Source organism: Ictalurus punctatus, chromosome 21, assembly GCF_001660625.3.
Source record: "Ictalurus punctatus breed USDA103 chromosome 21, Coco_2.0, whole genome shotgun sequence".
Classification (NCBI taxonomy): Eukaryota; Metazoa; Chordata; class Actinopteri; order Siluriformes; family Ictaluridae; genus Ictalurus; species Ictalurus punctatus.
This window is the reverse complement of record NC_030436.2, coordinates 1,267,501-1,371,491: the sequence shown is the minus strand read 5'-3', so window position 1 is coordinate 1,371,491 and position 103,991 is coordinate 1,267,501. Positions and strand designations below refer to the sequence as shown.

General features: G+C 40.3%; 5 protein-coding genes and 1 long non-coding RNA gene across 11 annotated transcripts; 3 read left to right on the top strand and 3 right to left on the bottom strand.

Annotated features, from left to right (window-relative positions):
- The first annotated feature begins 5,249 nt into the window (after positions 1–5,249).
- acad9 (acyl-CoA dehydrogenase family, member 9) lies at positions 5,250–21,181 on the top strand. Its single transcript, XM_017450491.3, has 18 exons — positions 5,250–5,518; positions 6,417–6,510; positions 6,597–6,698; positions 6,816–6,922; positions 9,291–9,391; positions 9,479–9,557; positions 12,514–12,688; positions 12,923–12,996; positions 13,113–13,188; positions 13,284–13,354; positions 13,459–13,578; positions 15,883–16,011; positions 16,541–16,620; positions 16,711–16,837; positions 18,305–18,382; positions 19,160–19,288; positions 20,546–20,618; positions 20,851–21,181. Exons 1-18 carry the CDS (start codon positions 5,348–5,350, stop codon positions 20,949–20,951), a joined length of 1,887 nt encoding a protein of 628 aa, XP_017305980.1. The 5' UTR covers positions 5,250–5,347; the 3' UTR covers positions 20,952–21,181.
- On the bottom strand, positions 20,931–33,601 carry cfap92 (cilia and flagella associated protein 92 (putative)). Of its 3 annotated transcripts, none has more exons than XM_017450484.3 (18): positions 33,140–33,601; positions 31,895–32,159; positions 31,477–31,679; positions 30,841–31,102; positions 30,487–30,519; positions 30,215–30,352; positions 29,917–30,129; positions 29,630–29,782; positions 28,581–28,765; positions 27,317–28,212; positions 26,618–26,812; positions 24,382–24,667; positions 24,128–24,292; positions 23,717–23,929; positions 22,339–22,486; positions 22,019–22,227; positions 21,661–21,761; positions 20,931–21,500 (listed from the first exon to the last, which is right to left on the bottom strand). In XM_017450484.3, the coding sequence occupies exons 2-18, from the start codon at positions 32,133–32,135 to the stop codon at positions 21,308–21,310; spliced, it is 3,834 nt and encodes a 1,277-aa protein (XP_017305973.1). In that variant the 5' UTR covers positions 32,136–32,159; positions 33,140–33,601; the 3' UTR covers positions 20,931–21,307. The 3 variants fall into 3 exon arrangements, with proteins under 3 accessions (XP_017305973.1, XP_017305974.1, XP_053530025.1); XM_017450485.3 differs by having other exon boundaries at positions 31,895–32,156; XM_053674050.1 differs by having other exon boundaries at positions 29,941–30,129; positions 31,895–32,156; positions 33,140–33,599.
- A 151-nt stretch (positions 33,602–33,752) lies between these two features.
- Positions 33,753–56,496, top strand: efcc1 (EF-hand and coiled-coil domain containing 1). Of its 4 annotated transcripts, none has more exons than XM_017450489.3 (8): positions 33,753–34,604; positions 36,115–36,524; positions 43,754–43,938; positions 47,865–48,000; positions 50,624–50,789; positions 51,290–51,448; positions 52,978–53,047; positions 53,150–56,496. In XM_017450489.3, the coding sequence occupies exons 1-8, from the start codon at positions 33,924–33,926 to the stop codon at positions 53,284–53,286; spliced, it is 1,944 nt and encodes a 647-aa protein (XP_017305978.1). In that variant the 5' UTR covers positions 33,753–33,923; the 3' UTR covers positions 53,287–56,496. The 4 variants fall into 4 exon arrangements, with proteins under 4 accessions (XP_017305978.1, XP_017305976.1, XP_017305977.1 ...); XM_017450490.3 differs by having other exon boundaries at positions 33,755–34,604; positions 43,754–43,908; XM_017450487.3 differs by having other exon boundaries at positions 52,978–56,496.
- Positions 56,497–57,770: 1,274 nt separating this feature from the next.
- On the bottom strand, positions 57,771–63,769 carry map1lc3a (microtubule-associated protein 1 light chain 3 alpha). The gene is given in 4 exon segments (NM_001201304.2): positions 57,771–58,127; positions 61,389–61,495; positions 61,707–61,762; positions 63,634–63,769. Coding segments are annotated over 4 exon segments (366 nt in total). The 5' UTR covers positions 63,674–63,769; the 3' UTR covers positions 57,771–57,964.
- A 4,209-nt stretch (positions 63,770–67,978) lies between these two features.
- On the bottom strand, positions 67,979–78,378 carry dynlrb1 (dynein, light chain, roadblock-type 1). Its single transcript, XM_017450987.3, has 4 exons — positions 78,223–78,378; positions 77,413–77,488; positions 75,820–75,987; positions 67,979–68,391 (listed from the first exon to the last, which is right to left on the bottom strand). Exons 1-4 carry the CDS (start codon positions 78,223–78,225, stop codon positions 68,348–68,350), a joined length of 291 nt encoding a protein of 96 aa, XP_017306476.1. The 5' UTR covers positions 78,226–78,378; the 3' UTR covers positions 67,979–68,347.
- An 89-nt stretch (positions 78,379–78,467) lies between these two features.
- LOC108255215 (uncharacterized) lies at positions 78,468–81,291 on the top strand. The gene is made up of 3 exons (XR_001810050.3): positions 78,468–78,944; positions 80,530–80,672; positions 80,956–81,291. It is a non-coding gene; the product is annotated as an uncharacterized LOC108255215 (long non-coding RNA).
- Positions 81,292–103,991: the final 22,700 nt, after the last annotated feature.

Genomic DNA, 103,991 nt, shown 5'->3' with positions numbered 1-103,991 from the left:
AAAATGGATGGATGGAAGTCTGAATCCAAGCTGAATCCAGCTGAGAATTCATTTCAATTGCTTAAGGCAAAACTGACGGCAAAATGCTCCAAGATCAAGCAAGAACTGAGGACAGCTGCAGTAATGGCCTGCCAGAGCATCACCAGGGAAGAAACTCAGCATCTGCTGATGTCTATGGGTTCCAGACAAATCATTTGCAACCAAGTTTTAAACCTGACAATTTAATTTATGATTATGTTAGTCTGGGGTGGGGGGGATAAAGTGCTGTAATTCCTACACCATTCACCCAATTTGGATGTAAATTAAAGGTGAAATTCAATATACTGTGGTAGACAGCTTAAAAAACTATATATATATATATATATATATATATATATATATATATATATATATATATATATATATATATTATATATATATATATATATATATATATATTATATATATATATTATATATATATATATTATTAAATCTACTGAGGTTCCTGTATTAAATTAATTCATTAAACACTTCAATTTCCAAATCAATGTGGTATTGTTCAGAATTAGAAACAAAAGTCAAAATCATTTGTGCAGTTGTGGACACTCCAGAAAATCAGTATGGTACATATGGTATTGTTTCTCTCTCTCATAAAATGAATAGTTGCAGAGTATCTGCACAGTTCTTGTGTATCTGCATGCTCAAGGTCAGAGAGAGAGAGAGAAAGAAGAGAGAGAGAGAGAGAGAGAGAGAGAGAGAGAGAGAGAGAGAGAGAGAGAGAGAGAGAGAGCGAGCGCGAGAGAGCGCGAGAGAGAGAGAGAAAGAGAGAGCGCGAGAGAGAGAGAGCGCGAGAGAGAGAGAGCGCGAGAGAGATCTGCAGGAGATCTGACCATCAAAACAGCTCTTGTCTGACTGATGATCTCAGTTCTGTACTGCAGAAAAAGACAGAAACAGACATTATCACTTGAAAGCCATGGCCTATGGCAGGAAACTGAGTTTTATTCACACTTCTGGTGTGACCTTAGAGAAAACACAGCAGAAAACTAAAGGTCAGGCTCAGATACTAGTCATGAGGAAAACGTCACCTTCTGTTTCAACTTTCTGTCTTTTGGCTGTAACTAAAACAACTTTGTCCTGACTTTCTGTAAATCGCCGTATTGGTTTCACAGAAAGGCTCAAATATAGAAGGTATTTATACTATACTAATATACTAACACTCTGCACCACTTATAGTTAACCTTATTTCTGTCAATGTTAGCATGTCAATCTGTAAAATGATGGAAATATTTAAAGGATAAATATTTAAAGAGTAAGCTAGTTCATGGATTGGTGTTTAAATGCATTACATAGCAGCCACATGGTCAAACAATGAGACGAATAAAATGTACGAATAACATAGTGTATATGAAAAATGAGCTATAACTGTACACCTACAATATGGATCAACAATGTGAGTCATAATAAAACAGCCAGTTCACAGGGTGTTGAACACCAGCAATGCTTCTGTGGCTGATACACTCACAGCACAACATATCAGTGTCAGTGTTGCTATTGTGTCTGAGACTGGTCCAACACTAAAACAACATCTGAAAAGCAGTGGTCCTTTTCTGTCAATTGTTGATGGTGCATATTAAAACTTCACTCCTACTGCCAGGTTACTCTGGAATTGCTTACTAAAATACAAAGCTACAGTAAGTTTCCATCCATCTTCTATAGCGCTTATCCTTTTCAGGGTCGCGGGGAACCTGGAGTCTATCCCAGGGAGCATGGGGCACAAGGCGGGGTACACCCTGGACAGGGTACCAATCCATCACATACACACTCACACACCCAGTCATACACTACGGACACTTTAGACACGCCAATCAGACTACCATGCATGTATTTGGACTGGGGGAGGAAACCGGAGTACCCGGAGGAAACCCCCGCAGCACGGGGAGAACATGCAAACTCCACACACACAGGACCACGGTGGGAATCAAAACCCCGACCCTGGAGGTGTGAGGCGAATGTGCTAACCGCTAAGCCAAACAATGACAACATTCGCAGTGAGATGTATTGACAGTTTTGATGACATCGCCCTGCACTTCGGCTTCTCTTTAGATTTTCTGTCCAAATAAATGCTCTCAAGGATCCGAAGTGCCCCGCCCCCAACATTATAAACACCGTGCCGAAGTTGCCGTCGTTGAGCCGTGTCTTTGGCTGTTCAAACACGCGCCTTTTATTCATTTTCCAAGTGTACACTGGTTAAGAAGGAAACAGCTTGAATCCTGCACAAGTGAATCCAACACGTCGTTATTGCTCAGGCTCGCGTCCATAGTACTAACCGTCAAGTGCGTATTAAGCCGGGGTCACACTGCACGATTTTGGCCACGATTTGGTCGTCCGAGACAAATTTGAAACAAAACTGGCTATTACGTCAACACATCGAATAACGCTGTGTCTTTCAAGGCACTTCACAGGGACTTAAAACTCTAAAGCCTGTTTTGCACTGTTCGATTTCAGCAGTATTTTAAGATTTCTCTACTGTATGACGATCCCAAATCTCTGCAAATTCTGTAACAAACTGTGCAACAATACACTGTATGCTCTTCATGTCAGATTATATAATGAACATCCTCCAATGACAGATCTGCAAGCTGTCCCACGATTTTTCTCTTGGTGGGTTATAGATGAGCATCGTTTACATATGTGAATTTCATTTTAAAAAGTTTTTTTTTTTTTTTTTAATGTTGACACTGCCAGAACTTGGCACTAAATCAGCCATCAGTGAGCATTTCACATTACGCCCACCTCAACTCACAACCAAAGAATTATTTAAAAATTTTTAGTCTGCGACAGGTTTATACTGCCCCGATTTTTCTAACATTTTTAAGCCATTCATTAGACACATATGCCTAATGCTGGATGACGTAAAGTAAATGTCTGCGGTGGCCTGACGGTTAAGGCTCGGAGTTACTGCCTAGGGTTCGGGTTCAAACCCCAGCACTGCCGGGTTCTGGGTTACTGATCGTAAGGTCGGAGGTTCAAGCCCCAGAACTACCAAGCTGCCACTGTTGGGCCCTTGAGCAAGGCCCTTAACCCTCTCTGATCCCAACCTCCTAACATTGCAGGGGATATGTGAAGAAAAAATGATTTCACTGTGCTGTGATGTACATGTGACTAATAAAGACTCATTATACTTGAATTTAGTGTCATACTGATAAGCTTTTCCCTTTGACTTCATAGCAAGGGAAATCACTGTACAGTGTACAGTACATTGTTCATCTGAGACTCATCCTTGAACCAGGAGGTAACTAGTCCATTTCAGTGAAAGTGAAAAATAAACCAGTTAAGTGGACTGAACAAAGACTAAATGTCACCTCCTAAAGCCTCTTCCAGAGAATGTCTGAAGTGTTGGAGTTGTTCTTCAGACAGAAGTCCTGTTCCTCTCAGTAGCGTGGTAATAAAGCTCACAGCTGTGGACACCTCGGCTTTCATCGCAAAATATTCTCATAAGCTGTAAAATATCATACAATACACTCAGCTTTCTGTTTAGGTTCAATGTTTATTAAATTGGCTCATCTAGAAATTTTCATTCACCTGGTCCGAGTAGTAGGTTGGCACGTTTCCTTTGATCACAACACAAAGATAAAATGACTCTTAAACCCAACTCGCCTACTCCACACTCTTCAAAACTAATTCACATGGACTTCCTGACTCTTTTCTGATCACAATCTGACACAATCTCCACACTCATCAAAACTAGTTCACTTTGTGCCTGTTCGGCCCTCGGAGTTGTAGTGGGTGGTAAACATTCTCGAACATTCCAATCTCACTTTACGCTGGCGACTACGACATACGTAGGATTGAGGACCGGTCTTCAAGGACACGCGCTCCACTAGGTCCTATGGGCTACGCAATTCAGAAATGCGATCTGATTGGTTGTTCACTTCTGGTGAAAAGGACCAATGAGAGTGAGCAGGAGAATTCTTTAAAAAAAAAAAAGCAAGCGTATCCTGGTTACGCTCGGTCATTAAAAGGGAAGAACCAATCAGAATGCTCGGCTGAATTAGGGTGTGTGTGTGTGTTATAAAATAATGCATTAAATATTAATCACAATACTTTTTCATAATTTCTCAACTAATTAGAAATAAACTATTTTTTACTGTACTGCATATTAATTAAATCTAGAGAAAATACATTATTATCCGCTTTATGTACATCTTTGAGTCAAAATAACACTGCTGTTTAGTAACATGAATTTTCATATAATTAATGCAAATTCGGTTACACTCTGAATAAATGAATAACTGACTGACGATTTCAAACCAGTGAACAAACAAAACACACAACTGGGGAACCTGAGGTTTAACACACCACCGTCAATGGTTTTAATGGTTATAATGGGAATTGTACTGGTTTTAATGGAATCTGTACTGGTCCCTGTGAATCTCTACTGGTAATTTGATGCCTTCTATTGGTGGAATGTTATGTCTGGTGGATACCATTCAGTACCTACATCCTTAATACAGCCTACTACGGAATAGAAACCATTTGGTAATGGTTTTAATAGTTAACTATTGTTTTCTTATTGTTTGTTTGTTTGTTTAGAATACTTTCTTGGATAACTTAGTTATCAAAATGGAGCATAGAAAGGTGAAAAGCAAACATGTTTGTCACAACACTTCCAAAGTAAGTCAGTCAGAGCAATTTTGTGCTCCACATGGTTGGACATAACAGACCGTACACAATGCTAATGCTAATGCTAGTTTATAAAACGGGGGGGGGGGGGGGGGGGGGGGTTCCCTCAAATCTGATTGGCTGAGCCTTTGTGAACAATCCCCTAACTAAACTCTTTAAGAGCGCACCAGGATATAAATCAATAAACCAATTACACTACAGTCATTGTTCTGTTCATAGCATGTCTCATTATTTGACTGTTAACAGAGTACTATTACTTACTTAGTAAGAAGTGTTCATGGCGAATATTATTAAAAAATAAACGTCACACATATAGCAACACGTCACTCGGGCGCGTGCGTTACGGTGATTTTATGACGGGTAAGGGTGTTATTTAGCACGAGCGTGACGCAAAGCAGAAGCTGAGGGATAATAAATATTTGTGGCTGAACGGGGTCCAGTCCCGTATTATGATTACGCCAAAAACTGATAAAATCCTGCCTAAAGCTCCCGTCACCAAATCGGGTTTTTAATTTCCCCCCTTACCAAATACTGCCCTCTAGCGACAACATATGTCCCTATGGTCCGCGAAGCAATATCATGTCGTCATCTTTGTGCGACGAATATAGGTTAAAGGTTTCACTGGTTACAACTACAACCTGCGTTTTGGAGGTAACTGAAGATAAAACGTTAGGTACAAAACAATGAACCTGAACAGAATCCTTGCTTTGTTAAAAACAGCTAAGCTTGGAAGGACATTACTGTCAACCCGAGCCGGTAAAGAGCTGAGCTTTCAGCATCCTCACCGCTGCATCCAGTCGAGCTCAAGGAGTTTAGCCTACGCCAAAGATCTGTTCCTAGGGAAAGTGAACAAGGTGGGTGAGAAAGTACATATCGGGATTAATGTAGCACGTGTATGGGGTTATTATTAATTCACTGAGCTTTAATGTTTAGCTCCTTTTCAGCCACTGAGACTTTGTTGGTGTTATTAAATGCTTGCTGTGATTGGCTGTTATTATAGTTAGGAGGTCAGGGACTCACTGAAGCTGAAACAGCTGTGTGTCTGTCTGTGATTGTTAACTTCTACTTCAGTGTGTGACACATGAGAAGGGGACACCTCTCTCTCTTAATGAAAAACATAAAGTCCATCTCTGCAGAATTATTAATTTATTACATTTTTATATCAGTTATTAAACATATGATTGCAATGGTGAAGACACCAACATGCATGTAATGCCAGTCCCATTCACAAGACTTTCTTGTGATGAGATTACTTCTATTGTGTCGAAATCATGAAAAAACAAGAAAGGGGAAAAAATAATACTTCATGGCCTCTTAGGGTTTCCGTATTTTCTGACAAATTCCTTCACTCTCAGCACAAATGATCACCATCTTCATTTCTGAGTCACAGCAGTTTCCAGATGTTTCTGCTGCTGTTCTTTTCACTGACTTTTTGCATTAGTAATCTTTTGCTTTTGCTAATATTTCAAATCGGTAACCTTAAGAGGAGTCGTTTTGTTTTCCCCGCACATTTTCACTCATCAGCTGTCCAAATTTCCAGAGAATTGTTTCAGGTTTTGTCCAAGTAGGTAGCTGTGACATGATTTTAACTCTGGCTAAAAAAAGTTACAAGCAACTTCACAGGTAATTTTCTAAGTAACAAGATACACTAACAGGTTTTGGTATGATACCAGCTGTACTGATCCTTTTGAAAAGTGTGAATACCACTTTATCTGAGGTATGAATGTTTAGTCAATCCATTCCTTTCTTTAGAATGAAGTCTTTCCTTATCCAGAAATCAGTAATGAAGAATTAGAAGAGCTCAAACAGTTTGTCGCGCCAGTGGAGAAGTTTTTCAGCGAGGAAGGTGAGTGATGAACAGTGCTGAATAAAAGGCTGTTCCTGTGAACCAAACAAGTGAAGCCATGCTTAATACCAAACATCTCTCCTAAGTTGATTCTAAGAAGATTGATGAGGAGGCGAAAATCCCACCTGAAACCTTAGATGGACTGAAAGCACTGGGGCTCTTTGGAATCCAGGTGCCTGAGGAGTATGGTGAGAACCCAAACCAGACAGCTACAGAATTCATGAAAAACTTATTTGAGGTTTTATGACACTGAATGGTATTGAGGGTTTAGACTGCTGGTGCCTGAATGTTGTGTCTCTTTACAGGCGGCCTCGGTCTCTCCAATACCATGTATGCCCGGTTGGGAGAGATCACATCCCTTGATGGAGCCATTGCTGTCACACTTGCAGCACATCAGGCTATTGGCTTAAAGGTGAGTGAGTGGGTGGGTGGGTGGGTGAGTGAGTAGGTGGGTGGGTGAGTGAGTGGGTGGGTGGGTGAGTGAGTAGGTGGGTGGGTGAGTGAGTGGGTGAGTTTGTGGGTGGGTGAGTGAGTGGGTGGATGAGTGGGTGGGTAGGTGAGTGGGTGAGTGGATGAGTGGGTGGGTGGGTGAGTGAGTGAGAAGGTGAGTGGGTGAGTAGGTCAGGGGATGAGTAGGTGGGTGGGTAGGTGAGTGGATGAGTGAGTGGGTGGGTAGGTGAGTGGGTGGGTAGGTGAGTAGGTGAGTGGATGAGTGAGTGGGTGGGTAGGTGAGTGGGTGGGTAGGTGAGTGAGTGGGTGGGTAGGTGAGTGGATGAGTGGGTGAGTGAGTAGGTGAGTGGGTGGGTGGGTAGGTGAGTGGATGATTGGGTGAGTGAGTAAGTGAGTGGATGGGTGAGTGGGTGGGTAGGTGAGTGAGTGGGTGGGTAGGTGAGTGAGTGGGTGGGTAGGTGAGTGAGAGGGTGGGTAGGTGAGTGAGTGAGTGGGTGGGTGGGTGGGTAGGTGAGTGAGTGGGTGGGTAGGTGAGTGGATGAGTGAGTGGGTGGGTGAGTGGATGAGTGAGTGGGTGGGTAGGTGAGTGAGTGGATGGGTAGGTGAGTGAGTGGGTGGGTGGGTAGGTGAGTGAGTGGATGAGTGGGTGGGTGGGTGAGTGAGTGGATGAGTGAGTGGGTGGGTGAGTGGGTGGGTGAGTGGGTGGGTGAGTGGGTGGGTGAGTGAGTGGGTGGGTAGGTGGGGGGGTAGGTGAGTGGGTGGGTGAGTGGGTGGGTAGGTGGGTGGGTAGGTGAGTGGATGAGTGAGTGGGTGGGTTGAGTGAGTGGGGGGTAGGTGGGTGGGTGGGTAGGTGAGTGAGTGGGGGGGTAGGTGAGTGAGTGGGGGGGTAGGTGAGTGAGTGGGGGGGTAGGTGAGTGGGTGGGTGAGTGGGTGGGTAAGTGGGTGGGTGGGTGGGTAGGTGAGTGAGTGGGGGAGTAGGTGAGTGGATGAGTGAGTGGGTGGGTGGGTGGGGGGGTGAGTGAGTGGGTGGGTGGGTGGGGGGGTGAGTGAGTGGGGGGGTAGGTGAGTGAGTGGGTGGGTAGGTGAGTGAGTGGGGGGGTAGGTGAGTGGATGAGTGAGTAGGTGAGTGTGTGGGTGGGTAGGTGAGTGAGTGAGTGGGTGGGTGAGTGGATGAGTGGGTGGGTGAGTGGATGAGTGGGTGGGTGAGTGAGTGAGTGAGTGGGTGGGTGAGTGAGTGAGTGTACTACAAAATACCAATTTAATGTGTCATTTGATAGAGTGCCTCAACTTTTATTAATAGACCCTGATTCAAAGATGATCAAATGTTGGCTTGGCCAAATATGTGAAAAAGGCCAACAATTGCCATGGGGTGTACTTATTTTTCCCAGATACATATGCACACGCACACACGCGTCATTTTGGTATGAAGCTGCCACACCTTGTCTGCTGGATCAGAGTTGAATACACAATAAGGCCACAAATTTATCAGTGTTTTAGCTTCATGGTCATAATTTATTATTAATTCACTGAGCACTGGAACAACTGTAAATAAATAAATAAACAACCAAATAAATAAATAAATGTATAACCTCAACCCCAGCAGCAGCTTGTTATCATGGATTATGGTGGGACAGGACAACATTAATCATAACATGGCATCAAACCGAATTAAGTCAAGAGGCTGTCATAGTGATTAGTCTAGCTCGTTTTCAGCATTTATTTATTTATTTATTTATTTATTTATTTATTTATTTTGCATACATTTGTTTAACTGTGCTAGATACTACAGATGTGTTTCCAGGTTTCCAGCAAAATTTCCCAGCACAACTAAATATCAAAACCAGAAAAAGATAGGAAAGTAGCCTAAAAAAATTGGTCCATTGGGAAAGGGTGACACCCCCCACCCCACCCAGCTTTTTGCATGTGGTGCCTGTGGTGCACATGTATTTCCGATTTCTGCCGAGTAAATCCCTGGAACTTTGGCGTATATCCGTCAAATAGCAAAAAAAAAAATGTAACTGCTTGTCACTCAAAAGATGTAATTAGTATTTCAGCGGAATTTAACATGGATAACGTTATGAAGATTGTTTGTTGTATATAATGGGGTTCTGCCCCTATGCATGAGCCGCCACTTCATAGTATGCTTCAAGGTGTTTGTTTTTTTTTCTTCTTTTAAAAGGGCCTTAGAAGGCTGGTGCACGATAAGAAATGAGAATATGGAGAATATCTGGGGTCACCTGGGTTTTGGTAAATTGAAACCACTGAAGCAGCATAATAAACTCTGAAAGGATTTAATACACAGTGAAAACTCACGCACACTGTTGTTTCAGGGAATCCTGATGGCTGGAACCGAGGAGCAAAAAGCCAAATACTTGCCCCGACTGGCTTCAGGAGAGCATATCGCAGCGTTCTGTCTGACTGAGCCCGGCAGGTCTGATGCCATTTCCACTAGATTGAACATTCAAACCAATTCATGCTGTTTGAGCCCAGAATGTAATGAATGTCGTCTTTGTTTTAGCGGAAGTGATGCTGCCTCCATTCAGACTCGTGCTACGCTGACAGAAGATGGGAAACATTTCCTGCTTAACGGCTCAAAGGTGGGTATTAACCGTAATAAGTGGGCGTGCATACTACTAAGAAAAAATGGTTCCTTCAGCTTTTTTCGGGCTAATCAGTGGTGTCTGATACGGTTTTTTTATTTAAATCTACCTTTGAGTTCATTTGTAAACTGTGAGTTTTGAGTACATTTTCTACGGTCATATTGACTAATATAAATGTGGACGTAAATGAACATCAATCCATTTGAAACTGAATTGGGGAATTCATCAGGTCATCTGAAACTGCTCAAATTTACAGTTCTGAAAGTCCTACAAAATCATTATAGAACAATAATTGGTGAAAAGGCTATACGCATTCATTACATGTCAAACCGATTATGAATAAGCTTGTTGTTTTTGTTTTTTAATAACACAATTTGTGACAGTCTTCAGTACAGTTAGGCATATCTCCAGTGCAGCATGGTGCCAAATCTGTAGCCATGAAAATCAGGTGTATGCAGCAAAGACAAAGAAACTACTAAAACATGTTGGTTAGTCTTACCCATCATGGTCTGATTTGTAAAACAGACATCAGCCTCCAAATAGGGCTAGAATGTGTGAACATGTATCAGAGTAGCAGAGCTCTACTGTCATCAGCCACCATATCTGGAGAAATGATAGTTTTTTGCATTTGTAGTAAAGCATGGCATATTTGATACATTAATTTGAGTCCAAGTACCAACTTCATACAGTGCTGTGAAAAAAGTATTTGCTGATTCCTTTTTTTCTTCTGTTTTTTGTACATCTAATACTAAATAGTTTTAGATCGTCAAACGAAATACCACATAAAACCAAGGCAACCAGATTACTCTGCACGATACAGTTATTTATTTATTTTTTAAAGCCAAAAAAAAAAGTTAACCAACACCCATCACCAATGTGAAAAACTAATTCCCATTTAAACTTAAAATCTGGTTGTGCCACCTTTAGCAGTAATAACTGCAACCAAACGCTTCCGATAACTGGAGATCAGTCTTTCACTTACTTCTAGGACTAGGACTTACTCCTACGCTTTGGATCATTGTCTTGCTGCAGAATCCAGTCGCGCTCGAGTTTCAAATTACGGACTGAACACCGAACATTCTCCTTTAGGATTTTCTGGTTTTCTGGAATTCATGTTTCCCTCAATTATTGCAAGTTGCCCAGACCCTGAAGCAGTAAAGCATCCCCACACCATCACACTTCCTCCACCATGCTTGACTGTAGTTATGATGTTCCTTTTGTGGAATTCTGTGTTCGGTTATGCCAGATGTAACGGGACCCCTGTCTTCCAAACAGTTCCACATTTGACTCATCAATCCACAGAACATTCTCCCAAAAGGTTTGAGGATCATCAAGGTGTGTTTTGGTGAAATTCAGACGAGTCTTAATGTTCTTCTGGGTCAGCAGTGGTTTTCACTTCGCCTCTCTTCCATGGAGCCGTTTTCCCCCCAGAGTGTTTCTGATAGTGGAGTCATGAACAGTGACCTTTACTGATGCAAGAGAGGCCTGTAGATCCTTTGATGTTGTCCTTGGCTCTTTTGTGACTTCTTGGATGAGTCGTCGCTGTGCTCTTGGAGGAATGTTGGAAGGTCGGCCACTTCTGGGAAGGTTCACTACTGTGCAGAGTTTTTCCATTTGGAGATAACGGCTCTCGCTGTGGTTCTTTGGAGTCCCAGAGACTTTGAAATATCTTTGTAACCCATTCCAGACTGATGTATTTCAATCACCTTCTTCCTCATCATCTCTGGAATTCCTTTCAACTGTGTGTTACCGGATAGGACCTTTTAACCAACTTCATGATTCAACTTTTTTGCTTCAGTAAATAACATTATCATTTAAAAACTGTATTTTGTGTTTACTCAGGTTGCCTTTGTTTTATCTTAGATTTTGTTTTCATTTCTGAAACAATTTAATACGAGAGAGACAGAAAAACTGAAGAAATAATTTTTCTCAGCACTGTAATTTGTGCATTTGCTATATAAACAATGCTCTTTCACCAGTGCTTTTCTTATGGTATATGGGCAATATGCATTTGAATTATAGGCACGAAATAATTTTTAACACATCATAAGTAAATAAATGTTTGAGTTCTTCTAAAAACGAACTATAGACATGAGTTATAGATATGAACATTTGAAAGATCTGATGGTTTTGTTTTGTTTTTTAAACTGTGGAGATATTGAGGGCCAAAGCATAGAGGACAAATACCATTTTCAGCAGGCCATAAATTGGCAAATATACAGCTGTGGACCTTCAATTTTAGAAGTTAAATACAACAATCATTGAAAATTTCAGTTTGGTGGAAATGGCTCATGGAACTTTTGTACCTTTTCCTGTAGCATTCGTTTTTACAGGGCCGCCACACCTCTTTTTATGCCTCTATAGCTCAGAAACTAATGCAGATACAAGCCTGACATTTTGCACACTATTTATGACATTATGGTCATATGATATGGTCAATGAGGAACATTTTTTTTTTTCAAACAATTTTCCACTTACCCCAAATATAGTCAGTCAGCCAAGATATATTTTGCTTCATTAGATTTGACTGAATTTACAAAGCCAGTGTAGCTAAAAAGTGATGGTCTATCTCACTCAAAAATTCATGCCAAAATCTTGCTTTTGCTTGCTAAGCTACATAAATGTAATTTTTAAATGAGAAGTCTTTAGCATGTCATCCACGGAGAACTTCCAGATTTTCTCTACAGTTCTACCTTCATATTTTAGGAAGCTGGAATTTTTTTGGTATATTAATGATATGTTGTGAGTGAAATGTCACCTGCAAGTCTGCGTCACATGACTGCAGATTTTTATGGAAAATGTTTTAGCTGCGATAGACTCCCTTATTAGCCGATTTATTTTCATAGCTTCATGCAGAACTTAAAAAAAAGATAAACACGCCCTGGCTGATAAACTGCCTCGTAGTCTAAAATGAAAGTTGTGCACATTTCATTTTTGGCTGTATCCCTTTAAGATCTGGATTTCCAATGGTGGGATGGCAGAAATCATGACAGTGTTTGCAAGAACAGAGGTGTTAGACAAGGATGGGCAAAAGAAAGACAAGATAACAGCCTTCATTGTGGAGAAAGCATTTGGTGGGGTGACCAGTGGCAAGCCGGAGGACAAGCTGGGAATCAGAGGCTCTAACAGTTAGTTCACATCCTTTACAACGTATGATTTAAGTTGTCTTTAAGTTCATACATGGTGGAAATTTGTCATACTGAAGATTGTCGTAAATATTTTTCATTGTAAAAGAGAGGTCTTGGTTTTAAAGTGTGGATGAGATCATTCAAGAGATGTTTGCATTTCCATATCCATCACTGGTACTTAATGATTTTCCTTTTGTTTGTTTGTTTGTTTGTTTGTTTGTTTGTTTGTTTTAGCATGTGAGGTGACCTTTGAAAATACGAAAGTGCCCATAGAGAACGTGATTGGTGAAGTTGGTGGTGGATTTAAGGTGATTACACAGCACCATACTGAGCAGCACGTTGCAGTGTTTAAAACGTGTCACGTTGAGCGTATCACCGTGTTGGGTTTCACATGTTACCGTATCATATGTTTGTGTCTCCGCAGATTGCTATGAACATTCTGAATAGTGGGAGGTTCAGCATGGGAAGTGCATGTGCAGGAATGATCAAGAAGCTGATTGGTATAAGGATGTCTATGGAAAACAAAGTAGTTGTTGTTTTTTTTTCTCATTAAACAGACTGGATCGTGCAAAATAAACCTCGCTTTGTCTTACAGAGATGACGGCCGAATATGCAGGCACACGGAAACAGTTCACTAAGAAACTTGCTGATTTTGGGATGATTCAGGTGTGTTGGGAATCATCACTGTAGGCTAACGGCCATTAGTTGGTTGTTATTAAACAAATAGTATTTTTGGTTGTTTATTTTGTGTGTGTGTGTGTTTTCTACAGGAGAAGTTTGCCATCATGGCCCAGAATGTGTTCGTGATGGAGAGCATGGCATATCTGACTGCTGGGTTGATGGACCGACCTGGAGTCCCTGACTGCTCTGTAGAAGCGGCCATGGTGAAGGTAAAGTTGTTTGGCCATATTTTAATCACTCAATGTTTGCCTTCCTGGTTCCTTCCTATCTGTGGGTTGTTATTTTTAGCCATCATCAGTCAGCTGATTAGAAGTGAAGGTAAAGTGTTCAGATTGCTCCAATTGGCTGAGGACAATTAGTAAAGTCCATGACCGCAAAATTAGCCATGGTCTCGTGTGGAAAGGCTGGCTTGGTCTGTGTCCCTATCAATTCAGAACAATAACAGCCAGATGTCTGCAAAAAGTATTCAGGTTTGGACCGTGCTCTCCTAAAGACACTTAGCTGTCCTATGACTAAAGGAATACTGCAGCATCTATGATTGCCACAGAGAAGACAATCGCTTTCTCTAAACTGACAAAGAGGCAAAAAAAAGAAAAGAATCAATAAAGGTTAATTTATGTTTATTTTAAAATATAAAATTTAAGTATATGTAACTTTGAATGAGGGGAGTGGAGTCAGAAACAAATAAGGCTTAGCTGCGCTGTCACTGAGGATGAATTCGACAGGTTTAGAGCTTAATTTACAAAAATGAATAAACCTTTTACTGACCGCCCTTATACTGTACTTCCATTATAAGTTTTGAGTAAACAGGTTTTCAGTTCTTTTCATTGTATAGGAAAATGCGTCAATCACAATGCATCAGTCACAGTCTTCCTCCTCTAACGTTATCGCTGATGCGAACGGTAGATATATTATAGTTGCTGGTACTCTAATGCAAAGACAGGTGTTGTTGGTAAATGTATACGCTCCAAACTTTGATGACGTGGAATTTGCTAATAGACTGTCGAGCAACCTCCCTTTCTTAAATACTCACCTGTTGATTTTCCGGGGAGATTTAAACTGTGTTTTTGACCCAAACTTAGATCGGTCTAATCCCCGTACTCTGAATCAATCTGCTATGTCTAAAACATTTTCCGATTTTATGTGTCAGAACGGTCTCGTTGATCCCTGGAGATCCCGTAACCCCGCTCTTAAAAAGTTTTCTTTCTTCTCCCAGGTGCATCATTCCTATTCGAGGGTTGATTATTTTTTTATAGACAGCACTCTTGATTCTTGTGTAGTTTCTTCTGACTATCTGGGTATTGGAAAATGCATCAATATGATTATTGGCTGTAGCAATAATATGTACACTATAGATACAGTACTTTAGGACAGGGGTTCCCAAACTTTTCCAGGGCCCCAAATGGCATTAACATTTGACCGAGGCCCCCCTTTTGCAAGAGGTCTTTAAAACACATTAAATATACAGACTTCTGAATATATCCCCCTTTTTTATTTATTTATTTTTTTTAATAATTACATATTTACATTACATTAGGAATTGATTGTGTGTGTGTGTTTGTCTGAGAGTGAGAATTTATTTTTCACACCAAATTGTTGAGGCCCCCCGGGCGCCCCCTGGTGGCCCCCACTTTGAAAACCACTGGTTTAGGAGATAAAGTTGAAAGTAGTGCTGGAGTATTCCTTTAAGGTGTAACTAGCTACAAGTCGCATCCTACACAGACACCTGGATAGTGAGTAGGAAATGGTGACTTGAACATTATGAACGTTTAAATAAAATCGAGTCACTTTTCTGGCGTCATATGAAATGCATTACTGAAAACAAAAAACAAATTTTTGAAAAATAACAAGGGAGTGCTGTTTAGAATGGTTGCTTGGAGGCAGCCCTGTGTGATGGAAAGAAATGAATCAAAGCATCATTGTATTGATTTAAACATTTGCTATGAAATTGATGAGTACTTATAAAGTATAAAAATGCTGAATGGTAAAGTATTTGTGAACCGTGTGATCTGATTTAATATTTAAAAATGATTACATTGTTTCAGATTGTTGAAATAATGTGATGACTTCACTGCATCTGTTCCATTGTTGTAATGTTGCTTCTAGGCAACAAACACACTTAAGCGATTCCTGATAACATGCAAACAATTTATTAGATTTTTTTTTTCATGTTTACAAACAAGTTTTTCACTAACAAATGTAAGTCATATTTTTGATGGGTTAGAAAATCAAGAGAGAGAGAGTTTTTCTGACTGCAGATGTGTGATGCACTATGCCGCAAACCTCCAGAAAATGGCCTCTAGGAAGTATTGTGACCAAGTAAAAGCTTTTTATGAGCTGATTCCAAGCCAGCCATTCATTATTAACCCCTTCATTCTCAATTAATATGTATAATGTCCTTACAAAGTGAAGAAAATTGGTTTGTTACCCTGAAGCAACAGCATGCAATAGAAATACTGGGGAATTTGTGGTGTGGTATTTTAACATGTGTGTGTGTGTGTGTCTTTCTGCAGGTGTTCAGCTCTGAGGGTGGTTGGGTGTGTGTGAGTGAGGCATTGCAAGTTTTGGGCGGGATTGGATATACCAAGAACTACCCTTTTGAGCGCTACCTCAGGGACTGTCGAATCCTGCAGATCTTCGAGGTATTTTTGGACAAAGATTTCAGCTGTGTTCTACACATTGGTCCACTTCCATATCTCCCACGTATTACACATACTGAGATTTATCGAACATTCATTAATTTGCAGTAATTTATCTGGGTTGTGAAGTGGATTTTTTTTTTTCTCTCGCTTGTTAGTTAATGACTCTGGACTACGATTCACCAGTTATTACTTACCAAGAACAAAATTCTTGTTTTTCTGTAATCATCTTTACGATCTATATGAAAATGTCGCAAACTATGGCTGTCTCTAAATCCTTATCCATATACCGCACATTATTTCCTGCCCAAATGTCCTGAATAACTCGGGGGTGTGTTACATTTAAAGAAGAGAAATAGATTATGATTTCTGTCTCTTGTAGTTTTTCAAAAATGACTTGAAAGTGATGAAGTGGGAATTGTAATCGTTTTCTCCATATCTTGACCACTAGAGGGCACATGAAGCTTAATATGAACATATTGCCTCCTCATTTCCATGTGGGTTTTTTTTTTTCTTTTCCGTCTGATTGTAGGGAACCAATGAGATCTTAAGGATGTACATTGCTCTCACAGGAATGCAGTATGCAGGCAAAATCCTAACAGGAAAAATCAAGTATGTATAAACTGTAAATGTGTCTGCTTGACTTGTCACAGTTAAAGAATGCTGGAAGGTAAACTGCTTGTCTGTGACTGTCTTTTCTAGGGAGATGAAAAAAGGGAATGTTGGTGTGGTATTTGAGATTTTGGGGAAGAAGCTGAAGGACTCTCTGGGGAGGACCGTCGACTTTGGCCTGACTGGCAAGGACGGCATGGTGCACCCCAGTTTAACGGTATCTAAAGCTTTATTTGGAGCTTTACTCATGCGTTCAAATCATAAATCCTTGGTTATTAACATATATATGAGAGAGAGAGAATATAATCAGTGACTGGGTGGTGTGATGTGGCCCAACGTGCCACCCCAAAGCTGATTATTTTTCTTTTAACAGAATGGCCAGGTATATTTCTCTTATATCCCTTCAATTTGCCAATGATTACAACATTTAATTCATTTGAGAATGACCTGTATCATCATTTAAACAGTTTATAGTTGCATTAATGTTGTGGAATATCCAAGAGATTATATAGTTCCTGTCAGCACTTGTTATATAAGCTACAGTATAAACTGTAGTCCTTCCCTCACCAGTCTGTCTTTTCTCTCTCTCTCTCCCCCGAAGTTAATCACAGCGTTAAAAATCAGAGCTTTTCATGTTACTGAGAAACTGTAAAGTCGTCTGCGGAGAACTTCTGGACCATTACAAAACACTCACCCTGGAGACTCCTTCTATAAATGTTAAACTAACTTCTCCTTACAGAACGATCAACGATTGGGCAATTTTCTTAGTTAAACGACACCACGTTTTTAAGAGCCTTGGGTTACGTGGGGCGTCCACCATACAGATCCCTGCGAATGAGCTGTTACTATAGAAACAATAACATATTAGAATTGAGCACATTATAGGGGTGTAACAATACACTCCGGTCATGATTCAGTTCGATTCACGATACTGGCTTCATCATTCGATTCTATTTGATTCTCCGAATATCTTGAACAAAACTTTTTAATAAAGAAAAATTGTGACTGAATAGAGTCCTTTTTTAAATTTCTGAATCATAAACAAATTAAAACAGTGTGATTTTTTTTTTTTTTGTCTGTATAAATCTACATAAATCAAATATTGCTATGAACAAAGGTTTAATATTGTAAGCAAAATGTACTACAGGTTCAAATCCTAAAAATAAATAAATAAATGTATAAAATGTATAAAAAGATTTGATTGGATAAACGAAACCTAGGGACAGCGAAACATAATGAGCTCTGAACCAGTGCCTGATGACTGGTGTCATTTTAACTGGAAATAGAGCGCCAAAGTCGGCTAAAATGACCGGCTTCCACGGCCTCCACAAAAGATCATGTGACCAGCATGCGCTCTGTATATTTTAAATCTATAGGTTGCACAGATTGGGACCTCTGCTGTTCAAACAGTGCAATTGCATTAGATGCATAATTAATAGAATGCAGATTTCCATGATGTGAATTGCACATTTCTGTGGTGCACATAGTCACGCCCCTAGTGCATTAATATAACACGTCTGACTGGACAGCCGGCACTGTATTGTGAGCTGTATTGATGCAGAAAATCACACCTATTGCTTTTTCAGTGCGTAAAACTGATCAAATGTGCCACAGTGAGTTGTCTGTTCTAGGTATATGTAGTTTCACATTAGAGTACAGGATGATGTGTCTCTGTCTCCCATAGGAGAGTGCTAAGATGCTCGAGCAGAACGTGGCCTTGTTCGGCTCCACTGTAGAAAGCCTCCTCTACAGATATGGAAAGGTAAATTTCTCCTATTGAAGCTCAATAAAAGGTCAGATCAATGTGTTTGTTTATTTGATCCTGCTAACTTTGCAGCTCCAGAAAATCTCTGGCCAGATTGCTCTTTCGGTTGCCCCTGCATATGACTTCCCTGTTCCATGCCTCACTCTTTCCTTGCATTTTGAAATTTTATGTGATCACTTCCTCTGCAGATTTTTCAAATGCTGCCAAAGAAAATAGTCTATTAGTTTAACATCCCAGAGTGTTGCTGGTTGCCATGAGGAGGTGCAGGGTAATCAGTGTGGGTCTGTTGAGTACTGTTGGGACCGCCTTGCTATTCCCTTATTTCCTGTTGCACTGAGGTAATGTGTGGCCTCATGTGTGAGACAGCTGTCCCGAGCTCTCCTCACCCTGTCTCCAATTCTTTCTTTTGTTTTTTTAAACGAAGGCGGCCATTCTCCTGAAATTGGCACTCTAGTCAGAAAGAGACATGATATTTCCGGGTGCTGTTCTTCTGGCTGATTTCATCCCTGATTATTTTCCTTTACATGTGAAGGAAACATTTAAAGCGATAAATCATCTCACTACAACACTCACATCTGCACTGTGCGAGTTCAGATTTCACAATGCGTGCGCTATGGATGTGGCGACTGAATGAATTCTTTTATTTCACACTTCCGTGCTGATAATTGCTTAGAAACTGTAACCTTAACCTTTTTTGCAATTGTTTGTTGCACTTACCTTTCACAATGAACGTTTCTCACGTCGGTCAATCGTGTACCATTCCGTGTGTTTTAGACTATAGTGGATGAGCAACTAGTGCTGAAAAGAGTGGCCGATACACTGATTAACCTGTATGCGATGACGGCAGTGCTGTCCCGCGCCAGCCGCTCCATCAGCATCGGCGTTCGCAACCACCAACACGAGGTAAATAATTCACCACCAACCAAAACTTCACATGAACACAAAACTTCACATGAACACAAAACTTCACATGAACAGAAAACACCACTAGGTTTCAAGTATTGAAATTCCATCAAGTGGATAAGAAATACACAAGTCCCCAACATGTACAAACATTCAGTGGGATATAAGTATAGCCAGCCTGTTTTAACCTGCATTTGCCTGGAGAACAGAACTAGGCTTAATGCACATCACTCTGGACATACAGAATATACATACAGAATACATGTTGTTTTTAGCAGCACTCCTCTAGAGCAGCCAACAGGGCATCGCTTTGCTTGTGCCGTGTGAATACACTGTTCGTGCGGTCCAGAGGGCCAATGGATGGAGTCAAAGAACACATCAGGAGCACTTACTAAGAACACACTGTAACAAGAAGAGATTTCCTTTTCCAAACAGCCAAAAATAACCTGACCAATAGAAGCTATTCGGTTTCGTGTAGCTAACGACGATGTCGGTGTGTGACAGCTGGCATAGCTCAACTATCAATTTGTAGTCCGCCAGCTAGTTAACAAGCCAATATGACTCTGTATAGAGTTCAAAATGAAATCACTGATGTTATCCTGCCAAGGGCAAAGGCATTCAGTTCTGGAAAAATCCGTTCCCACCACACCCTCCTTCTCTTGAGCTAAAAGTGGCCACTAGTGTAAAGTGTGTGATGTACACTTCAAGCCAAAAATGAAAAGACAGTGGAAAAAAAGAGGCCTGCTATCGATTGCTGTGAACTAGTACGATAGCTCTTATTAAGGAAAATGATAATAATGCCAGGGTGCACGGTGGCTTAGTGGTTAGCATGTTCGCCTCACACCTCCAGGGTCCGGGGTTTGAGTCCCGCTGATTGGCGTGTCCAAAGTGTCCGTAGTGTGTGAATGAGTGTGTGAGTGTGTATGTGATTGTGCCCGATGCTCCCTGGGATAGACTCCAGGTTCCCCATGACCCTGAAAAGGAGTAACCGGTAGAAGATGAATGGATGGATAATAATGCCATACTGGGATATCAGTTCATCCAATAGTTCTTTAGTTCTTATAGTGTGTGTTGATTTGGTTTATACTTACTACTTACACAGATTTTTTTTTTTATCAGTATTATTATTATTAAAGCAGCTATATTCTTCATACCTGCGCTTTAGTCTTTATGAAACACTCTCACAAGCAAGCGGTGTTAAAACTAATGTTATTTTATACAGTAACACTTTTTTTTTTTTTTTCTTCACTGGTTTAGGTGCTGCTCGCCAACACCTTCTGCAAGGACGCTTACTTCAAAAACAACTACTGGATGATTCAGCTGCAAAAAAGTGAGTACAGCACAAAACAGTAATTGAGACCAGGCCTGGTGCATTTTATAGCATCGTGAGACAAAGCTCCAGCATGTGGAATAGACTTTGGCACTTAAGCCTTCTACCATAAGTCACTCAGCTCTACATCGTCTCAAACGAATTGTTTCAGCTGCCTGAGACACCTTTAGTCACTTCTGCTGATTGGATTGTTGTTGTGTTTTTGTCAGTAATTAAAGTGTATTCATTCCAGATTCCCCAGAGAACAATGACGACAACATTAAGAAGATTGCCCAGGAAGTCCTGGAGAATCGGGCCTATATCTGCTCCCACCCTCTCGAAAGAACATACTGATGTGTAGTGCTTATATCAGTAGATGTCACTGTGCTGCATTCTGATTGGATGTTGGAGACATTGTGGATAATAAGTTTAGGTCATCCCCCCACCCCATACTTTATTACTAACGGTTAACTGTATATGCAATGTACCACCTTGATCTTATCAATAATGTAATGTAGTGTAAATACTGATTTCCATATTTTACAATACATAACACTGTTATTACATGAGCAGCACCGTGACAACATTGTTGGACTGGTTAATTATTATTATTATTTTTTTAATTAACAGGGGTGTTAAGATATGATGTAAGACGTCATAGAGCTTCATAATACACATGAGCTCTGAAGCGTGAAGCTGTGCCAGCCGTTTTACTTCATGTGCACAGCCACACTGTCGTGGGTCGTCGTTTCTATGACGTTTCGCTTGTGCCGGGTCTTAGCCCAATCTGTATACATCTTGGTGGTGTTCTGAGGTTTTTGAAAGACGTGCAAACTGTTCTCTTCATCTGTAAGTGGCAGGGCAGGTCGCTTGTGCTGAAAGGAGTGCGGCCTCCAGTAACGTCTGTTGAAAACAAAAAACCACTTTAGTTTATTCTTACTCTGTGAGCAAACAGTCTTGATGAACTCCGTGTGTGTGAGAGACAATTTTTTGAGTTGTTAGAGACTTCTCCTGGAAGTCAGTGCTCTAAAACAGAAGTTTATTTACTCAGGTCTTTACTCACCCAAACTGCGACTTGCTGTGTCCGCTAGCGTTTGTCTGTTTGTCCGACGAACGGATGTGTTCCGATTTTTCTTCCGTCTGTGTGTCAGTGTACGGTATGGGCTGAAAATACACACAGTGGTTCTACTGTTCTGTTTCTGACGTGTGACACTTCAAAGAAGCCTGTGTTCTTAGGTATACTAAATCAAACTACATAAATATAAAGAATTTTCATTGTATACATTTGCCTTTTATTTAAGATTCTCTAATCTTGTCCATTTTCGTGTTTTTAACATTCTCACTCGTTCATTGAACGGCCTTCCACTTGCTTACTCGTATCAACGTGTTATGTAGGAAGTGTTTGGTATGTAAAGCCCTACCAGTGATCCCCTCCATGCTCTCAGAGATAGCTTCATAGGCTCGTCCTTCAGTATATCGTGTAGTTTATCCAGGCCTGCTCTTTGCATATGGCACTTGAAGTCTGGGACTCGACCGCTACTTGCGGTCGCCTTATCGGGCAAGATTTTTCTCAGCCATCTGAAGTACTGAGCGTGTGCTGCTTGAAGCTGTTCCTGATGCAGAGTTTCTCCTAGAAGAATCCCAAAGAAAGCAGGGTGAAGGAACATCAGATATCTGCTGTTTCAACAACAACAAAAAAATCCAACCTGCTTATTTGTGTTGGTTTTGCTGAGATTTTTACCTGCGAGGTGAATAGTAATCGGGGGTATCGGACTAAAAACAGCGGGTGGTTTCCTGTAGAGCTCGAAGTCCTCGTGCCGTCTGCTCCACGGCCATGTGGTCCTGTTCAGGACAAGTATGTTCTCATGAAGAATGTTCTCTTTCCAGGGCTGTTCGTGGATAAAAAGGTGGGTCAGACTGTGTTACATGTTCAAATGTAAATTCGCATTCAGATAAGCTCTGTCATATAGATGAGATATTCCGGCAAAGTATTTCAGCCGATCTAACCGATCAAAAATGACTGTAACAGAAACACTCAATGTCTGAAAAACACGTTCCCGACCACGTGACTCCACATGCCGAAGTGTCCTTGGGCAAGACATTGAACCCTAAGTTGCTCCTGATGGGAAGCTAGCGCCTTGCATGCCAGCTCTGAAGCCGTGTGTGTGTGAGAGACACAACGTAAAGCGCTTTGTAGAACTGCTAAGGAAAGGAACAAGCAAGCGCTATTTAAGTGCAGACCAATAAAATGGCTGTAGTTTTGAAACATGAAGCAGCATTACTAATTATTAAACATCTTTTATGCCCTGAGCCATAAAATCACATGCAGTTATTTAAATTATTTCACCAAATGTAGCTCACCAAGAAGGGAAAGTGTTTTTGAAGACTTTTTACAGTCTGTTCTTTTTCACCTTCCCTCTCTGGTCTATTTAGTGACGTGACGACATGGCTTGTTTCAGAAAAAGTCCACAGTCTATGAAGGTGATTGGGCAAAGAAGTATCTGTTAATTCTCTAAAGCAGACGTTTAGTCTGTTCAGATTCCGTGGCGTTAGTCAAAAGTGCGGCCGTCGAGTGCCGGTGTGAAACGAAATATAACCAGGTCAAATTGAGATGTCTTATTTATAGCCATGAACTAATGGGTAAAAGGTAACTGTTGTCACCATTCATTCATGGCAGTTATTTATCCAGACATTTGTAAGCAAGAATTTTATGTATGTGAAACAAAAATTGAAATACACCTGCACTAGAGGCGATCATAAGACCTTCCTTTGTCATATGTTCTACAAGACGTATTTGTGCAGTTGGCCAATGTCCATTTGGGGACAATAAATCACACGTTCAGTGGATCAGATATAACCAGTGCCTTAGAGAAGCCTGGTCATCTGGTTAAACCCTTTACAGTTATCTATCAATCTGCATTAGCCATGTCACATTATAGGCAACCAAATACCTACTTAAGATCAGAGGTGGCATGGTATGAAAGCAGCATTAAAGCATCTGTATTCTTGCACAAGCACTCTGGAATGCCCATAAAACACAATTCTTGGAAGGAACACGGTGAGGATGGAACCTGAAACTCGTGGCGGTCGATCGTGAACAAGCCTGACTGTGACAGCACCTTTTTAAGCTCCTCCACCCGAGCCTCGTCTAGGTGTTTGGGGTGTTGGTTGGACTCCATGCTGTCCTTGAAATTAGGAGAGATGAAACCATCGCAGGTACGCCATGCAGCTCGAGACCTGGCCTCTGAGGCCTTACGCTCAGCGTCTACATCCACAGGGGCCACTGTGAAGGAGTGGTAGTGCTGGCTGTAGGTGAACCTCCGAGTTGGCTCCTAGAACAGATATACAGTAAGTTATGTGACTATTTAGTAGCACATTTCTAGCATTCCCACTTAAAGTGTGATTAGAATGTACTTATTCTGTATCACTGGCTTTATTTGGTCTCAAAACTCAGCTGATGAATCAGTGATTATAAAGAAAAGGTGTCTCTCAGGTGTCTTGTGTGCTTCTGTTCGCTTTCCCACTCTGACCTTTGCCATCTCCTTACGCAGGAGCTCTTCAGCGAGCCTGGTGCAGTTCACTGTCTGAATACTGTAGTTGTGGGCAGACTGACCATCGTCCAGTTTAGCTACAAACACGGTTTGCTTTAGCGTCTGTGAAACACTTGTTGCTCTGTGGATGTCCTCTATGTTGGCCTGAAATGTAGGCAATAAAAAGCATCGTTTTATTCCTTATTAAACATCACCTTTCTCCGTTATATTGTTATATGAACGATTAGTCATACCAGTATGAAGTTTTTTGTGTAAAGCCCTTGATTTGCTTGACTCTGATTCTGTTTCCATTCCAGATATTTTTTATTGAAGTTGTCGATGGGTGTGTACGTCCTCCTCTGTGACCCACGAGGATGCACAATAACATTGGCCTCGCTGCTGTCTGGCAATAATCTCTCCACTCCTCTGCTAGGAATAATTCCAAACTCATTCTTCAAGCTGTGCAGCATTTCAGCTGAAAGGAACAGGTTGTTTTGGACCACTTCTTCAAATGTACTCACTTGGAAGAGGTGATTTATTCTAAACCAGGAAGATCAAATCAAATCAACTAAACGTACAACAGATAATGAATCTGTAAACAGTTTACCCCTATTGGACGTACGTGAGAGTGTGTACTCTGTATTCGTTTGTACTTTTTGCTCATTTAAGTGCTACTTTACAAACATTTCTTTCCAAACATCCTATTGGTACCTCGAATAGTGAAGGCTACAGCAGGGGGAGGAGCTTTCTCTTATAGAGCCCCACTGTTATGGAACAGTCTTCCTATTAGTGTTCTGGACTCAGACACAGTCTCAGTGTTTAAGTCTAGGCTTAAAACGTATTTGTTTACTCAAGCCTACCCTGACTAGATTCTGTTCTACTTTCTCCCTCTCTCCTTTCGCCGAGCCCCACACGAATTTATGGAGATACTAGAGATCCAGATCCTTTCTGCCTCTGGATGGAGCTCAAATCTTCTCTAATTCCAGACTGCTGGGACTACGGCTGCTCTTAACGCCATACAGACTTCATATAAATCCATAATGAACTTTTTCACACTATCTGTTGTTACCCAGATGAGGACGGGTTCCCTTCTGAGTCGGGTTCCTCTCAAGGTTTCTTCCTCTTAAAACATCTTAGGGAGTTTTTCCTCGCCACCGTCGCCACTCAGTGGCTTGCTCAGTTGGGATAAATTCGCACCTTTAATATCTGTATACCGTGTTGATATTTCTGTAAAGCTGCTTTGAGACAATGTCTATTGTAAAAAGCGCTATACAGATAAAATTGAATTGAATTGAATGTCATGAGAAGGTTATCCGAAAGAAATGTTAGAAATGTACATCGTTGACAGTACGTTAGTCTCTACAATCATGCAGTCACCTAGCTAATATTCTCCATGTATTTCTAGTAATAGCTGTTCACACGTACTGATCAGCCATAACATTAAAACCACCTGTCTAATAGGGATGTGACCAATCTGGCGATTCGATTCTATATCGATTAATTATCAATATTTCGTTTAAAATATTAGTTTTGCAGATATCGAATCCATATTTTAATATAAATGCTGGTAACTGAAACCGTCCTACTTAGCGATATTACTGAAATACACGTTTACATGAACAGTGGGGCGCACACAGTTAGGTTTAATTGCTTTTTACTTTTACTTTGAGTAACAAACATTGTGACGGGAAATCATAAATATGTGCGCACGAGGTAAGCACGAACTGCACCCTGCGCATTACTGTAAAAAACATTGTAAATGTGCAACAGTGAAATTCATTACCAACTTGAAACGTTTCAAAACATGAACGATGGCGACATGTTCAGGATGAGAGGTGAATTACGGATCGTGTTCACGTCCTCTCAAGTAGAGCACACGCATTCATCGATATCGTTTCGTTAAATTGAAGATCGATTAAAATGGATATTTTTTACCCAGCCCTACTGTCTGATATTGGGTAGGTCCTCCTTGTGCTGTCAAAACAGCTCTGACCCGTCGAGGCATAAACTCCACAGGAACTCTGAAGGTGTGCGGTGTTCTCTGCACCAAAACGTTAGCAGCAGTTCCTTCAATCCTGTAAGTTGTAAGTTGGGGCCTCCATGGATCGGACTTGTTTGTTCAGCACATCCCACAGATGCTCGATCAGATTAAGGTCTAAGGAGTTTGGAGGCCCTTCGTCATATTCTGCAAACCATTCCTGATCATTATTTGCAGTGCGGCAGGGCGCATTATCCTGCTGAAAGAGTCCACTGCCGTTAGGTAATACCATTGCCATGAAGGTGTGTAAGTGCTTCTGGCAGTGGACAGGGGTCAGCATGGGCACTCTGACTGGTCTGCAGCTGTCTGTTCGCTTGCTGTCTAATATACCCCACCCCTTGACAGGTGACATTGTAATGAGTCAGTGGTTTTAATGTTATGGCTGATCAGGGTGGAGATCTAGATATATATGCGGTGTTTTTGTGTGTGTGTGTGGCTTTTCCAAACTGTACCGTAACATGGCTTGTAGGCAGTTGTAAGGGACTGTGTCTCTGATGTACATCAGGGGTTGTCTCATGATGGTCTCTAGTGGTTTGTAGAGATGAATTGGACTCAACCCAACATCCAGTGTGTCATAGAGCCTTTTTGAGAAGCTCAGACCGGAGTTATAAAGAACCGTGACGTGCTCCTCTACATCCTCAACCAACCTGTAAAAGAAATCATTCTAGCGACTCTTCAAAGGAATAGCTTCTGAGAATATTTACTTGATCCTAGCAGTGCTTGAAGCGGGCCAGTACTCACTCTTCTATAAGTTGTACTTTTGGGCGCCTTTTTTTTTTTCTTATAATAAGGTCTCAGTTTCCAATTTTAGCCATTCCTAGCCACAAAATTAGAATGACGAGCTAATAATAGCACTGTTCGTTTTCTACACACCCAAAATAAGTGTATAGAAAGTGTCATTGTGAGACGTCCGTTGATTCTACTCTTTATTTACGAACAAGTGGGGGAAAATAGACAACAAGCCACGTGTGACACAAGGGCTTGCATTTTACATGTGTCCAATGCACCTGTGTTAAATCAGCCAAAAATGATGGGTCTTTGAATGCTTGAACAGTTTGTCTTCTTAATCCTGTCTTCTTTATTAAAGTAATATTTGTATATTACAGACATTGGCTGTATCTTATTCCCCACAGAGCTTTACGATATCTTACCTTGTAGGTACAGTTTCCCAGAGCCTTTTGATGCCTTCATCTTTCAGTCCTTCCAGGACAAAAAGTTGTATCGACGTATCCAGGAAATGAAACCCGGTTAAAGCATTCAAATTTTTGTTTTCTCTTTCTATGGCATCCATTACATGATCCCGTAAGATTCTTTCGGCCGTTTCCTTATTATAGCAGTGTACTTGAAATGCCAGTGCGTTGATCCTTAAAATTTCAGACCTCAGTTTTTCCAGGAAAGCAATATTGTTGTATTTGAAAATGTAAATGATACGGCCAAATGGGCAATGCCCTTCAGTTTTGTCAGGGTCAGGACTGAGTGGATGTGCTATTTCAATCTGCACCTTGAGCTTGGAGTTTGCTTTGAGATAATGACCATTTGGCACAGCATTGTCCGTGGCATCCAGAGCACCTGCTGCCTCAGGCTCATTTCCCCCCCATTCATTGTTGTCGGTACCCAGCCTATCCACTGGATGGGAACCTCTTATAGGTAAGCTGAGTTTCAGACACCTGTGTCCTCTGAGGAGATCAGAAAAGTTTAGCTTGGCAATACCATATGGGTCACAGAGTTTCTTCATTTCCCTAGATAGGCTGTAGATTGTTTGCTTGGTAGAGACTAGAGCTGTGCTGGCTAATTTGTTATCAGTGGCCTCTGTGCCAAAAATCGCTGGATTATATGAAGGTTCTTCGGCTTTCCTGTCACGGTCATGAATTTCAATCTCTAACGGTGGACCCCTAAGGAACTCAAGCAGCTCTTCGGTGTTGAGGAGGCCAGTGAAGATTACATTCACATCTTTGAAATATAGGTTAGATCCATGACTCAGCCCTATGGTCCTGTGGGCAGGCATGTTGTGGAACTTGTACTGGCAGTAAACAGGCATGCACTTTTGCTGTAAATGCAAAAAGAATTGTGAATAACGCAACGCCAAATGTTCACAATACACACACAAGCCCTCCTTTTCCTTCCGAGCCACCCCAAAATACACAAAAAGGCTAGAATGTCTAAGTACTAGGTTGTGACAGATTGAATGGGTGGATGGTCGTGGTCTACAATTTGTTTCCTCTCCCCTCTACAGAATGTGGAGCATCACACTTTACTGAGATGCCAGAATGAGAAGAAAACTTTGCCATATATTACAAAAACAATGTTCTAATTAAAAAGGTTACCGATAAGTCTGTCAGATTTAGGGGGGGTTCAATAAAAATCGAAATACAGAAGCACAATCAATCAAAGAGAAAGTCTCATATAACTGACTACCTCAAGCTCATAGAAGGGAACAGGAGTAGATGGCAGAGAAGACGCAGACAAGATTGTGATGATCAGTGGGTTAAGCTCAGCCTTGAGTTCTCCAGATATAAGCGGCTGATCCAGAGTGATGCTGCACAAGCCCTTAAACACTCTTCCACTGCGGATCATCAAACAGTCTATCAGCGACGTCTCTCCTGCCACATGGACCAGTAAAATACATGGTTCACAATGGAAGAGGAATGGCATCATAAATTTAATATATGAATAAAAAATCAATCACATTAATGAGTAGTATCAAAAACTACAGAATTACAGTACTCCACATGCAACAACTGACCGTCAGTCGCCTTAAAAAAAGGTTTGAAAATTCTGCAGTTATTATTTATGAAATAGTGCAAATGGATAACCTTAATTGCTCGGTTTTAATTAAAAACCAAGCAATGGATTTCTTAATATGCACACTTTTTATATTGCTTTTTTTCCCCCCTCCCCCACTCTTATTAAACCATAGAAATTCTCCTGTTTTTAGATCTTTTAAAGATATTTTATTTATACATTGTTGAAATAATAATAGCATTGTGTAACAGCCTCCATCCTTCTCAGCCCCACAGTGAAAGTAACTCCATGGGATTTTGTCTGGCTTCACTTTATAGGGGAAAGGCTGAACTGTTTCCCAAGTAAAAAGCTTTCATCAGAGGCTCCTGCTGTGGCTCAGAGTGGGACACATCAAAAGCCGAGTGAGCAGTCGGCTGGTGCCGTTCCGCAGCCAATTAGAGGCCTTAGAAACCTGGGTTCTGTAGGACGACCGTTCTCCCAGATCCACCCCTACAGTGCACAGGAAGAGCAGAAGAGAAACCCCCCAAACACTCTCACACCATGTTACATAAACATACCGCTTGCTGACGGGAAACACATGGCTGAACTGGATAGTAGTGACGAATGCAGCTGATCAGCCTTCTGGCTGTAGAAAAGCTAGAAACTTGCAGCCGATGGCCCGTTCCTGAGTGTTTATTTCTTATACCTCACACAAACTTGACTTTATTCAGCCTTGACTTTACCTGCAAGTAAATATATGGCCTTGAGCTCAGCCGAGGCGACTCCGTTTTTGCGCGTGTCCTCCTCTGCTGTTCTCTCCTGAACAGTTTTATGAGCATGTTTCTTCTTAGACGCCACCAAGTTGCTGTTGTTCAGTGTGCCACTCTTTGTGGAAGCTGAATGGGGAAAATGACACAAATATTGATGATGTCCAATTGGGAGAGCAACAATTCAGGTTTAGGATTCACTAGGCTGAACGTCATGACTAGATAAGACATGTAACCACAGTGATTTGCATTTTGTTTATTACTTGTTTTTAAATCGATGCACATACAGCTTGTTGTGGTGTCCTTGGATCGCTTGGAACAGTGATCTAATGATCTTTTCTGTGCTGAATTCGACAATGCCATGTCCTTTCCTCGATCCGCAGCGGCTTCAGACTTGATGCCTTTTGGATCGGTAGTTTCAGGATTCTCTTTCTCACCGACTCCACCCGTCTTCATAGTGGGCATTTTGGGATCATCTGTAAAGTTTACAAAAGAGAATCATGGTCTACCGCTGTAGCCTCGTCTGCAGCCACTGTTAAAAATGATGCTGCATGTTTCTACCTGTGTCACACATGAGCTTTGGAGGTCGTTTGTAGTCCGTTGATATGACATCTTTTTGGCGCTTTTTGGAAGTTGTAATCTTTGGGTTCTGCTTCTCATAAAGAGCTCGCAACTTATACACCATACCCTTTATGCCACCTTAGGAAACATTTGGTGAGACATTACCCTAGCATTTCCTGAGGTTTCATGTCATCAAGCCGTTTTAATTACAGAGCAACCCTAAAATGAATGATACGTTTAGAGCTGAAGTCACAGAAGTGATGAATAATTACCTGCACTTTCCGGTTCACGGTCCAGGCTAGCACCTACCACCACACAATTTACATGATGAGTCAGTTTCTTGTGTAAGAAATGTTTACAAAATGCATTTACTGTAAATGCATTGACATTGAGTACACTTAAATACCACACAGTAATTTCAACCATACTCTAGTGTATTATGCTTACAATAAACTACTAATGCACTTAAACTGCAGTGGACATTGTGCAATGTATTCTTTTTCATCTATATGTTAGTATGTGGAGTGGTCCACCATTAACAAGTTGCTTATTAACATTGGCTCTTAGAGTTCAATACACATTGACGAAATCCTGTTTAGAAAAGTAGCCAGGTTATATAAACGTACTTGAAACTCTTTTGTAAACATTTGTCGGAGTTGTGAGCACACTTCTCTGGTCTGGATCCTCCACTCTCCTTCCCTGTGGATATCTGAAGGCTTTGGGTCTGTCAAATTTTACTTTAGGAGACACTCTTTCCTTGGTGTCCCAGAGCCTGAAGGTTACTTTATGTGATGCCATCTTCATAAGCAGCTCTCTTGTCACACTGAGCTTCACAGGCTGAGACCAGCCCAGCCAAAGGTGATCACCCTCCTGCCATGTCTTCAGCACCTACATACAGACAAGAAAAGTATCAGGCATTTGGTGTGTACAAAACAAAAAAATGCTGAGTACTAACGCTGTATCCAGATGCATATAAAGCATCGAGTTTGTTCTGAATAGAATGTGTGCGCAGAACATATAGAAGCCTAGATTTGGCCGACTCCTAGCATGCGTGCATATTTTACTGTCCTATATATCCCACAACATCCCTTCTAACAAGGAATGGCTAATATTTGCCATGGTTTCTTCAAGCATACATTATGGTTAGTGACCATTAGCATATATAAGTAACCTGGAAATGTCTTTGAAGGCCGTCCCAAACCATTTTCTTACAGCTGTGTATAAAGTGAGTGTACAAAATGAAAGCAAATCTAGTTTCTTACCTTTGTCTCATTATCCATGTACACCTTTGCTACCGAACCAAACATAACCAGGTCTACTTTGAATGGCTTACTATCCTCAGGTAGGAGATTGTACTCTATGTGGTAATAGGCCTGCGCTTTGGGTGCCTCTATAATACAATTAGGCTGGACTTTCTTGAGTTGCCTCTCTTTCTCTGCGGCCATAACTGGATCATCTCCAGAACCTTGATGCCAGAAAAGACAACATTTTCTGAGCACAAATGGCTGCAGAACACACTGCAAATGTATTTGATAATGTCTACATGAATAGGCCTTAGTATAGGATGACACAGGGAAGGGACGCATATACTATATAACAGTGAATTTCAACCATCAGAATCAGTCTTAATTTTGACTACTGTAAACACTGTCTGCAATAAAAGACAAAAACTCCCTGCACCTCTCGGCACAGCCAACACCATGTTAACTGTGCATGTGACCGTGTAACTGGAGTCAGCGTCGCACCATGAGTGGGTGTGGCTAATATGTGGGCGGGTCCTTGCTGGCTCAATGCGGACAGAATTGTCACCAGCGTTATTCCCGTCGTGTGTTTCTCCTTCGTCAGAAGACTGACAGTAATCATCACTATTGCTTCTCATCAGGTCCAGTGAGGTGGACCTGTTGGAGGCATCAGGTTCCATCTTGTCCACAGAATGTTTTTCCTACTTTAGTGAAGCAGAAGAATAGTTACTATGTAAACTTGGCAAAAGCCAAACAAAGAAAAAAGTGTACATAGCACAAATGCCATGAATTGAATCATATACATATATGACTCATATAACATGAATCATAAAAGACCACGGTATGAATCATATAACACATTAGCATATAAGCAAATCCTATAATGTATTAGAAGCAAATGTCACAAGTAATCAGTGTGTCTTTGAACACATATATGAACTCAAGTTGGCACCAGGTCCTCAAAAGTCGTTGCATGGATTCAATGGTCAAGATTCTTGCATATTCTCTCAAGCTCATATTCCCATGTGTCCTGTCTATCCATCCATCCTCTACCGCTTATCCTTTTCAGGGTCACGGGGAACCTGGAGCCTATCCCAGGGAGCATGGGGAACAAGGCGGGGTACACCCTGGACAGGGTGCCAATCCATCGCAGGGCACAATCACATACACACTCACACACCCATTCATACACTACGGACACTTTGGACACGCCGATCAGCCTACCATGCATGTGTTTGGACTGGGGGAGGAAACCGGAGTACCACTACGCCACTGTGCGCCCCATGTCCTGTCTAGTTATATTCAAATGATACATATGAATTATGAATATGAATTCAAGTTCTATTCAAAAGTCTGGTCCTATTATCTCGTACTAACCGGCTGACCAAATGTGAACATATATCCAGATCTATAAATTCCAAATACTTCCTTCTTAAAACTTTCCAAATACGGATTTAAAGCCACGCCCACATTTTCATATATGACCTCAACACACATCTGTAGCCTGCAATCTCTACAAACATGTGTAATCAATTCCACAACATATCATTAATCTTCAGGTTGTTGTATTATTCCTTTTTATTTACATACATGTAAATGTAAATGACACCCAGAACCAAACAGCCAACCATGACTCCTACACCCATGCTATAGAATATTTACAACAAAGAACAGAAAACTTTACCTCAGCTCCTGACTGTAGTTATCGACACTCTGACTGTTATTAAGGGTGTGCTACAACTTTAATCCTTCACTGGGTTTCTACACCCCGTTTAGTGCTCGAGTTCAAAAGCCGAACAGACGCTTCTGTTACAGAGTAGCGCTATGTTGCCTAGGCAACCGGGCTCGCGCGCACAGGAACTGTCACTCAGGCAGACTAGGCTAGTTATTTCCCATCACACTGCATTGAACTGAACAGGGAAATACTATCAGTGCTTTTTATGACATTTCACCTGGGGAACAGGTTTAAACGCAGCACAGATTTGTTTGTTTGTTTGTTGGAGCCATGACAGTGTTCGGAACAGCACTTTGTCTGGATTTAATAAAACTGCATTCACATTCAGGTTTGCATAACCTGACCAGTCAGTTATACTTAGAGCTATTCTAACTCTTAGGGCTGATTCTCATTGAACCCCAGTGCAGTGGCATTCACATGTAAAGAACATCATGCACAGCTCCAGGCTCATGTTCCCATCAGACTGGGGATGAGGAACGGTTAGGGACCAGCAAATGGTTAACTGCTTTTCAAAAGTTTTTTTTTTCTTCCTCCTCAGTGTTTGGTGGGCTGTACGCTACATTCCACAGCAGCGCCACACACACACACACACACACTCACAGACTGTGTGTGTGTGTCCTTTAGCGCTTTATGAGAAGAGGATGATGTTCGGCTGAGCAGCTCGTTCGTATTTATTTATTTTATTTTAAAAACGTGTCCTCTATAAATGGGATTGTTATAAGGGAAACAGAGAATGGAAACATTAGACGCGTGTGACCCGTACCGCCGCCCGGCGCGCAGGACACAATGGATAGTGAGCACACTGGCTTACCATTATGGACTGGACCGCGGCGTGGAGAACGAGATCATAGTCCTGGCTACTGGTCTGGATCAGTACCTGCAGGAGATTTTTCACCACCTGGACTGCCAGGGCGACGGCAGGATCCCCGCCGAGGATTTCCAGATCCTGTGTGAAATCCTGGGGCTGAGTAAGGAGTCCGAGGCGGAGGAGTGCGCGGGGATTTTGGATAGCCTCCCGAGCGAGTTCACGTTCCGCCACTTCCACGCCAAACTGTGCGGCTACTTCAGCACCAAGGCTGGCTGCCACTACGAGGACGGCCGGTTGCTGGTGGGCCGAGAGAGCGAGCACATCGAGACGCAGATCCGTCTCCGGAGCCCGCTGAGGCGCAGGGAGAAGCTGCTCAGCCCGGGCACCGGGAAGCGCACCAGTGACTCCACGCCTGCATCAGATCAGCGCAGTTCAGGATGCAGGCAAGGGTCATGCACACGCGAGTGTTATGAGGACATTGTGGCTTTGGAGGAAGCAGAGGACAGGATAGCCAAGCTGGAGGAGGAAAACGCAAGTCTTCGGGAGTTGGTAGAGGACATGCGTGCGGCTCTTCAGAGCAGTGATGCGCGCTCGTTGGCCTTGCAAGTGAGTGACTGTTATGGTTCACAAACAATGCTTACAATCGTTTATTAATGCTTCTTTATTAATGCATTTTTAGTGTTTCTTAGCAAATTCTTGCGTTTTCTCTTCATCCCTCCTTCATGCTTGGTCAGATCTAGGACAGAGGCAAAAGTAATCCTTGAAGGTGTTCTGCATCATGTAGCCTATCTGTTTCCATTGTGTAGGGATCAGAGATTTTTCACTCATTTTTATTCACAGTGACTGATGCAGGTTGTGAAAGACATGCTGTCTCCACTTTGCATTCTGTGATGTTATGAAATATGCCACTGTCCATAAACACTGGTTATCAAGTCCAGTTTGGAGGCCTGTGAATCACAATGTTATTTCCTGTGGATTAGGTTTATAGTCGATCAGGGATACACCGGTATATTCATACACATATACACCAATATTGGTATAAGTTCCTACAGCAGCCCGAAACCCTGGATCAGTATAGCAGAACCCAGATGGATGTAGCTTCACTAACATATTTGAAGTGCCACAATGACTCACACAAAACAGATCTTGCATTGAACATCGGACACAAATTGTCTTAAAGCACAGTGCACCTGATGTTAAACAGAATTTGGCAAAAGAAGCTTGCAGATAGTCCGCTTGTTTACATTGCTGGTTGTTGCCTGATTTCAGTATCATATCATCATTGGAAAAACTGGAATTGGGTGTCTGGTTCAGTCCTGTGCTCTGGTTACTGTCTTTGGGGTGTTTCTGTGCATGTTCTCCCTGTGTCTGTGTGTGTGTTTCCTCTGGATTCACTATGGCCCTGACCATAATAAAGTGGTTACTGAAGATAAGAATGAATGAATGAATGAATGAATGAATGAATCTCCATATTGAAGTCACAGCTATCACAAATATTCAGCAAGCTCAGAAACTCATTTTATTCATTATCATCCCATGTTTTTTTTAATCAAGAGAGCACAGCCTTGCGTTATAAATCTATATTTATTTAAATGTATAAATATTTGAACCAAAATAGAGTTCTATTATTGTTGAAAATCCTTTTTCTATAGTATTTTCAATATTTTCTCATATTGTCTTGTGTATCCTACCGGCCCTTTTTTTTTTTTTTTTTTTTTTTTTTTTGCACACTACTATGTGTCCTTCTACGTCAACCTGTGTCCTACTGTCTACGACTATCTCGTATATTTCACAGCTGAGAATTTGCTACCAAGAACACCACTATGAAGAAATTGTACTCTTTATAACTCTTTGTACATGACAAATAAAGCAAGAATCGAATTGAATATACATTGAGTGTCTCAGTTAATGACAGTTTACAGCAAGCTTGTGATTTAATGAACCGTGAACTTTTTCTAAGCTCACCAGTACGACTATTAACCAGATCATCCATTCACTGAGAAACTCAAAAACCGTGATCATGATTTAAACCCACTTAAGTGTGCAGATATAGTGTGTGGATTGTGCTGATGTGACTGTGTTATATCCGATATTGATGTTTTTCTGCACACTTTAGGTTGGACTGTGGAAGAGCCATGTGAAACACAGGCCAGACAGTGGCTGCTTTGTTGCCCATCATAAGCGCATGGCTCAGAAATCCACCACTCATTGCAGTAAGAAAAGACTTCAGGACTTCTTGACAGAGCCAGAACTGGCCCGGAACTCTGAGCAGGTTGAGGACGTCCTGTTTCTAAACAAGAAGCTGGAGCAGGAGCTGCGTGTATCTAGGGAGGCTGTGCTGTTGCTAGAGGAGTGCAACAGAACCCTGAAGAAGGAGCAGGCGGAGATGAGGAAGAAGGTTGAGGAAGCCAGGGAGGCTCTGTTCAGTGGCTTGGGCAAAGTGAAAGAGCTGGAAGCCAAAGCAAGCCACGTGCCTGTCCTGCAAAGACACGTGCAGCAGCTGGAGATGGAGCTTCTCTATTACAGGTGAGACAGCTGGAGACAGAGCTTCCTATTATAGGCTTCCTGTCACACTGATGGTTTGCCAGTTATTTTATCAAAGGCCTTGGATTTGCTTTAGAGTTGGCCCGGATTGGCTGTAGCAGTAGACTGATGAATGTTATTGCATAACTTTGTTTTGTCTCATCTAACTTAGTGAATTGTAGTTTCTAAAATGGTTCCCAGAGAATCCAGTTGCTTGGATCGTGAACAAGTGTGGCAGACTTCATGCTATTCAAGCTGCCTTGATGTGGTTTACTCTCTTGGGTGCAGACCTTGTTTTGTTTGGGTTCATTAAGCAGACAACGTGTGTGGTAAGAGGGCTGCCGCTTTGGCTTATTGAAACTGTGTGCAGCTTTGGCTGGGTACTGCTTGCTTCAGCGGAATTTAGGTTTTATACCTAGCCTGTCATTGAACTTTCCAAAGGCTCAGCCATTTAATTAATGTTTACAGTCTGCTCAGCTGTTCACTTGCTCTTTTGGTTTCATCAGCATTTGCGCAGATGATCTTATTCATATGTTATACAGATAGATGATTAATTATATCATCTTATTCCTCCCAAACAAACACTTATCCTGGAGAGAGCAATATTGAAATCTGCTTTAAGCTACAAATGAGCCAATGTTAGCGTAACGCATATATACCCATCACCACATATATCAGAGGTGATGTTGCTTCATGTTGGCATTGATCATAAACATTCTCATCCATTCTTCAGAGCCATGCTATGGTGCAAAAATGTTCCTCTAGTCGCGCTAAGAGGCCAGACCCCTTTTCATACTCTTAAACCACATAATTCATTCTGAATTACAATGGGGCTGATCCATTCAGAGTGAGTTCCATTCACTTTAAAGCCGGCACATTGGGAGAGCGAAAAGGCCTGACTGAAACAGACTGAAAGTCCCAATCAATCTTCAACAACTCCAATGCTATCTGTGCTCTCTTTGAATAATAGATGAACTGTTACGACCTGAATCCTAGCAACTATTCCCTCCCTGAACCCTCACGTATTTGAGGCTCCCCTGCCCCCATGCTATGTAGTTAAGGTCCAACTCTGCTGTTTAATTTAATTTCAGAAAGTGGTAAAATAACCACAGAGCAAGGCGCATGGTGATATAGTGGTTAGCATGGTTGCGTCACACCTCCAGAATTGGGGGTTTGAGTCCCACCTTGGCCCTGTGTGTCCTTTCAGAGGCCTCCTTGAAACAGAAAAATGATATATTTTGTCAAATAAAATGCCCACCTAGCTAACAGATGACAAGGTGGACAGTGCATAAGTAATGCTCTGTATTATTCTTAGTAATTCCATTACTGACATGATTAAGATAATCACATTGGAATTCTAGAGGATGAATCATTTCATAAATATGATTATGTGCGACCTTGTGAAAATGTATATTGTGATAACGTTGTAATAATGGCACATCTATGAAACAGACATTGGGTTAGTTAGTGGGCCTAGATCAAGCCTCAGGAGTGCACGCAGTGAGCACACAGCTGTTTAAAGGCAGTACGCCGCAGGGTTGCTTTTGGCACAGCTTTTCTGTTGGAGCGGATGACTCTGGTCATGCACCATGGGTCAGTAAGTGACCCACTTGCCCTCAGATCTTTCTTTTCTTTTTGTCCTGATTTATACATGCTACTATTATCCTTACTTGTCTAAAGTGGCCACTTGAATTACCACACCTGCCTCTAAGTCCACCCATGTGGTAATGGGAATGCTCAGTAACTTTGTATTCGTATTCCACATTTAAAAAAAAAAAGAAAAACGCTCCATTCTGCTAATTATGCCGATTTCTCAAGAAGTCATTGTGGTTTAAATCACCCTTTTGATGGGGGATTTGAGGGATTATAATATGCACAACATGATTGGAGTCAGCTCCGAACATTATTTTAATGAGAGTGAATGTTTTTGGCAATAAGAACTAAAGATACTTCTGAGTATTATCTTTGTGGGCTCATATTCAGTCGTTAGACCCCCAGACCTTATTTATTTACTTACTTTACCTCAATTCGGAGATATCTCACGTTAAATCTTAAACCACCTTCAGCCCATAATGGTGCAGAAAAAGATTCACAACAGACTATAAATGTACGCTCTGGATGAAAAGCCTGCTGGCTGTGATGAAGAGTGGAAGAGACAGAGGGAGGTTTAGTTGCAGGGAAGGCCCTGTGGAGGAGACTCTGGGAAAGTAATGGATCTCCTGACTTCATTTCCATTAAAAACAGGAGACCAAGCCATGTGTATCTTAAAGGGCTGGAGGCGTTTTCACTTCCCAATAAATGCTGAGGAGGAATAGACCTGCAGGGACAATGAGGTCTGGAGGCTGGGGGAGGATGAACAAAAGAGATGTGGGGGCACCATCTGGAGAAAGACACAAATAGTCAGCTGTTTGTTCACTGTCTCTGTATCTTCAGAGAATATAGAGGGTGAAGCTCAGTGCTAGAAAACAGGACCATTATAATGTATTAACCTGGTTATTATCATGCCCGAACTCCACTGGTGAAAACATGTATGTCTGACATTACTATATTTGTTAATATTGTCAACGTCATAGCGACTGGCCTGGCAGATCACAGAGGCCGATTAAAATAAACAGTTCTGGTCCTGTAATTTCAGGTGCAGTAGCCATTTGTCAAATATTCCCTTCTGAACTGTATTTCTGCAGCCCATAATGACAGACCTAAAAAGGGCAAACTAATTGTTCTTCCCTGTGTTATGTCTGACGCAGGTCGAGATTTGAAAGTTAACAACACAGTGAGACCTCACAGGGATAAGTCATGTGTACGACATGTTTGCAACCCATAGTTAGGTACCGACAAATATATGTACGCTCTGGGACTTTGAGCTCTATTTTACCATGCTGTTACGCTTACGAGGGCTTCACATAGCAACTCTTTCCCCTTGTCGTGTTAACAGATGACTTTGTGGTGAGAAGAGTGTTTTCTGCTTTCAGCGTCTCAGACATTTGAAAGCGTACTGTTTACCACTGCTCGGGTTTCAGCTCAGGATTTCAGTCCAATCTGTCCTCTGTACATTTTTCCACGAGTTGGTTTGTTTGTGTGTTGTTGAGCTTGTGTGCCTGCTTCCTTTGAAACTGTTTACAGGGGGCTAAACTTGTAATAACAAAGCCAGAGAGCTGCACTGGTTTCATTGTCTGCTGGATGTTCTCATGACTTTATTCAATGCGACAAACGCTTACTTTCATCATTTAATATACACCCTAATACATAGTGCTTTAACTCCAACACAGATATATTAGTTACAATAGTTACTCTCTGTCTTGGATTTAACGAGTTGAAGTTGTCGTTTTGATATTTTTCATGTGGAATGACACCATTCATATCTTTGAACTCAGCAGGTGAAATCCATGCAGGAATTAGGACTACAGATACTTCACCTAGCTTTTCACTCTTAGCTGGCTTCAGAATCCGACGCCATCTGACCGGCTGTTAACAATTCCATAATTATATACACTTGTAATGTTTTCTGACAGCAAGCCATATTTTGAACACATCTTATCACTGCAAACGTTCATGGGATTTAAAAAAATAAATAAATAAATAAAAAAGAATAAAAAGTTCACAGCATTATGTCTTAAACTGTTCCAGAGTTTAGTTTGAAGCATTTCGTTTCAGGTAAATCACATGTCTGTGATTGGTTGTTTGCAGTGTCGGTCCGATAGTCTTCTCCTCTGAATTCAGGGTTGCTCTCGGCCGCTTTTAATGAAGTAAAGTACCCGAACTGGACTACAGACAAGCCACTTAGGAAATAAAAGAATAAATGGTCATAAATGGTGATGCACATATCTTACTTTACCTCTTTTTAAACAAACTTCTGTAGCCAAGTCAAAAAAATTCCTGTGTCCACATGTGAGATCAGTATCATGTCAAACAACATCAAACACGGTCATGGCATACAAACTTTGGATTAGAAAATATGTCAAAATATGTCAGATCTAATCCGATCCAAGCTGGCATTCACTGGGACGCCACTATACCAATACCGGCTATCGGATCTGTTCTTCCTTAGCTAACTGAAAAAGAATGTGCAAGTGCCATCAGATTCATCCTGATATGGGATTTAATGATAACTATTACTAACATCCTTTTCTTATTTTGTGTAGGTGATTTTGCGCTATAGATTGTATAATTCTATCAGGTGATGATGCAAGTATATGAATCATTATGATACGAAAACTCGTCTCTGAAGCGTCCAGTAGAGACAGTAGAGAGTGAAAGAGAAGACTCTGACAGAAGGCTACAGAGAGAATGAACATCAGGCTGTAACGTCAGCTTTGTTTTACTAAACACAGGAAATGCCCGGTGTCCTCACTCCTTAACCCCATGCAGCTGTCCCTCAGCTTTGTTCACACAGGTCTGAGCTGAGAGCACTGGTTCTGTCCAGCATGAGTTTAGTTCAGTCTGATATCTGATCCTGTTGTTAGTACCTGAAACTGCAAACATGATGGTCGTAACCAGTGACCCAGAACCAAGCAATGATATGATGAATGGCCAAAGCCTGGGACACACAATAATGTCCCAGTCCATTCTTGCCACTCGGAGCATTATTCACGTTCTCCTCTTTCTCTCCTGCATCTGTTTCTGTTTTGTTGCTTGCTCTATGCTTTTTCCTGTAAGAAACAAATCCGCCTGTGAAGCAAACAGCCCCAAAGGGCCGGGAAGAAAAGTAATGAAAATCATCTTGCCTTTTTGAATGGGTTTGTAAAGTAGGTTAAACGCTGTACTAAAATAGAATGTGTTTATCTTTCAGCACTCAGTGTATTATATCTGTTAGCGTTTTCTCAAGTAAGGCTCAATGTTAAAAAAAAAATTTTTTTTAAAAATCTGTAAAAATTGTAAAAAAAAAAACCAAAACAAATCATCTCTGGTTTCCACTAAACACTGCTTTGTCTCAGATATGACTCAAATATGTGCATGTCACAGCTAGTCAGTTCTCTGTTAAGCAGTACTAGTCCATGTTCGGTGAAATGGCTTTTTTCTCATTTGTTTCAAATAAAAGCTTCGGAGGACCCTTCAGATCCAAAGACAATGGGATAAATGCTACCAGATGGTTGTCTGTTGGCTAAAATTTCTTTGCTTGTCATTATCCAGACACTCTTTCATGAGCAGGACCCCGCTGAAAAAAAAAAATATATATATATATATATATATATATATATATATATATATATATATATATATATATATATAGATAGATAGATAGATAGATAGATAGCATCTCGACCCTGAGTCATAACATGCAAGGTCATGTTAATATTTTACCCTGGGTAACTGTTTAACACTGACCTTTTAAAGTAAGTTTACATTTCTCCATTGCTAATGCAAGTAGGTTAACGTTAACGTTAACCTACTTAACGTTCCTACCCTCAGGATAAATATTTAATCCGAAAGATTTTCACCTTATATTGTTAGTTATTAATTCATGCACCCCTGTTGAAGCGTTTCCTTTTAGCATCAGGAATGTTTGAAACAGGCCAAGTTCATGTTGAATGGTTGTAATAGTGGAAAGACTCTGAAATAGTTGGAGTCTATTCAGGTGTGATACAGCCATTTTTCCTGGTCTTATCTTTGTATTTAGATTCCAAGCTATTAACACCTGGTCTTTCACCAGCTTCACATATACATTATGGAGCATGTGATAGGATAAGGTCCAAGAGCATTACCCACTGTTCAGGTTTTTTTTTTTTTTTTTTTAATCAGACTGTGATGATGAATGACAAATTGGAACCCTTCTATCAGGCTTTACCTTCTTCCAAAGCCTTATGTCTTCATAATCATCTCCAACCGCTCTGTTTTCTCTCTTACACACTCCCATGCTGTCAATTAAAATCCAATTAGTCACACTGAGCATTTTGACAATCCACTTCTATAACCAGACCAAAGCTATCATACTGGTGTCACTGGGTCCCCATAGCAACCTGTTCGGTCCTATATTTAGATATCAGCACTGTGTACATAGATTCCTAAAGAAGGGCAGTAATGTAAATGTTTTACATTTTTCTAATTTAACAAGTTTGGTCCAGAGTCATTCATATACTGTGACTATGACAAAGACTTCATAAGTGAAACTGGGTGTGTATTACAGGGAAAACACTAAACTCTGACAGGCTGTATTCCTCCAGGACCTGTGCTTGACACTCCTGCCCTAAAGCAACACCATTCTCCAATCTGTCCTGCTGTATCCACCACTAGTACCCCAGTTCCTGACCTTAACCTCTGCTCAGTACCCATTCCTGAGCCTGCAACCCCGGGGACGATGTTTTGTTAGCTTGTCCTGCAGCTTACAGAGACCAGGGTTAAAGCCTTGGCATGCTGAAGACTTGGCAGCAGGATGCAGGATGTATGCGTCTTTTTTCACTCTCCAGGATTCAGTCTGCTGAAAGTGTATTTCTTCAGGGGTTTTTTTTTTTCTCCCTTTTTTTTCTCCTCTGGCAAAAGGCAGTCATCTGGAAACACTTAATCTCTGATTCATGAAGGCCCCCTATCGGATTTCCTCCTACACAAATGACCAAAGGAGCGTTCAAACCGTGGCTAGAAATTAAAAAAATAAATCGATTGCACTTTATATTGCAGCTGTTTTCAACCTGAACACAAGTTTCAAAACTCTACACTAAAAGAATTTTGTGAGTACCTAACCTTTAACCAAAGTTAAACAAGCTGTCTAGCAGAGCAACAGATTTATAAAATTCATTTTAAAACGTGTGTGTGTGTTGTTCGGATGTGCTATAGGAGTTGATGTGTTTTGTGTGTTTATGGTCCTTTATGTTTATAAGATTATTGCTGTTTTCCACTCAGACTGTGAAGCTAACTCGTGCTCTGAGCTCAAAGCATGCTGTGGCTGACTCTGGGCCTGGCTTCAATTACGCACAGTCAGCCCTGCTTGTGCTGCTTTATCACAAGAGCCAATGAAATTATTATGGTGCTTACGGACAAGAATTATGGCAGACCAGCGCATGTTACTTGACCTCTCTTTGATGTTTTATAAAGGACTGAAGTAATACTCGATATGCAATATATATTTTTTAATCCAACTCCTCCTATTCCTCAATTTAGGGGAGCAGCAACATGGCCGCCATCAGTGTTACTAATTTAATGCACAGTGTACAGTGTACGTGTACAGTGGAAGAGTATGGAAGAGCGTTTGCTGTACTTCTGTGGGGACGGTAATAACTAGATTGTCTATTGTTCTGCAGGGCCGAGGTCACCAAAGTGCCAGTGTCTAAAGTATTCAGCAGCACCGATGAGCTGCAGTACAGGGGCAGCATGCGCCAGAGCGGCCGATGTTGTCTGGATACACAACGAGACCGTGACTCTCCAGCAGGCCATGCAGAGACCACTCATGACAACAGTCAGTTGTGTGCTTTCAACATAATTTTGGGTATGATGGGAAATCAGCATTTAAAGGAAAAATCCACCCTAAACGACTTGCATATCGATATTTATAATTAATCTGATAATCAGTTGTGCAGAAGATGTTTTTTTCCTTGACACGTTAGTCTGTTTTGTTTGATTTCCTTCATTATCCACGATGCCATTCGACTACCTGCTTATAGCGGGAGTTCATCTCTACTTAAAGAGACGAAGCAGTGTTTTGTTCTTTAGTCTGTCCGGCGTTCCCGTCCCGTCTTCTGTACACTCAAACAGGCTAGCGTTCAAAGCTCTAACATTTACGCTAAGACCACCATCGCAACATCACGCCCGTCATGCTAACTAGCTAACTAGCCGAGCCGAGTCTCCGCTGTAACTCGGTGCGATTACACTGTATAGCTGCATTGCATTCTGGAACTTTGAGGCCTTTTTTTTTTTATCTCCACTCCTAATACGGCACGAAAATGGCGATCGTTATCTGACCAATAGCACTTTTATTTCAGATTGTTGAAAAAATCTCCTCCTATTGAATGGCATTTTAACTGCACTAGAAATAGCAATGTTCTCCTGTGAGATCAGAGCACCACACAACCGCTAATCTTTAAAATGGAATAATGAGCATTCTGCACCAGAACCCTAAGCACGTCACAAATATTCCACACATATTAATTGTGTTTTCAGGGTGGACTTATCCTTTAAATGTCTGTGGTATCATACGATAATGCTTTGTTTGAGTATAATATACGATCAAATAACAATTTTACTTGAACACTGCATCATAAATCTTACATGAATATTTGTCATGGACGATGTCACGCGTTGTCATAGTCGTTTAGTTGCACAGCTGTATCATGTGTCTGCTACTGGTAAGTAGTTGCCCAGTGTTTGATGTCATGACAGCGTATTCATTTTGCCAAGTGTGCTGTAGTTAGCGTACACTTTGTGGTGGACGTTAAGATATGTACTTCATGAAATTGTCATAAGGCTTTTGTTCCGCTCTAAAATAATGTCCTAACCATTGTGGTCAAATATATAATAGCAAAAACACCACTAGTGATTAATAACGTATGGTATGAGGCTTTGTGCGTATTTTATTTACTCATCAATAAAATAGCAACTGTCACTGCGTTTAGCTAAGTTTCCTGTCTTTTAGCAAATAAATATGTAGCATTATATAACTCCGTTATAGTTTTGTCTTGGAGGGTATTATCTTGTTGTATTTTTCAATTCTGTAACCTACAGTATAAATCATAAATGTGTTACTAATTTTTCTTGTTGTTTTTTTTTTTAGCAATGTGATATCAAAGCGTTAATACAGGCCTACCCTGTGTCCCAGTTCACATACGATGTATCCTAAATATAGTATCTGAGATTAGAATTAGTGTGTCCAAAATCGTAACATGTTGAAATGAGTATCCCGAAGGTACCCGAAGATGGTCTCCTATTTCCGGTAGATGTTTGTGGTGTGGATCCGTGGACACTTTTTCAGCTGTTATTGCCCCTAACACCTTGCGTGAGGAAGGAGGAGTTTTGTGACGGTTTGCTTCGCCGAATTCGAGCACGCGTTTTAGAGAGGTGTCGATGAAATGTGGAAAAATAAATCAGGGCAATGATAAATGAAAATATATCATAAAAAATAATGAATGAAGAAAAGCCGCAGCAATTAGTTTGTTTATGGTGACAGTTAGGGCTAGAACTAATGATTATTTTCATAATCGGTTAGTTGGCCGATTTTATTATTATTATTATTATTATTATTATTATTATTATTATTATTATTATTATCGATTAATCGGATGGGTGGTGGGGAAACTTACAGTACCATTTTTTCCCCCGTTTATTTAAAATAAAATCCACAAACTGAGTGTTACAAATAGAAACCTGCAATTACACCACTCACCACTCAACTAATCGATAATGATATTCATTGACTGATTTTCATAATCGATTATTATCAATTTTATCGATTGGTTGTTGCAGCTCTAGTGACAGTGTTATCTTCTGGGCAACAACGTTCTCTTCTGTTACACATGTCCCAGTACTTGCATACTCTTTTACTACACACTCAAGAGTATGTACTTTTTCTTCACAAAAAAAGATTACATGCTTTTAGTACATAGTATATGAATGTTTCGGAATGTATGGAAAATGCTAATAAAAACAAAAAGGAGTGATTTGTAAATGTACATCGATTTTAAACAAAAAAAACGTTTAAATATAAGTAGTGTATCCCAAATTGCATACTATATATATACTTATACTATGCACTATACACTCTGCTGTCTAGTGTATGAATTTAAAATCAACATAGTAAGTTGTGGTTGAGGATATGGCTGCTGGCAATGTAAACATCTTATTTTTTGTTCAGCATCTCAGCCTGGTATAGCCCCCCCCCCCCCCCCCCCCCCCATCCGCTATGTAACGAAAACTTAGTTGAGTGCATGAATTGTCCATCATTCCACACTTCGTTTTTTCGGTTGAGTGAGTGCATCATCGGGTACTTAAAGTGCACTTTGTTTTTGGGGGGGATTTTCATTGTGAACACACTAAATCACACTATTTATACTACACAATGGCGTAGAGTAGTGTGCGATTTGGGACGCACTAAAGATATTCGATGTTTTACCTAGTCATCTGCATAGTTTTTTAAAGATAAACGTTTATTTTGAAATTGATGCATGCAACACATTCCAAAAACGTTGTTTAGGACTAATAGCGATGTGAGAAGTTGAAATAAGAAGGTGATGTGAAACAGGCGAGGCGATCGTCTAATCATAGTGTATAAGGAGCCTCCAAAACAGGCCTGGTGCTTCAAGAGCAATGTTGGATCGAGGCTCCGAATCTACCAACAGATGCTTCAGTGAATAATCCAACACTTTGAGAAGAACATTCCTCAAAGACAAATCGGTAGGATTTTGTACATTTCACCTTCTACAGCGCACAATATAATTAAAGATTCAAGGAATCCGGTCAAATCTCAGTGCGTAAAGGGCGAGGCCGAAAACCACTTCTGAATGCGTGTGATCTCCGATCCCTCAGACGTCACTGTCTTAAAAACCGTCACGAGTCTGTAATGGAGATCCTGACATGGGCTCGGGAATACTTTGGTAAACTTTTGTCAGTCGACACCATTCGCCGCTGCATCCACGGATGCAGGTTAAGGCTTTACTATATAAAGCAGAAGCCGTACATCAACACTGTCCAGAAGCTCCGCCCACTTCTCTGGGCTCGGTCTCATCTGAGATGGACAGTAGCACAGTGGAATCGAGCTTTGTGGCCCGACGAGTCGACGTTTCAAATAGTTTTTGTACAAAACAACCGTCGTGTTCTCCGAGCCAAAGAGGAAAAGGACCTTCCAAGCTGTTATCAGCGTCAGTTGTAGCATCAGGCCTCGTACAGTTGTGTAGCTGAAGAAATGTATAATGGATGAATGGGGGAAAATTCCGCTCTCTAAACTTAACCAACTGGTGTCTTCACTCAGCGTCCAAACGCTTAATAAGTGTTATTGGAAAAAAATGTGATGTTACACAGCGCTTAACAGTCGACTGTCACAACTTTTTTGGCGTGTGTTGCAGTCATCAGATTTGAATTGAGAGTCTATTTTCAAAAATTATTTCAATTCACAAAGTAAATCATCAAATAATGTGTTTTCAATATAGTACAGGGTGGATTGAATTATCAAATGAAGTATGTGTCAAAACATATTATGGCTGCTATCACAGTTACTAGTGGTAACGCTAGGCATAATATCATAATATCATAATATAAACTGTCATAGCAAATTATGACAGCATATGACATCTAGTCTAGTAATGTGTTGTCTTTTATGAGTTAATGACATTAATAAAGTAATGATGAAATTTCAATTGTCTACTCCATGAAGCCTCTATAAGCGCTATCTGTTGCTGATGAAGAGTTGTGTGTCACGTGTCTCAGTGGAGGAGCAGCTCTTCCGCTCGGTGGAGGGTCAGGCAGCATCAGATGAAGAGGAGGAGAGGTGGACAGGAGAGCAGCAGAGACAAGTGGACGAGGTGAAGAGGATTCTCACCAGGCTCTCCTGCTGTGGAGACAGGTGAGTGTTCTACACTACAGCACACACAGCTCTGAGGGGGCAAAACCATAAAACCTAGTAAGTTTACTCAGGCGCCTGAGCTTTGCAGTGAAGTCCTGTACTAACGTGGATGCATTTAGCACCCAGAACAGCATATCAGTTACATATCAGTATTTGAAAGTAAAAGTCACTGTTGTGTTTAATTGAGGCTGTACTATTCCTTTAAATTCACACATTATAGAAATAAATACGCACAGTAGCCATTTATTTACTGTCCCCTCTGAAAGTATTGCAACAACAAGGTCAATTCTTTTTTCTTTTTTTTTTTTTTCTTTTTTTTTTGCTATACACTGAAGACATTTGGGTTAGAGATCAAAAGATGAACATGAGAGAATAGATCAGAGTTTCCTCATGTTTACATCTAGATGTTTTAAACAACTTTGAACATGGCACCTTTGGTGACTTTGGTGATTTTTTCAATGAGAAAAATATATGAACATTTATTTGATTCGAATGCAGATCTCTTGCTTGCAATAACGGCATCAAGCTGGTGACCCACGGACATCACCAAACTGTTGCATTCTTCTTTTGTGTTGCTTTTCCAGCCTTGTTGCCGCAGCCTCTTTCGGTTGTGGTTTGTTTTGAGGGGTTTCTCCCTTCAGTCTCCTTTTCAGGAGGAGAATGCATGCTCACTTGGGTCTAGTTAAGGTCTAGTGAGTGACTTGTCCAGTCTAAAACCTTCCACGTTTCCCCCTGATGAAGTCCTTTGTTGTGATGGCAGTGTGATTTGGATCATTGTCTTGCTGCATGATGAAGTTTCTCTCAATTATACAGAATGCATTTCTCTGTAAATTGGTAGACAGAATGTTTCTGTAGACGTCTGAATTCATTCTGCTGTTACATCATGAGGTGCATCATCAATGAAGATTAGTGAGTCTGTTCCAGAAGCAGCCGTGCAAGCCCAAGCCATGACACTACCTCCACCGTGCTTGACCGATTGATTGATGATTTCATATGTTTTGGATTATGAGCAGACCCTTTCTTTTTATTCCCAGAACTTTTGTGGATCATCTCTGTATTTCTTTGCAAATTCCAATCTGGCTTTCTGATTCGTTCTGCCGATGAGTGGTTTGCATCTTGTGGTATGGTTCTAAATTTTCTTTCTTTGAACTGTGGATTGTGATACTTTCACCCCTTCCCTGTGAAGGTTGTTGATGTTATTGACTATTGTTTTGGGGTTTTTCTTCATACTTCTTACAATATTGCTGCTGTTTTCCTTGGTCGATCAGTTCCATGTCTGGTTGTTAGTACACCAGTGGTTTCTTTCTTTTTCAGGACATTCCAAATTATTGTATTGACTATGCCCAATACTTGTACAATGGTCAATTTTCCCTATTTTCTCAGGTTCAAAATGCCTTGCTTTTCTTCCATAGACAGCTCTCTGGTCTTCATGTTGACTTATCCTTTTTATGCTGTGAAATACGTCTTCACAGGGGAAACCCAGGGCTCAAACCGACGAGTAGACATTCAGAACTATTAAGCTATTGATTGTTTAAACAGTTAATCTAACAGGACACACCTGGGCAACAAGAAACACCCGTCAATCAGAATTTCCAATATTTTTGACCACTTGAAAAATGGGTGAGTTCAAACAAAAAGGTGCCATGTTTTAATTTGTGTAACACATCTAGATGTTACTGTGGCCAGACATCTCTATCTTTGACTCGTCTGTTCAGAGCACATTATTCCTAAAGGCCTGGTCTTTGCCTGTGTGCTCATTGGCAAACTGTAGTCTTGCAGAGGCTTTTTCCTGGCACGCCTCCCATGCAGGTCAAATCTGTACAATCTCTTTCTGATTGTAGAAGCGTGCACTTTGACACCAACAGTTGCAAGACTTACCAGCAGATCCTGTGATGAAATTTTGGGGTTCTTGGAGACTTCTTTTTGCATCAAACGGTCTACTCTTCGGCTGAATTCGCTGGGACGACGAGTCCTGGATCAATTGGCATTTGAAATCTGAGCCATTTGTAGATGATTTTCCTTACAGTGGAATGATGTATTTCAAATCATTTGGAGATCTTTTAAACCCCTTGCCGGACTCATAGACATCCACAACCTTTTTTCTGAAGGCTTTACTGAACTTGGCATGATGACACCACACACCTCAATAACAAAGTGAACACCAGACACTAGATTTGAGAGGGGTATAAATAAGACCGGTTCCTCCTGCACTCCCTAAGCAGGTTCTAATCACTGGCACCCGATCCTGACCACCTGATTCCAATTTTATGGATTTGAAGGTGTGATAAATGTAGGGGTGTACTTACTTTTGAGAATGCAATACAGCTATAATACTGCTAGAGGGGAGTTAGTGCAGGAGTTAGTGAAAGAATGAAAACAAAGTACAAGTTCCTTCTCTGTGTAGGTTAGAAGAAATGTTTAAGTTACCGTAAGATCTTGCACTGAATAACATGTACAAGCTCCAGTTGATGACAACAATGTTGTATTAAATTCTTCTTCAAATGTGCATAATTCAGAAACTTTTTCTGAATAAAACATTTTCTTGGACATGTACATGTCACACACACACACACACACACACACACACACACACACACATCTCAGTGCTATGTTCTATGTTTAGATGTGATGAGAGGGCTCTGAAGAAGCTGCTGTCTCACTGGGGCGAGTCGTGGGCAGAAGAGAGCCACACTGCTGTTCTGCAGCTGTTGGAACGAGTGACTCGTCTCCACAAACAGCTGGAGCTAAGAGAGAGCCAGGCCTGGAGATCTGAGACTGACCCTGAGCAGGTACACTGCTGCCCCCTGCAGACACACACACACACACACACACACACACACACACACACACACACTGTTGTCAGTGTTGGGAAATTATAGCTCTAGAGCAGGGATATTCAAACTGTGCTGTCCACCCCACTAGAGGACCATGAAAGAATTGCAGAGAGTTGGGGTAAGGGTTGTTGTTTATATGAATATTAGGCAATATGACAAAAAATATCATATCACAGTTCTTCAAAGCATTTCTACCATAAAAAATATGTATCACAATGCAGTTTGCTAACAAACTGCCAGCCATACAGTAGTGCTGCATAAAATGAATGTTTTAATTAATAAGGTTTTTGTTTATTATTCATAAATACATTTCTTTCTCTCTTTTTTTTTTTTGGTTAAAATTAAAAAAACATACAGTTGGTGGTATGTGGTTATGTATTGGTTTGAGGTTAAAGTTAGAGATTTCGTTAATGTTAACATTTACCTCAATACAACAATGTGTTTTTGTTGCACAGGTGAAGGACTCATTAGTGCAGGAGCTACAGCAGAAGGCTGACGAGACGGAGCTCCTCCACAGAGAACTGCAGATGCTGGAGACGGAGAGGGTGCGTCTGTCGCTGGTTGAGGAGAAGCTTATAGATGTGCTGCAGCTCCTCCAGCAGCTCAGAGATCTGGTTAGTCTGAGAGCAAACACAAAAATACTTTGAGTTGAACTTTCAGCTCATCCAACACATCTCCACCTCTATGAAACGCGTGAAAAATTACGGATCTTCATTAACGTGGATATATGTGTACGGTATGTCCGCATATGTCTTGGTTAAAAATGTTGACAAAGTAATGTTTAATATGTAAATTAAACATGTGAACACATGCTTTTGATTTAATTATACATGTAGACCTGTGTATAAAATACATCACACAGCATTCATTTGACATTTCAATTCTTTTTTTTTAAACTGGAGCACAAAATGTGAAATAATGCATTATTAAGATATCGCCTAATATAATATATGGGTCAGTGTATCTCAAGTGGTCCAATAATTATTTTTAAAAAAAGTTTATAAAGTTGCTTGACTGTTTTTTTTTTTTTTTTTTTAGTGATTACTTCTACTGTATGTATTGGCATTGCAAAACCTTTGTGTATATATGAATATATATATGGTGTAACATTTCAGGTTTGAGACTTTCTCTTTTTTTTACATGGGTGAGAATGTGCAGTGTTTTTTTATTCCCCTCAGTTTTGGGTTGAATATCTCTGGTGGCGGACCAAACATGAACCTGAATTTTCACAGACATAATTCCTCTATAGAAGCATTCTAATGTAAAACAAACAAACAAACAAAAAAAACATTCAGTTTGAGATTCCACTGGTTACAGAGCTAGGGCTAGTCGAAATCTGCTACCTTGCTCTTTCTTGTTCCAAGGAGCTAGGACCATCCAAAATTCACTGAGGGAAAACTTCTCGATTCTGATGGTTGAGTACGTTACAGTGACAGCACGGCTCCGACAGTAGTCCATGCTGCAAAGCAGACCACAATTATATGGATGTGCTTGTTCTAATACGTTATCTTTGCCATAGTGTCAGCTACAGTGTATGACCACAGGGAACACTCCACATAAAAATGTCTGCAATCAGTGATATGCTGAGGTTTCAATAGCAAGACCTTTATATAACATTTACTGACTCGGTGTCAGTGCTACGGATCAGTCAGAAGTAAAGCTGTAACTTTACGTTTTTCAACAGTGGAAAGGCTTCACGATGGAGAAGTTCGCACGTACTGGTTTCTCATTAATATGACAAGCATTTTTTTTATATCTTAAAAACTTAAATAGAGGGAAACAGAGAAAGTGACTATAACTATTATTCATAGCTGCTTATTGCACAAGTTATGACAGGAACGAACTTGTTTTCCAGATGTTCCCCAACATGAAATGCGATTATAAATGGGTGTGGTGTAAGATTAATACAGCATTTTGGAACATGCTGTTATAGGAAAATAATCAACTTTAGGACGTCACACAACCCCGTCGTTGATTATTTTCGTATGACCGCAATCACAAAGGATTTCGGATGCAGGTGTTTTGTCTTTTCAGCGTGCTATAATGCTTAAACACACTCATATATGTATTACAGTACTGTATATAGTATCCAGAGACAGTTTTATTAATGTACTGCTGATATCTATAAACACTGTGATTGCAGAACGTATCAAGGAGGTCCCTGGGGAAGATCTTACTGAGTACGCTGGAGTCTTGCAGTGATCCCCATCATGGTACAAAGTCCAAACCCTGTCTGTCTGTGTTCAGCAAAATCACTCGTTTCATTCCGCATGATCATGGAGATCCATTCTGCCTTTTTTCCCGCCCCCACACAGGGAAGGCTCATATTCTGGAGGTGCTGAATGCTCTTTGCCATGAACTGGCTGCATGTGAGATCCTCTCAAGCAGTGGCACTTCAGAGAACCCACAGAGTCACTCATCTCTCACCAACTCACTTCTCATCTCCTGCTGAGCAGCTGGCCAAACCGTACAGGAGGACTTTCTGCAGAGATGCACTGTCTGATGCTTTTCCTCTGTGCTCTCTGTGTTTTGTAACGAACTGTTTATATTTCTGTGTTATGAGTTTGTCTTCTCGCTGTACATGAAGAGATATCTCACGAAGTAAGCTCTCTCGGTTACCCAGATAAGCCGAGTCAGACTCGGCGTAAGGTATTAAGCTAACCCAAATACTCGATTTCTTGTCTGTGAACTTAATTATTTACCAGTACGTTTAATAGAGGGTGGCACCATGATGCAGAGTGTAGCACTGCCACCTTACAGCTCCAGGGTTCCATCCTGAGCTTGCGCTACTCTCGGTGTGGAGTTTCACTAGATGTTCTCCCTGTGTCAGCGTGGGTTTCCTCTCGGTTCTCAGGTTTCCTCACACCTCCCAAAAACGTGCTAGTAGGTGTATTCTCTGGCTGCCTCATTCCCAGTGTTCCATGAATATTGAACACCATGACCCAACCCGGATAAACGAGCGTGTCCTCACTGTAGTCTGTAGCATGATGATGTATTGGATTAGATCCACTATGTACCGGATGTTCTAACCCTAACCGTAGATGAATTACTTACCGAAATACTGTCTCTGCTGTTGGCGCATGCGTGTTACTAGCGTAACTATTATGCGTGCTATTAGGCCCATGTGTAGCTAGAAGTAATCTTTCTGATCACATGGTTACTCTGGATGGTCTTTCTGTTTCATCATGTGCAGCAGTTAAAGACCTTGGAGTGATTATTGACTCCAGCCTATCATTTGATGCTCATGTAGATAATATTACTAGGATAGCCTTCTTTCATCTCAGAAATATTTCTAAAATAAGAAACATATTGTCACTACATGATGCGGAAATACTAGTTCATGCATTCGTCACCTCTAGATTAGATTACTGTAATGCCATACTGTCTGGATGTTCCAGTAGGAATATAAATAAGCTCCAGTTAGTCCAGAATGCAGCTGCTAGAATCCCAACTAGAACTAGAAGATACGACCATATCACACCGATATTATCAATACTGCATTGGCTCCCAGTAAAATCTCACATTAACTATAAAATACTTTTATTAACCTATAAAGCACTAAACGGTCTCGCGCCACAATATCTAAGAGACCTTTTGGTTTTCTATGATCCTCCACACCTACTTAGATCAAAAGATGCAGGCTATCTGACGGTACCTCGAATAGTGAAGGCTACAGCAGGGGGAAGAGCTTTCTCTTATAGAGCCCCACAGTTATGGAACAGTCTTCCTATTAGTGTTCGGGACTCAGACACAGTCTCAGTGTTTAAGTCTAGGCTTAAAACGTATTTGTTTACTCAAGCCTACCCTGACTAGATTCTGTTCTACTACTTCGCAGTCATAATTATCTTTTTTCTCCCTCTCTCCTTTCGCCGAGCCCCACACGAATTTATGGAGATACTAGAGATCCAGATCCTTTCTGCCTCTGGATGGAGCTCAAATCTTCTTTAATTCCAGACTGCTGGGACTACGGCTGCTCCTAACGCCATACAGACTTCATATAAATCCATAATGAACTTTTTCACACTATCTGTTGTTACCCAGATGAGGATGAGTTCCCTTCTGAGTCGGGTTCCTCTCAAGGTTTCTTCCTCTTAAAACATCTTAGGGAGTTTTTCCTCGCCACCGTCGCCACTCAGTGGCTTGCTCAGTTGGGATAAATTCGCACCTTTAATATCTGTATACCGTGTTGATATTTCTGTAAAGCTGCTTTGAGACAATGTCTATTGTAAAAAGCACTATACAAATAAAATTGAATTGAATTGAATTGAATTACAACATCCAGAATGTAATGGATCTAATCCAATACGTCATCGCGCTACAGGCTGCAGTGAGGACCTCTTGGGATAAAGCAGTAACTGTAAATGAGTTCATTCATTTAAAGCTAGTTCCTTGACCAAGTTACTCAAATATTATCGTTATAGAAATGTTCTATTATAATATGATTTGTTCTCAATTAGGGGAGATCAAAACCCACTCAGGTATGTTCACCTGTTTGATTTACACTCCACCCCCCTGCTATGGAAATATAAACTGAGTGAAAGACAGGAAAATATCTGTCAGCAGTATCCTACTGTACATACGCTGTCAACTCCAGGCTTATTGGCATTCTAAATGAAAATGAGCAGACATGAACATATATAAAATCACTCGTTATGTACTAGTTTTTCATTTTTAATCAAATTGAACCATTTTTGTGTTGATTTAGATGATTTGTGATCATTATCTTGTTGATTACCTTGTGTGTTGTAGTTCCAATGGCATTTAATGTAGTTCAGGTGCTTCATTTTGTGAGTTGCTCTCAGGAAGGCCTTCACTCTTGCAGTTCTGTCTTGCGTGTCTCATCAGCACCTCCTCACGCTTCCACTAATCCAGAAAAACGTTAAAGTGCTCCACATGCAGCTGTTTATTATGGCTCTCTGCTTAACTGATCATTGCATGTACTCTTGAACTTGGTTTGTGATCTGTCTGTAGTGCTGAAAAGAGTTGTCGTTATGGTCATGTATGATGTAGCCGTTTATTATACTCCTGTTTGGTCAAAGGCAACAAAACAGTGTTTGCTGAGAATAATAATATGTAATTAATATGAATTTATTTGAAATATTCTTTAGAGTTGTCAATACTTTTGCCTTGTGTATTAGAGCAAATATTTTTTTTAAACTCATTTTTAAGGGAATTGTTTTGTTTTTTTTTGCGCTTTAGTGGAAAATTGGAAACATTGTGTTGTGTGTATTTTATACGTTTTTACAATTTTTCTTGAAGGGTGCCAATAATTCTGGTGTTGATGGAATGTGTGTAGTTTGAAAGCTGCATTTCTGCCATTTCAGTTCGAAATTACTTTAGCACTTTTTAAGCATATATTTGTTTGAATCTTTTTTTGTGAGCGACATTCGCACGTCAGACAATAAACGTGTGAAAGATGTAGCAATAAGCATCGTGCTTAGAGGTACAGGAGCACATACCCGACGTTTTATGGGCATTATTTGTTGTACAGTATGCGTTACATGAAGGTTATCCCAGTACTGAATCTTAAAAATAAAGAAAATATTTCGAACCATCATTAAGATGCCATTACGGAATTCTGTGTGAGTGTGATGGTTATTTTTTATCCCACCATTAGCTGCAGATTTTGAAAATAAATAAATAAATAAATAAATAAATAAATCATTTTCAATCAAGCAATAAAAAAAAAAATCATGCACAACACACCTGGAGCTAATCATATGATAGTTTATATACACGTGTTTCAAACATAGATACATATTCATTTCATTCTTTTGGTTTTAAAACATCTAAAAAGACTTTTTTTTTTCTCCCCCTACTTTAAATAAAGAAATAATTAACAAATCTAATAGCATAAATCAATATATAAAAAAGGTTGAGAAAAACATGCAATCTATGTAGTGCATCATAAACCCTTCATTGAAGTTGGAACAGAAGGCAAATACATCGCATAGTGATATAAAGGAAAGAAACTAGATACATAATCCAACTGTGTGCTAAAATTGTTTGAAAATGACGTTTATCCTCTTGGCTGTTTATTTGTGCAAAAGAAGCATATTATTTATACGTGATATAGTGAGCAGGACCCATCACAAACTATAGCAGGGCAGAAGAATGGACGTTGGGGATCTGTTTAGTTGTATATTTTCGCAGGCCTACAGGACAGACTGCTGTTTCATATACACTTCAGGCCACATTCACACTCCCACATTATAATCCTGGGGACATTAAGGACTAAAAATGGTACTCCAACCCATAGCTAGCTTAAATAAGACCATGAGCAGCATTAGACAGTTCAATTGCTTCCCGTTTTCTCTTTCCGACCTCGATTCTCCTTATACGGACTTTACTTCTGAATTAAACGGTAGTACGGGAACGTGGGGAACGGGTCTTGTACAGGGTCTTCCCAAAACTTGGTAGTTTATTACTTCAGATTTAGATTCTGTATGTTGGTTTGGAGGCCTGCAGTGTTCCTGTACATACACTGAGGCTGCTGTAAAAGCTAATATGTAAAACAAATTTACAGGACTTCACTAAGACTTTATTTTTGCTTTTGAAGAAATATCTTAAAATCTCACTACAGCATCAATTCGCTGATCACTACAAGCAAGCACTGGGGGGGGATAAAAACTACAGACTAATATTTATATATATTTAAAAAAACAAAAAGGGGATAAGGATATAACAGACACTCGCCTACTTACAGTACAATGTCATGAAACGTGTTACTCATTATTTTACACACTGACCCTAGCAATAAAATCAAAGAACACAATCAACTGAAGAACAGTCAGGGCCAGAGCACAGAGTAGAAGTGTGGCTCTTTACACACACACACACACACACACACACACACACACAGGCTAAGATTACTAAGTGGAATAAGAGAGTCAAGTTGATAAAAAGGTTAAAGGGAGAAACTAGTAGATACAGTAGTGCTGTGAGATGCACACTCGTGTCGTAATGAGACACAATGAACGTAGTGTTAACTTTATGATGGCAGGAGAAAGGTACAACTTACAGAGAGGAGAGAGAAACAGAGAGATCACAGGGCTACGGTTAGCAGGAACCTGCTTTCTTTCTCCAGGCTTCTTTTGGCTTTCTCTGGTCACACGAAGCCAGTGGAGAACTTAGTGGCCAAATGTCTCCTGGGAGGCATAGACCATGTAAAGAAAGCCATCTTCATCCCGCTCCTGCTCGTAGATCTCAGAGATAGAGGTGGACACACTGACCATGCTGTGCTGGTTGATCAAGAGGAAGAAGGCCTGAGTGGGGTTCAGCTGCAGTCGACGCCTGCAGGCCAGAGTCAATAACACAAGGAAAATCATAAGGACGTCCCACAGGAATAGAGCAGATTAATAATACCCCATTTACACAGTAAAGCAAATGACTACTTAAATGAATCTACACCAGGGGTCTCATAAAGTGTCAGTGAGGCTGCGGTTAAAGTGGAGCCATGCACGAGTCCACGTGCTTACTCAATTACACTTGGTTTCCAAATGACTAAGACTACATTCACATTACCAGGTTGAGGTGACGCAACTGATTTTCTGCCTTAATGTGAAAGATCTGGGTTGTTGTTGTTTTTCCAGGACTGTATGGATACTGAATCTGATCTTTTCAAATCAGACCTGAGTCAGTTTTGTATGTGGTCCTAGATCAGATACGTGGCCATGAGACATGAATGAGAAGAGTCAGATCGGAATAACGTGGCTTATATGACCGCGTATCACCGTCATCCTCATCATCCGGCAAAACAATGGAGGACAGCAACAGCAGTGACTACAGTCAGTAGAAGGAAATTGGTGATTTACGTGATATTTGGAAAAATCGATTCAAACAAAACTATGAGGAACATACCTACATCAAGTATGAAATAAATGCCCAAGAAATCACTGTGCGCATGGGACAGGTGCGTTCTCAAGACAAATATGGGCCTCTTGAGGTTACATAAGTGACCCCCAAGACAGACAGATCCGATCTGAGCAAAAAAAAAATGTTCATGAGTCATGAACACAAACGATTAGGTATTAGGTGACTCCTACGTGGCTGAAATAAAAACCTGCAGCCTGCAAGTTAAAGACTGTATAAACCTGTGTAAAAATGACTGGTACGTTTATATCAGCAAGTATGAGGGGAATAAAACGCTAGTTATTCAATTAACAAGAGTCACTCCGACCTCATAAACTGAGATTGTCTTCCCCATCTTGTCTAAATATTTTAGCTGATGCAAAACTGTGCCCTCAAACAAAACATAGAGGAATGTATTCAATGAAACAGAGCATTGTCACATGGTTGCGTTCACTATAGCATCTGTCCTGTGGAACAGAAATCAAACCCCTGATCTCTGTAATATTTTACAACTCGAAATCAAAGATGATTTCATGGTCTCCAATTCAAAACACAGTCTCCGAATCCAGCGATATTCATTTTTTAAGACTAAACATGAAAATATGGAGCAAGGGTGGACATGAATTCGATAGTTCAGAAACTATTCTGCTCTTTTTTTGGAGACAAAAAATGCAGGACGAGTTTGGAAGAAGAAATAATAATTCATATGTTCTATTTAATTTAATCATTAGCCGTTACTACAAGTATACCACGGAGGATTAGATATGTCTGTAACAGTCCTGAAACACTGTTTCTTTTATGCAAGATCTGGCATAATATTAAAAAATATTACAGCTTGTCCAGTTACAGAAAAAAAAACCCCAAGTGCTTTGTCCTGAAGAAAACTTAAAAGTTACAACTTTATTTCAGATTGATGCAAAATGAGGACTGAGGAGACTCAGAAAATGTTCAATAAATGTCTCCTCACAGAAAATTCCCCATATTCACAACCATTTATGCGGAGACATTCCGCATACAAGTCCCTGTGTGAGTTGTTACTACAAAAAAGATTGTGTATTACAAAGAGCACATTAATATAAACCTGTGATTCGAATTACAGTCAGAGCTGCTGATAAAGGAGACCCATTATGCCTCTTTTTCCAAGCCTCAGGTGTCCCCAGAATGTGTCTGAACTTTCAGCTCAAAATAACCCACGGATATTTTATTATACCATGCTGTAAATGCCCCTTTTGGGTGGAAGTAAAAATACACTGTTTTCGTGTGTTTAAATGCAAATGAGCCCTTGCTTTCGAGAAGAGGGCTGTGCTTTTACAGCTCGTGCTTCAGATACTACCGCAACAACAACTCAAGAGAACCAGTATGACTTACACAGTAAATACCAGTGTTCAGTCCAATATGTATGAATTATACATATAATACAGACAGCAGGCGTTTTCGGGTTTAAAATAACAATGACGACACAGAGAGCTCTGTCCTCTGTGAATACAATCAGAGACGATGGTAACGTTAGCCGTAGTATCTGCTAACAAGCTCGTTCGGACAGGCGATTTCCAAACAGACATTCGCAAAATATAAAGCGCGTTACTTACTTACGTCTTCTGGATATGAAGCCAGATCACCAACAGCTGGTTCTGATCCATGCTTGAAAATAAACTTTTCAGCAAATCCTGCTTTGTATTGACCCGCGTTCACAAAGCAGTCTGGTGTAAGATGATTCGCACAAACATATACAAATTTAGCTGTCTTTTTGGGGGGCACCTTTCCTTCAAAAATACAACTTCTTCACTGCATCTTCAGCGGCTGTGATGCTGGGAGTACGTGAAGTCTCTTACAAAGGTGAGACATCCACTCAAGTGACTCTAACGGGAGATCTGCATTTAGAACTATGGGAAAGATATCACTAAAAAGTTATTTGGGGGGGGGGGGGGGGGGGGGGTTGGAAATTGTGGACACTCAGTGAACACGATGCTCATGTATTAGTGTGTTATGTAAGAAAACTGTCAGTCAGTCAGTCAAGAAGAGCAGTCCTTGACCATATGTTGATTCTTCCTTTATCTCCAGAGGGTATAACTACACTGAATGGTGTGACTTATAGTGCAATTAAAGTATAACGTTTGGAAGGCAATAAGTGTTAAGTAAATACATTTAGCGCTGGCGGTAAACATTCTGGCGAAATGATTCCCACCAAACAAAGGCACCGTAATAAACATATAATAACCAACTACAAAATAACCAACTCCTTGCGAATGTCATCTGCTTTAGGTCATGTCGTGGTGGATGTTAAAATAGATGACGAGCCACACTACACCCTGCTAATCTGTTCCTCTGACATGGTGTCGAGTTTGATTTCTCTTCTCTAACACGCTTCGTAGCATCCAACAAACATGAGACACTACAGAAGCAACTGGCTTCCAATGACAACACAACTAATTTTAGAGCTGGAACATTGACATGCTTGAGCAACACTCTGCTGAGGGACAGCAGGAGCTTTAAATGTGTGACTAAGGTCCCAGACAGCAAGTAAACAAAAACGATCATGTGGAACTGTAGATAGAAGCGTGCAGTCTGCAAGTGGCCCGTTTTTTTTTTTTTTGCTCAGTATTTTCTTGGACATCTTTAGTTATCTCAAGCTTGGCTATTTAAAATATTTCACACCCAGTCAGACAGTTTATAAATACTTGACTTTGACTTTTCTGTTCTTACCTGATAATCTTCACCAGTTCACTCATGTTGACATGATCAGGCACTAGAAACTTGGTCTTGTCCAAAACAGGTAGCTGCTTTTCTCCCTTATAGCGTTCAATTATAACCTAGGAGCAAACAGGTCAAAGCAAAGCATACACATGCAGTCAGTTTCAACCACACGGTCATATTGCACTCAGTAACCCACACACACACCCACACACAAATCGTGACCCTGAGAGACAGAGAGACTGAATCAGAATATCAGACACTGCAGATTAGCTAAAGTGTTATTGGTTTCGGATCACGTTCTAATAAAATACTTGGAAAGGGTCTTACCGGAATTTTATTAGGATGCTGCTCTCTTATCTGCTGCACTTCCTTGCAGCGATCAGCTGGAAACCAAATAGTGAAATGAATAACCACATGCTTTAGAAAACAGTTCACATGCACTAACCACAAATAGGAACCATGACACACTTAGACTTTCATTACAAGCTAGTCTATACTGTGGAAACAATTATGAAGCTTGAATTATCATTAAAGTCACTCGTAACCTGTTCAGATATACTCATTAACATTGCTTGGGATTTGATCTTAATAGTAACAAATATACAGTATGGTATTTTCTTCCCATGTTGCTATGGTAAACCATTAAATAACCGCTATTAAACAATGACAGGTCTGCTGTTTACTCAACATTGTGTTCACACCATAAACAAATAACAAACCAACAAATTATTTCAGCAATGATTCATTTGAGGTGTATTCAAGATTAGGCACATTAGGCAGGCATGTGCCATCGTGTTTAGAAGTCAGAGCCATCAGAGCTTTTTATTCCTGAACTTTACACCTTCAGAACCCAAAACAGTTACATCATGTTCAACTGCAGACTGGCACTTTTCTACTACACCTTTCCTAGTTTTATTAAAATGGTTTGTGGCTCTGGTTGACATTTTGAGTCCTGGATTAAACCAGTTCAAGGGACCAGTCCACAAGGCATATAATAACCTGAATAATAATTACAAGGTTAATATTGATTGAATAAAGTCCCAGACCCCCCTGCTTTTGCTTCACATTACCAACATTTTAACAGAAGGCCTCAATGTTGCCAACCTTGTGAGTCTGTCACGAAATTTGATGACTTTTTAAGATTCCTTTACTGACTTTATATGAGAAATTTTATATTGAGAGCAGGTTCAATCTGTGTGTAAAGCCTCTTAGTCTGTGTTCCTAATAGAAATGATGGAATTTTGTAAATATGTAAATAGTTAGTTTCCATAACACAGATGACTTCTTTCTATAACATACAACTTCTAATCAACGCTATTGTTTTCTGTTCTATTCTCTCTTTCGAAACCCCTCCTTCATGATAGCGCGTTTTGATAAGCACATGACCATGCTCTAAGGAGTATGTCAATTAGTCCATGACGTCATGTTCGAGCGACTTCTTGAGCATGCATTAGCAGCTCTCCCCTCCCCTGAAAACAGATGTTAACACTGGGCGACATCTGCATCCTCCTAGTTTGTCACCAGCGTGTGCCTATCTGGGATGAAACTGCTATTTATGCTGTAATGTGAAAGGCTGGGCCACATAAAGCCTGCAATTACATGATCCGAAAGCTAACAAATCCGTCCCAGAGCAGATGATAAACTAGCATTTCATGCTCCTCCCTGCACACACCCAGTCCTCAGTGTGGAATATACAGCACATCAAATTACAGCATCATCTTCCACAAACACGAGCTGTCTTACTGCCAAATAAAACCACGAGCTAACATGACACGCTCTTATTAGCAGTCATACTAGCTAGCTAGAATAGCTTGCAATGTACGACCATATATGACACAAAATCACGTGATCAGCTAGCTAGTTAAGAGGTCTCATGTTTCCCAAAACAAAAACAAAAATGGCCGTCTAACGTTAACTGAAGTTATGATGACTCTGCATTTACGTGTTTACATGACACCGCTAGCCAGCTAGCTAACATTCATAACACCCTGTTCTAGTCGGCTAGCACCGAGCTAAACAGACAATAAACTGACTATAGACTGGGTAATGCTAGCCTTAGGCCCGACAGCTGTTTACTGAAATATAATATTAACCCTTACAGAAGCTAAACCGACCAGTAGTGGAAGCTAATTAGCTACATGCTATAGGAAGAATTCACAAATGACCATTAGCTAGCTGTCCGGTTGAACAGCAGCTCGTTGGTAAACAAACACTGCTGACATGTTGTAGCTTCTCAGCTTGTCATGAAACCTACCGAATGTCCGTCGTTGTTTAAAAGGTCTGTCGGATGGCATCACTACAATCTGAGAGAAACAACTCTATTTCTGCGCTTTTCCGACTGCTTTATGATCTGTCCTGCCTTCACTAAAAGCTGATCAACACACTGACTCAAGGCTCTGTGTCACAACAACCGCACAATAACACACGCGTGTGACGTCACGCCGGGGCAAGATTAAAGGGGAAGGTCTGTACAACAGTCTACTGCTTCTATACCATACCATGCAATACAACAAACTGTTATCACACCTATAACAGCAAAAAGAACTTATTAGGAGCCTCTGACTAATACATGGTAGGACCACTGGAATAAAGTTGGTTTGACGTGCAGAGATGTGGAAATTAAGGGACCGTCTCTGAAGTTACACACGACGTTGTTAAACACGTTTCTAACTTCAATAGCATTTGAAGGGAATGACTTACAGTCATGTAACCAACTGTAAAGTGTTCATCTAGGTGTCAGGTATAATGCCCCCCTCTCAGATTTATGATATTTATTAAAATAAGCTATTAAATATGTAAATTTTATATGAATTTCACTGCAGAATGGGCCCATACACAAAATATACCATCATTTAAAGCTCAATAGCATTTGAAGGGAATGATGTACAGTCACACATCCAACTGTACCGTGTTCGACTAGGTGTCAGGTATGATTCACACCTTTTAGATGTTTGATATTTAACCCTACAATGCATGAACCAAAAAAACCCTTCACGAAAGCATAAAGGGGGTCAAAATGACCCATACTGGATTGAATGGTTTTCTTAAAAAAAAAAAAGACGTCCTATTAATGGAATAATTAAAAGAACTGATGATCCACGATTGTTTTAATGTCGTGTGTAACTTTAGAGACGGTCCCTTAATTTCCGCATCTCTGCGAATATCGATCGTGCAACATCAAACCAACTTTATTCCAGTGGTAGGACCTCCCTTTGCTCTCAGAACAGCTTCGAGTTCTTGGTCACATGGTTTCCACAAGGAACTTTCCTCTCAGGTTCTGGTCCATGTTGACATGACTGCATCACGTCATTGCTGCTGAATTGTCAGTTGCACATTCATGCTGTGAATCTCTCCTTATACCACATCCCAAAGGTGCTGTACTAGATTCAAGTCTGGAGACTGGAGAGGCCACTGTAGAACACTGTCATGTTCATGGATCCAGTTTGAGATGACTTGTGCTTTGTGACATGGCACATTATCATACTGGAAGATGGGTAAATTTGGGCCATAAAGGGATGCATATGGTCAGCAACAGTACTCAGATCGGCTATGGCAGTGGTTCTCAACAAGTTTTAAAATAGTACACATTATTACAACCTAGTTCTCTTGTTCAAAGTAGTTATAGTGTTCAGAAACATTTTTGATAATTCATGTTCCATACCCGTGTTATATAGTTTTATAAAAGCAAAAAAAATCTATCTATCTATCTATCTATCTATCTATCTATCTATCTATGTCTATCTATCTATCTATCTATCTAAACAGATTATAGATTAGGTTATATATATAGATTTTATGTAGAATAGATCATCATTATACCTGGTCTCCTCCAATGGGGGGTTGGGGGCTTTAGTTACAAAAGGTTGAGAACCTCTGTGGTATGGCATTCAAAAGATGCTCAATTCATATTAATGGGCCCAAATGTGCCAAGAAAAAAACTCCTCACACCATTAAACCAACCATTATCAGAAAACTGAGGTTGGGTCCATGGATTCATGCAGTTTACGCCAAATTCTGCAGCGGAAAGCGAGATTAATCAGACCAGGTGTTTTTCCAGTCTTCAGATGCATAGGGGGAATGCTTTATTGTTGCTCCACTCAGGAGTTGATTACGCTGATTATAATCCTTATCTTGATCAATACAACAATACTGTACAGGCAAGAGTGCAATTACACTGAATAGTAATGGAAATAGATCCCAAAGAGGCGACGCTCACGGATCGGCCGTCACCTAGCTGGCTAGCTTGCTGTTCACTGAACCCACACGGATTTGTAAATTCCCATTAAAAGTGCATCTGGTGAAATTAGCTTCACTTCTTCCTTTTCATCTTCATCTCATGAGCTTTCATATTTTAAGTCAAAAGTTCTAATCATGAAAAATGTATCATTCGCCATATACGCTACAATGTCAATAATTCTATTGTAGTAATCATTTCAGTGATACACAGTGAAAAGTCCCAGTGAGGTCATACTAAATATTAGCACATTTGAAATGACACTCGTCCAATCAGATTATTGAACTGGAACTAACTGTTGTATAATTGGCATTATACTACAGCGCTATCGAATTCTCCAATCTGATTGGTCAATATGTCTGAGTGTATTGCACTGCCCTGTGATGCAGCATGAGCAGCAGCTGGAAAAGATGCAGAGACTTGCTTCACGAGTCCCAGAAGCACATGTTAACCTTCACCCTCCTCAGCTGGTAGCTGTTGTGTGATGGGGAGAGTTAGCTAGCGGGTGGGAACTAGCAAGACCAAATTGGGGAGAAAATAGGGGAAAATCCAAAGTTATCGATGTTATTTAACAATGAAAAATGTATAAACATTGATATGGTAAAGTTTTCTGCACGTAATTTAACATTTATTTGACATTTACTAAAAGTGTCAGCAGTTTGTAACAGGCAGAACGTTTTCTGCCATGAGAGAAGAGGAGACAGACGCTTTCATCCATCCATCTTCTATACCGCTTACTCCTTCTTCAGGGTCACGGGGAACCTGGAGCCTATCCCAGGGAGCATGGGGCACAAGGCGGGGTACACCCTGGACAGGGTGCCAATCCATCACACGGCACAATCACACACACACTCACACACTACGGACACTTTGGACACGCCAATCAGTCTACCATACAGGTCTTTGGACTAGGGGAGGAAACCGGAGTACCCGGAGGAAACCCCCGCAGCACGGGGAGAACATGCAAACTCCGCACACACAGGGCCACGGTGGGAATCGAACCCCCGACCCTGGAGGTGTGAGGAGAACGTGCTAACCACCAATCCATGCTTTCAGTTTCTTTTTAACAAGCTTTTTTTTTCTTTTTAAAAGCTGCGTTTTTGGTCTTATTTATTTCAGGGGGGAGTCTGGTGTGAATGACTGAATAAACAGAATGACTGTTTAAAGCTGCAGTAGTGCATGAGTGGAAGTGTAACCAGATAGTAAACTAACCACAACTTCTCACTGGTATTCTAGAATATATTGATGAAGTGTAATCAAGATGTATAACCAACATTTAGAATTAACACTTAGAAGAAAAATCTAATCATCAATATTGTTTAACAAGTGTAATCTAAATCGTAGAACACTTTTTGATCAAGTTATATTCTAAGTGTGTACTGAGTTAGATGAATTCTGTGTCTTACTGTACTGTAAGTGTTTCTCGGTATCAGCCTGGCCCCTTTCTGCACAACAATACATTGGCATTAGATATTCGCTGAAACTGCTTTAGTAAGTAAACAACCTTGAAGCTGGATACCAATTAACGAGTTAGGACAGGGCCTCAGGAAGGGAGGTAGATACCAGCCAGGACGGCAGATAGAAGCAGACAGACGATCATTGAGACATAAGAAGGGAGTGTTGTTCAGAGAGAAACAAAAAAACACTCTACGTACCAAGTGAAACCTTTTTTGTTTTTTTGTTTTTTTTAAAGAATCCTTGTCCTCATAAAACCTTTTTAAGAAAACAACTAACTGTGCATGCTCCACAAATTTAAGATAACATATAGACATGAATAATTAACTGTGGCGAAGAAGATCGGTCTGTTTTAATGAGAAATGGCAAAATTCCACCTAAGATGAGGTCGCTGTGGAGAAAGGAATAAAAAGGGTTGTGTGTGTTTGCATAATTTAGACTCTCTGCAGACTGTCTCACTTTATCGTTTCGATAAAGTTTGATGACTTTTTGACATCTACTAACCCTCTGTCTCTAAAGTTTTTTGACTTTAGGAAAATATTGAACTTTGGGGTGATTACAGTAACGCCGCTATACACTGGGCCACATCACACAAACCAGTCATAGAGTATTCGCCTAAAACAGCACACCTCGTCATGTTTCATTATACTGAAGTTTGTTTAAACGCAGTTTTACAAAACATACCACTGATGTAGTCTGCAAGTCAAAATTCCCATGACATGTAAATAATTATTTCTTCCATATTACATAACTTTACACAAACTAGAGCCTTTTAGTGCATTTCATTCTCCCAGCCATAATCCAGGAGCTGATTCACACTTCAACTCTAGCTGCTTAGGAACTTACAACTCGAGACTCAACTCATACAACAATATACCAATACAACACATCACACACACTTCATCTTAAACACTGTTTACACACGGCGTTTTATTGTTGCTTATGACATATAGAGAAACCTTCTACATGTAGCTCCTGTTTTATCTTCATGGCGAGAAATTGTTTGAGCATTGGCATAAAAAGCAAATAAAAGAACAATAAATTAAATGGTTTAAACAGTTTATGGGGGGAAAAAAAATACTGGAATGATATACTGGAAGGAACAGCAGAACATCAATGCACCTTACATATAATGTTAGACAGAGACCATACTGCCCATTAGTGTCGGATTGTAGGACATTATCTGTACACTTATGGAACTACGACATAAACAAAACTCATTATTCCGCAGAAAAATAAAAAGATGTTTAAATAAAAAGCTATACAGAAAATACCATTTTCACTCCATGGGGTTCTGAATGACGATCAGGAAATAATCTTTATCTGTGGAGAGAGAAGAAAGGAAACGTGTTAGTGTGAGATAAGTGCGAGATGTTTTCCTGTAAACAAACTGGTGAGTGAGCTGCACTTAAATTGGCTTTGATGCAACAACCTACTGGACACCTCCCAATTGGTTTCCTGACCGCAGTATGTTACTGGGCCTTCATCTTTGGTTTTCATTTCTGTCGTTGTTATGCACAAAAAAAATAAAAATAAATTGTAGTAGATTTTAGTTTTAATCTAATCCTAGTTTTTTCTGGAATTGGTTAGTGACAGCAGGAATACTGAGCTACACCGACTTCTACTGTAACACCTGCACATAATTACTGCGAGAACAGAACACGGGGATATACTTGAAGATATATACACGTGTATGAAGATAAAATGTGATAAAGATGTGAACATTTTCACTCTCAAAACATGAACGGATATTTACAGTTGTGCCCAAAAGTTTGCATGCCCCTTACAGAATCTGCTAAATCTTTATACTGTTAACACAATAAGACGGATCATGAAAATCCCATGTTCTTTTTTATTTAGTTCTGTTCTGAATAATCTATTTCACATAACAGATAGTCCACAAGACAAGATAATAGCTGAATTTATAAATATTACCCCGTGAAAAAGTTTACACACCCTTGATTATTAATACTGTGTGCTGTCACCTGGATGATCAGTGACTGTGTTTATGTTTTGTGAGAGCTGTTCATGAGTCCCTTGTTTGTCCTGAGCAGTTAAACTGGCCACTGTTCTTCAGAAAAATCCTCCAGGTCCTGCACATTCTTTGCTTTTCCAGCATCTTCTGTATATTTGAGCCCTTTCCAACAGCGGCTATGTGATGTTGAGATCCATCTTTTCACACAGAGGACGACTGAGGGACTCGTACACGACTATTACATAAGGTGCACACGCTCACTGATGCTCAAGAAGGTAACATATTAAGAGCCAGGGGGGTGTAAACTTTTGAACAGGATGATCGGTGTAAACTGTTAGTATTTTGTCTTCTGGGTGACAGGTCTCACGGTAATCTTAATTACCATCTGAAGGGCACTAAATGGAGAAAAAAAAAAAAAAAAAGATCTTAAAACAAAATAATAGGGACTGGGGAAAGAAAGCGGGGAACCCGTAGGAAACCCCTGCAGTACAGGGAGAACACGCAAACGCCGCACCGCGCACACAGGGCCGGGGCAAGAATTGAACCTCCAACCCTGGAGGTGTGAGGTGACTGTGCTAACCACTAAGCCACCGTGCATCCTTATATAATAATAGAATAGAATAACTTATACTGTGCTCAGTTTTGATGAAGTGCTTTGAAAGGCTAATCAGAGACTTCATCACCTGACACCCTGGACCTATTACAGTTCACATGCCATCGTAACTGCTCTACTCACATCACACACGTCCTACCTGTGGCCCTGAGCTATCTGGACACTGCAGTTTGTTGCCTACAGTTCAGCAGTTAACATTAATTCCCTCCAAACTCACCAGCAAGTTGGAGGACCTGGGACCTGGTCAGTGGATCTCCAACGTCCTCACAGGCACACCACATGGGTTGCAGACATGTCTGATCCTCCCACATGCTCAGCACTGGAGCCCCCCAAGGGTCTGAGCTCGCTGCTGTACTCATTGTACACTTATGACTGTGTGGCCACTTCCAACTCTACCACCATTGTTAAGACGACACTGTAGTTGTGGACCTGAGCTCATAACAACGAGAACGCCTACCTGGAGGAGATTAAAAGCCTGGAGAACTGGTGCCTCCTCCTGGACGTCAGCAAAAAAAAGGACCTGACAGTGGACTTAAGCACGAAGCAGGAGAGGAGCTACCAGCCCCAGATGTTAAACAGGACCCCAGTGGAAAGAATGGACAGTTTTCAGTACCTTGGTACTACAGTCACATAAAGCAAGATGAAGATCTGTCATGGTCCTGTCACATCAACACCCTGGTGAAGAAGGTCCGGCAGTGTCTTTACCACCTTACACGCTTAAGAGCTAAAGATGTTTCAAACCTGCATCATCTAGAACACCCTGACGGGAAGCATAACAGCCTGGTTTGGGAACAGCAGCAAGCAGGATAGGAGGCTCTCCAGAGGGTGGTGCGATCAGTTGAGCACACCATCCACACTGAGCTCCCTGACCTGATTTACAGCAAGCGGTGCTGGATCAAGGCCAGGAAGATAATGAAAGGCCTCAGCCATCTGAACAATGGACTCCTCTCTGCTGCAGCTTCTTCCCACAGGTCATTCGGCCCTCAACCCGAACACCACCAATGACAAGAGCTCGGACTTGCTTACACAACACCCACACCACCTACATTCCTTAATACATCTTCAATAACCACTTTAGCGTGTATTTATAAGTATTTGTTGTACATGTGAGCAATTTCAATACATTCCATAAAAAACCAGCACACATCATACAATTTTCGATTTGTGATATGGATATCGGGTTGAAAATATGGACACCAGGTAAAAATGAAGACGAATCTGAAGAAGTCCCTTCATGGGTGTTGAAAGAATTACTTCAAAATATCCATTAAATATTTTATTTGTGAAGGCAACAACGTATGGTTCCTTCACTTGCGGAGTTTGTGTTATATCTCTGAAGGAAAACAATACATTTGCTAACAATACCTCTACAGTAACTTGAATAGAGTACAACAAATATGTCCTGTGCTCATTTACAAAGAACCAGCAGGCAAACAACAGAGCATGTTCACTTAGAAAAATTACAGCATGAGGACTACAAAACTGGTCACAGCAATGCACACCTGTCATGGGCAACAGTGGAAGCCAATATCATGTCAAGAGCTAGAGGATGTGGAGTGAGTGAATGATAAGTGAAAGGAAGAAGAAGGACGAGCGTCAGATGAGACCCAGGCTACTTAGGTTGACCATCTGGTCGATCATGGATTAAATATGAGAGAGGCTGAGCAGCAAGGCCAGCTCAAAATGAGCTCCTACACTGTTACTTCCATCATCAGGATGTTTAAGAAGCAGAACATGCAAGTATAAGATACCACAAGTATAGTGTGGGCTAAAACTATTCATTCCAATGTTGGTCAATTTTACAGGAGTGTAAATACAAGTTAAACACCATGTTTTTGGATCATACACAGTGGGAAACGCTGTTCCACGAGTTTAAGAACAAATAGGTGTAAAACCTGTGTGAAGTTGCCCCCCAACCAGCGCAAAACGTCGGCAAAACAGTCTCAATCGTTTGTGCTGGTTTGTGCCGTAAAATTTTTGAGATATTATAAGAATATTTATAGGTCCGCCTATAAATATAGGGGGACCCCCCCCTGCCACATGCTCCGAATTCACCCTTAACAGACTCGACCGATTGTGCTGCTAAAAGTTACGTTTTTGTGAGTGTTTCATTTTGTTTTTTTGACAAGACCAACAGCAAACCAAATCACATTAAACAGTCGCATTCACTTAATTGTTACTTTTCCACTGTGCGTTTTCAACTTGTAAGGGACACAGCGGATCACGGGATGTGTGAAATGTAACACGAACTCCGAGGTAAGTGTTTTTACTTGGTACTGTACGTTTTTATGTGAATAACAGTCCTAATGTTAACATGACGTCATAAATAAATACACGCACTGTGTTTATACATACATAGGCCGCGTGCGTGCATAATATGAGATGCACAATACTAAATTTCTCAGCCGATACCCATAGTTCTTCCTTTTATGCCTTCTTCTAAATGAAAAATAATTAATTTAAAAGAATTCTGAAAGAAATGCAAATAAAAACTTTATTCTCTCCATTTCAGCAAGATGTTTGACAGTAACTGGTCTCATAAACACAAAACACATTACTCTAATGAACATGAACTCAATTCTGAAGATTAAAGTAAGATTATTAACTTATTGAATGTTATTAATTCATATTAACACTGACTGAATTCTAAAAAACCTCCCTGCTAGTCTCACACTCACTCTCCACAAACTTAACATATATACGTTTCTATCCAAAATGCTCCACTGTGTGTACGGGGCAGGGGGAACTGGTGAAGCTGCTTAAAAGCTTTAGTTTCATTGAAGTTTATTGTCATTATATTCTGTATTTGCGCGCTTGCAGTGTAAAGTCTGTTCTTTATTATAACGGAAGTGACGTGTTGGTAACGAGGCCGCGGTGCTCCTCACGCGCAGTGTAGACGCGCTGATCCAGAGTGTAGCGCGAGTAAGATCTGTAATGTCTCATTAAAACATTATGATCAAAAGTAAACACGAGATAAATAACGTCTAAAGACGACGAGGAACAGAAACCACACGGTGCAGTGAAAGTGAGATTTTATTATTCATTTACGACTGGAGTTTAATTCGGTGCTTTTTGTGCATCCATAAAAATTAATGCATAAATACTATAAAATAAATTATATATTATATATATATAAAATAAAATAAATGAATAATATATATTCTGGTGTGTGTGTGTCTGGGGGCCATCTTCAGTCGTCTAGACTCATAGCGGTCATGGCTGTCAGCGGGAAGTGAGAGCGAGGCCGATGCTGCGCAAGCCTTTCTAACTTTAATCCAATTCACACGCAAGTCGAGTTCCAGTTTGTGTTCTCCATAATGGAGGCGGAAATGGAAACGTGTGTGCGGGTTCTTTTCTGTTTTGGACAAACAGTTGTGTAAAGTTTTAGTCTGAATTTATATTTGTAACACTCAGTTTGTGGACTTTATTTGAAATAAACGGTAAATGGTACTGAAAGTGGTGACATGAAAACTTGTCCAGTACAATGTCTTGTATGCTACCCCCGTGACACCTCACACTGCTGTGTAACACTGTATTTTAACATCTGTAGCGACAAAATAGGATCCTTGTCGACCAAATTCTAAGTCATTTCTCTCTTGCTTAGCTTTGCGCCGGGTGGCCAAATTAGGCAGATGGCTAGGCTCAAATCCATCAGCTTTGTTGCCTCTGATGTCCTCCATACACGGGGTTCCATTCTACCCTCACACAGTTCTTCGGCTATCTACAAACGCAAGTTACCAGACATCGCATGCTTGGAACAGCCAGTGTGCAGGGAGTCATCAGCGTTTTTAATGAAAAACTTGAGCACCATTGGGCTGTTCATTTCAGGCTCTCGGTCACATTTTACACTCCTGACAGTTGCCTCGGATTTCTCAGAATTTCTCTGTGGCTGATAGACAGACCTTTTAAAGGCAAATGTGCAGGGGAGTTTCACTTCTTGCCCGATGTGATGATTTATCACATGCATCCAGATGCCAGGCTTCAAAATTGTGTACACCCTTTTTTGTGTTTTAGAGAACTTGTTTTTGTATTGAACTGTTTCAGGCAGAAATTCAATCCATTTCTGAAATAGAACTTGAAGATCAAATGTCCAGCAATCTTTTGGTCTGGGGGGAAGGGACCCTGGCTCAAAATCAGTGTCATCACTATTGCCACTTGTTTCATGATCACTTTCATAAATAGACCCTAAAGCATTCCAGATGTTGTGTCTCTTCAATTTAACAATAGTATACAGAGCCTTTGCAGTGATCTTGTTTTCTAGCTGCTCACTAAGCTCTGTCCAGATGCTCTGATTAGGAGTAGCTATGTTGCCATTTTGGACTATGGCCTCTTTTGATGAACAGAGGACTGTGAAAATTGAATCCCTGTCGACCGTTGCTTTCTTGGGCATCTGGCATAAGCAAAACATAATTACCCACTGAAATAACCCTGACACAAAAAATGTCATATACAGTATGAACTTGTTTTCATGTATGACTGTATTTGCCCGACTACAAGGAAAACATAATATAGTAATAATATATAAGGATATCTTATATTAGGACCAATATGGTAATGTTGACCCCTAGATGCACAACGCATTCAAAAAACTAACATGGGTACCATGTGCAGCTGTACTTAGCATTTCATAGCTCCATTAGCCATACTAGTATTAGCAATGAGTTTACTGTTCAATAAACCGTGACAATCTTAGCGCTCTTGAATGTTGTACCATTATGATTGAAGCTAAGTAATCATATTGTAACTGACAGTGTTAAAACATTGTACTTACACTGGCCAGAATTTTGATTTAGCAACTATATCGACTTTTCCTAGACTAACTTAACACTAATTTCCACAAGAGCAGCGTGAACAGAAGAGTCACTAACACCTAGCGGTGGCAGTGAAGTGTAGCAGATGATTCTCCTTGTAAATAAATGGAAAAGTTCAATCGTGAGACACCAGTGAAGGAAGTAAAGAGAATTGTTTGCTGAAATGATGAGATGATTTGTCTTGACAAAGTCTTTGGCCATTCCTCTAAAAGTGTTCTCACACCGAGGAAATTTGCACCTATAGGTCAAGGTCTAATATTGAAAAAAAAAAAAAAAAAACTGAGGCGGCACAAATAAAACTTTTAGCGGGACAAGCCAGCACAAACGGAGTACAAACAAACTAGACTATTTGGGGTGAATTTGGAGCATGTAGGGGGGTTGAGTAACCTCAGAATAACCTATAAATATTCTTTTAATATCTCAAAAACCGAAGTAGCACAAACGAAATTTTTACGGCAGCAACCAGCACAAAGGATTGATACTATTTTGCCAACTTCACGCAGGTGTAGGAAAAGTAAGTGAAATTATCCTACCAGCACTAAATATCCTATCGCTACAGTAACTATGCAAACAACGAGGTAACATTTGAGCAGTTGAAATGTTTTAAAAGTGCAAATTTCAACTGCAGTGAAAACACTGGCCTGGACGTGTGACTGGGGTTGATACATCTCCGCAAGGTGCTGTGGCCAGACCCAATCAAGAGACAGGATTTCTGTGGGGGGTTTTTTGTTGTTGTTGATTTGATTTCTGTTTCATCTTTACTGCTCATTAAAATGATGTAGGCGCATGAAACGACTCCTGGTATAGTTATAAAAGGTAAGGACACTTTTCTGGAATAATTAATGCTACTCTAATTAACTTAATCTATAGGCAGACTAACAGGATAAGGAACAATTTCAACTGGGACACAGAAATAACTAAATGTATTTCATTATGAAGGAGTCACTATCTGCGCTAAAGATTGTTTTGACACGGCACGTTGCGAGAAATCACTCGTGTAGTTCTGATTACATATTAAAATACCCTTTCCCAGTGTTGGTCCTGGACTCACATACAACTGGAAAATATTTTCTGAATACACTTTAAATGTCTTTAAGTCCTTGTTAGTGACTGAATTGTGTGAGGTGTGTCAGGAGTAAAGAACATGTTAATGTGCATTACAGGTCTGGAAAACAGTGGTCTAGTTTATGATGGAGACATTCAATAAAAATGACTGAAAACACTTATTAAACACGTACTGAATTCACTAATCAGGATCAAAATGACTAGGCGATGGCAACAATACAGTACCATACAAGCACAGACAAAAGACTGCAACATACAAGGAGACAGAAAGGAAAAGCTTTAGTTACCTGGAGCAATCATAATCTCATTCTTCTTGGAGCGGACCCTGAGGAAAGTGAGGTCATTCTGTGCGTCAATGTCCCTCACTGTACTCCGTGCTTTCATCACCAGCTGGTGGAGGAGGCCTGCATACTGCACTGTACTCGAGTTATCCAGAGTGGTTTTAATAGGAATACCTTCGGAAAGGAGAGAGCAAGAGAGATCAAACTTTTCTTTTTTTAAATTGTGTGTAAATGTGTGTGTCTGTAATTTAATGTTACCATTGCTTTACAATGTAAAAGGTTTTTCCATGCTAATAAAGCTACTTGAAACTTGAGAACACAGAGAGGCATCCACGAAGCAGAAGGCAAAAGCAGGACAACAATCACAGCTTTGTTTAAATTTGGCTGGACTTCATCATGTGATGTTTTCATGTCATAGATTAACTCCACATTCCACTAGCTAAAGAAAATCTTCCAACTGATTGATTAGAGTGTGTAAGAAATAAAACAGGGGAGGGTGTGTGATTGTAGAAAAAAAATTCCATGACCAAGTGCTGTGATGCAGCCCAGCGCATAGAGGAGTTACTGTTACAACCTCAAGGTTAATTATTCTAAGTCCATGTATATTTTCTGCCTGTATTTCATCTGAGGATGCCAGTATTACCTCCCAGAGCTGCTGTTTCGAGGTATACTGCCCTCATAGATCTTCCTTTTACAGATGCTCCACACGTTCTCAATAGGATTGAGGTCAGGCAAATCCATGATTTTTTTTTTGCGCCTGAGAAAGTGCAAAGTCCTAAACTCCTCTGTCCTGAAGACTTTCCCCACGTTGGAAAACTCACGGACTGTTACAAAACGCTAAAAATGCAATATAATCATCTCCTTACCGAAAACACCACCAGATCAACCCTTACGTGTTTTCCTTTGTTAAATAACAAGACTATTTCTTAATCGATTTATCATTAGGCTTAGATTACATAGAGTGTAGTGCGGGGCGATATATCGATATACTATCAAATACTGTCATAATTTATTACGCAATACACTTTTCTGAGATATCATCGGTATGGTGGTATTTAAAACATTTTTAATAATTGCAAACGAAATGGTACTGAATGGACGCTGATTTGACATTATTCTAAAAAAACAAAACAAACAAACAAAAAAAATCCTTAATCTTCTTTGTCTTCATAGGCATCAAAGTCAGTTTAATGGGTTTTATTTTTGTTTATTTTACTACTGTTCTGCAGACAGTTTGTTAGCCAAATCATATATCTTGATATGCATCATGAATCATAGAAACGTCTTCCAGTATCGTGATATGATCTGATAAGTCCCTCTGAACGAGCGCTTACTACAGAAACATGATCGTATTAGAACGAGAGCACTAACGTAACCGTGTGATTTATATTCCAGTCATCACTACGCTCAGAGCTGTAGTGATAGAAACTTCATCTCCAACGTCTGACCAATCAGATTTGAGAACTGGACAGCGCTGAGGTATAAAATCTGCTTATACACAGGTGTTTGATTGTGCGGCTCGGTACACAGATTAAAACATCTGATGAACGTCAGCTGAATCTTGAGGAAATCGTTAAACTATCCGAGTGCACTGATTACCCTCAGAGTTGATGATGATGATGCCTTGTACTCCTTTCTGATTCTGGATTCTCTTCAGCGTTTCCTCGACTTCAGCCTTCACACAGAAACACAACAGCCAACTGAAATATCTGACTAATGACCAAACATATAGCTGTGATTAATCACAAGAGAGACCTCTCTCTATATATATTTATGATCAATAAAAACTCTTATTAATCCCTGCTGGGGAAATGGCACTGTTACAGCTGCATGGTGGTAAGGATATTATACTCGAGAAGGCAGATCACTAAATATTTTACTGTATTATTGTGTCAAAATGACAGGGACATAAAAAGAATGATGACGGTGTGATTTATAATGCAGTAAATATGAGAAAACGTGGGAAATGCAGACGTACTGGTTCACTATATTCAGAGGATTTATTTATTTCTGTTTGTGTGAAATCTCTGGCATGCTTTGGCAACACTGTCAGGTCAATAATAACAGTTCATATTAGCAGTTAGCTACCGAGCTAGCTCTAACTAGTTCATTACAGCTAGCTAACGGATTAAGGCTAGATAATAAGACACAATTCAGTCATTTCTGAACAACGCAGATTCAATTATTGTGAATTTGAACGTTACCGGCTGTCAAAGGTTGCTAACAAGCTACACGCTAGCAGTAGTGAATCCCATTGTATGGCAACGCCCTGTAACAGGAAAGAGAAGCTAGTAGAGCTAGCGAATATTAGCTTGGTGCAGCTGTCAGTGTTTTTCTGAGAGCCGGAGAACACATAATCATACATTCGTGGTGAAATATCGTCCCGTTATAAAGTAATAAAGTACTTGCCATTGTTAATTATTTGCGTTCCTATAGGAATCCCAGCTACAGTTTCTGGCAAACAAACTCGCTAGCATAGCATTGGACGAGCCGTGCTCTGATTTGTTGTTGAATGTGAATTCCAGTTCGCTGCGCCCCTCTCAGCGTCACCTGCAGGCGTGGAGGAGAACTACAGCAATAAAAACAAAAACGTTACATCACTCACAGCAGCGGTTCTCAAAAGCACGGAGCCCTTTAAAGCGTCACGAAACACTAAACTACATTTGCTGAGATTTTAACTGAGGTGTTCGTATCGCACATCATAAAAGACAATCTTAGCATCTGTTCATTTTAATTGTAGGAGAAAACGGGTTAATTTTGAGCTTTTTTTCCCGCTATTTTTGTCTTCCTGGTTTAAAATCTCAGTCACAGGCGGTGACGTGGCAATGTACTATAGTACTTCGATGACGTGTCGGTGTCTCATAATTATTCATGAGCCTGCGTGTTCTTTTCCTATGAGAAGATGCGGTCTCTTAATTACTCATGACAGGACGTGGTGCTTTCCTACAGATGTAGTAGATAAGATGGGTCGGAGGTGTTTGTTTCAGTGGTGTAAGAGTTCGAGCGTGTTTATTCTGGAGAGCGATGAGAATTGGAGAAAGGTGGACTTCGGACTTGCTCATGAAAGCAGTTTGCGTGTACACAATGATACGGTACTCAGTCCCGAGGACTTTTCTAACCCTTTAAATGAGGTATGTTTCTAATTTTAACCATGACTGTTTTACTTACCTGTTGAGCTAATTAAACCGATTAAAGCTCCGCAGGCCGTAGCGTGCAAAAATATACAAGAGTCCGCGTTTAAGGGAAGATACTTTGGCTTTTTTGAAAAGCTTGAGCCTATTAGCTAAATAGCATTCCAACACTGCCTCCGAGCAGGCGCTGCCTCCAGTTTTATTTGATGTTTTCCTCCATAGTCACACCAGGTGCTAATGGTTTAAATAGATAGGACAGAGGACATGCACTGCTTTCTATTGTGTCTCTATTTAGCCCTGGGGATTCAGGAGGAGAGAAGTCCTCTGTCTGGTCTACAAACTTTATCTCTATCCATCTTTTTTCTGAGTGTTCAGAAGGCTTGCCCTCTCTTCCTCTCCTGCCTTTCGGCCGCCACGTCCACTCCCCCTCCCTTCTTCGTACAGCCATCCATGCCCATTCAAGCGCATTATTCAAAAACATTGAGAAGTAGACTTGAGTTGAAAGAGGGAGGTTTCATGACCCTTTAACTGTAAAAAATTTCTCAGCCAATACCGGTAACCGATTATTCAGGGTGATATCGGCCGATAGCGATAGTTCTGGTTTTTATTCCTTCTTATAAATTAATAATAATTAATTCCACAATTCTGAAAGAAATGCAAATAAAAACTTTATTCTCTCCATTTCAGCAAGTTGTTTGACAGTAACTGGTCTCATCAACAGAAAACACATTACTCTAATTAACATTAACACATGAACTAAATTCTGAAGATTAAAGTAAGATTATTAACTTATTGAATGTTATTAATTCATATTAACACTGACTGAACTGTAAAAATCCTCCTGTTAGTCTCACATTCACTCTCCACAAACACAAGCATTTCTACTTCATCACTGAACATCAAACTGGTCATATATAATATAGACTTAAATATATATATATATATATATATATATATATATATATATATATATATATATATATATATATATATATATTAACGTTAACTGGATATGAAATACACTACTCTGCAAATATATTTTTCTGTGCAATATATACTTTTTTGTCAACTCAACTTCATTTAAATCTTACAATCTTTTTGTATACTTTCATTTTCTCTCTTCTTAGAAATCGTAACCTGAAGATTCTCAAATCCTAACAGATTAAACCATTAAATATTCTACTGAAGTGAGTGAAAGAGACTAAAAAACTCAATTCTTTTTTAAATACAGTCGTACAGAAGGTTTTAGTGGAAAGTGCAGTAACTTTACATCTGACTTTACAGAGCAGAAAAACACAGGAAATGGATTTAAATGTAAATTGTGGCATGACTTAATGATGTGCTTCATTTTCACACCAGGAATGAATCTCATTACATTTTGATGCCAAACCCGATAAGCAAGGAATATTTGAGTAATTGTACTATTACTATAGGGTCTTTATACTTTACTTGAGTATTACTGAAATTACTTTTCCAATTACATAATTTCCAAGGGAAAAATACATGTATTGTTTACTTGCAATTTTATTTAGACCTTTAAAGTACATCTTACAAATCTTTTCTTCTCTTCATCATCTGCTGTGAGCTGCTCGTGCTAAACAGTGTAACACTGTACTGTAGATAGTCATGTATATCTGAATATGGATAAGTCACCAGACTGCAGCATGGAAGTTGCGGGTGAACGCCACTGTCCCTACTCCAGTACAATATTGTACAAAGCATGTTGAGGTAAATTTACATTTTCATGCTTGAATACATTTTGAAACAACTGTTACTCACACTTCACATTTTGGCTAGATACTTCCACTTCTGAGTAAGATTGCAACACATTATATCATTATATTATATCATTTCACAGTAATTTCTCAACACACGCACACACACACACATGCACACACACACACACACACACACACACACACACACACACATACACAGAGTCACTGGGGCTTCATTTAAATGTCAGCTGTAGCCCCTGTCTATCAAATAAACCGATTCTGGTTCCCCTCAGTTTTCCTCAGATCATCATCAGCAGGACCAACTCAATCCACTCAACGCTTCCATATCGAAACTTGGACTGCCATATATAGACCGTTTACATATGAAGGGAGGAGGAAGTGCCCAGAACTTCACCTTCACTGGAAACAAGCTGATCTCAGCAGCTGACAAAGCCATCTAGTTTCTGCAAAATTCCTTCCTACTTATGATCTGCAGTGTTTTCCTTTTCCACTCCTATTGGGAAGCTGTAAACCCAAAGACATTTTACAAAGCCAAGAAAGCTGTGAAATGTAGATTTTGGCAAGTTACACCATGTTCCTTTCAGGAAATAAAATTTGAATGTAAAGTTTTTCTGACTCCCACACATTCAGTGTCTGGTTTTCCCGGACTCTCTTCATCATCCTAATGACGCAGCACAGTTTTTATGGACTTATCTCGACTGACTTTGTTTGTTTTTTTGCTTGGTCTGACATAGCAGAGTACAAACATTTTCACTTCACAGACTAAAGAGTCAAAGTGCATTGAGACACAGATAAATGTGCTAATTTGCTAGTAATGGTAAAAGTCGATGTCAATTTCTACCAGGCAATAACACAGAACTGGCCCATGATCATGATTTGATCTAACTAATTTAGACAAAACCTAGCTCTTGTCCTGGGCCTGGTTATTATATACAATATGCATATAGAGCAGGCTAATTGAGAAAAGGAAAATAAGCTCTGATCTTGTTACATTCATGTATCTCTGTGCTGATTTGGTGTTTATTTGACTTGTCTCATACATGCAGCCATATTCTCATTTTTTTTTTCTGATCATTAATTTTATTGACCACATTTTTCACAGTGCACTGCAATGTATTGGCACCCTGTCCAGGGTGTATCCCGCCTTGTGTCCGATGCTCCCTGGGATAGGCTCCAGGTTTCTCTGTGACCCTGAAAAGGATAAGCAGTATAGAAGATGAATGGATGGATGGATGGATGGATGGATGGATGGATGGATGGATGGATGGATGGATATTTTTCACTGTTTGTTTTTTTTTGCTTTCATCCAGGCAGTACAAAACCAAAAATTTTACAAAGCATTCACTTCAAGCTTTTTCATGCTATATGCTGCTTTTGTGGCAAATAAGAATCATTAGTTAGAGGAAATCATGAACAGGAAAATACCTATCCACTTCTTGGGAATGTTTTATCCCATAAGCACTGTCTTATCCATGTGCATATGGACACCAGAAATGATAAACAATCAAAAATGATAAACAAAAACTGTTTGTGATGCAAAAGTAAATAGAAACTAGTTCACATCCCAGCAATGCTATTGAGTCCAAAAAGGGAGGGAATGATGCTGTTTCATTTTTGTCAGTCTAGGAGAGAGTCTCTTGAGTCCTGCTCTCTGTCTTCTCTCCCTCTCTCTGATGAGGAGCCAGAGGAAAGTTCTCTCCTGAGCTTCAGAATTCTGGAGTTGAAGGGCTTTGGAAATGTTTAGAAAAAGGCATCATACAGTATTTGTGTGAAGGTATCAAGGTATCTCATTCCACCAGACTGTAAGATTGTAAGGCTACAAAGTGGTCAGATCTGTTCAGACTCGTCTCTTAAAGGCTGCTGGAGGTCCCTGTACAAACCTCCTATAGAGAGGTTAAGAGGATTGTTTCAGATTTTAGAGGGGTTAGAGAATTGGGGTAGGGGAGCTTTCAATGAAGAAGCTTTTATTTTTAGTCCTAAATACATTGGCTCAGATAGGAAGCAAATTTCTTTAAACAATTTCTTGGTGGGAGAAGTGAAGCTTTAATCTTCTGTCCCTTTAAATAAAAAGAGAGAAAGAGGAAAGAGTGAGAGAGAATTCAGGAAGTGTGTTATGTTTTGCTCCCGTCTCATCATTCGGGGGGGTCGGGGGAGACCACTTTCTGCCCTCGAGAGGTCTGACTGTGTGCATTGTGAACGCCTTACAATTAAGCAGCTCCACTCGCGACTTGCTCTCTTCTTAGCCAAAGGGAGTTGGGTTTCAGAGCCTCGCAGATCAGGGCCGGTCACTGCCGAGGCAGCTAGCTGACTCAGGTCCTGAGGATCATGCTCCCATGGGGCTCTGCTCCCACAAGTTCTAGAGAGAGTAGGCTGAGTAGACTGTCTACTTCTGTTGCTAGTAGCACCTTATTGGCCAGCTTGAATATGGTCCTCAGAGATGATACCCCTGCTGGACAGCACTCCTTGGGAGATTCCCATCCGCAGGGATCTACTGTCTCAAGCCAGAGGGCTGATTTATCACCCTCGGCCGGAACTATAGAAACTGTGGTATGGCCCCTGAGGGGCACCAGAGCATAGATTCTGGTCTAACAACTGAGATTGTGGAGACTATGTTGAATACTAGAGCACCATCCACAAGGAAATTGTATGTGCTCAAGTGGTGACTTTTTGTCTCGTGGTGTGAGGAACATCATCTACACCCAGTGAACTGCGCAATAGCAACAGTCCTGGAGTTCTTGCAAGGTTGTTTCTCAGCAGGGTTGGCTACTTCTACATCAGGGTCTACGTGGACACCATTTGGGCCAGCCATGCCCCTATTGATGGAGCCACTGTGATGCAACATCCTCTAACTTCGAGGTATATGCGTGGTGTCAGGTGGCTGAGGCCCATCTGTAGAACCATGCATACCTTCCTGGGACCTTTCTCTGGTCCTGGAAGGTCTGTCAGCTGCCCCATATGAGCCCTTACAGTCAGCCTCAGAGAAGCTTCTCATTGTAAAGGTAGCTCTTCTGCTGGCCCTGGCATCTCTCAAGAGAGTAGGAGATCTACAAGCTCTCTCTGTTGCCCCTTCCTGCCTTGACTTTGCCCGTGGATTAGCCAAGGCCTTCTTATATCCTAGGCCAGATTATATTCCTAAATGCCTACGTCTGCTGCCCAGCCAGTAGTGTTGCAGGCTTTCTTCCCTCCTCTGTTTCTCACACTGGAACAAGAGAAATCGCACCTACTGTATCCAGTAAGGGCTCTCTGTACTTATGTCCACCGCTCTGGCCAGTGGCATAAGTCTGAGCAGCTGCAGCGGCGACAGAAGAGATGATGCTGTGTCAAAGCAGCACATCTCTAATTGGATAGTGGAAACAATCTCTATAGCTTATGAGGCGTGTGGTCTCGCTACACCTCTGGGCATAAGTGCTCATTCCACTTGGGGTGTCGCCTCCTCAAAGGTTTTGTCCAAAGGGGTACCCTTACAGGATGTGTGTGCTGCAGCGGGGTGGTCTACGCCCCAACCTTTTTTCAGTCATGGCACACTTTGAAAATCGAAAAAATTTGTGACACCCTACAGAAACACTAATACTAGACAGCTTTAAGCTGAGCAAAAATGACAGCAAAAATAACATCATCGCGGAGTGGGCGGTCGAGCGCGTTGTGTGCACAAGGCCTCATTTCTCGTCGTGGTCTGCATGCCATGTTTTGTAACTTGCCACACGACACCGCATCTGGAAATGAATGACTTCGAGGCGACTCTTGCCGAAAGGTACGATTGTACAGGCTTCTCTATGATCCATCTATGATCTAAAAATACTTACTCAAGGTGAGCTTTCTATCTGGGAAAGAACATACTAGCTCCCTGCTGTACAATATAAACCCTGTTCAAGTCTACATCATAATGAGAAGCTTTGTTACTTACTCATGTCGAGGTCCGAGCCTCCGGGGCAGGAGCGGCCTTACGCCTCAGGCTTACTCTTTGGTCCAAATTGATGAAGAAAATAATAAACTCTAGTTTTAGTCTATCATAGAAAAATAGGACTCAGCAGTCACTTCTAAAGTTTACAAATCTCCACCTAAGTGGATTTGGTTTATTGCAGAATAGTTTCGAGCACGATAACAGTTGGCAATACAGTAATTATCATGTAATTATCACTTCACCATGAAAATCTTGGCAAAGAACAAACAGTTTCACATACAAAATATAATACTGCCAAGGCACATCGGATCCTTAAAGTCAGAATCATTGGTCTCCTTAGCAACAAGTTAAATATTGACAGGTTATGAGCTGTCCTTCAGAACAGAAAAGCATTTCTATAATCATATGTGTGTTTTTCCGTCACTGAGCACAGGATGTTACGGTAACCCACAATATCCTGTTGAGTCCACCTGTTTCATAATGCCTTAGTGAGATTTAATCAGCTGTAGGTCAAGCTATAGCATATAAGAAAGCAAGTTTTCTCAGAATCTTGTTATTCTAACTCTTTGTATTCATTCAGTTGACATGTATGCCAGAGCTTGATTTAGATCATGTTAATGTGGGTCAGGAAGGGGTTTTTCACTCAGTAAGCAGACTGGGGTGTTGTTTGCTTTATTAACAGCAATATTTTCTACATACTTTGTAGTTCTTAAAGTTCTATGTACTCTTATGACTTTTCTTACCTGTTTCTGAATATTTCTATGGCACTTCCAAACTCGATCAGCCATTGCAGCTAAAACAATCTGTTAGGTACTCAGAGATTGCAGGATCATGTGTAGGCTCATGTGTAGTTGTCAGTGATCATGTGTAGGATCATGTGGTTGTTGTCCCGCCTTTTCTTCTGCTTTTTCCTTTCTTGCTTTTCTCTTGTCCTTGCGTGATCTTTTTGCAGTATGAGATGTCAGATCATCCTCTGAGGGAGACTTTAGTAATATTTGGGAAGTCATCAAGAGTTACAGTTTTGTTTCTGGGTGTAATTTGTTCAGTAGGTGAGATAGGAGATACAACGCAACGGGAGGTTGAGAACTCCACTGAGGCAGGGCCGTCTACAACATGTTGAAAGGATAAAGCTAAAGCTGGAAGTTTGTTTGGGGGTGCACCATGTTTTCATTCATCAGTATCTTCACAAATAAACACAGTCACTACACTACACTACACTGACAGTGGTTATAGCGCATTTGTATATTATTCTTTTGTCTTTATAAATAGAGATGGATGAATCTCTATAAACAGAGATGGGTGAACATACAGAGTGATCATTCTGTAATAACTTTCTTTTGTCTCTATACATAAAGAGACATTTACACTGATGGGCGAACAATCACCTGATTTTGTATATGTGAGAAATGACATTTGCAGGAAGCTCCCACTTTTTGCTTATGTCAGTACATTTTTGTTTATTTATTTATTTATTTATTTATTTAAATGTTAACAAGGTTGATATGGTTTAAGGCTTGTTTTTCCTTTTAAATATATACACAGTATGTCAGATAAATATGCAGTTTTTAACTTTAACCCCTTAACCCCGTCTGCTCCAGAGGCACTGTATCATGCCTGTGCTCTGTCCCCAACTTCCTAACAAGCTGGGACATGCAAAGAAAACAATTTCACTGTGATGAAAACAATTTCACTGTAATGTACAGCACTGTAATGTTTTAGGAACCCTATTACTTTTAGTACAAACTGTGTTATTGATTTTTTATTTTACGACTTCTAGATTATCAAGTCGGGCGCACGGTGGATTAGTGGTTAGCCTGTTCGCCTCACACCTCCAGGGTCAGGGGTCCGATTCCCACCGTGGCCCTGTGTGTGTGTGGAGTTTGTATGTTCTCCCCGTGCTGCGGGGGTTTACTCCGGGTACTCTGGTTTCCTCCTCCAGTCCAAAGACATGCATGGTAGTGTGTATGTGATTGTGCCCTCTGATGGATTGGCACCCTGTCCAGGGTGTACCCCGCCTTGTGCCCAATGCTCCCTGGGATAGGCTCCAGGTTCCCCGTGACCCTGAAGAAGGATAAGCGGTATAGAAGATGGATGGATTCACATTTTTCTGAGCACTCAACTTGATATACCCTGAGCAACCAAAAACTCAAAGACAACAACAACTGGCATTATAATCTTGGTGCAAACAAAAGTGTCCAAATAGAAACGAAATATTAGAAGATAAAAGTGGCATTCTGTATTCTATGTCCCCAAGACACAAGGGACACTGTACTGTCCTGTTGACCACCCAAAATTCTTTCCTTATTGAGCTAGAACTTGGTAGAAATCAATGACTTCACCTACCTCAAATTAAACGTCTTCATCTGCTACTAACACCCTTACGAGATCTTACAGAAGAAAATAAGAAACTCGTTTGCTCACGCTTAAAAGCAGGACTAATGACTTGTAATTGCACTCTGAATTGCTCTCAAATGATATACAATTAACCACATGTCAGTTAGATATCCGCAACCAAACTAACAGGATGTGCCAGGAATGATGAGGCTTTAGTCATCCGGAGATGATGGGGTTTTAGTCATCCGGATGGTGTACAGATCAGGTACACTGGACTGTGCCCTGTGATGGATTGGCACCCTGTCCAGGGTGTACCCCGCCTTGTGCCCGATGCTCGCTGGGATAGTCTCCAGGTTCCCCCGCGACCCTGAAGAAGGAGTAAGTGGTAGAAGATGGATGGATGGATGGATTATCAAGTCAGTACAAAAAACATTTCAGATTCTCGAACATTAGTTTTCGAGCACAAAATCTAATGCTAAAATGTTTGTATGTGTGTAAGAGACACTATTCAGACCAAAAAAAAATACAGAATGAAGGCTGCTGGATTTTTGCTGCAAATATCAGAAGCAAGTGCAGCATTTCCTTATAAAACTGCACTAATTGTACCGGAGACTACTATTTTTATTTATTTATTGTCACACCAAATATTGACTTTGTTTCATTCACTACTGTTTACTGTAGAAACATTTAAACAGCATTTCTTTGCATGTGCCTAAAACTCTTGCACAGTACCGTATATGTTCTCCTGGTAAATTATATGTACTTGTTAGCGTGCATGTACGAATCTAGGTCTATCTCTTCACGCGAGATGCTTGGATTTGTGACCTGTCTTGATACTTTAGTGTAATAAATTCAGTAAGTTGACAGGAAATCTTGGAAACTGACACTTTATTACTATACTAAAATATGTCACTGGGTCTCTTTCCGATTTTGTTATATTTAATATGTTCATTGATCAACACGGTTGACCATTAGAGCTTCTAAATGATTAGCTCAAAATATTATCCAGTAAATTTACTCAAATTATGACAATATCATTACAAGTAACATTAATGAGTAGATTTTTTCTTGGTATCTATTTGTTTAACTTTCACTTGTGTAAAATATAACCATTTACCATTTTACTATTAAAAAAGACGATAAAAATGTGTACTATTTATCTAAATGAAGTTATCATAAAAATAAAAGATACTCTGTTCTCTTTTTATTGAAATAAAAATATAAAATATTTTTTAGTTTGTCTGTCTAATTGCATTTCAAATTTGAAGCGAAATTCCGTAAATTCTTTACGTATCCAGGGTCCCAGGTTCCCAATGTGTGCGCGCTTAAAAATAAAGGTTCAATTAGAACCATAAAGGGTTTTTCAGCCTATTGCCATAGGAGAACCCTATTAAGTTGCACAAAGAACCTTTTACTATCAAGTTCTTTAGAGAATCTATACACCATCTATTTACTGGTGCTTTAAAGAACCCAGACATGGTTCTTCACAGCAGTGCCACATAGAAACATGTTATCATACGTTCTCTAAAAAAAAAAACACTTAGTCTAACTTAATTACTAGAAGAAGCAAGGTTCTTATGAGTGATGCCAGGGGAACCTTTTTCAGTCCCACAAAGAACCTTATAGGGTTCACTTTAACCTGTTAAGGGATGATACCTTGAAGAACCAACACACTTCTCTGAAGAACCTATAATGAACCATAAAGCATCTCTTTAATCTCCAAAGAACATATAACAGAACCATATTCAATGATAAATGGTTCTTGACAGGAAGAAGGTTCTTTGCAGAGCCTAAGGTGTGTCGCGTTTCAGCAACACTGGGTGCATGGTCACTTTCTCTGTTCAACTCAGCAAAAAGTCTTGACAGAATAATAGTCAAGAACACGGTGGATGAGAGAAGCAAAAATCATGTTTATTGTCCAATAAAAGCACCGGACATGAGATCAATTCATTGAGACGTCCCAGAATGATCTGATCTAATTCAGCTCTCTTCCCTCTTTATATAGTCTGCGGAGGCACCCTTTCTCTTTTCCCCCCATGTTTTCCTTTCTGGAGACTCCCGTTATATTCTGTTTATGTTGTATGTTTGTACAAGTTAGTTTGCTTGTGTGTGTGAGATTCTTGTACTTCTGTTATACTTTATACTGTGTTCTTTATCTGTTCTCTTCTCTCTCTCTCTCTCTCTCATTCTCTCTCTCTTTCTCATAGCCACCTGTCTGCTCTATTTCTCAAGGCTGGATGGCAATATTTTCGTCATCAGCTGGCCCATTTAGCAGTGGATTTAACTGCGAAAACTGATAAATCTATCTTCAAATCCTGCTATTGTTCACTTCCTCCAGAATTTCCTCCTCCATTGTTACATCGTATCCACTCAGAATGAGGCTAATTTTACTTCCCCCGTAGGAGGCCCACACTGTAAAAAATAAATAAATAAACGAATAAGTTGAGTTAACTTGTGTGGTTGAAGTCGTTTTTGAAATTTTACTAAAAACTACTGGGTTAAGTCTAACTTTCTCAAAAAGTACATCTAAATAGTAATTATGAGTTTGTTGAACTTGAAATAGGGGGTTCAGTGAACTACCAGTCCAACTTAAAAAAAAAAAAAAAAAAAAAAATTAGTAGGCACAACTACAAAGCCCTGAAGTTCAATAAACTCACAAAAGCTTTGCAGCTGGTTGCCTTAATCTTTAAGTTGATTCGACTTCATTTGTTTTCAGAATGTATAGTTTTAAATCACATTATTGTAAGCCACTCATAATATTTAAGAATACAGATACAAGAAGAACAAATTGTACAGTGAATACAATACAAAGAAGACTGTCATCATTACATAAAATATTTATTGACATAGCAGAATACAATACAAATGCTCTTAAAGTGCTGGAGTATAATAATCTTAACATTTGGTACATCCATAATGCAACAAACATGTTTCTGAAGTGCTGGATCAAGAAACTAAACATTGTAAATAAATAAATAAATAAATAAATAAATAAAACAATCAAGAGTAAGAATGAACCTTTCATTAAATTTCTAGAAAGCCAAACTCAAAACCTTTCCTTTGTTATTGCGACAGATACAGTCATTGAAACCTGGAACAACTGGAACCATAAATCAGCGCTATCAGTCCTATCTAATAATCAATAAACTGTGTGTGTTCCTTATTCTGGAATCGTGTGTTCATTTGTCTACAAATGAATTCCCACAGGTGCTGTAAAGAACCATTAAAGAACCTATATTTTAAGAGAGTGGTGTCCTGAGATGGACTCGCAGCCCATCTAGGGTGTATTTCAGCCTCATGCCTTAAATAATTCCTAGGGTGGGATCTGGATCTACCCCAACCCTGACCAAAACAAAGCAGTTACTGAAAATGAATGAATGAATGAATGAATGAATGATCCATCTGTAGGACCTAATGGTTTACAACTCCACAGTTCGAGCTACCTTCTCCCACAAGCATGTGAGATTAAAATGGATAAAAGATTCCAGGCTAATTGAACTATACTAAAAGAGCAGTGCGTTCCCTTTCAGAGAGCTTTCACTTTAGAAAAGAACCCTTGAGGAACCAAAGAATGAACATTCTAATTTAACGTTTTTTATAATAGCAACTTTTTGCCATTTTAACTCATTTCAAACTTTAGACAGTCTAACATTAAGTAAATGTTTAATTTCTAAGACTCACTAATTCCATCACACTGTAACACCGTTAAAAAAAAAAAAGACAAAAAAAAAAAAAAACTCTGAAACCGAAGACTGAACTGTGTCTATTTTTAAAAAGGGATTGTGCACTGACTAAAAAAAAAGTCACCGCATGTAATTCAAGGAAATGGTTTGAATTTTAGTCAGTCACGCTCCTTCACCTTTCATATTACACCAAATGACTGAGTCATTTTTAGACAACATTTCAAGTGCCGTGGTGAGATTTTCTTAAACAAATTTATTAAAGAGCTTCAAGTACTGAAACACAATGGTCAGGACAGGGAAGTTTCTACAAAGGCAGAGCAAAATACAGGAAGTGAATGACATGGGTCAAATGTCAATAACAGAAAAGCAAACATACAACATGCATGAGAGAAACACTGATAAGACTTCACAAAACAAGTGTTTGAGTGGCCTTATTGTTATATAGAGAGAGGTTCATTAGCATAATGAGAAACGGCTCATGGTGTTATTGTGTGTGGGATAATGTCCAGACTGAAGTAAATCTGCACTGAAAACAATGATTCAGTTTTTCAGAAAATATGAAATGAAAAATGAAAAATTTTGATCTTTTGTTCAAAAAATTCACAAAAATACACTTTTCTCATGGAAATCAAACAATTGCAAAAAACAACAACTTGGCAGCCATCCCTGCTTGCCCCTCAATCAACCACAACCTCACCATACAGCTTGGCTCAACCACATTATAGCCGACCAGGACGGCCAGAAGCCTTGGGGTGACTTTCGATGACAACTTGACCTTTACAGACCTTTACAATCCTGTAGGTTCATCCTGTACAACATCAAGAAAATTACACCCTATAATTCACTGAACAGGCTAGACAGCTACTAGTCCAGGCTCTAGTTATCTCAAAACTGGACTACTGCACCTCACTACTCTCAGGCCTCCCAGCCAGCTTCATCCAGCATGCCTCGTCTTCAACCAGCCCAAGAGAGCCCTTGTCACACCCCTCTTCATCTCCCTCCACTGGCTTCCTGTAGCCTCCCGCATCAAATTCAAGGCACTGATGCTCACCTACAAGACACAGGTAGGTCTCAACACTCTCCTTGAGGTTTATGTTCCCTCACGCAACCTGCTATCGGCTAACGACCCATGTTTAGTAGTGCCTACGCAGTAAGGCACGAGGTCCCCTTCCAGAACCTTCAAACTGGAATGAACTTCCAACCTCAATCCAGACAGCAGAATCTGTCATTATCTTCAAAAAACGGCTAAAGACCCACTTATTCCATGAACACTTAACTAACATGCCCCTCCCCCCTTATATATTTACAAAAATTCTAATAATAAAAATAAAAATAAACATTCTGCACTTACACTGACTCTCACAACTCTACTCTGTGCACTTTGCTTCTCTAGAACTCAATTAAAATCTTGTATGGTAGCAGTAATTGCATTGTTCTTCCCTTGATATGTCGTTTGCTTGTATTTATTCATTTGTAAGTCACTTTGGATAAAAGCGTCTGCTAAATGAGTACATGTAAATAAATCTATTCATTGGAAAACAGTAATGAAGCAAGTGATAATTAACTTTACTTATCACGATGGCTTCAAAAGTGAATATCATGTACTGCTTCCTCAGCGTTGACATTGCACTACTAGTGTTATGTGTTTATGTTGGATGTGAAATATGGACTGAGGTTATTATATAATTCTCCGGGTCTACATCTTCTCTGAGGCTCTGAGTTAGGGTTAACTAGCTGCTAACATAGACTCTCACATGTGTTGATAACATTACTTTAGTATACAGCTCACGGTAATGTTAGACATTCCCATTATCTTTTTGAAAATTAACGATAACATAGCATTACAGTTATTCACCATGATGTAATACAGAGAGTGGGTTAACGTTAACTACATTTAGCAAGTGTTTTGGACACAGCAAGCTGTATTAATTTGCATTAGGTGGATGGGTTAGAGCCGTGTTTCTTCATGTATTTGGGGAATGTTAATGCTGGGTAACAGGTGCAGACAGTCAGTGGCTCGACTTTGTCGAGGCCAAAAGTTCTTCACAGGGTTGGCATGACAAAAATATTGGATGGGGTTACAGTAGGTTGTAATGCTTTCCACTATCTCTGTAACGTTGCTGAAACCTAACTTAATTAGATTGTGCAAAAAAATTGGTGGTTTGGTGCTAAAGGCAGAAAATAAATATTCACAAGTTGGCTAGCTAGAGTTCAAGGTGGCTTACTGGTTAGCATGTTCGCCTAACATCGCCAGGGTTGAGGGTTTGATTCCTGCCACTGCCCTGTGTGCAGGTCTAAAAGTGTCTGTAGTGTATGAATGGGTGTGTGAATATGTATGTGATTCTCTGCAGGGTGTATGCTGCCTTGTGCCTGATGCTCCCTGGGATATTCTCCAGGTTCCCTGTGACCCTGTAGGATAAGTGGTATAGAAAATGGATAGATGGAAGTTAGCTAGATTCTCCTGGTGAGTCTACTATTTTCTCTTTTACAGCTTTTCAAATGGAATGCAGTGGGACTCCTGTCTTCCCAGATGGCAGAGCGATTTGTAAGAAGATGCATCAACTCCAAATCTTACATCTGACAAATGTTTAAAAATGATTTTAATAAATGTCACCTGAATTTCATGCAATCGTTTGTTTATTTTGTGACCATTCTAGTAGAGAACAGCACATCTCTGTGTTATTCGTATGTTATTTTTAACACATCTTTGTGTGTAAATGTACTAACACAACATGTCTCAAATGCACTAACACACTGATTGTGTTCAAAGCAACACAACACTTCCTGTCCTTAACTAGACATTCAGGTGTGTTAAAAAGTAACATATGATGTGTTATTTTTAACACATCTTTTTTAAGAGTGTACTGTTTGACTTATAGACTTCAGCTGTAGAAGAGTAATGGTGTTTAAACCCACTGTCCGATGTCACCCAGAAGAGGATGGGTCAGAGACAATGTCTATTGTTATAAGTGTCATATAAATAAATTTGATTGAATTGTTTTAGCCGAAACTACCATGTCTAATCCAAGCTCAGGAACACACCCTCACAACCCATGTACAGATAAATGTAGCTGGCTTGTACAGTATTAAAAAATAAAAGAGTAACCAGCAAATGTAAGACAAATATATATCACCAGTAGGTATGTGAGAGAATTGCAGTATAATGGTAGCTATGAAAGGTTCAGGCTGGTGCTCATAACATTGCAGTTTGATATATTCTCAATCTAAATAATTTAATACCATGATATCTGCCAAAACTATCATATAAAACTGTAAGGGTATCATGAAGTGAATTTTAAACAAAATTCCCACCAGTATCACCTAATATAAATGAAGAAATATGATAGAGATACAGCCATCATGTCCTTGTTTGTATATGTATATACATCTCTCCATGTAAAGTGGTTTTCTTCTACACAGTCTGTGTTGTTGATCACCACTAACTCCTCATTACAACTACTTTGGCAAGAAAAAGTATGTGAACCTTTTGGAATTTCATGGTTTTCTGAATAAATTGGTCATAAAATGTCATCTGTTCTTTATCTAAGTCAAGGGCATTGACAAATATAATGTGTCTAAAATAATAACACAGAAAAAATTCTGATCCCTCATGTCTTTATTGAACACACTCATTCAACATTCAAAATGGCAGTGGAAAAAGTCAGTGAACCCTTAGAATAAATAACTGGTTGAACCAGGTGCTTCCTGTAGCTGTGGATCAGACCAGCACATCGTTCGGGGGGAATTTTAGCCCATTCTTCCTGGCGGAACTGCTTTAGCTCTGTTATATTCTTTGGACGTCTCATGTGTACGGCTCTCTTCAAGTCATTCCATAGCATCTCTATTGGGTTGAGGTCTGGGCTCTGACTCCGCCACTCCAAAAGGCGGATTTTGTTTTTCTGAAGTCATTCTGTTGTGGACTTGCTCCGGTGTTTTGGGTCGTTGTCCTGTCGCATCACCAAACTTCTACACAGTTTCAGCTGACGTACAGACATTCTCACATTATCCTGAAGAATTGTCTGATATACTTGGGAATTCATCTTCCCCTCAATGATTGCAAGCTGGCCAGGCCCTGATGCAGCAAAGCAGGCCCAGATCATGATGTTTCCTCCACTATACTTCACGGTCGGGATGATGTTTTCATGATGATATGCCGTGCCCTTTCTACACCAAATGTAGTGCTGTGTGGTTTTTCCAAATAGTTCAATCTTAGTTTCATCAGTCCACAAAACATTTTGCCCATACCGCTGTGGAGTGTTTGTGTGCTCGTTTGCAAACTTCAGGCGTGCAGCAATGCACTTTTTAGTAAGCAGTGGCTTCCTTTGTGGTGTCCCGCCGTAGATACCCTGCTTGTTCAATGTTTTACCTATTGTACACTCATGAACAGAGATGTTCGCCAGTTCCAATGATACCTTCAAATCTTCGGCTGTCATTCGGGGTTGTTTCTTTACCTCACTGATGAGTCTTCGTTGTGTCATTTTGTGTCATTTTGGGTGTCATTTTGACTGGGTGCCCACTTCTTGGTACAGTAGCAAAAGTCTATTTGTAGAATGTTTGCCTAACTGTAGACTGGTGAATTTCTAAAGTCTTTGAAATCACTTTGTAACCCTTGCCAGCTTTATGTAAATCAACAATTCTTGATCGTAGATCCTCTGAAAGCTCTTTTTGGCAAGGCACGCCTCACATAAGCGTGTGCTTCTTGTGCAGAACAAACTCCAAAAGTTTGAGGGGTTTTTATCAGTCAAAGTAGCTGTAGTCCACACCTCCAAACTCATTTTCTTAACAAGACTCCAGGTGTGCTAAAACCTGACTCCAATGAGCTTTTTTGAGGTCATAAACTCAAGGGTTCACATACTTTTTCCACAAGCACTACAAGGTTTTTTTGGTTGTTCTCAATAAAGACATGAGGGATCAGAATTTTTTTGTGTGTTATTATTTTAAACACATTATATTTGTCAATACCTTTGACTTAGGTGAAGATCAGATCACATTTTATTACAAATTTATGCAGAAGAATATGAAATTCCAAAAGGTTCACATACTTTTTCTTGCCACTGTACGTAATTATAATCCCACACAGGCAAGCTGTACAAGAAACAGCAGCAACACCTAATAAGCAGAAGTCAATTTGGACAATTCTAATTATTCATTATAAGTAATATGTAACACCAACAATAAAACAAAACAATATAAAATACAAATATCACAAAAGAAGAAAATGCTACTAAAAAAGTAGACATCAGGGAAACCACATCCTAGTACTAAAGAGATAAATATTGTATGATCTACAGCAATGTACTATAAAGATGTACTATGATTGTCCAGTGCACTTTCGCAAGTGACACTGAACTTGGTGAGAGGGAACTTAGCAATGTCTCTATTCTGGGTAATATGATTACTGATGATGAGTGCTGTGTGACTGCAAGCTGAAAATCATGTGGCAGCTTCAAGCGAGGTGCAGAAAACAATTTGTTGCTTTTTTTTTTTTCCTTTTACAGTATATCACTAATGTGACTGGAATTTGGGATGTGATCGTGTGAACAAACATCACATATAAAGGACAATCTCCTCATGTTAGAATGTTTAAGTGGCACATGTAGGGTTAAAGGGTTACAGCAGTTTCACAAAGTCAAAGTATCAGCTTATCAGTTGCTGCCACAACTGGCCCAAATCTCCCACCCACTAAAACACACACACACAGAGAGAGAGAGAGAGAGAGAGAGAGAGAGAGAGAGAGAGAGAGAGAGAGAGAGAGAGAGAGAGAGAGAGAGAGAGAGAGAGCTCTCTGGCTGAATTGTTTACCCTTTTGGACCCCTGTTTATCTTTTTTGAGTGTAAAGCTCATCACGAGGACAGAACAGTCTCGGCACAAGTAACTGTAACACAGCCTTTGCTATGGTTTTATGAAATGTTTCTTTATGACAGGTCTACAATGATACAATGTATCTTCAGGATATACTGCATATAATTAGTAATGTTTATAACAACTTGGACATTGAAATAAGATAGTTTTAGGTTTGATTGGCCTGAAAATATTTAGAATGTTATAAGAATTTGTGGCTAAAAACAGCCAAAAATGGATTTTGAACACTGTGCTTTAATACATATTTACATATGGTGTATTCCATGTCCACTCAGATTTTAGCCTTGAAATGAAACACCTCTGTTGACCTAAATGTAAAATTTAAAAAACTTAGAATAACTGCATTTAATGATAAATTAAATTAAATATACATATAGGTTTTAAAATTAAACAGCTTCGTAATGTTAAATGAGTTTTAATATTTTTGTTTTTTAATCTACTAATGGTTTAAAGCTCAGAACATTTTAAAGTTTGGGTCAGTAGTAAAGAGTGGCCTCTATCATCTTCAGCTGGGGTTTAGGAATTCTGTGTAATCTGGCAAGAGCATATCATTTCACTGATGCAGGATGGGGCAAGACCATGAGGACATTTAAAAATCAATATTTGAAAATCAATTTAAAAAGGTAGCCAGTGGAGCCAGTGGAGGTATTTTAGTTATGATATATCACCATTGCTTATTCTCATAACAACAACTAGATAGGAGAGAGAAAGAAAGAGAAAGCGAGAGAGAGAGAGAGAAAGAAAGAGAGAGAGAGAGAGAGAGAGAGAGAGAGAGAGAGAGAGAGAGAGAGAGAGAATCATTTATTTGTCATTTGTACAGTTACACTGGCCTTTGAAATGCTTGTGACAGGGCTCAGAGTCAGACATTGACAGTACAAACACTTATTAGACATGAACAAACACAAGGTAAATGAAAACAGTGGTGGACAGTGGCAGAGTAAAAGTGACAATTCTATTAAGTAAGGCAGAACACTAAATACAAATACAATAAACAGTAGATAGTAAATCTGAACAGTAAACATCTAAGCGTCAGAAAGTGGAAGGTATAACGTGTTGCAGTGCTAGATGAAGAACTACTGGCTGTTAAGTCCCAGACCCCTCAGCTTGACTATGAGTTTGGTAGAAATGATGATATTTGTCCTGAATCAAGGATGGTTTCGGAAGCAATCGCAGATGAAAACATTTATTCTATACACAAACAACACAACAAAGACACTAAGACAACTAGGCAAAACACTATGGCAAGAAACAAAACACAATGACATGAAAGACGTAAGTCTAAGACACGAAAGACAGAGAAACAGTGCAGACAATGACTATATATACACAAAAGTGCTCATTAACAGAACGTGAATCAGGTGCAGGTGGTCATGTGACATGTAGTGCAGTGCAGTGGCTGATGGGAACTGGAGTTCAGAGTTTCCTGATACATGACAGAACTCCACCCCCCCCGAGGGCGCTACTCCCGGAGCGCCCAAAATTACACACCATCCATCTGGTGGTCCGGCCCCCTGGGCAAAGTGTCCCCAGCAAAACCAGGAGGCTGACCGGCGTACACAACGGAGCAGGGAGGCAGAAGGACGTACTCAGCAGTGCAGGAAAGCAGAGGGACATCCCTGGCAGAGCATGAAAGCGGAGCGACGTCCTCGGCGGAGCAGGTAAGTGGAGTGATGTCTGCGTGGCAGAACAGCGGGACAACTTCCTCCCCAGGACAGGAGAGGGAAGCAATGTTCTCTGCAAGGCCATAGAGGGGAGCGAGGTTCTCCGCGAGGCCCGAGGGGGGAGCGAGGTTCTCCGCGAGGCCCGAGGGGGAAGCGAGGTTCTCCGCGAGGCCCGAGGGGGGAGCGAGGTTCTCCGCGAGGCCCGAGGGAGGAACGATGCTCTCCGCGGAGCATGAGGGGGGAACGATGTCCTCTGTGGAGCAGGAAGGGGGAGTGACATACTGCCCGCAGCAAAGAAGAGGAACGACGACCTCAGCCGAGCAGGAAGGCAGAGCGACGTCCACAGCCGAGCAGGAAGGCAGAGTGACATCCTCGGCGGTGCAGGAAAACAGAGCGATGTCCTCACCTGAACATGAAGGCAGAGCGACGTCCTCAGCTGAACAGGAAAGCATAGTGCCATCCATGGCAGAACAGAAAGGCGGAGCGACGTCCTCGGCTGAACATGAAAGCGGAGCGACGTCCTCGGCTGAACAGGAAGACAGAGCAGCATTGAGCGCGAGGTTGTTGAACAGAGAGGAATTCTTGACTCCGGCAGGAGACGGAGCAACGTCCTCAGACGAGTGGGCAGGCTGAACGAGATCCATAATAGGGGAGGGAGGGTGGGAGATGGTATTAGCCCCGACCACAGACCCCCCCCTCCTGTTGGCGTGGCATCCTGATGCCCCAGTTCTCCATCATAGCGATCTGCTGCTTCCAATTGAAGGTCTTTCATTCTGTCACGAATCAAGGATAGTAGGTGAGTATGTATCTCTTTTCTCCAGGTGTTTCAGGGCAGAGTGCATGGTAATGCCATCATGGTAATGCCACTATGTCCATTTTTGTTTAAAGAAAATTGTGTCTCAGAACTTACAGTATCTCACAAAAGTGAGTACACCCCTCACAGTTTTGTAAATATTTGATTATATCTTTTGATGTGACAACACTGAAGAAATGACACTTTGCTACAATGTAAAGTAGTGAGTGTACAGCCTGTGTAACAGTGTAAATTTGCCAAGAACATGCAAACTCCACACATACAGAGCCATGGTGGGAATCGAACCCCCAACCCTGGCGGTGTGAGGCGAATGCGCACGCACGGTAGCAGAGCTGCCATGCAAGGTGCTAACTTGCCATCGGGAGCAACTTCGGGTTCAGTGTCTTGCACAAGGATACTTCGGCATGTGGGCCGAGAATCGAACCGCCAACCCTACGATTAGCAGACAACCCGCTCTACCACCTGATCCACAGCAGCCCAAGACTGCTTCCATTTTTAACTAATCACTTCTTCAGACAGGTCAAAAGCATAACTCATTATAAGAAGTGAATTAAATCTTCATCCAACTACAGCACTTCTGCATGCAACCGCTAAAGATGTTCAAACTGCAAATGTATTAATAAAGGCACTAAAATCACAGGACTTAAAGGATAGAGTTTATTGACTTTCCTGCAGGAGATGCAATCAGCTATACACAAGAGAAACCAAAAGGAGGCTTATCATTTTGTCATTTTTGACTGTTGTTAGCTAAATATTTTTTAGCTTTTTTAGAATTTTATCTAGATTAGCATATCTTCACTTTATACCTCATTTCCAGTAATGAGAATCTGAGCTTTTCTTTGTTTAACTGCTGCCTTTGTTGAACTTCTGAGACATGTAATCCATATATAAACGAAGGAAATGTTTGTTAATTATACCAACTAGGGAATATATAGCTTGAAAAGTAAAGGACCACAAATGGACCCTGATGGAACACCACAGGATAATGGACCAGAGTATCCAGAGCAACATAGTATTCCTGACCATGTAAATGGATTCTAATTTAATCTGCTGCTCTGGCAGTGAGGCCAAGCCAGGTCTGTAACAGGTAAAAAAAAAAAAAAAAGAATATTGTGTAGTATATTGTTATCAGCTATATTAATAACAGCTCAGGATCTGGAGTAAGAGAACCAGGACAGATGGAATACCAATATTTCTATTAACTATAAGATGAGATGAGATAAAACTGTGGTGCGGTTTTAGTGCTAAAACCTGTTTGAAAGTTTTGTTGAGGTTATTGGGACACATGGCCCTGAGCCTGTAACCACGGTAGGTGTTTGTTGAAATTGTAAATGTTTCCTTATGAAGAGACTTGATTGTAATTTTTAAATTTTTGCTATTATTTATTTTATTATATTATATTTTATACTCTCTCTTTTTTTTTTTTTTTTTTTTTTAATATTTGCAGTGTAAAAGTTTTTTTTATGTGAAAGCTGTGGTTTTGTTGTGTTTTAGCTATGTGTTTTTTTGAGTGCTTCAGTTTAAGAAAGTAGTTTTTAATTTATTTTTTTTGTAAAGAAAACAATATTGGATGGGTATTGGTTTTGGCTGATACTCAGGGTTTCAGTATTGGTATTAATATCAGAAAAGAAAAATTAGTATTGTTCCATGTCTAGTTATTACTGTTGTTGTACAACTGAGGGGTCAAAATCTCTTTCCTTCAGCGGATGCCTTGACATGGCGGAGACCTTGGCTGTCTTGAGACTGTGGATAAATTTCTTGCACTGATCAATTCATGAAACTTAGAATCTCAAAATTTCAAGAGTGTTATAACGTTGATGAATAATTCAAGATCGACAGCAATAAAGGTTGCCATATTACTTTTAAAAGGAACCCTGACTATGAATACTTGTTGGCCTTAACACGCAATAATTGCCCTCTCCTACTAAAATACATTGTTAGAAACACATGAAATATTTTCATTACTTAAAAAATCCTTCATATTTAATACATATTTTAACCTACGGAGGCCGCCATTACGTGGCATGCGCGATGCACTCTGAGTCGATGACTCAGTTCTTGTGTGCTGTGATACAGGGGATGTCTGTAAATATAATCAAACCCGTAAGCATCTTGTTAGTGCGTTTTTACTGTATATTCTCTTAACGTAAAGCTCCTAAAAGCTCTTAACGTAAAATTAGCCTAAAACACCTAGCCAAGACATCCGCAAAGTAAAATTAAAGCTGTTCTTGAACCTTTTGGAGTACATGCATGGTTTTGGTCTCTTTTGAAAGGTGGACTAAATATTTTTACATAATTGGACTGTTCGGACCTTTGCCAGTGTAACAAGACTGTTTTTGTCAGGATGATATGGATCAGTGGATTACTATGTGGCTTCATATGAGGTGAGTTGCCTCTGTTTCGTAAGTGTTTGTTTGTATGTCAGTGGTCTGACAGAGACGTTGATAGCTGCTGGTGTGATTGTGTCTCAAAATGGTGTATATCAATCGAATCACAAGAATCTTAGCTTTCCAAAGATATGAGTACCTTCGTACACACAGTTTAAAAAGCATAGATTTGCTCATAACATGGCGACAGCGTGCTGGCGGGCCGTCAGAATTTTAACAGGATAAATTATACATTGGCGAGATGGCTGATAATATCAAAATTGTTGATATTAGAACACGTTTAACCACAAAACGGTAGTTTAATCCATATGCTTATGTTGAACAACAAACGCTCTTGGTTGGCATAGACATGCAGTTGCACATCGATTTTGCCCCACTCTCACCTCATCACCTCTCTGATCGTCTTCATTTTGATGTACATTTTGAGTAATGTCTTCTATGTTAGCCTCCTCGCTTACGTTACGCTCAGGTTCAAATTGAAAAGGCTGAAGACATGTTTATATCACTGTAAGGTTGCTGGAGAATCAAGACCGTTGCATTTGACATCACTACTCAGAATGCACTGCAATGTAAACAGCACTGGCGGCCTATGAGTGCAATTCTTTTGATTATTATTTTTCTAAACTGACATCTAGAGTGTTTTTATATAGCAGATTTATATAGCGGATGTCGGCGTTCTAATCTAATAATCCATACAAGTGTTCATAATCGGGGTTCCCTTTAATACCACAGTGTGGTGTGAGAGTTATCAGACCATTGACTATCATGTTGTTTTTTTCACAGTGGCATCAATTTGTCACTAATTAATTGTAAAAACTCACTTATCATTTGAAAACAGTTTAGATGAGATGTGATTGGGAGTGTTGATCAATCTGTCAGTAGAGGTTATCCGTGATTAACTCACAAATAGGCTATTGTCTTAGTAAGCAAATTTCAAAAGCATAGCACTTTACATCAAACTGCCTTTAAGACCATGAACAACAAGCATTGAATTAGGTGTGTTTAAACCTTTGACCTTTTTGTCTAGTGCCTATTTTAAATTAGTTTCCATTCTCATGTGGAAATAGCGAGGGTAATTTATTTAAATCTAGCCCCTAATCTAACTGGTGCATGTTTTCTAGCTTGTTCTGGTAATTACAGGAAGAGCCAAGACTGATCAAATAATGTAGCCAGCCTGCTCTTTTGGCCAATTACCTAGAGGTTGATTCCTCTATCTCTTCAATTAATGTCAGGCTAATTCATTTTGAGTAAATTCTGCACTCCAGAATGGCTGTATATCCTGTCACAGAACTGCACAAACCAGACACAAGAAGGAAATGAAAGGTTGAGATAAGCAGCTTGATTTTTCTGCTGTTTGTTTTAAAACAGCCATAGTGCCTTTCCTGTAACACGTACACAAAGCCCCAAAGGATTTCTGCAACATTCCAAAATGGTCACATCAAAAAATAACATGGAAAACAAACCCAGAATGTGATTTCACTTAGAGATTACACAATATATACGTTTGGTTGTGAAACTCCTTTTTTCAACCTCACATGTCTTATTTACCTTACAGAAAATCTCATTCATTGTTTCTATATAGGCAATCAAAAATTCTGCTTTTAGAATGAGTGGAAAATACATTTACTCTGTGGCCCTGAGTGTGCAGAGTTTGCATGTTCTCCCCGTGCTGCGGGGGTTTCCTCCGGGTACTCCGGTTTCCTCCCCCAGTCCAAACACATGCATGGTAGGCTGATTGGCGTGTCCAAAGTGTCCGTAGTGTATGAACGGATGTGTGAGTGTGTATGTGATTGGCACCCTGTCCAGGGTGTACCCCGCCTTGTGCCCGATGCTCCCTGGGATAGACTCCAGGTTCCCCATGACCCTGAAAAGGAGTAAGCGGTAGAAGATGGATGGATGGATGGAAGTACTCATTACAGACACTGAAGGAATCTTCTTCTCTGATCAGTATCCACAACAACAGATTTTGTTTCAATTTTTAAATATATATAACTTTAGAATATATATGTAAGTGCAAATGCTATATTAAAAGGTTTAATTTCATGGTCATGCGGTTTCTTGTACAAGTGTATAGTGACAATAAAAGGTATTCATTCATTCATTTTCATTTTCCTGCGATTTCTCACTGAAATGAGCCCTCTCTCTGTTTTACAAAGCCTCCAGACAAGCAGGATGATACTTTAATTCCATCTCCTCCACTGAGCTTCACTCACAGTCTTCCTTCACACAGCTTTCGAACGCATTCACTCAGTCCTATCATTCAGTTGCACTGTCATGGCTTGTCTAAGCGATGAAACAAGTTTCTGTTTCTCACAAACAAAAAGCATTCTTCTGAAACATTTGACTCAGTCCTATGCACTTTGTTTCTCATTCTCCACTTGTTCCAGTAGTTGCTGTTCTTTTTCTCACCCTTTACAACTTTGTATTGTTAAACATGAGCCTACAGCTCTGATGATATTTTGCCTTACACTTCCTCAAAGTTGCTTCAATACCACTGCCCTCGTCTAATCGGATTGGATCAAGCATGGTTGGTAAAGCATTCCTTGTGTTACGACACAGCGAAATTGGCGCGGCAGCTCACAATGTGTAGTGCCACCCAGGGACATGGCGGAGGAAGACTACACTTCCCAGCCATACCCATGCTCGAGTTCACCAGAGTTCTGATT

What these genes read in the sequence shown, in the direction of transcription:
- acad9 (XM_017450491.3), top strand. Translation starts at nt 5,348, where the DNA reads ATGAACCTGAACAGAATCCTTGCTTTGTTAAAAACAGCTAAGCTTGGA. An exon ending in CCAGGTGCCTGAGGAGTATG is followed by an intron (nt 6,699 to 6,815) that starts GTGAGAACCCAA and finishes GTCTCTTTACAG; the next exon opens with GCGGCCTCGGTCTCTCCAAT. An exon ending in AAGTTGGTGGTGGATTTAAG is followed by an intron (nt 12,997 to 13,112) that starts GTGATTACACAG and finishes GTGTCTCCGCAG; the next exon opens with ATTGCTATGAACATTCTGAA.
- cfap92 (XM_017450484.3), bottom strand. Translation starts at nt 32,135, where the DNA reads ATGGAACCTGATGCCTCCAACAGGTCCACCTCACTGGACCTGATGAGA. An exon ending in TGTTTACAAAAGAGTTTCAA is followed by an intron (nt 30,520 to 30,840) that starts GTACGTTTATAT and finishes GTGTGGTGGTAG; the next exon opens with GTGCTAGCCTGGACCGTGAA. An exon ending in CACAGCAAGTCGCAGTTTGG is followed by an intron (nt 21,501 to 21,660) that starts GTGAGTAAAGAC and finishes TGTTTTCAACAG; the next exon opens with ACGTTACTGGAGGCCGCACT.
- dynlrb1 (XM_017450987.3), bottom strand. An exon ending in CATCATCATCAACTCTGAGG is followed by an intron (nt 75,988 to 77,412) that starts GTAATCAGTGCA and finishes TCCTTTCCGAAG; the next exon opens with GTATTCCTATTAAAACCACT. An exon ending in TGAGATTATGATTGCTCCAG is followed by an intron (nt 68,392 to 75,819) that starts GTAACTAAAGCT and finishes CTCTCTCCACAG; the next exon opens with ATAAAGATTATTTCCTGATC.
- efcc1 (XM_017450487.3), top strand. Translation starts at nt 33,924, where the DNA reads ATGGAAACATTAGACGCGTGTGACCCGTACCGCCGCCCGGCGCGCAGG. An exon ending in ATGGAGCTTCTCTATTACAG is followed by an intron (nt 36,525 to 43,753) that starts GTGAGACAGCTG and finishes ATTGTTCTGCAG; the next exon opens with GGCCGAGGTCACCAAAGTGC. An exon ending in TGCTTTCAACATAATTTTGG is followed by an intron (nt 43,939 to 47,864) that starts GTATGATGGGAA and finishes CACGTGTCTCAG; the next exon opens with TGGAGGAGCAGCTCTTCCGC.